The sequence below is a fragment of the Lagopus leucura genome, unplaced genomic scaffold (assembly GCF_019238085.1).
Source record: "Lagopus leucura isolate 7727_CA_CO unplaced genomic scaffold, USGS_WTPT01 Super-Scaffold_73, whole genome shotgun sequence".
Lineage (NCBI taxonomy): Eukaryota > Metazoa > Chordata > Aves > Galliformes > Phasianidae > Lagopus > Lagopus leucura.
The window spans coordinates 42,666,958-42,779,484 of record NW_024962252.1 but is presented as its reverse complement, the minus strand read 5'-3'; the positions used below and the strand labels follow the sequence as shown (position 1 = coordinate 42,779,484).

General features: G+C 39.6%; 3 protein-coding genes across 8 annotated transcripts; all 3 read right to left on the bottom strand.

The window, feature by feature from the left end:
* Positions 1–10,939: 10,939 nt before the first annotated feature.
* On the bottom strand, positions 10,940–24,669 carry SMPDL3A (sphingomyelin phosphodiesterase acid like 3A). Of its 2 annotated transcripts, none has more exons than XM_042893662.1 (8): positions 24,471–24,669; positions 22,553–22,766; positions 21,933–22,077; positions 18,780–18,876; positions 17,428–17,606; positions 16,156–16,336; positions 13,996–14,120; positions 10,940–12,805 (listed from the first exon to the last, which is right to left on the bottom strand). In XM_042893662.1, exons 1-8 carry the CDS (start codon positions 24,583–24,585, stop codon positions 12,494–12,496), a joined length of 1,368 nt encoding a protein of 455 aa, XP_042749596.1. In that variant the 5' UTR covers positions 24,586–24,669; the 3' UTR covers positions 10,940–12,493. The 2 variants fall into 2 exon arrangements, with proteins under 2 accessions (XP_042749596.1, XP_042749587.1); XM_042893653.1 differs by having other exon boundaries at positions 17,428–17,630; positions 24,471–24,667.
* A 2,531-nt stretch (positions 24,670–27,200) lies between these two features.
* On the bottom strand, positions 27,201–30,565 carry FABP7 (fatty acid binding protein 7). The gene is made up of 4 exons (XM_042887609.1): positions 30,426–30,565; positions 29,730–29,902; positions 29,009–29,110; positions 27,201–27,468 (listed from the first exon to the last, which is right to left on the bottom strand). The coding sequence occupies exons 1-4, from the start codon at positions 30,550–30,552 to the stop codon at positions 27,418–27,420; spliced, it is 453 nt and encodes a 150-aa protein (XP_042743543.1). The 5' UTR covers positions 30,553–30,565; the 3' UTR covers positions 27,201–27,417.
* Positions 30,566–42,193: 11,628 nt separating this feature from the next.
* Positions 42,194–94,763, bottom strand: PKIB (cAMP-dependent protein kinase inhibitor beta). 5 transcript variants are annotated; one of them, XM_042886954.1, is made up of 3 exons: positions 94,688–94,763; positions 47,486–47,663; positions 42,194–43,090 (listed from the first exon to the last, which is right to left on the bottom strand). In XM_042886954.1, exons 2-3 carry the CDS (start codon positions 47,634–47,636, stop codon positions 43,005–43,007), a joined length of 237 nt encoding a protein of 78 aa, XP_042742888.1. In that variant the 5' UTR covers positions 47,637–47,663; positions 94,688–94,763; the 3' UTR covers positions 42,194–43,004. The 5 variants fall into 5 exon arrangements, with proteins under 5 accessions (XP_042742888.1, XP_042742924.1, XP_042742913.1 ...); XM_042886990.1 differs by having other exon boundaries at positions 47,489–47,663; XM_042886979.1 differs by lacking the exon at positions 94,688–94,763 and adding an exon at positions 53,099–53,114.
* Positions 94,764–112,527: the final 17,764 nt, after the last annotated feature.

The following is a 112,527-nucleotide window of genomic DNA, read 5'->3' as shown; positions in this document are numbered from 1 at the left end:
AAAAAAAGAAAACAACAAAAAATACAACAACAACAAAAACCTTTATCAAAATGTGGTGACTGTTTATGATGGACTTTTCAGTTCTAATTCTTAAAATGAGTTACACTCCTGGAAGGAGAGACACTTTTCTCACGCTTACTGTGTGATCTCACCAGACACCTGCCACAGAAAGGTCTGATTAAATACTTGAGGTTCTTTCACATTAGCAAATACAGGATTTACACTTGGTAACAAACTTGTTAACTAACTTAGCTCTTTCAGTCATCATTCTGTCTTCACTCAGCCCATCAAAGGTTGACTCCTGTGGTGAGACATCCAAACACTTTGTTGCTCACAAATAGCTACAGCCTCTTGACAGATTAAGACTGCAGCTTGTTTTCATACAGGCAAGACACTGAAAGCATATAACCATATTTTTCTAAGAAAATATTAGATGTTAAGGGGAGGGGAGGAAGATGAATAGGAAGAATCTTTCACTCTAAAATTAAATCCTCTAAACTATAAGTCAACTTACTGTTGTAACCTATCAAGACAGGTATCTCTTAAACTCGCATAACAGACTCCTGACAGTGTATAGTTTCATTCTCTTAAACGCCTCCCAGAGCCTTGAATTTGAAATGTGCTGTATCTAAATTACCTAATTAAAGTTTGGAAATTAATTCATCAATTGTTAATTATAATGGAAACAAGTACCCAAATGATTGAATAGGATTCCTTCATACTCATCAAAACTTTGAGTTGAAGTACAAGAGTAAAGCACTACTAAGTACACATGTTCTTATCAGCCAGTAATATAAATAGTAATTTTACAAAAACCCTTCCCTCAAGTTTTTCATCAGCCTTTTCAAGCACTTCCAAACACATAAGTAATCCTTCTTTGCTCTATTTCAGTCCATTTCTCAGGAGTATTCAGGTGCTTCCTGTATCTGCAGCTCAACGACATGAAGTGTATGCACGTAAAGTGTAATGACCTTTTTCATTCAGGATATCAGAGGCTGCCTTCCAGGTATTGGCATTTGGAGATCGACATATAAAAAATGATAAAGCCAAAACTGTGATATTGCTATGTATAGCAAAGCCATGCACTCACATTCAAGGTCTGTTTCTCCTTACCTTACTGTGTCTCATTAATGCACATGCTGCAACTGCACTAGCAACACCAGAAATTGAAAGCATTTGGAAAATTGACCTCTTTTTTTCTAAGAAAAACTATGAATAAAGTAACTGGAAAAATTTCTGAACCTGCCACTGAATATTTTTACATTAAATGGAGCCAGGAAATGTTTGGTGTCAATTCATTATTGATAGGGAAAAAAAGAAAGAAAAATGTAATGTCTTCCTCCAAGCAGTTTTCTTTGCTAATCGATTTGTCTGCATCATTAGAATATTTTTTTTTCTTTTTTTCCTACAATAACAAGCTGTGTTATAAGACCTATCTTTTTTGTTTCATGAGTCCGTTAGTCACAGGGTTTTGCTCTTCACAGTTGCGAGATGATGAAGAAAACGATTACTTCTAGGCGTTCGGTGTTGTTAGGATTCTTATTAAGACTCACCAGTTCACAGCTCAATCTGATTTTACCTTACTGCCAGTAGAGAAAGCCACCTTCCAGGCACGAGATCTGAAATCCTAGCAATCTTCTTCAAATGTTGAAGAAGTCAAGTGTTGACTTCAACACTTGAACTTCTAAGTCCTGTTCTGGACTTCAGGTTTGGATCTGTGGTGATCCAAAACAACAGCATCTCTTATACTGCTTCCACCACCCCCAGTTTTTCACTGGGTTCTCTGCTTACAAAGGTAAGAATTTATTGAACTATGGTGTCTAACAACAACAAACTTTAAGCAACATATAGAAAATATCTCCAGAGAGGAGGAAGATGAGGCTGCTAAGTGGCTTTGTTACTGTGCTTACAATCATCTTCTGAACTGTAGCAATATTTCCTCTACAAAAACTAGCTAGTTTTGATTCTGATGGTGTCTGAAGAGCAGCAGAACAAACAGAAGATCAGTAGAACAGATTACATTCAGACAAACTACAGAAGCCTTAAGTAGGCTCTGCAGCTTGTGAATCCTGTTTTTTTCTGGTAAAATTTGCAAACCATTTTTAAAAAAGAAAAAAGAAAAGAAATAAAGAAAAAAAAAGAGGTACATTAAAAAAAAAGTAAAATATTCATAGGCCTCTAGAGAAAAAATAAGGCATCTATCTATGCTCTGAATATGTATTTGGTTGTTTTTGACAACAGTCAGTTCTACTGCCAGGGGAATAAACATTTCCAGTTGCAGAGAATAATCTGCACACTTCAGAAAGGCAGAAGGAAGAAGAGGCTTTTCATTCTGATGTGAGATGCTTGTTTTTGTACTTGTTTTGTATGTGGGACCCAAGCTTTCATGCCGATGTGGAAGTAAAATAGTTCTTTATGGAGTATTTTATAAAAGACTATCAATCATTCCAGTATGAGTCTGAATCAGAAGGGGAGCAAACAAGGGGTCATGCACAAAAAGGTTGTGTTTCCAGCCTCGCAAGGGAAGGAGATTGAACTGTGGGAAAGCAGATTCACATTCATGCAGATTCTGAACTTGGCCTTACAGAGCAGATAAGTGCTGCTTGTGCCTGCAGCGTCTTCTCACTGAGGTCTACCACCTATAAAATAAATCCTGTAATGAAAGCAGATTACCTCATAATGCAGCCCTGGAAGGGGCCAATTCGTCTGATATCTCTTGCTTACAAATGTGCCGTGGGGTTACCATAGTTCAGGCAGCCTCATTAAAAGCAGTGCAAAACACGTAGAGCCTGAATGGAGATGAAATAAAAGCTCTATAGATGGCTCTTACACATAATCCATTTGTTACTATGCTTCTGGCAAACAAAGGACCACACTGTTTTTAGAACTGCTTTCTGCCAGGAGTTGGACAAATCCTTACATGATTCTAGTGAATATTTTACAATGCTCAACAAAATGAAGAGTGTGTCTTCTTCATAACACTTCTGATTCATAACTGGGAGATGAACAGATGTAGAACAGAGAGAATGAGTGTAAAAAAGTGAGATTGGAGAACTGGTATCAGCTCTTCAGGGAAACAGAAATTTTTACTGATTCTGAATGCCCAAAGAGTTGCAATAGAAAAGAGACGGCTTTTCTCGTGATTTTATATGCTTTCTAGATAACGTATATATAAGTTTAGTATATATTCTGTAAGCACTAAATTCAAATGATTTTGCCTGTCAGTGAATGACAAAGTCTTGATAAATTTGGACCGATACAAATAAGGATATTCTTGAAATAAAAATTGGCCAGATGCTGAAAACCACAGTGGCAGGCACAGAATTAAGTAAGGAATTCAACGAGCTCAAGTTCCGTCTGGTTAACAATGAAAAGTTTAAAACAAAATCACTGTTTCTAATACATTCTTTTCTGTACACTTGGCATATATATGAAGGCTTTTTTCACCCTGTACAATGAATGGAAAACACAGCTTGCAGTCCATGTGTTATTTGCCTTCTCATATGCAGGGCTGAAACACATAGATGCAGGGCTCATCCTGACCTCACTGCAGTCATATCAATCCTATGCCTGTCAGTCTAAGTCTCAGCCCACACAGCTCAACCCACTAGTGTTGGTTAATTCACATTTTTACCACATCTTCCTCATTTTCCAGAGTATCCAAGGGTACACTCTCCTTCCTCAAATACATGGGGGGAAAAAAACCAAACACTTTCTGTAGTCTGATTTCTAAAATCATGAGAAACACATTTTGTGCTTTTGCTGACTGACAGATGGGTTTTATACCTAAACAAAGGAAATGAGCAGAGATGATTCTTCAAGCTGAACACCCAATAAGCAATAAATCACACAGAGCTAAACACTGCAGTTTAAGGACAGATGCTGTTCTCTCACCTCACCTACACATATACAAGGTGTTAGAAAAAAATTGCCACCTGAGAACAAACCTAAGAAGAGGGAATTCAAAGACAGCCAAAAAAAAATCTATCATGAGGTTTCATTCAGCAGTAGCATGATAACACTCCTCAAAGTGCAGCTGAAGCAACAGTTTTTCCCCTCCCGTGGTCGTGATGTGCCTCACCTCAGCTTAGGAGAGGAAAGGTCTCTTTCTAAAAGCCTTAGAGCTGTTTCAGGGGGGAAGGCAAAGCAAAAGAGACCAAATGCAGTTAGGGGCCCCAAAAGGGACTCAACATATCTGCAAAGGACATGGCATACTATTAGGCTCTGACTGTTATTTTGTCCCATGTAGTGGCTGCTTAGAATGGTCTGATGTAAAGACATAAGGACAGCACTAGGTCAGATATGCAAATTTCCGTGGGAAAACATCTCCTTCAAGGCATTGAGAAGCTCTGACATGTTTTCACATAAATCATTAGGTACGATGGGATCCTATTTTCCATCCCAATGGCACTCCAGAACATTATGGGGGCTGAGGACCACCTGCCTTCCATGAACAAACAGTCACTTCTGCTTCCACCCGGCTGATCACATAACAACTGCTGTTGTGTATCATCATATGAAAATAGCAAGTATGATTAGAGTGCAGAAATACTTTCTGTCTTCAGGCTTTTCTTACTTGTGTATCAGGGCAAATATTGGCAATTAAGATACAAGAAGAGCAACATTAAAATTTGCTAACTATTCATTTTTCTGGACTCTAAATTCCAAGAAGTATTTGAACTGGCTGTTACTATCATAGGCAACTGGTATATTCAAGAATGCAAACTCCAGTGGGCAGTTGGGACAGTTTTTGGAACACTAGGCCAGTAAACGCAGATTGTTTTGATCATTCAAAGCTTAACTTTGGAGTTGGCGTATCCTTAACTCCACTGAAAACACACATTGATTTGAACTGACACTATGCAAAAAGAAACAAGTAATAGCAAAAATAATGGCAAAAAAACATGGAGATTTGGAGGACAAGCTTAAAACTTTGAGTAGAGAGCTGAGGAAACAAATGATGGCTATTTCATCAGCTGCTGAGAGCAGGTAGCCTGTGCTGCTGGAATGAGAGGAGACACATTCAAGCCATGAGTGGGTCTCTAATACCCACAGCCCAAATGAAACCATCAGATGTGTGCCCGAAGGAGCCCACCAATCTGCACTGCTCTCCCCTCTGCCCTGCTAGCTCTGCCTCCAACCTGCTCCCACTCCTCCCGCCTGGTGAGAGAACCCCAGCATCCCTGAAACCTCCCACTGCCACACATTGTGACTAACACACTATGCTTCGCCCATCAGTTGCTATGATGGGAACACTCAACTCACACAAATATTTAGCAAGTTTTTAGCAAAAAATGCTCAGAATCACACTGGATGGGAGCATAGCAATGTAAGATTAATCCTTTGAAGAACAGAACCTACTCAGATCTGTCACAAGATAGTTGCTATGGTTTTTTGACACAGCTTAGCAGAAATTTGCTTTGGCTGCAGACTGGAGGAGGAGAGAAACACACACACAAAAAAAATACTGTAGAAAAGCCCTCTATTGTACACCAGCAATTATTCTGAGTAAAATCCTGTGCCTGTCCAGAATTTCAAGTTCTGTATAAATACTTTCAATTAGATTAAAAAAAAAGAAAAAAGAAAAAAAGAGGAGACTTAAGAACAGACGGCTTGAAGCATGTCTTGTTAGCTATCAACAAAGTCTGTTAGAAATGTTGGAAGGTTTCATCTAGGTTGATGTAAAAACAACATGAAATATCCCCTCCTGTGAGGCTAAGTTAAATGTTCTTTGCAGTGACTCAATTAAGGCTAGGTAAAATGCACGGTTCATTGCAATCAGCTGCAACAACATCAGAATCTTTTAGTGGGATACTTTACCAAAGTCTCCTGTTTCAACTAGTTTTGAAATGTTTTGTGGCAGATGGCAGTTTCTGTAGGTGTAAAATATTCCAATACAAGGGACAAGTTCTGCCTCAAACATCCAACAAATTAGGAATGAGCAGTTGGCCAGGAAAGGCTTTTCAGAATGTCTAAAAACAGGTGCTTCCCACTTTATAAGGTGTAAGAAGCCACAGCAGTATGCAGGAGTTTTAAGGTTCCATCCCCATCTGGAAGAATAACTTTTCTGCATATATTTTGAGTGACACCACTACAGTCTTTTCTTATCACACCCACAAGAAGAAAGATCCTGCTAGACTGGAGAAGTTGCTAGTTCCATCGCCTATACAAGAACCTACAGAAACTGCCATCGTTTAGCAGCCTTGGAAACATAAAAATCTGAAAGATGCAGATCACCTCTCCTCCCCAGAAGCACTGCTTAAGTGTTCTGCATCTACAGCCAACAACCATCAAATCAGAATATCCAGACACAGGAGGCCCAACTTCCATCTCTTTTAATTTGGGTTTGTATGTTTAAGTCAGATGGTATTGTATTGACACGACACAAATCAATGCAAACATCCCAGGTAGCTTGGAAGATTTCACTTGCATAACACAGCAGGAGAGCTCTGTTACCTCATACATCCAGTCTACAAGAAGAATTATTCCAGAATAAGCACTATGGCTAATAATTACTACTGTTACCCAAATCTGCTAATTGAGGTAGGACTGCATTATGTCCCACAAATATTTTGATCATTTCTTGAAAACCTATTCCCAAGTCTCAATTAAGGCTATTCAATATCTTATTAATTAATTCATAATTAACCTCAGTAGTCTGAAGTCAGTTTTTATCAGATGATCATCCAGCCCACAAGAACCATCAGAAATCATAAATTACATAGGATGAAAGAACTGCTTGAATGCAAATATTGGTGTGTTTTGTTGGACAAGCAAGATGTTCAACTGTTTATCAAGTGGAAGAAGTTCTTGAAAATTGCTTCACACACTTCCCAGCTGAAAGTGTTGTGTCACTATCAGATTTTTTCACTGAATCACAGAATAGAATGGCCAGGGTTGGAAGGGACCTCAAGGATCATGAATCTCCAACCCCCCTGCCCCTGGCAGGGCCACCAACCTCCCCATTTAATACCAGACCAGGCTGCCCAGGGCCCCATCCAACCTGGCCTTGAACACCTCCAGGGATAGGGCATCCACAACCTCCCTAGGCAGCCTGTTCCAGCACCTCACCACTCTCCCTGTAAAGAATTTCTCCCTGACATCCAAACTAAATCTTTCCTTCCTCAACTTAAAACTGTTTCCCCTTGTCCTGCAGTTATCAACCCTTTCAAAGAGTTGATTCCCCTCCTGCTTGTAGGCTCCCTTTAGGTACTGAAAGGCTGCAATGAGGTCACCATGCAGCCTTCTTTTATCTAGGCTGAACAAGCCCAGCTCCCTCAGCCTGTCTTCATAGCGGAGGTGCTCCAGTCCCCTGATCATCTTTGTGGCTGTCCTCTGGACCCTCTCCAACAGCTCCCTATCTTTTTTGTACTGGGGGCTCCACACTTGGACGCAGTACTCCAGATGGGGCCTCACAAGAGCAGAGTAGAGGGGGACAATCACCTCCCTGTCCCTGCTGGCCATTCCTCTTTTGATGGAGCCCAGGATACCATTTGCCTTCCAAGCTGCAAGGGCACACTGCTGGCTCATGTTACGCTTTTTATCTATCAAGACCCCCAGGTCCTTCTCCGCAGGGCTGCTCTCAAGGACCACTCCTTCCACTCTGTATGGATGCCTGGGATTCCTCTGTCCCAAATGCAAAACTCTGCACTTTGCTGTTGTTGTTGTTGCTTTGATGTTGTTGAACCTCATCAGGTTCACCCAGGCCTACCTTTACAGCCTGTCGAGGTCCCTCTGAATGGCATCCTTTCCTTCCACCATGTCGACCGCACCATTCAGCTTTGTGCCGTCAGCAAACTTGCTGAGGGTGCACTCGATTCCATCATCGATGTCACTGATAAAGATGTTAAAGAGCACTGGTCCCAAGACAGACCCCTGGGGGACGCCGCTCATTACCAGCCTCCATCTGACATAGAACCATTGATGACCACCCTCAGTCTGCGGCCCTTCAACCAGTTTCTTATGCATCGAGTGATCCACCCATCAAATCCATATCCCTCCCATTTGGAGATAAGGATGTGGTGGGGAACCATGTCAAAGGCCTTGCTCAAGTCCAGGTATTTCATATTAATGCAATGGTTCTAAAGCAAATTTTAATTTGAAAGGTATGTTCCAGGGTAGGAGGAGAAAGCACACTCAGCACCATGACAGATGCAGAGCAACTGTCAAAGACAAGGTAGCAGGCTCAGGTGCAAAACTCCACTTTGCATATCTCCCTGCCTAAAACCTCAGCAAGGTCTTGGTTTTATTCCAGTGCAACGTATTGAAGTCTCAGGATGATTTTCAGGACAGGGAAAAATCCAGCTCCACAGAAATTTTTTGAGCTTAAATATTCCTGATGTCTGAGTGGTTGCTTTAAAATCTAACTCAGAGTTTTACGGGGTATGAGAACAGTGTGCTAATTTTCTTTTACCTTCTGTGCATTAGAAGACATGACGAAGGAATATTTCAGCAATTATCTGTCACACATTTAACAGCTAGATTCAGATCACTAGATTAAAATAAAGACAATTGAAGGATTTTTTTCAGGTGCTCTTTAAATATAGATCTACCATTGAATGCAATGTAAGTTGCATGTGAAAATCTGTAATTTGTCTACATTTATAAGCACGTGTTTAACATCATCAGTGCTCCTCCCACTGCTTCACTGAGTGCATTGAACTGCAACTTGCCATATTTCCACTGGTTTTACTTTCAGTATCCTTGCTTTTAAGCAGCTCCCTCATTGTGATTTCACTCAGACATCTTCTGCACCTTCTGTCCTGTTGGTGACTCCTCTTACACCTGCAGGGGCAGCTCTGAGAAACACAAACTTCTCGTTCACAGGATCTGATGTAAGTAATCCAGTAACATTGGAAATGTTCATTTAGCAAACTGCCTTTGCCACTTCCACAATTATCAAAAACTAATTAAATGTGTGATGGTTAAAATTTGTGGTTAATTTTTTGTCCATGTGTTTTCTTTGAATTTCTATAGCTATGATAGTTCACATCAATATGAAAACAACATTCATGTCACCAGTGACTAACAAAACTGGGCAGAATTCCCAGGTAGGATTTTCCTCCATCAGAACAAGAAAGCTGGAGCTGACAGATGACAAGCGAAATTACAGCGATTCTTTTTTTCTTTTTTTTTTTTTCCTGAAAGCTGTAGCACTAAGCAGATAAAAAAAAAGTCTCCCTCCAGTTTTTGGGAAGTAAGGAAGGAAAGCAGCTAGTCTTTTCTAGACATTTACAGTCCCATTCTTCATGAACATTGGCACAGTTCCTTTTCATTGTGCATCAGGGATTTCCCAGTGGTTTTATTCTTAGACAAATGTGACAACTCACCCTCCTGAAATGTCTGCTTCAACAAAGAGAACTTACATGACTGCTAAACTAGATACTCATCCTTAAAGATTCTGTGTGTTCATCAATTGCCCACACAGAAAATGCATCACAGGAAACCAGGAGTACCTCATTACCTATCTCTGTCTTCAGGCAACTCAAGTTCAACACCACTTCCACTAACACACACTGCCCATCTCCTCCAGTCATCTCTTCAAGCTGACAAGTGGAAAAATAGAAATGATGAGACAGCAGTCAGTTCCCCAATCTAAAACAATTAATAGTGGCCTCAGGGCGTACCTTACTTTTAGCTTGAATCAGAAGCACACCTCTCATCTGAGTTTAATGATCATTCCCACTTACTCTGCTTTCATTCAGGCAGTAGAGTGCTCATGGAGAGTGGTCTTTCAGATGCAGTGCAGACAGTGGGTGCACTTCAAGGGTACATCTAGTGTCCTGCAACTGCAAATGGGATCTGCTGCAGTGGAATCAGCTTCTCAGAACCAACTCTCTTGTTAAAGGAAGTGCTCCTATTAGGTGGCAGTACCTTTTAAGGTAGACATAAGCTCAGGCACTTAATTCCAGGACAGAAGTAAAGCATAAAAACTAATTGGAAGGAAATCTTTTGTTTCCATCACTTGCTTTACTCCTGGCTAGCTGAGCTGGCCTCTGAAGATCCCTTCTGTAGACTTCAGTTATTCTCAGTTTATCGGCTGAGACCTGCGCTTACCACAGGGTTCAGGCTCCCCTTAAGTGACATGGACTCTAGGAGCCTGAAATCATTTAATACCCAGGAAGAAACGAGCAACATGGCAGTACTGCTGCAAAAGAGATAATTAGCAGGTAAGTCCTAGAATATTTGAGAAATAACTCTCCCTTTCAATACATCTCAAACTGTATAGATATATGCAAAGTTTTCTACTCCACTAGGTGGTGTAATTTGTCTTTCTGTCATATGCAGCCTCAAAAATATTCCTCCTAGCCTTTCATTGAAGATGGGGCCACAAAATATCATTCGAAATGTGGAATGTTGCCTGTGGGAGTCAGAAGTTTTATCATGTCATTCCTTTTTGATGTTTAATTGTTATGATTCCACAAAAAAAAAAAAAAAAAAAAAAAAAATCTGCTGTCAGGAAAACATAACTTACTTCTAAAATATTTTTAGATTCATGGAGAAATACAGCAGCATGAATCTGAAATAAAAAATATCACCTTCTATTTCGTCTTAGATACAGGTGACTTTTAAGTTTATGTGATCTACCTTAGGATTTTTTCAGTGTAAAATTCTTAGCAGCTCTTAGTTCTTTGTATTTTATTTCCTATTTACAAGCTGATGCAGTCAAACTATTCCTGGATCCTTCTTGGCCAGTTCAGTTTGCATTTTGCACAAGTAGTTACATATAGTAGAAGCAGAGAATGCCAGCCTGCCTAACAGGATGCATCTTGATGGACATACCCCGGCTAAATGCAACTCTTTGAGGGATAAATCCCTCTGGCTGAAACAACTTCCTTGGCTGGTGCCATACCAACTATTGGCTCCAATTAAAGCTTCAGCTAAAGTTCAGATAAATTCAGATTGTATGTCTTAAAAAAAAAAAAAATCTCAAGCATAATTTGGTATTTAGACATTTGAAGACATTTATTTGCTCATGCTCACTAAATAGTAACACATACCAAAAAAAAAAAAAAATCTAGGAAGCAACAATCCAAACAGATCATTAACAGCATCCAAGAGCTCCGTAGCTAATAATCTGCTACATAGTTCAAGTCTTTCCCTAAGATTCAGCAACAGACAAAGAATGTAGCTAGGTAATTTTTATTGCACGTTTCCAGGATGCCTTGTAGTTGGTTGGGGTTTTTTTGTTTTTTGTTTTTTGGGTTTTTTTTTTTTGGTAGTATTACGTTCAAACAGAAGTCAGAAAAAAAATGAAAACCAGAAAGAGCAGAAAACTCAGAACAGTGAAAGAGATAGTTGTCCAAAGCACAAAACTGAGTTGAACAAAACCCACCCGACAAACTGGAGCAACCTCAGCTGTCCTATTATTGCCTGCATGCTATCCACCCATAACTTTGCTTGCCCTTGGAGAAATGACACTGGTAACAGAAGCATTTTTTAATGAACACAGCCATGAGAAACTCAACCAAGAAACATAGAGAGAATAATCACTTTTTACCACTGAATTTTTTCTGTACTTCCTCACACAGTCTGCAGAAAATTCCTGTTAACTCGCTGTTCTTGATTACATACTATAGAAAAACTGTCTTTTTAATATTATCATCTTGCACACGTAATCACAGTAAATTGATACATATGATAAGCTTCACATTAAGAATTAGAGTGCTCTTTGAAAAAATAAACCTGAGAAACCCAAAAAATATGACATGTGTTTACATGTACTGGACACAATATGTACATGCTTTGTCTAATGATTGTTATTTATCAATTTAAATTCACAGTGTACTGCAAAATCTTATAGCAGTTGACTGCTTGAGAGCAGTACTAATACACACAGCCCTATTATAGGAAAGAGGCACTTGGTGCTGGACATTTACTCTAAAATTACACTAAGCATTTTCAGTTTGCAGTTTTGTGATCCATCAAGTGACATCGATGCTGACATTAGAACATGCCTCTAAACAGAGCTGGATTTAACAGCTCTTTAAGAGAGAAAAGGAAACTTGGCACAGGGACAGGAAGATGCCTAATACTGGCATCATATCAACAAGGTAACTCCACTCCAGCCTCAGCAAACACAGGTTTTGAAAATTATGCTTTGAAAATATCTGCAGATGACTGAAATCTGTCCACATATAAATCTCATGCCTGAAATGGCATTGCCTACGTGTATAAACCCTAATAACAGGCTTGGATTTCCAAAGAACTAACTTCTATTCCCACATTTTCTAATGCCTCTTACAGGAGGCACAAGACACTTGAAAAAACAGCCAAATATCTGCCCACTGTTACATAGCCAATAAACTTTCATTTGGATATGGAAGAAAAACATGATTACAAGAAGGAAGATCTAGGGAGATTTATTACTCCCCTGAAATTCGGAGAAGTCCCACAGGTTCCACACCAGTGCGTCAGAGCTTGAGTGAGAGGATGAGCGGGTTCATTAAATCAAAGGCTTTGGTTAACTTTAGCATAAATTGCATTGGAGATTTCATCTCCACGCTTCTTCCTGATTGATACAATCTGTGTATGAGGAATAATCCAGATATTGGATTGCACATATTTGGCAGATCTTGCACCCCTCTTCACAGACAATGGTTTTGTTATAACTCACAATGAAGTTATTGTAATACTGCTCAAACAACGTGCTATGTGGCACAGACAACTGCTTGGCCATTTCATATAAACTTTCTGGCTTCAAGTCTTCAATGCCGTAAGCTTTAGTCAAGATGTATTCTAATTTCCAGTTTGATTCATTTTTCTTGTTGGCATCTCTGAGGTCCATGTAAAACTGCCAAAGATCCTACAGTTAAAAAAAGAAAAAAGAAAAAAAAAAAGGCACGGCTGTATTGCTTTCTTCCCTGCTTCATTAAGTCCCCAGAGTGATATATTGATTAGGAAGCTGTCACTCCTCATTATTTACAACTGAATAGAAGGTCACGTCCCACCCCAAGAGCTGGGCTTACACCCAAAACTAGAACATGCAGTGTGGTAATCGTGGGGGGATGGGGAGAAGAAAAAAGGAAGACAAAAGGAAACAGTGGCACTGTTAGAAATCTTTCCTGTCCAAACTGTAAAGAAAATGCCACTTTGGTTGTGTCTGGTTTGGGACTGAGGCAACAAAATGAAACACAGAACCCTTTTTTTTTTTTTCTTTTTTTTTTTCTCTACGGGTTCTGCTTGAACAGCAAAATGAGAGGGAAAAAATAATGGCCCAGGAAGAATTCAGGGAAAAAGAAATGAAGATACAGGAATGAAATCTGTGCAAGAAAGGAGCAGTCCATATTAGCATAGATCTCCAGAGGAAATCCCCAGTTTCAATCAAGCTCTAAGATGCATTGTTACTGAACTCAGCAAGGGCAAGATTTTACCCTGAATTACCCAGAGAACATCTAAGTTAGTTAGAGCCAAAACAGCTTTATAGGATTCAATTTCTCTCCAAAAAAAATCAAATAAGACTATAGAAGTATCCTAATTTGTCTAAGTTTCCTTACAACTTCCTATTAAAAGTAGAAACATTATTTAGAAAGCTACATAAAAGGCATCACATGGCTAAAAGTGTGATTTTCTTCATCTGCAGTTCTACAACCCTTAGAAGCATTTCATGGATTGCCTCCCAAAGCTCAGCATTAACATACCAGCAAAGACTGGTATGTAAAGGAGCCCAGGATTTAGGCGAGCTTTTTTCAGTATTGCAGAGCTCTCCTGTTCCTTGCAATTTGAGGGTTCTGCTCAGAAATTTGTAATCATTTTTGCTTCCATATTGTAAGATATTCATAGAGAACAGGAAGTACTGAGTAGTCTTGCAGATAGAGACAGACTGATGAAATTGTCTGATTTCGTTTTCTTTTCCCAGGAAGAAAAACAATGGTAAGCACCTAAATTCCACCGATTACCATAATACTACAAAGGCTGACATCCTGCTGTAATTTGTAATGACAATGTACTTAAATATTTCAAAAGCCTTAAACATGTTTTAAAACCCTTACTTACCAGCAAGCTATAATTAAGGAGATCATATTGATACAATCTGACACCTGGGTTATTGGACTCCATTTGCCATACATTCTTCACTGGGGTTACAGCAGGTGCCACAAACAAGGAATTTACTGGCTTCCCTGCAGGAAAAGGAAAGATGAGGAAACAGTTACCCTTCAGTCATTTATTTTTTAAATAATGTTTCTGGGGAAAACCACTACAGCAAGAACTATAGTTACTGACTTAGGTACATCACAATTTTATTTATTTATTTATTTTAAACCCTGGATTAGCTGCATCACTGTGAACTCCTTCTACACGTCCACTTGGTAACCAAAAAAAAAAAGGGTGAATTACTAAATTACCACAGCCCACATTCCACTGCATATCAGTGAAATTTATCTCTATTAGAGGCTTCCCACCAATTCAACTACCTAAGTGCTAAACGGTCTTCCCTACAACTAAGGTCTCTTTATTTTGCACATTTCTACTGAAGAAATATTCTGAACTTTGAATCTTCATGTTGTACTTTATATGTTGCTTTTTGTACTTTTTCTTCATGTAGTTATAATATTATTAGAAACATTAAGATATCATAAACTGATATCTTCACACATCTAGACCAGCCCAGAACCTAGGATATGAACACTTCAGAGCAACTGAAACATGAGGATGTGCAAAGGTTTCAATAAATAGAATATGCATCAAGGATATTTTGAGGTTCCCTGTGGAAAACAAACAAACAAACAAACAAACAAAAAAACCCACAACCTTAACTACTCCTTTCTCTGACGCCACAGCAGTGAAATCACAAGGCCATAAGCTTTAAAAGCTAGGAAATCAGTAGATGCTTCTAGAAGAGATAGAACTGAACTCTGTATCTCAGCACATTGATATTGGCTACATCAATCAGTATGACATGAACTTCGAATTCTCTGAAATTTTCTAAAATTTTCTAAAAGAAAAATGACATCAATAAGAGAGCCTAAAACAGTACAAATAAACATGAGCTGCATTTAGCTACATTAAAGTTCACTGTTTGAATTCTGTCAAAAAATGCAGAATTATTAAAATAATTTGCTACTTGCATATGAAAATTTTTATAAGTTCTGTATTTCTTGAGTGAAATCTGCAGTACAGGTGTTGATTTTATGCACAAATAGGACAAGGTCCAAAAATATGTGGGTATATGTCTGCCTTGAAAAACCATTTAAACATATCACAGGCCATTTCTTTCACTTTGATTGGATTCCTTTTTACTTGGCATTAATTCATGATAACTGCATGCAAAAAGGTAAACTCGAATACGACATATCTTGGCAGCTATCTAGATCTCTTTGAGTAAACCTATCACTGTATATGGATGGTTGGACTAATGATCTTAGAGGTCTTTTCCAACATTAATGATTCTATGATCCCAATCATTATTTCAGGCACTACTTTTAGGAGTTTACATAAAGCAGAAAGATGAAGAGCAGCTTAACACTTGAGTATTTTACATAAACCAAAGCAGTGGACCACTCACTGTGGTATATATATAAATATCCACTTCACTAGCTAATTGTTAGAGAGATTCAGCTAAAGATGTAAGAGTACATACATATCCATGACTAAAACTAAGGGATTTCAAAGCAATAAACAACATTTTCAAACCTGGGTGCTTTTCATGAAGGGAAATTAGCTGATCTAAGAGATGCAACAAGCAGAGACTTTTTTTCCCCTGCCTCCTGCTTACCCTTATCTTAATTAACTTCAAAGCAGCAGGGAACTCAGCAGAGAGGCACAGTAATGATGCAGGAAACATAAGAACACAGAGCATGTCTAGTTGGCCTGAGAACATTCTCTTTGACACATTACACAATAGCAACTAGCTAGTACAATTTGCCCCTGTCACTGAGAAAGTAGAGAGCTAAGACTAGAAATTCTTGTCTAGGCATAAGCATTCATTAAAAAAAAAAAAAAAAAAAAGAAGCCGAACATTTCCGAGTTTTTTTTGATTTCAGGAAAAAAAAAAATAAAAATTGGAAGTGTGTGAGACTTGAATTCTTGCAGAAAAACAGCAGAATTTCCCAATTTCCATTTCTAGCAGAGTCTGACTGATAACACTATGCAAGAAAATATTAATTTGCTTTTAATCAAAAAGAATAAGACGAAGGATTCAACAAACATCACTACCTTCTTCATCCAGGAGGACCATGATACTGTCTCTATGTGTGTGCCCAAAAAATTGGCCAGCAATAACACTACTGTATTTGCGAAATATTTTTACCAGTCTCTCATTGTAATATTCTCTGATAGCTGTGGTATTTCTTGCAAACGGCAAGTATCCTATTGGTACATGTCCTATTACATATACCTAAATTAAAGAAAGCACAATTAGCATCTTCCTTCAAAACTCACATTTTTAACTGTAACTTAGCATTATTATAAAACCGTGTTAATCATTGTTATCTCTGACATGGCATTCTGAAAGCTGGAAATGACAACAGTTTTTCTAGACAAAATACAAACTCTAAGTTTAAACTTATAATGAGAAAAGTACTATTTTCTTCATGAATTCAGTGTATCTTTGAAAAGTTCTGATAAGTCTATGCATGATTATAGTGCAAAGAAAAACATTTTTTTTTCATTTGACATAATTAATAAGTTATTACAGCAAGAGTTATGACTTGACATTTCAAGAGGATAATAAGAAAATGTTATGTTAGAATTTTATAGAGACTGCATGCTCTGACATTCAGCAGAATATAAGAGCTAGTTAAAATCCCTGTCTTGGACTGAAAATGGATCCCTACTCTCTCTTTTGTATTACAATGTTTAAAAAAGTTACTATTTTCCTTGTTAGTAAAAAGAAGACAAGCTCTGTAAACAGGTTTCAAATTAAACACTTTTCTTGCTCAGCTAACAATCCAATCCCCACATCAGTCAATTAAAATGAGCCAACATTTTATAACCTCATTTTAAGAACTTATAAGGCAGTTAATTATTAACGCTCAGACTGCAGCAATTGCTACAGCTTGACTAAGTTTTGTGGTTAATAAAATCTTTTTTCTTTATATTCGTAATTACATAAAAATGTAAAATATACTATTTTTTGTCTCAGACCAAGAGTGCACATTTTAAAATTAAAGGCTATGAATAAAAAGATTCAGAAGCAAAAGTGAAAACATTTTCATTCCGGTTCCTACAGTATTGTACATAGGTAGGTAAGAAAAGGAATTTTACTGCATAATTTCAGAAAGGGTATTCAATTAATTTATTGATTATTGTAGTATGTACACAATATGAATATTCAAGGAAGAACTATTACTACATTCACATGCAACTTCAGCATTTGCAATCTCTTTGGTAACGTGAATAATGTTTATATTTTTACTGTCTCTCTTTTTTTTTAAATTGTCAAAGTTTAAACAAACCACGCCAGTGGGTTCTGTTCATGGTCCCTACCTTTTCCTTCTTTTGTGAAGAGGCTTCTAGTACTCCTTCCAGCCAGGCCAACTGGTTGGCTGGGTCTGTGATATTCACAGTCACATGGTTTGGGCTGTAATACAAATTTGTGTTCAAACTGATTATCCTGAGTGGTTCAGAGCTCACATTTGATTCAAACAGTTGTGTGTAAAAGCCACCTGTGAAAATAAGATCAACATCATCTGAAAAAAAAAAGTTTCAAGCCACTGAAAAAGAATCTAGCATTGTTCATTCTAGTAACATTGAACATGTCACACTTAGCTAAGCCATGTACCACCACCAGAACATCTTAAGAATCTGTTTTCACCAACATTTTAGTAGGAAAAGTTGATACTGAATATTTTATGATTTTTTTTTCCTGTAACTGCTTTGTGTTTGAGCTTTCGTATGCCTTTATCCAGTTCATATTTCTTCCATAGACAGAGATGCAGTAGCTGCTAAAAGTACACATTCCCTAAAATACTGCAAGCACACACGTTCCTCATTCCTCTTGGAAGAACTGTTTGAGTTTAGTAGCCTTGTACTTTGAAAGTCTGTTAACTTTAGACTGGAAAATAATTACGAGTAAACATCTTATTTTTCTATGAGTCCAAGTTCCTAAAATCCTCCATGGCATACAGAACATCAATGAGTGCAATTTCATAGTTCACCAGACTCCAGAGAAGCAATGACAATACAGCTGTAACACTATAAGATCTGCCTTGCTGAGTTTTACTTTACTATTAGAATACTTAATTCCATTCTTATCCAGAGGTCACAAAAACACAAATTAAAATTCCAAATCCATAATTTCTGGGTTGGAAATTGAGTTGAATCTTCTAGTCCTTTGCTAAATGAAAATCATAATAAGGATATAAATAGTTTCCCAGTTTAGGAAGCTGAATACAAACACAATGGAATTAACAATGTAAGAAAGACTATGTGCTGTTATGAATTTAGGAAATATACAGTTACATACTTACTCTGAAATACATGTAGTATCAAAACAGAGACAGCATTTAATCAATTTCTGTAAAGCGAAAGTTAACTCTTCTTGTGCATCTAGAAAGCTATTTTTATTATGAAACCCTGAAGGTAGCTTTACCAGTACTTGTGCAAAGCCAATAAAACTGCACTTGTTACAAAAAGCAGTAGTAATTATTGCACCAGAGGAGAACAAACGTATCCTGAAGATAAACAGTGACATACAAAAAGATAAATAGCTTCTTCCAGAAGAAGCACTATCAGTTCATTGAACTGATAGAACCTGTGTGACTTACCTGAGCAAAGGGGGCAAATCTGCAGGATTATTAGTTCTCTTAGCCTTACAATATATTACTGATGTTCTTTACCTTTTCTGAAGGTGCTGATGGCTTCATCAGTTAGCCAAGGCTTCCAGAAATCTGCTACAGCATTGTAAACTTCACTGGTGGTTACAGGAAGCTGATCCTGTGAGACAGTATAACCTTCCTAAGTGCTGTCATTCAGCCATATGTATAAAAACAAAACCAACATCCCACCTGACTTTTCTGAAAACACAAATGTAACCAGTCATCACCAGGAAGAACTTAAGAAAGAAAAAAAGAACCTCTCTCCATCCAGTAATGCTGATTAAGAACAAACATATGAACTTATTCAGAACTAATTCAGAACTTATTCAAAATGTAAACAGCATGGTTTACATTTCTTGAATGTTAATGCACTGATAAACTAATGCCAGAAATATTTCAAGCCTTAGGAGCACACCTAAGTGGAAAACCATACATTCTGCAAAACTATAAACAGAAGATTTACAGTTCATTTGCCTTTTGAAAATACAGTCTCTTGGAGGAGAACCTTGAACTCGAGTTTATTATATAGAAGATGATTCTTTCTTGCAACTTGGGGTTCACAGCAGCTCCCCAAAATTCCACTAAGGTGCTAAGAAATATTTTGATTAAATTTGCCAGTATATCTTCGACCTCATATAGTTCTGATGACAAAGCATTTAAAATATAAGGTTTTTAGTCTTTTCTCCCACCTGCTCTAACAAGGACTGTAACACTTTTCAGTCTAAGCCAAGTAATGCCCAATTACTCCAGCCTACACTACTGCCACGCTCACATCTGAGCCCAACAGGATGATTCCAGCTTATCCTTGTCTTTCCTAAGATAGCTGTTTGGATGCTTAGTGCTAGAAGAAAAAAAATCCAGGGTCAAAAAATAGGAACACTCTTACAGTATATGTTTTCTTAAGCTTAAAATTTGACCTAAGATCTTTGAAACTAAACATACTTTATTAGAGGCTTAGGCAATAAGTCTCAGCCTAGAAGTGGTGCAATCAGGAGTCTGTTCAGACATTTGTTGCCTGCAGTGCACAGATATTAGTTACTAAGAAAGCTTTGTGCCACATCAGTTCAGCCAGAGTTAAGTCACTAACAGCAAAACACAGCAAAGTCTGATTTTAGATAACAGGCCACATTATGGCCTGAAACTGGTTTGGTCTCAGGCTCTAAAAGGCAATCCAGCCTTCTGTGAACACTCAGATCAAGCAGCAGTTAGGGCACTTGTAAGCAGGGACAAGAATGTGAAACAAAGTGAGCCTACGCAGAAAAATGAAGGTCACAATACACAACTTGAAAGTTATTCCAGTGCCTGATTAACTTGACCAGTACTTTTAATAGGTTCTGCAAGAAAAATCATCCAAGATCATGAAATTGTTATGATAGGTCAGTACATAAAAGAAAGCAATAAAGTTCTCTGGTGCACAATAAGCAAACAGCCTTCACAGACCCTGGAACAGCCTATGGCATGTAGTTTGCTCCACATGGCTTCCAGTCTTTGGCACATCTTGCCAACCATATCCACAAGAAAAGCAGAAACATCTTTAAAAGAAAAAAAAAAAAAAAAAAAAAAAAAAATCCAACAACCTCATAGTGGGGAATTTCTAAACCCACAGTCTTTCTCCAACAGTGATAGAACAGAATGCCAGTTCTGCACATTAGAAAAGTGTGACATTTCAAACAAAGCAACACAGAAATACTCGTGTGTTTTAGCACAGAGAAAATACAACAGTTTTCCCAATGAGCAGCCTGTTTCAAAATGCTATTTGGTGTCCAGTTGCCCCTGCTGACAGTATTTCTTCCACCTTCAAACTCAATTTCATAAACAAGCTCTCATCTGTCAAAAAAAAGTCACTAGACTTGTCTGCCATGTGGATTTACTTCATTCTTTGTCTGAAGGTTACTGTACACAGCTTTTTCACTCTATACCAAAGGAGAATGCTGAAGGTCAACTCCTCTCTGCAAACACAGTAATAAATAAATAAATAAGCAGACAAATAAATACAACCAATTCAACTGAATTTAAACTTCATTTAAGGTGGTAAAATGTTCTACCAATAGTCTCTGGTGAACCAACCTGATCTCCTGTTACTGCAAATGACAAGGTCAAACTACACTACAAGCATCAGAACACAAAAGACTGAAGTCCTGTCTTCATCCAGGCACCTACAGCTCCAAGCTACACCACGTTATTAGCTCTGATTTTCCTTCTCATACAACCCATTCCCTTCTCCAAGCATTTCTATTACTCCCAGGTTTGGGAACTACTAACACCAGACAATGATACTAGTATACCAAAATCATTTACTGTAGCAAGTATTCCATTACAGGCCTAATGAATAGCACAGAAGGCTGGAATAAATGTCTTTGTAAGTTATTTTAGTTGACCTGCTAAACGTCCCTTCCGATCCTCTCAGATCCAATGAGTGAATCTGTTTCTCAGTCCTGAGCACTGCCAGATCAACTTGCACTAGGACAAATGAAGCAACTGTTTATTTTTGAGCTGTGCCAAGAACAATATCCATACAACACTGAAAGCAAAGAAGCACTGTTCTCAGCTGCAGTGGCCCACATATCCAGTAAATTGTCAATGGGAATATTTCTAACAGTTGAATGAGGAAAGAAAAAAAAATGATATTTTAATAACAGTGTCAAAACTATTTACAAAATACATTTGTACATTTCAAAAATTCTTCCAACAGTCTCTGAATAAAAAAATAAGTCAGTGATGTACATAGATAGATTTCTAGTAGGCATTTCAGTATGCCTTGAATCCTACCACATGCTGCCATATGCACTGAGGATGTATCTCTGTCCGATGGTTGTGATACACACTTGCCTGACTTACACAGCAAGGAAAAATGAGAGTGTAAATGAAACACATTGGTAAGACCTGGTTGTTCTAAGCCACAAAGAATGATTAGAACCAAATTTGCATCACCTCAGGCAACATACAGATTTTACCTGACAAGCATTTGTTTGGGTAATTTAACACATAGACGTGACTCTGTATTCTTGATTGGAATTCTTGATAATTTTAAATGCTAATTGGAGATCTGCAGGATCTATTTCCAGAATAATAGTTACACGTATTCCACTACTGTAATGTCTGGGTTTTTTTTAAACTTAGCCTCTGAAGAACAAGTTCAGTATGGTACATAAACAAGTTTCTCATTTGCTCTACCTGTGGCCAGTAATCATGATTTCCCAAGGCTGGAAAAACCTGAAGATCTGGAAAGAAACTGTGAATTGTAGAACTCATATTGCCAATGATATTAATGACCAACTTTGTGGAGAGTTCTTCCACTGGAACATGAGGAGGGCTATCTCTGAAAAAAGAGAAAATTTTATGAACAAAGAATTTAAGATTAGAAGTTGTAAGCTGTAATGCTGTTGATTCTAGTTACCTCTCACAGAATCCAACAAAGGGCATCTTCTAAAAAAAAGAACCCACTTCACATTTAATGCCCTTAAGACTTAGAAAATCCAGTGCCTTCCATGACAATTTATTCCAGTCACTTATTTCTCTGATCTTTCTTTACACTTACTCTCCCTTCACCACTTCTATTAATTTGCACCAACAGTCATGTTGTAAACGTCCCAATGAACAGTATCTTCAAATGATTACAGAGATTAAGATCTGTTCCTGAGGCCTTATAATGCTCACTCAATCATTCACTTACTAGCTAATCAGACAAGAAAACAGACTCTAGAAAGTAGTATTTTTTAGATACTAAAATGAGATGTGTTGGTGCAAATACAAATTTGTGAAGTATTGCTCCGTAGAGTGACTTGAACACTTACCCTGTCCAAATCATGAATGAAGCCGGCTGTTTTGAATCCTTCATGAATGTAAATGCTGACAAAATAAGTTCATAAGGAGAATCACATAAAAAGTCTCCAAAAGGGCCTGGGTTAGAGGCATTGGCTCCTTTGGAAGAAGAACAAACTTTGGTGCGATCAGGAGTGATGTGGTAAGTTGGATCTAAGTGCAGATCAGATATATGCCAGAACTGCCCTGTTTTCAGAAAACAAAAGTTAAAGAAAATGCATTATTTCCAACAGGTTTTCAAGAATACCATTCCTTATATAGCCTGGAGAAAAAAAAAAAAGAAAAAGAAAAAAAAAAAGTACTTATTAGCTGAATCTAAATATCACCAGGAATTGCTGACATTGATTTCTGAAAAATGCAAGTCTTTCTTTAAAAAAAAGTAGTAATTTTGTGGCTTTATGATTACAACTTGCAGACGTGAACAGGATACACATGGGTAACTCAAAGTTTGCTCCAGTTTTTCTACTGCCATTTCTCTTTGAAGTTTTGAAGAATTAATTTAAAACAAACTGCTAATTTTCCTGTCTGATTAATATGTTTGAGAGGTGCATTCCTGGTGTGAGTCCTTCATACAATCTGCTTAGAAAAAAATGGAAACAGAAGCACAGGTTTAAGCAATTCAGCAGAAAAAAAAATAAAAACTGGAGGTTAGTATGGGCTGGTACATGAAGCTCTTCACTTATAACAATCTGGAAACTCGATAGTTGAGGAAGTGATAGAGAACAGAAGAGGTGATAGAGGGACGTCTGAATTACACCAACTAAAAAGTGAGGTAGTTATAATCTTAATTATTTTCCTAGATCTTGCCTGGCTTGAAGTTACTATAAAGTATAACAATCTAGAAAAAAACAGCAGGATACAGCACGAGTGCAAGGATTTCTAAGCACTCCCCAGCTGCCAACAGACTGACTGGGCTCCTTATCAGAAAGCCTTACCTACCCAGCACTGTCCAGGCTGACACACTCTCAGCCATCGCTGAGAATGGTGCTTAGTGGTGCTTAGCACCACACGTGAAGGAAAAAAAAAAGAAAAAAGAAAAAAGAAGAAGCACTAAGATGAATGGCAATATCTTGAACATGATGAACTATGCTTGTGTGAAACTGCCAGCTTTTACATTCAGTAAAATATATGAATATTTTCTTTCTGTCAGTTTCAAAGCATTTGGAAAAGGAACGTGTATCCGGGTTACCTGCTGTGAAACTGGGACTGCCACCAATTGATTTTCCCAGGGCCACATTCTCAGTGACAGAGCAGGCAGCACACGAGCTGACCCTGTGGAGTTTTGTTTCAGGAAGCAAAGCTCAGCAGTAACCTCTGAGATCCACAACACCACGAGAGACACAGAAGCACGTGAACGTGGCTCCGCATTGGTTTGTGGTGTCTGTGGGCCACAGGAACTGAAAGTCCCGCGGAGCCAGTGCCAAAGCACTCACCTGTGCCTGACTCCGTGCTGGAGTCAGGCCGATCAAAGCGTGTTTGCCGGCTGACAGCACAGACGCACAGCCAGTGTTTGCAGCGCACACACCGCCGGCAGGGCAGGGCTCACCTCACCTACCCGCCGCTGCCTGGAGTGCCAGGTACCCTGGGAGCTACGTAAAGGCTCCATTTAACCCTCACGTAACCTGAACGGCACCGTAATTACATATTTAAAACTGACTCGATATTGCAGCTAGTTGGATATAGAAGCGCAGCTGGCTATATTTGGTAAAGCCACGAAGGGAAGCACAAAACAACTCCCGACTTCGGACAGGGCAGGAGGTGCGGGCCGGCCCGGCTCCTACAGGCGGCGGCCGATCTCCCTGACGGGTACCCGTCAGCAGGGACAGGGCCACCCCTCATCCGTAACCCTCCCGCCGCCCGCTTCGGCCGCTGCCCTCCAGGCGCACTCACCCACAGCGGAGCGGGGCCCCGGGCCGGCCGGCGCCGCCGCGGCAGTTCGCAGCGCAGAGCAGAGCAGCACCAGGCCGAGGGCCAGGCGGGCGGCGCGTCCCCCCGGCTGCTCCATGTCGGCGGTACCGGGAGCGCCCTAGAGGAGGAAAGGGGTGAGCCCGGGACGGCTCGGGCAAGCCTTAACCTTTCGCAACCTGGCCGGGGCCGCCGGAAGCCGCCGCCGCCGCCGCCGCGCTCCGCCCCGGTGCTAGCGGCGCCTGAACCCGGGCTGCCTGCTCGGTGCCGGGGAATCGCTGTGACGTCCAGGGCTGCCTCCTTTATTCCCAAAAGGGGCATCCGGCCTGGCCGCGTTGCCAGCAAGCACTGCTCCAGGAGCACGGCCTGGCCTCACCCTGATGGCTCTGGTCAAGCAAAACACCTTGATGGCCGAGGTGCTGCGTGCCCACAATGCCTGCAGCCCTAGGGAAGGCCTCGTCCCTGTGTGCAGGCAGCGCTCGGGAGTCATACAGGAGTTTAAAACGTCTGCAGAATCTTTATGGAAGGAAGGTTTCTTTTAGTATACACGTTAAATTGCTTCTGATTGCTTAACATACATCTAAGAAAGTCGAGGAATACAGCTTCAGTATTAAAAGTATACTATTTTTATTAAGGAAAGTGCTGAGGCGTACTGTAAGCTGTCCCTGTTGCTGCTGAGTCCCTGTTGCTTCGTGGTTAAAGATCTGCTAAGGAACAGCCTCCTGTGAATGGCTCAGTGTCAGTTTGGTTAGCAAATCAGAATAGCTGTCAAGAATCCCCAGCTGCCCCTCAGGGTCCCCCACTGCGAGTGCTTTCTGCATGGCTCTGCTTTCCGGTGTTGGCAAAGGCAGGGCTGGCAGGGCTGCAGGCCCCTCATTCGGCATTTCCGTGGTCTTTCCTCTCCCACAGTGCTGCAGGCACTTCCCAACCACCACTTCTCTTACCCATATTTACTTTGGCGTTAACACTGTTCCTCTTAGAACAGCAAAATACTTTGTCAGTAATGATGGTTTCACATGTTACATATAGAACATAGAAAAAAGCCATCTTTTTTTTTTTTTTTTTTTTTTTTAAGTGGCAGCAATGTAAAATATCCACCATTAAATGTTTAAACCAAGCTTTAACAACGTATAAAGCAAGTTTTAACAATCTCTCCCTTTGTTCCTTTTCTAAATGTGACAAAACTGTGGGTTTTTACTTCATGGTCTCATCACTCATCAGGAACATGAATCCTACCGGGGGGGAACCCTAGACTGCACTACCTGTGACAAAGGTTGCTCCTGCTTTCCTCCAAGGGCTACAGGAATGCAGTCACACAGTGAATGCGTGTGGACTGGGAGGCAGCTGCACAGGCAGACGGATGGGAACAGCATTAGGAGCAGAGACTGAAATGTAACTGGGCAAAAAAAACTTAAGGGCAGAAGGCGCTGCTCAAGTACACGTACTATAGAAAACCTGAAGCAGCCCAAAACACAGAGAATGAAGCTCCCTATGTCAGTGAAACAAGTTTTCATTTCTCTGATGAAAGAAGACATCTCCTAGATTTTAAAAGCTAGCAATACGCACCATTTAAAATGTATTTATGATTGTTTATAGTTGAAGACTCAGTCTTCTACATTTATACTGCTCTCCATAAGAGATAAACACCCTGATGTTTTTCCTTTTCTGAAAAAGCAAAAGTGAAGGGAAGAATGCTGTACATGGATGCAGGAGGCCACTTCTCATGACACTGGGAGCAGATCAAAAGAAGCACAGTTGCAGGATGAGGCCTGGAAGACTGGGCCCCCTCCTGCACAGCCCCAAGTAGCTGAGTGCTGTGCTCCCTCAGCCTGGGTGAGAGGGTATAGTACCAGCATATCAAAATGGGTCATGGGTCAGCACACTAGAAAACATGAGATCTTCCAACTATGCTCCCCTGTAATGCCAGCAACCCATTTCAGTGTTCCTAATAAGCTGAAAAGTAGGGCACTCTTCCACCATACTAATCTGTTAGGGAATATTACACAGGATAAAGTTTTGATTTCTCTTTTTGTTCAGAGTGCACGTTATTATTACACCCATTACATATTAGCTGTAAAACTACAGCACAGGAAGAAGAAGCCCAAAAGGTTTGTTTGATACTATTTCCCCTGTTTCTTCCCAGCCCTGTGGAGACTGATGAAAGGCAAGCTTTGTGCTTGTGGTTCCCCCAGACCCACCCTGTCACGTTGGTTCTTTCCTCTCACCCTATGAAACACTTGGTTCTCTGCACTCTGATGTACTCCAGTCTTTTGTATATATGCTGTGTTTTGTTTTGCTGAAACAAAACAAACTTCTCTTAACTATTAAAACCAAAACGATATCAAAGGTTATCTACGTGCTGACCTCAGCCTGTCCCAGATCACAAGATCCAAGAGACTAGCTGAAACTGGGTTGAGCCTTTCACCTATTTGCCTACTAGGGCTTTAGATTTCTTCAGCAAGAAGCCACTTCAGTGGTAGGAAGGTACTTTTCCATTTTCCACATAGTATAGATCACTGGGGCAGCATGGACTATGTTTTTCTGCTGTTCAACTGAGAAAAAAGGAACTTGTACAGCAGCTCCCTCTAAAACACTGGACTATTGGCCCAAGAAACACAAAAAGGAGCACAAGTTTAAAAAATCTTTTAATTTGTTGGATCTCCATTCTAAAACAACTCAAATATATTTCATTTACTGTAAAAACAAAACAAAACGTTTCAGAGTTTTTATGCAAATTTTATCTTGTTGCAATATACAGCAAAAGCTTGCCAATTTGATGGCAAAAATTTCTTTAAAAAAAAAAAAAATACCCCCTCCCAGAAAAAAAATTCTTTATTAACCTTTCAATGTCAGAAATGTACATTTAAGCTACTTTCAATTTTGGACAGTACATTAATCCATCCACTAGATGTAACATCTGGTAAGGTGAACTCTATGCTTTCTCATAGTGGCGAACAGCCACCACATCACCAAAGGTAAGGGTCTGCAAGGAAAAGAGAAGTATTAGATGCTCAACCATTTTCTGTAATGGCTAACACATTAAGAAGTCTGTACAAGAACAAGATTTCTCTATAAGCTACATAGCATAATAAATAAGTTGCCAAGATTACTGATATTTTAAGTAAGTAACAAGAGAAATCTCAAAGTTGTAGGTGCCATAATAAATCCAACTTTCTCCTTGCTTTCAAACCTAAGAAGCTCATAATGCACTTTTGCAATACAACCAAGGTAAGGACAGAAATGGCTTTCTAATTTTGTGAATACAATTTCTCAAATACAGCTTTGGTTTGAAAAAGATTTAATACTTATTTTGCCAATGCTGATCTACTTGCAAAACGTAGAATTTTAAAGCTAACTTCTCTATTTTCATGTTCTATGTTATTCTACATAAGCATACACTTAAGAAGAATCTCATACTAAGATAAATGCACCCTATACACTCATGTGGCTAAAACTACCAAGTATTCTGGTTTCTACAGTAGTGTACAACACTGACTGCAGAATGTAAGCTTGAGTATTTCACTAAGTGGAATACTGCCTCCAACTGCATTCAAATTCTGAAGGAAATGCTTTCCTGCATATGCATGTAGATGTTCCCAAAAAACAAAGCACATAGTTTTCCTTGAACCACTGTCACACTGTGTTGCACTGACCATAAGAAGTTTTTGTTGTTTGGAATTCTCCATCCACAAGAGTGTTCTCTGAAGTATTCAGAAAACAAAGCAAACTGTTTTCATCCAACAGCCAATTTACACACATTACTGTGGTTGAAGTTTTTTGTTTTTTTTTTGTGTGTGTGTTTTTGGTTTTTTTGTTTTTTGTTTTTTTTTTCCCCTGCAAGATACATCTGTATACCAAACATAGCCATGAAAATCAGCCTGGACATTAGAGTAACTTATGCCACTTATTCACCCCATACTCCTACTCCTGAAAATTCGGCAAGAGAACAAACTTAAAACAAAAATTACTTTTTTTTATTTTTGTACAAATGCTATTTTAAACATTTTTAAACAAGAAAGGGAGAATAAGTCCTTTTGTATGAAATAGGAAAAGCTATTACCTCCTGTAGTACTGAAGTTTTATTCTCCTGGAGAAATACTTGTTCTGTGTAATTCTCTATTATTTACATGTGCATATACAGAACAAGCTATTAAAGAAATCTGAACAGAGCATTGTCTACATATTCTTGATTATTATATTTCGCAACTCAAAAGAAATTATGTTATATATAAATGCATGTATTAAAACTGTGATTTGCAATATATATTCATTTGGGCATTTCCATGAACTCTAGAAAGGATGCACTTCGAGAACCCACAGACTGGCCTGCCTGGAGCTACAGAGCCATCAGCAATTTTCCAGCAAGATGCCAAACAAAAAGTAATGATCTGAGAAGTGTCCACTAGCTTCACCCTGGGTTTAGGTTCTGTGTTACAGATACCTGTGAAATTCACAAGCTTGAGGCAAATGTGAAGGAGGAGCATTAGTGGTGTACATGAATGCTCTGTGACTTTTGTACTCACCATTACCATTCTGCCATCCTTTATTTCTCTTACAAAGTTTGTCTCTTTGCCATCCCATTTCTGTACATGCACTAGCTTGTCTCCATCCAGGGTCACAACTGACTGTGAGATATTAAAGAATACAAACACTCATTTACCTGGGATATTTGAAATTCTACTCACAGGATAAGCATATACTTCTCAATGGAATTCTCTTCAACAGATACAAGGACCTACAACAATAAAGTGGTCCCAGGCAGGCAAAGCAAAGTACATGAATCATCCTTATTTTAAGGATGGGATCCATACAATTCATGTTTGTACCAAAAAATGGGAAAAAAAAAAAAATTGTTTCTTTAGAGTTCTAGTCTCTCAGGAACCATCATTTTGGATGTGCTTTGGGATAACATTTATGTTGAGCCCCTAAAGACAGAGGGAGAAGCGTTCCTCCATTTTGGAAAGGGTCACACTAAATGGTCTTTGTGTCAAAAGTAAAGAAAAATGGAAAAAAAAAAACTCCTCGGCACTGGACAGGAGAAATGGGGCTGAAAACACAACACACTGATTCAAAAAAAGACCCAGCACACGTCACCAAATACAATGCAATCCTGTCTTTTTCCCCCCATCCTTCCCAGCACTACAACTGCGACAGCAGTGACATTTTCCCTTCCACCCCACCGTGCAAGGATATCACTGGGAAGGGGGAGAAAAGAAGGGATTCTCTGAACGAGAGGTCACTTACTTTGCAGTTTCTGTCGTCGGGGGTAGTTTCATCAAATTCCTCGCCCAGTTTAAAACTGATTTCTGTGTTTTTGAAAGTGCTCTGAGTCCTGATCACGACTTTGTCCCCCTCGCTGCTGATGATCACCGTGGGCTTAGTCACGTTCCCCACCTGCCGCATCGCAAACCCCACTCCTACACCGCCAGGGAAAAGCAGAAATCATCACCCGCTTTTTTTCTTTTTTTTTTTTTTTTTTATATACACCCTTTCGTTCACACACACAGGCGCAGACAATTCTTCCCCCGCTCTACAGCTTTGGGACGCCGCAGTGCGATGCTGCTTCCCGTCTCGCTTCCATCCCCGCACACCCGTCCCTCCACGTGGGTGCGGCGCTGGATCACCCATCGCAGAGCCCGAGCAACGCCGCGGGGCCGGGGCCGCCCGGGTGATGCCCCGGCACAACGCTTATCTCTATTTGTCTGCCGCGTAGCTGCAGCAGCTCAGCTCTTATCCCACGCTCTCCCGTGACCCGGGGCTGCTTGCAGCAGGCTGAGGGCAGCCATCCCGACACTGAGCTTCCCGCATAGCTACCCGGGCACCCCCGGCAAGGAGCAGGGGGCTCTCGTTCTCCCCGATAGCTCTTCTGTAGGACTCCGATTTATTTTGTATTTCACTGTGATGCATATTCTCGGCTCCGGATCTCCCGGTAGCACCTACCCAGCGCCTTCATGTACTCGTCAAAATTGTGGCTGTCCGCCAGCTTCCACGTCGCGCAGAATGCCTCAACCATGACAGCGGTTGTCGTAGTGCCGGGAAACACCACAGGCGCCTCACCGTCCCGCATTTAAAGTCCGCGCCCGGCGGGGGGCCGGCGGGAGGGGAGCAGCGGGAGAGCCGCCCACAGGGCCGGACGGGGCCGGGGCCGGAGTCTGCCCGCCCCGCTTGGAGGGCTCTCCCCGCCCCGCGGCAAATCGGGCTGCCCGGGGATTGGTGGGGCCGACGGTGATGGGGCGCCCGCAGGGCGGCATCATTATCCCAGCGGCGGGAATTTTTTTTATTTATTTTTTTTCCATCTGGATGGAGAGTTTTCTTTCTTCTACTTATTCTTTGAAATCCACTAGAAGCATCTGGGGCCTGTCCCTTTTGTGTCTTGCAGGAGGTTGCCCAGCTCAGTAGGACAAGGTTTTTGGGCGATTTTCCCGAGCGGATTCCACAGCCTTGATTCTAGCTCTCAGTTCTCACAACAAAGCTCAGGGGCTAAGTGAAGGCAGTTTTCTGTGATTTGGGAATAAAACCTCAACAACTGTCTACCTGGGCCAGCCATAATAACTACTAGTCTTCTCAACAGTATTTTTAGGCCACCATTAGCTTTTCTTTCAGGCTTTTGTGCTGTGGCACCTTCTTTTAGTCTAGGGCATTGATGCTTGATTTATCACTTTTTACTTGTCCTCAGAAGAATTAACTCCTCTCTGCACCCCAGGGATACAATCCTAATTCCTCACATCACAAAACACAAGTTTTGTTAGTCTTGATAGCCTAACTAAGGGTAGGGACTACTTCTCTTTAATTTTCCATCTCCTTTATTTGAAGTACAGGCAGAGACATAAAGTGTCAGTGGTTACGCATGCCCTCCCGCAGCTCCTTGGTTTATGTCCAACTTTCTTTGTTTCTGAGGTTTCTGAACCTTTATTTCTGGGAGTCTTCAACTCTTCTGAGCTGTATTTCCAAGACTTTTCAACTTGTGATCAAAAACAGGGAGAGGAAGAGCATCATGGACATATATGCTCAAATAGATACTATTTGCAGAAGCCCTGGAGTCTCCGCTGATCCTTCTGGTGCTGCTGCTTCTGATCCTTCGCGAATGCAGAGAGCCCTGGGATGTCTCCTTGCTCTTTCTACTCTCTGGGTCTTGTTGCACAGAAACAGCCTCATGGATATTGCAGGATAGAAAACTCGTAAAAGTGAAGCAATGCCACTGCTGGTAGCTGGACTGTTCAAAAATTCTTCTGTCTTGTATATTCATTTTTGCAGCACTGCAGCCTGACCCCCGGGAGGCAGCCACTTCAGGATCCAACCTAATTTAAGCAATCACACCTACACTGATGGCTCAGTTATACCAGGATTTCTCAACATTCTTGGCTAAGACAAGTATTTAGTCTTCAGTAAAAATAACACTTTCACACTTTGCACCATGCTTTAGATGTTAAACAGGGTCTGATAAAATGTCCACATTCCCTCTGCTTCTTAGTCAGGTTGCCAAAGTCATGGCTCTAGGTTTTATGATGGTGAGATCCCACCTGTCTATGGTGGTGATGATCTGGGAGCAGGATAAACCAGAAAGAGGAAGTGTTGCATTACCGACATCTTCTGGGGTGACCACAGCCAGAAACACTTCCCATTGCCGTGTCTTGTAGGTCTTTATGCCAGAGATGTGTTCATGTCAACAGCTAGTACAAGCCTATAGCAATGCTTTTCTGTTCTCTGGAATCACACAGCAGTATGAAATATACTGACCTTGTGTAATTTGCTGCATAAGAGACAAGCTTAGAGTTCCTGTTACTCTGAGGAGACTGTGAAGGTTTCAACAGACTGCATATGCCATAGCACAGAAAACTGATGTGATGAATGGTATCTCCAGAGATTTCCCTCTGGCCACCTGGGGACGTTCTCATTTATACTGAACTCTTTACGCCACTTGAGCAGTGTCAAGTAGGCACATTTGAAATCTCTGTGAAAGAACAACTTGAAAGATGAAAATACTGTAGCAAGACAGCACTATGTAATGAGTAACCCTGGCTCCCAAAGGTCATTTAGGGTGAATGTGGGACTGGTCTAACCTTCAACCTTTGAATACAGGACACAAAACCTGCTTTTTGCTACTCTTCCCTCGTGTTCAAGTCCTGCTTCACATGTCCTCAGGCATTCCAAGAATAGAGGAGCAGCCTCAGGTCAGCTCCACTCAGCCCTTAAAAAAATTCACTTGTTCAAGGGGAAAAAAAGAAGGAGAGCAGCACAAAACTGTCATCAGGCAACTGCGATGGCAAAGTTTGACCAAGCAGTTGTTATACATGAATACCTCATACTCAGTGCTGGGAGCAGCTGAGAAACGAATCAGTGCAGCCAATCACAAAAGGCTTAGTATATTGATTATGGAAAAGTAGAAAAATTGGTGCAAATAGTGTTTGAAGAAATAGTGTTTGAAGAAAGGTTTATCTAGTCTTCTGCAAGTCTCTCTGTGGATCTAACACAGGAGGAGTTCCCTTCCTAAAGCAACTCAATTAAACCTATCATTTCACATCCTTGTAGTACAATAGCCAGGAATAAGACATTACTCTATAGAGTAGAGTTTGGTTAATAGTTAAGGAGATATTACATTATAAGAATTTCAGATAATTCAGTGTTGACTGCATTATTGAAACATTTTTGTGTTTGGATCAGCAAAGGTTCTGCAGCTGGAGAACATTTTCACATGCTCTCATGTATGCAAAGTGATATCAGATCCTAACTCCTCTGATGTGAAAGCAAATATTGAAACACCAAGGCCTTGTAAGTATAAAATTTCATTGAAAACCAGCATGATTCAGGGTCCCAACTGATTCAGGAATTTGAGGAATCTCTTAGCATTCTGAAATACACAGGGAGCTACATATGAATTAAGTGAATCAAAAATAACGTGTATCTGAAAGTAAATATTTCTTTCATTTACATTGAGCAGGCTAGGGTATTCTCAGCACTCTCTAACCTTGTATGAAGCCTCTGATGTGACTTCTGTGTGGCTCTGATGTCCATGTAATACAGAAAGGGCTAGAGTTTAGTAGCTATTATGTCAGATGGGGTGATGTAGCTTCAGGGCTGAGTGTGATTCGATTTTTGGTGCTGGAGAAATATCTAATGGCAAAGAGGGCAGTAGAATGTCCTTAACTAAAATTATCTCATATGTTCTCTAGTTGTCTAAGAGATTTGCTGATCCAGCTAATAAAAATAAACAATTTAAGTGCTTTTGGTGAGTCATCGAAAAACACTAGGTTTACTCTATTGATATGCAGCTCTTCAGAAATCCTTGTTTAAACAAAAGAGAGAAATGCCTTGTGAAAAAGACACCACCAACATCCACCTCTGACATTGTGGGCCAACATAATAAAATAGGAGGCATTACTTTTGGAGCAGCTCTTGTACAATTTCAGCCTGGCTAAGTGCGAGGTTAGCTTGGTTGAAATAAATATATAAATGATTATTGCAGGGGCAATAGTGACTCTGAATGAAACTTTGAAGCCATACAAATAGGGTGAACACGCTAAGTTAAAATATTGCAATTTGTATAAACATAAGAATAGTGCACATGTTTAAGCCAAATAGATGACTTGTGTTTGACTAGATTCTAGTTTGACCGATTCTGGAAGACTTGTGTAAACTTGGTGTTCAGAACAGACCAGTGAGAATACTAGTGGAGCAGAATCTAAGGATGCTGTATTACTCTGCGGCCAAGAAGACCAATGGTATCTTGGACTGCATTACAAAAAGCATAGCCAGCATGGCAAGGGAAGTTACCTTCTCCATCTGCTCTGCCCTAGTAAGGCCATATTTAGAATACTGTGTCCAGTTCTGGGCTCCCCAGTTCAAAAAAAGAGAGTGATCTCTTACAAGGAATCCAGCAGAAGGCTACAAAGATTATTAAGGTTCAGGAGCACCTTCTATATGAAGAAAGGGTGAGTAACCTGGGTCTGCTCAGCCTGGTGAAAAAAAGACTGAGGAGGAATCTGATAAATGTTTATAAATATCTAAAGGGAGGTAAGAGGCAAGTGGATGAGGCCAGGGTCTTCTCAGTGGTGTGTAGCAATAGCACAAGGAGTAATGGCCTAAAACTTGAACATAGGAAGTTTCATACTAACAAGCAGAAGAATTTCTTTATGGCAAAGGTGACAGAGCACTGGAACATGTTGCCAAGAGAGGTGGTGGAGTCTCCTTCTCTGGAGATACTCAAGACTCGTGTGGATGTCTACCTGTGCAACCTACTGTAGGGTACCTTCAGAAGGATTGGACTCAATGTTCTATTGAAGCCCCTTCCAAGCCCTGCAATTCTGTGATTATTAACAAAGATAGGGAATGCTTTTTAACATCAGCAATCCAAATTTTACAGTATTAAAGATACAGGTAATCTCTAAGTAATATATTATCTTTCTGCAGCCCTAGTATATGCCATGGAGGCTGCCTAATACTTACTGAGAATATTTGACATTCAACATAAGCAGTCTTGAACATTTGGATATTACCTGGATGCCTCTCTGTTTATCCAGCTGTGGACTGACAGGGGAGTCACAGCCTGCCAAAGCCACACCCCTGTGGCATTGTTTCCTCTGATTCAAAATCTCTCATGTGGCACAAGCCATTTCCTCTGAAGTCCTAAACTGGCAGAGGGATCCAGGTATGGTTAATGCAACCTTGAAAAAAAATGCTGAGTTCCACAGTCTTGATAAATAATTTAATTAGATTATCAACTTATGGGTCTGTTGTTAAGGAAAATATGCCTATCACAGATCAGGCAGAAGTACTTCTGAAATGTTAGCTCATAGTAGGTGACCTAGATATAATTAAATACCTTCCTTGTCAATTCATTTACATAGTGCAAATATATCCCTGCTTTACACATTGGTTTGTGTGAAACGAATTATTTTTCAGTTTTCACAAGTCTAAATATATAAGCTTCCTCAAACATAAAGTTCAAGAGCAAGTTTAAGCATTGCAAAATAGCCTATTACTAGCTTTAAATAAGGACTAATAACAAGACAAACTTGGGGAAAACTCATCGTCTTTGCTGTTAGGAGATTAACCCTGGAGAAACTAAAATAAGACTGGATCTTCAGTCTAGTATACAAAGGTATGAAAGCTTCTAAGTAGAAGTTAAGTCTATATAAATTTATATTACAAATAAAGTGCATAATTGTTGTAAAGTACCAGAATAACTTTAAAACCACCTTATTATACATTTAATTCCTGTCAGCTGTAAACTGGATTAAAAGGTACAAACATGGTTTTTTTTTTAGACGTGATAGAGGAAGTAATTCAGAGAAGTTCCATATCCTGTATTATGCAAGAAATCACATGAGACAGTCACAATGAGTAAGTCTAGACTAAGAGACTTAAAAGACACATCCAGCCATGTGTGTAGGATTATGCTTTGTCAGATCCAGACTCTGCAACAGGAGAAGATGCAGATAAGCATAAGAAAGAAACTAGGCATGTAGTATCCCTGCCTGGATAATCATGGGACTCACTTCCAGGACTGTCCTGAAGCAATTGCCAAGTGGAGATGTATAGATACATCTACTATTCCTTTAAATTTATGCATCCATGTTCATGTTTCAAAATATCTCCTCCAACATAGGACCGTGGTAAACATAACCAAGAGCCTCTGTTTATCACAAGCTCCTTAACTCATTCTGTAATATTTCAGCAAGGCTTCTAGTAACATCTTCCTCCAGACCTTTGAAACTTCCTTGAGCAGGTGGTGGGAGCTACACCCAGTGCTAAAGACATCCAGAGTCCGGAAGCAAGGAAGGATGCAAGAGCAGGTCTGACTCACTCATGCCAAGATGGGCTTGGCTGCTTTGCTTAATGAAGGACTGCAGAGGGAAGTGACACAGCTTTCTCTCTTTTAACTCTTCTCACTGTCCTTTGTCTCCCCAACTTCAATTATTTTCATTCTTATATATCAGTATTTCATTCTATCTTTTATAAACTTAGCTAGAAATTTCCACTCCTGAAAGCTCATGTTAAAAACAACAACAACAACAACAAAAAAAACCATGAAGTCAAGAGATCGAAGGCTGTCTAAAAGGACATGCCTGGGATAAACTTATTTTAGCACTTCCTTACATTGCAAAACCAGCTCTTTGCATGATCACATGCTACTTTTCTCTAGAGCAACTTTAAGTACACAATACAGTCTATTCAGGTTACAGCTCAAGCTGCAGACATGGTTGGCACCCACCAGATACGGCTGCTCAGGGCCCCATCCAACCTGGCCTTGAACACCTCAAAATATTGAGCCCAGCTTCTTTGGGTAGCCTGTGCCAGTGCTTCACCATCCTCTGAATGAAGATTTTTTTTCCTGAAAATTAACATAAATTTCCCCTCTTTTAGTTTAAAGCCATTCCCACTTGTCCTGTCACTATCAGGCTATGTAAAAGGTCTGTCTCTCTCCTGCTTATAACCTCCCTTTAAGAACTGGAAGGCTGCAGTGAGGTCTCCCCAGAGCCTTTTCTTCTCCAAGCTAAACAACCCCCTCCAACATCCCTGCATCCTTCCTATGCTGGGGGCCCCAGGCAGTATTCCAGATGGGGCCTCACAAGGGCAGAACAGTGGGGAACAATCATGTCCCCTGCCCTGCTGGCCATCCTCCTTTTGATGCAACCCAGGACAGTGTTACCCTTCTGGGCTGCAAGAGCACACAGCTGGCTTATGATCAGATTTTCATCCACCAGAATCCCCAAGTTGTTCTTTGCAGGGCTGCTCTCAATGAAATCTTCCCCAGATAATCTGGGATTACCTTGACCCAAGTGCAACACCTTGCACCTGCCCTTGTTAAACCTCATTAGGTTCACGTGGACCACTTTTCCATCCTGTCCAGGTCCCTCTGGACGGCATCTCTTCCTTTCTGTTGTGTCAACTGCATCACTCAGGTTGCTGTTTAAAGCACTACCTGGTGATATTGGATATAAGGAGGCGTGAGGAGGTCTAAGTGAGCAAAGCAAGGGGCAAGCACTGAGGAGAGGCAGCGTTGAGATTGATGCAAGCTTTGAATGGCGTTAAATATGAAATTCAGGCACAGGGGAGGACCGGAATGGGCAGGCTGGTTGGATGCTTCAAGCAGAAGCTACCCGCTCGACGAGACGCAGACCGGCTGTACCGGCTGTTAGCAGCGGTAGCCGAGGCCCCAGCAGGGCGGGCGGCAGCGCCCTCTGCCGGCTGCGCTCGGCTCCCCTGCGGAGCGTGCTGTGGGTCCCTACCGGGGCCGCGCTGCGGGGCGCTGCCGCAGCTCTCCCCTTCGGTTCTTACAGGAAGAGAACCGAACTCTGCCATTTCTGAGGCGGGCGCGGCAATGAACACTTTCAGGGCCCGGCAGCTGGCCTGGCGTGGGCTCGGGCGCCATCTCGTGCCCGGCCTCGTGAGCGTGACCTGGCTCTCACCCAGCTGAGCAGGGAGATAAAGTGAAATAATAAAATAGCAGGTCTCCACTTACTGCTAATCATTACCCAGTATAGAACAGCTTCAAGTAGGGAAGGTGAAATAGTTCTCCTTGAAAAAATCAAAACTGTCATGTGGTGGTGTTAGCACCCCGACCCAAAGCACAGAGCAGGGATGTAACACTATGTGGGCAGACACTGTGCAAGGGAGTGAGCTGGAAGTGACACCAGGAAGGAGCAGTGACAGCACTGTGTAGCTGAGAGTGTTTAGCTAGGGCTATTTTCCCAGCCTACGTAATCCATTAGAACAATATTCTCAGCAATGAGAGACTGCTGTTTGCAGTTACCTTTCTGCATGCTCAGGATCACATGGCTCTTACAAGATGCACGGACCCCTAGTAAAAACCTGTGAGTGCCTCAGATAAACTGGACACATTCAATCTCTAGCCAGGCCAGCTGCCTCGCACTTTGCTGATTTTGAGGTTTCTTGATCACCAGACTCAGTTTATTCAAGCAGGCTACCTGGCAGGCTGAGGATCCCACTAGATGGCAGGACAGTTAAGCTCTTGCTGCTTTCAGCCAAACCGCTTTGGATAGCACAATCAGTGCGCTCCAGTGGGCTCAGCCCTTCAGGTCTGTGCTGGGCTGACCTGGGCACCCCTCGCGATTCACAGCAGATCTGCAGCTCTCAGCAGAGCAAACATAGTCTGTGCAAAACTGGTGGAGAAATCAGTATGGAAATCTCTGACTCTTTAATTCTTCCTCATGTGTTTTACCACACACAAAGCACCAGCAGGCAGAACAGAGGAATACAAATCAACCCTAAGTAATCTGCTGCATCCTGAAATATGTAAAAGATATTTGGAATACATGATGGTAAAGTGTGGATTACATATCATATACCTACTGCTGTGTTGTCATTGTTAACTAATGCAAGCACAGTTAAGACTCCATATGATCACCACTGTATTTATCAACGTGTAATAACTGTGTATCCTCTCACTATTTGGGAATGATATAGAAGATACACTTCCACATATCCTATTGTCAAACAGTAGGCCGTTGTGGAATAAGTATAAATGCACTGGTGTAACAAGCAAAAATTAACAATCAGCTAATGTTTTGATGTGACTCTTACATAGAAGTAGCTAAGGATTATTTAAATAAATACATGGCATATACGCATATAGCAGCCAGTTTATCATCATCTGTTTATTAACAGCATTCATGAAGTGAGTTAACTAATTAAAATACACTTTGAAATTGACTGGCTTGCATGGTAAACTTGAAGAAATATTTATATGCATAACTCTTCATCTGCAAGGCCCAATTTGGAAACATACAATGTACGCAAAACATTGTATATGTTTTGTCATTACTGTAAGTCATTACTGCCCTGTTATGAGCTGGAGTGAATGTTGTGCAACAGAGAATTGGTCACTGTGAGTAGGATCATAGGTCCATATAATCAAATACAATGTCTTGAACAATGCAAAATTATATGATGTTACCAATGAGTAGTTTCCTTGCCTCAAGTATTTGTTCAAGGACTTTACAGAATGGGAGACATTTTCTGTACACTTAGTAACTCCTGAGTTAAAACTGCAGTTGATGTAAAACAGTCTTTTCCTTCAGTGACCTATACATTACCATCAATGCTTTGGAAATTCCTTATAAAGTATACCAGTGCTTTGATGATCATTTCATCCAGCATTTCTTTTTAAAGCTCAGCCTATGCAGTTACACCAGAATGATAGTATGTGGCACAGATGAAGGTAGCTAAAGGAGAAATCATAAGAAAGCATAAATCATGAGAAATCATGAGAAAGCATAAATTAGATTGTTCTAATAATCAGTCCCCTACCTTAAAATCTACTTACTCCTTCATTGCCTTCCAGAAAACAAATGGAACTTTCCTAATTTATAATAACAGAAGATATGCCTCAGCATGTTCACTTGCCTCTTACATGGAGCTCATGATGAACAGCTGAACAAAAGAAAATTACCTTCTTAATGATATCTGAAGAAGAGTGAGGCCAATTTTTTTATGTGTTCGAAGAATCTAAATTATTAAATTTTCTAATGTATGCACAATTAAGTTACAGAGTTTTATTTTCTATCCTTTTTTTTTTTTTTTTTTAAGTATGCAGAGTGGCTGAGAATTAATCTTTACCTCATTGAGTTCTGAAATTTGGAGACAATAAAGTTACTGTTTTTGCTTGGTACTAAAATAAATGTCTTGGCTCTGTATAAAAGCCCAGGATGGTGCTTTTATGCTGATGAAAAAGATGCTATTACCTGTGCTGCACTTGCTGCAAATGGAAATTGGGATTAATGCGTTATAATACAAAATTAGCCTTAATAGAAGTTTGCTGCTGTAATTTATCAAGTTAATTAAATATGCACCTAATTTTAAGCACTAAGTATTTCTACTTACTTCAGTGAGACTAATCTACATTTAAAGCTAAGCATATTTTAAAATATTCTGCTGATTCATGGCCATAACTTTGTAACTATATGGATTAAGAGAAAACACTAGCATTAATTATTCATTATCTGAGCTAATAGGAAGGTGGTATGTCCTGGATATTAGTTAAAACTGGTTAAACTGGCTCAGCAGGGAGTATTCAGAAGCACTTAGCTCTTTACAGGCACAGCTAAAGTCCAGCAGGAGTTACTGTCTATCTTCAAGATACCAGCAAGAAAAGGAACCAGAGCTTGCCCAACTCTAGCTATACTTTGGACAGTAACCCTGCTTAAACCCCTGATTCCTGGGTACTGTGCCCTTGAGGTACCCAAAGAGCTCAGAAGGGGCTTGGCTAACTCCTGTCTGCCTGAGTGAGGAGTAATACAGAACTAATAAATTCTTCTGGACCAAAGTTTTCAGCACAATGTCTCTCATGCCAATCGTTTTTAACTGAGTTGCATTTTAAATCTTCCTGTTTGTCTTTACATCTTATGCAGAGTTTCTTCTTAAGCTTCTTTCTGCACTCTCAATGACAGGTTCATACAGCAAAAGTAAGCACCAATTCTCCTACTTGTTTATCACCCTGGTTAAGGTTCTAAATTCAATATCTGTGAGTAGTGGGATGTATGTATGTCTGCTGAGTAATTTTATAGACAGTTTAACACATGAATAATTTGCTAGCTTTAATTGGTTCACATGATTGGTATTTTAATAGGAAAAAAAAAAAAAACCTTCAAAGCTTTTCAAAATAGAAAAATATTTAAGTATCTGTTCCTGTAACCCAAATTTCAGAGTCTGTTTAACGTAAGAGAAAATTCTAAATATATCCAGTGCTGCAACTGTGAAGGGAGAATTCAATACAGGCTGTGACCCAGAAGAGCACTTTAACATACGCTCCACTTAAAGCGTATAAGGAATTCTGCTTCAGTAATACTCAACTACTTGAATCCCATTGGATCATTTTAACATCTTAAATTGAACGCTTTCATGTGTCCCGATGCTATAAAGGAGACTGGAGTATGAGAAAAGGACTGTAACACAGAACAAAAGTGTGCATCACAAATACAGTTAATTTTATGTCCCTCTCCATTGTGGTTTTCAGCTTTTGTCCTCTGCTAGCTCAAGTTTTCAGACTGTCTTAAGCCACCTGTTTTGCTACAGCGGAGTATGTTATTTCCTATTCCAAACTTTAAAGTAATTCTGGGATGCTGCACTTGTTGAATGAGCACAGATAGCTGGAGAGAACCCAGTGTTGCTTCAGCTGGATAAAATCTACCCTTTACTGAATGGTCCCTAAAAGACAGCCTATTAATAAATGCAAATGCCTATTATGAATGGTAGCTGTGTGGAAAAGCCTCTTGCAAGATGTCCACCAGCCATAAAATTCACAAATATTTTGTAGGTGGAATATCAGTCAATTGTGTGATGTGCCTATGTGGGACACTTCTTCCATCTTGCCACAGTCCAGCAGAGAGACTGTGTATGTAAATAAAATAATTTGATTGTCAGTATTGGTCAAGTCTCACAAAGTACAAAAAACAGCTGCAGCTCTAGACAGCAGTAAGGGTGTCTGTGCATGAATCTTGGATTTCTACAGTAAAGGACTGCATGCTGGGTAGTTTCAGGAGCATGGCCTTCATCACACACACACACACACACACACACACACACACACACACACAAAAAAAAAAACCCAACATTTAAATAGATAAAACTCTGTAAAAATCACACTGGAACACTTTCATCAGCAGCAAACAGTAAAGCAAAAATGAGATGCAATAATTATATATTATTATGGGGTTTTGAGTCTTGTCATATAAAAGAAACATCAAAGATTCAACAGAAGACAGAAAATATGATAGCTATTTAATTTCCATAGTGAGATGAACAGTTTTAATCACTTACAAACATGGCTATTTTATTTCAGATATACATGAACAGCTACAATAATAAGCCTCAAAACAGAAATGACAGAAATAGCAAGACTGCTAGGAGTGGGATAGATGAGATGATCTGCCATAATTAAATAGAGTGTAAAGAGACTTAAAAAATGAACACTGGTAGTTTAAATGCTAAACAAAATGCTTTGAGGTCAGGAAGAAGAGAGAAAAAAGTTAGTTTTCCTATTTGTCACATCCATCTTCTTATACCTAATGAGAACAAAAATCTCTGAAGATATACTGCAGATTGGGTCTGTAATCTAATACATACTTATTATCTTAAAGGAGAGTGAATACACCTCTGTGTAACAAAGAAGCTATTTTAGAAAATTAAGAAATAGGACTTTTATTTTAAAGTAATCATTACCTGGTACATCTGCTATCTATGTTCATTAAAACTCCCAAAGAAGATTAGTTTGGGTGAATAAAGTAATCATTAAGCAAACAAAAAAAAAAAAAAAAAAAAAAAAAAAAGAAGCAGAACAGATACATTCTTTAGTTCTCTTCCCATTTGGATGCGTAGAACATTTTTTCTGATGAACAACAGCAGAAAAAACAGTAGTTCCATGTTAAAGCCATCTACGTATAAGTGTGTCACGAAAGTCTTTCCTGTGCTGTTGCAATTGCTACCACACTTCAAAATAGGTAACAGGGAAACTCTGCAAAGTCTGTCGACAGGTTTCATCAGTCGAGCAGTCCTCAGGTATTAGGAATTGCTGCTCTTTCCCTCTGCCTCTTGACTTTCCAGCAAGGCTTTGGATGATGATACTTCTCCACCCTCTGCTCCTTCATCTAGAAAAAAACACAAACATTTATAATGCACACATTCTTACAGCTTTTTAATTACAGTCAAATACTTGGGCTTATCGATCACTTCTATTTGGATTGGCTCTTTATTACCAAACTCATGGGTGCTCTGGAAAGAGTGATAAACTCAAAATATAAAGAACCTGCACAGACATTGTCCAAAAACAATTTCCTATTGGTTCTGATTTCCATGCTCCTTGCACATTCTGATAAATTTTAAGCATCAGATCAGATATAACTTTTCTTTTTTTCTGAGTTGTTTTCAAAGTCAGGTTAGAATATAGCACTCCTCTGAGCACAGTTTGGGTTCTGGTAGATAACATTACATTTTATGAACATGTCCGTTATTTGTCTGACCTTCTTTGCCACTAAAAACATAGCAGAATTATTTTTTTTTTTCACAAGATGAGGGTATATATATATATATTTGTAATTCTGATTTTGAAGTTCACTCTTTCATAGATCAGAATGGAACGATGACATGGCTAGTACAAATAAAAGCACACCAGCAGAACTGATTCATGGTCATGGTCATCATTAGATATGTGGAATTCTGCTCTGTCTCTTCTGAAGCCCATATTCTCTCACTGAGAAATGACAGCTCCTCTTGCCTTGATTTCCTTGCAAAGCACAATTATTTTCACACTATCCTCAAGTCTCACATAGCATTAACAATGGCAACAAAACAGTTTGTGTACTCAGACCTAAGACAGACTGTAGCTTCTGCAAATCTGGTTGTATCATCTTCCAACTTTTATCTGATTTAATAATCATAATCTAAGAGGTCAAATTTCAGGAATTTCCCTGGAGATTTGCCATTAACACATCACAAACAGACAATATTATATATATTCGTCACCGCTTACCACAGTAAATTTACACCACTGTACACAATAAACTGCTTGATGTTGTCTGCAACAGCCTCTGGTTTGGAGGCTTCATAGTTTAACACTGGTAAATTAAGAACTCAGTTATTTGACATTCTTCAGTATTACATAGCACAGCACTTTTAAGGAAAGGGAGACAGAGTCATGTCCTCTATTGTCTGCTTCTGTGTGGGGTTTGATGTCCAATATTAGTGGAGTCTTGTAGACAGGGTAAACAGAGTTTGCTAGAGGAAATCCAAACTCTTATTTGCAGCACAGGTGCTACAGGTGCTAAGCTGCTGTGTATCCAGACAGTTATACACAATTACCTAGAATTATTTTCACCAAGCAACATAAATTATTAGCAGAACAGACCCCCAAAGCAGATTACAGAAGGTCAGTGTAACCTCTTTGCTCTCAGACTTTTTGCAGATTCTTCTTTAATCCTGGAATCAGGTGGTGACACACTGCAACAGGTTGCCCAAGGATGTTGTGGATGCCCCGACCCTGGTGGCATTGAAGGCCAGGCTGGATGTGGCTCTGGGCAGCCTGGGTCTAGTAGTTGGCAACCCTGCGCATAGCAAGGGGGTTGAAACTAGATGATCATTGTGGTCCTTTTCAACCCAGGCCATTCTATGATGCTATGATTCTATGACTCTATGATTGTTTAATATGGTTCCACTATAGCTTCCCATCAGACTACCTTTGGGAAGTATCAACTCTCCAAAACTAACACATCAGCAGAGGTGGGTAGGGTACAGATAGCCTTCCTGTCAGACTTGGGCTCTGTGAAAAATAGCTGATGCCAAAACATCTCCATTCATTTCAAAGTGAATATTAATTTAGTGGAATGTCCAGAGTGCACAGAAATTTGTATCACACAGCAATGGTCCTTGCATTTTCATAAAGAATATATGCAAAGTCTCTTTTATCTTCTAAACCAGACAGAAGGTATTAGCAAATCCCGTTTCTGACCTTTGACTCTGACAGCAAGTGACAGCTTTTTAGAAGGAAAAGAAATGTATGATCCAATGAGCATTAGCTAAATGTGAAGCAAGATGGAGAGCCCTCCTCACCATTCCCCGTAGTCTTCACTAAATCTTTCAGAAAAAAATAGGGCATGCTTTATATAGCCACATGTTCTATCTTCTCTGCTTTTCTCATTTATCTAACCTCTTTGTTCTGAGCTGGCAATGGCTTTCATTTTAACAGCTTATTGCTAAAGCCAAAGACAAGCAAGTTTTGTCCATTACAGCCCCAAATGTATCACAAACAAACAATTTCCCAGTCACGGCATTGTAAACTTTCGTTTTATTTTGATGACTTTCCCTCAGTTTTGCTTGCTGCCCAATTGGAAGTTTAACTGACAAGAAAATGAGGCTGCAATTCCCATTTTGATGCTTGCGGAATTCCCAATTCACAAAAGCACCCAAGCAGTGCCCACTAGTCACAGTGTGTCTAGCTGTATCCTGCATTCACTTATTATCATGACTGCAAAATGCTGATAACAGCAATTACTCCTTCTGGGAGTGCTCTGGTGCCAATGAAAAAAGCAAAGGATAATTCCATGCTATGAATTGTTCTTCAAATCTCCTTTTGTTTTTAAGAAAGCACTGGTACATACTGCTCAAGCTAATGTAGCTGTGTTTCATTTCTTCTTAATGCACTTGGATGAGCACCAGGAAAGGATTACTCTGTCTGGAGTACTTCTATTATCTTGTACTGTAACATTTCTTTTAAGAAGACACCCACTCTTTCATGTTTACTTTTATGCAGGAAAATATATATATATATCGGTGAATAATTTTCCATGCCTTAAAAAGTATATTATTTCCAATTTTCCAGAGTCAAAATGAAACAAACATGAGGAACTTACCTGTACTGTTGTATTTTTTGAGCTTTGTTTAACATGGTTTTATGTATGCCCCTCAAGGTTAATTGCTCTAAGCAGTACAAAGGTTAGTTATTCATAGCACAGCAATGAATATTCCAATGGGTTGGACTTCCCAGTCCAAGAGCTTTACTTCCACAATGTCAAATTCCCACCTGCCTCCTCTTTGACAAGGGAAACAGTTCCCTCCTGCAGGAACGTGGCCCCTGGTCACTGTGTGCAATGGTGCCAAGTGGAAGAGCTTTTTCGGAATTAAAAAGAAGATATTTGAAAATGAAAGCATTAAATGTTAATTGCCTGTCTATACTTTGGAATGGATTTACAATGCTGCAATCACGTACACCAGAAAGAGGACATCTGCAAGGACATCTCAAATTCAAGGAGTCTGAACTGCGTCTCATCTGCTGTTACTGACCTGCATAACCTTGTATGCACTCTTAACACAGTGCCCTTCCGTCTGCTTTTCCAGATTCCCCTAGTTCTCCTCACTACTGCCCTTTCACCTAGGCATATATAACTGTCCTTGCTGGCTTTCACTTATTTATGTCTGTCCTCTCCTCTTCATAAATCCTTGGCCTTTCCTTTTGCAAAAGTAATGCCTCCTTCCAGCACCCATTCAGATAATGTTTTTTCCTCCCCTTCCTAGTTTCAAGAGAGGACGTTGTGATCCAGTCTCTCTTTTCATTCCTCGTAGAAGTGATATCTCTACTCATCCTCTTCTTCACCCCCAGAAGTCCTTCAACAGGCCCCAGATGGGCTTGGATTACAAAAATCCAAATACATGAATATAAATGAAATGATCAAAGCAAGGACAATTTGTAATCAAAGAATTTCCCACAGTTTTATGGTGCTTTAAGAGGATGTAAATTCAACACTACTTCAAGTAATATAGAAGCACGATATACACCCTTTGAGCTTGAGAATTTTCCTGTAACCTATTTCAGTTGGAATTCATGAGCCCTCTACCCTTCAGCACAGGCTTGCCTCCTACTCTGCTGCCTTCAGACCATTGCTGCTGCTGGAAGTGGGACCACCTTGGGAGTGGCAGGCATGAGAAGAAGAATATTCTTCCAAATCAAGATTTAAAAAGTAGGAGCAACCCATGCTCAGAGGCAATCTATAATTCTCACTTCATCAGCATCAGAAATGCAGCACTGATCTCAGACAGCAAAGTCTGAAGCTTAGCAGGAGGACTCAGCACTCCTAATTTTTATCTCTAAGTTAGAATGATAGCTGTAATTGGATCAGCAGCACAGCTTACTGTCTTGTGCTAAGCTACCCTTGAGCAAGAGGAGACTCTAATTAATAGCTGGCATGGTGGTTTGCCAAGCAGTCCAGCAATGTAACTGTGGTTCCTCTTCTTCATGTGAGCCAGCATTCAGTTCCCAGCACCCTTCCCCAGACTGCTGCACAGTGAGTCTGTGGGTGGATATGGCAGACTCAGTCTGGGTTAAAATTAACTTGTCTTGTTAGGAGTACAAAACTGTTTTGGAAGACTGAACTTAAACCCAAATGAAGAAAGAACTATTGGCACTGACATCAAAATTACATGGTGCCAGAAGTCTTAAGGAGAAAGCAAAGGATGGCTACATGCAGATGCCCGCTTCTGGAACACACAGGTGCTACCTTCAGAAACAGACAGCTCAGCCAGTTTGTGCGGCAAGTCCGAGGTCCCGGCACCAGCAGGAGAGCCCAGGATGTCAGGTAAGGCATTGCGGCGGCCTGCCCTGCCCGATGCTGCGAAGTCTGTCACCAGGGGCTCCACATCAGTCATTGCTGACTCTTTTCCTCATAGCAACATCTGTAGATAGAACAAACAGAAGAAAAAAGGTGTAGCCTGGAATCAGAACACTAAACAGGTCTGCTTGTTCAGTCTGGATTCTATTCACCAGACCAACACAACAGCCATGGGCTTTGTTTGCCCCAGAGGGTCTTTTCTTAGTAAAGCCATGTACTTCAATGCTGGGTGCTAAAGCCTTAGAGAAGAACCTCTGTGCATTTCATTATGTTGCCATTTGCACAACTGAGGAACATAATGAGCAGTTGTGTATCTACAGGAAACCTGTAGATAAGGTCAGCAACAGACTGTTCTGTCCACCACTTGTGTGGCTTCTTACCACCCGAGCATCGCTTTCAAGTGGTTTTTGCCACACTGCCATGGGGAAGGGAACTGAAACTCTGTTTAGTCATACTGTCTCCATGAACCATTAGCTTTTCTTTATTAGGAATCTTGTTTGGACTCTTATTTAGGATGTTATTACAACAAATTCCTTTCACGGGGAGTAAATTGTATAAAAAGGCCTCTCAACAAACTAAAAATAAAAATCTGCAAAAAATTTCTTAAGCCTACAAATACCAAACCACTTGCTTTGCTCTGCTCCTATGGAAATAACTAATTTGGTCTAACTCCAGCTCATGCATGTGCCTTTTCTGAATAAATAATGCAATCCTGTGCTTAACAGAACCAGTGGTGCTGAGTTTTCTCAAAGCTCATGGAATTGAATGTGAAAATTCCTGCTGATGAAAATGGGCTTTGGTTAAGGCATAGACATGTGTGAAGGATCACACCTCAGGGCAGCAGCTGAAGTGAGAGAACTTGAAGCAGAAGGCAGATACTTCATCGCAAGTAGCATGCAAGGACAGTTTGAAAAAACTTCCATTATCCCTGTTTTATTAAGTATAACAAAAGATTATCATACCAGATTTGCACATCATGACTTCCATTAATTAACAGAGTAATTCCTAATAATTTGCCATTAACTGCTCAATCAAAAACAATACTTGCTCAAATAAGTGCAGTTCTGTGTAGAGTGCAACAGGAATGTTGTGTCTTAGTGTAGCTATAGTAAGCACATTATGTAGGAAAGTGTACAGATGGGGTTGGAGACCATTTGATGAAAGAGTACCAGCTTGATTGATGACTGCCTGTATTTAGAATAAGAATTAGATAAGCAAAGTTTAAAGTTCCATTTTTACTGTTCTTCATGTAAGAATCAGAGCATCATGATCACCATTCTAAATTCCTGCTAGGGTTAGAAATTATTGGTACTCTCCTTTCATGGATAGAAAAACTGAGGCAGATCTTTAAATCAAACATAACCTATTCTGATGTGCAAGAAGGGAGCAGCAGCACTTCAATTACTGATGCTGCCCTTGTGTATCAACAACAAAGAGCATTTTCCTTTTCTCTCTCAAACTTCTTTTCATGTGTGATACTCCAACTACAATAATAAATATTCTTAACTATCTCTATATCTCTGAATACTGAATAATAAAATAAATGAATCCTACTTGGCAGGAAGTGATGACATGAATAAAATCTGCACATCTGAAAGATGACTTAACTAACAAATAATCAACTTTCTTTAAATAAAGTCAGTGATTAAAGGTTCTGACCTTGAGATTTTGAAGTTCCCATCTTATGTGAAAACAGTCAGAGCAAGTCCAAATGAATCCTTTCCATAAGTAGCAAAAACATTGAAGCAATAGAAAAATTTGAGCATCCAATGTTGAGAAAACATACAAGATATATGTATCACAATTCTGATTTAGGTACAGTATTATACTGTATATTCACTGAAATGAATGAGCTTGACACTTTACAAGAGATATCAAAATAAGGAGAATGAATCCAAATTCACAGACGCAGTCTCATGGGTTGCTCTTTTTTTTTTTTTTCTGAGTGTTCATATTCACTTAACTGTAGGTGTCCAACATATATTTCTTCAGAGTTGCAAGACACTGTAAATTACACTTCAGAACAATAAACAGCATCTTCCTTTGCTGGATAAAGCTGTTAAGTTTCGTTCCCAGTGACAAAATACCAGCATGGCCACAGTGCTTGCACATTCAGTTCAGCTCATGTAGTTGGGAGGACAATGCAGTTATGAGCTGACTGCTTCTCACTTAAAGACCAACAGACTGACATTAACGTTAAAACACAGCAAAGACCTTCTCAAGTCTGTCTTCTTCTTCTTTTTTTTTTTTTTTTCTTTTTTTCCATTTTCCACCCCAGGCTCTCTCTCCCCGATGTAATCTTCCTCCAGTGCACAACACAAGGCAAAGATGATGAAGGACACAGTCTGACTTGCTTCCATGTACATGAATTTTGATTTATGTACTTGATTTAAAAAGCCTGCAGAGACAAATCTTGGAACATCTGTTGGGCAGAAAATCAGCCCATCATCTGTCAGACTGGTGGACGTAATTCAAATGTAGCTATCTAAAAATAATAAAAGCATACTGTCTTCTGAATAGCAGTTACCATTAAAAGTGAAGGTTTCACCTTCGCTTTTTTTTTTGTACCAAACTTCAGGTATCAGAGATGAGGAGAAGGCTGAGTTCAAATGCTAAGGGCTTCTCACTGAGCTAGCACACTTCTAATTTGGACAGGAAAGGTCTGAACACAGACACTGACACTGTCCAAGTATATTCCAAAGATAAGGGACTACTCCAGCAGGCTTATAATTGATGATATAAATCAAAACTTTGGTCCATTTATGTTCACATAAATCAAAACGTAACTCCAAAGGTTCAACAGACCATATTCAAAGTAGCTTTCTACTGTATTATAGCCAAATGCCATTTCTTTCTTCCATTCTAAGAAATTTGTTCAGTTTCATCCTGGTGCTGTCTTAGAATAGTTTAGTTTCTTTGCTCTTTATCTGCCTCTAGCTTTAATTTTTTTAATATTTCCCTCAGGAAGTAACTACCTTTTTGAGGCAGGCATCTTCTTATATGTGTTATGTTTAGCACTTTTCTTGCTTCCTCACAGGGTAAATAATAATCACAGTGTGCAAGGCTGCAATTTTCCCAATGCCATTCCTCCTCCTGCTGGCAACATCTCCTGCAGCTTCACTGCACTCATTTTTCTGTACTCTTACCCAAGATAAATACACACATACCTTGCCAATGCCAGCATGCAGTTGCTTCTCTCAGCTTCTAAATTAATGTCATGTTCCTCCCATGTCACCACTCATTACACTATTGGCACACAGTTGTAAAAGAAGAGTGACAGATTGCTAGAGCAAAAGATTGCCTGCTTTCCTGCCTCTCTTATTTTATCACAGCAAGACCCATGTGGTCCAGACACTGAAAGGCACTGAGTGGGACATGAGTCACACAGGGAAGGTGGCTGTTTGCAAAATGTCAACAGAGGAAGGCAGGTGGACTTCCAAAAAAGCTCTCCTACTTAAATTAGAATCCAAGGTCTTTGACTGTCATGATAAATTACAAAAACTATGCCATCAAGTATTCCACCAGTACTCCATGACACCAGATTAACTTTGCTTATTATTACTGGGCCATGACACTGTGCTAAGGGGTTTTCAGGAGTGAGGATTTAACCTTCTCCAATAGCCCTCCAAAATGCCTGCAGGACCACGCAGCTGCACAACTGACCACTCTGGTGTACAAGGGAGTAGGAAGCGTCTGCTTGTGCAAACTGGCTACCAACAGAAGAAAAAACTGATAAGCAAACCTATCAGACATTCAAGTGTCCTCAAAGAAAACTACCAGCATGTTTTTGTCTATGTGAGACAGATAGTTAATCTTTGAGTCCTCCTTTGTCAGCAGCATTGCCGGTCTCTTTTGAAGGACAAGTCACAGAAGCTGATAGGAATTTGTTTAAATAAATGACAAAGGGAAAGAAAAAATACTTCTCCTGAAACAACTCATGTTGAGGATCAAGGGAAAAATGCTTTACAATGCTCAATTGTAACAAGTACTATGATCCACATTAAATGTCAGCGCTGTTTCTTCTTCATCCTCTCTGCTAGGAAGTAGATAAATCATTACCATACATGTTTGTGAAAGATCTTTTTCTCTCTGATCTTTTCACTGTCTTACACAGATTGAAAATACTGGTTTTGTTCTTTCTAGAAGGACAAACCGTTCCTCAGGAAATGTCAAAAATGTTTCTGACACTGGTGTTGTTGGAGCTCTGCATAGGAGGCTGAACAATGAAACACATCAGTCTTTGCCACTCAAACACACTTTTCTCCTTTTGGAAACTTTTCTCTTAGATCTCTGTCTTTGTCTGCAGTATTGAACAGAATGGTGCACTTCCCAAACACTGTTCCTTTTGAATGCCCATTACTGAGAATAGACTTGAAAAAAATGAAAACCCCTAAGATGCATCTGCAAAACACAGTAGCTGTGTAATACTGCTAGAGCTGGACTGATCAATTTTGTGTCTTGATGGTCTCATGCTGTAAGATGCATTTCAGTACCCTGTGTTTATTTTCTTGCTTTACTTTTAAGCAGTAAGAGTGTTCTTCAAGCACCTTTTCCCTTAAGGTTTGTAGTTGCAGAAGTGTTTCAGTAAGGAAAACAGAAAACTTAATAGAACTTCTCACTGTAAAACCCAAATGAAAACCACTTGATATACAATTGCCATGCTTTCACATCCTCTTCTGGTGCTGCTGCATCCTGCTGGCTTTGCTGCTTTTCTCAAAGACATCAGAATAAGAATGTTCTCATTTGTGTTAATGTAATCCTCATGCTTAATGCTGAGGTAGCACTGGGCCAAAGAAAGGGAAAAAATTAAGAACAGTCATGATTTCAATGAAAACAGCTCAAAGATTATGACAATGACTAATAGTAGCCTGTGCTGTTACGTTATATTTTTTGTGAGTAGATTTCTGTTTCATGTTTTTCCCCTCCAATTAAATTTATAACGCATATCTACGCCTAGTGCTAGGAGACCACATGCATAGCATATCTCTATCAAAACCAGAAATCTTTATTGTTTTGGGCTTATAGATTTCTTAAATGGCAAGGTGAAAAAAATACAGACAAGTATACAAAAGTTAAAAATGAAGCACTTAGGCAAAGAAGTAAATTCTTTAGCTTTCAGGGTTTTTAATATATCACTGAAGTTGAAATAAGTTCCTTTTAATTGTCCATGATAGATTTGGCCTTCTAGTACCTTTCAGGTATTCCAGGGCATCTCCAGCTCAAGTCCTCAAAAAAATTTGTAAGCTGTTTTCCCATTCAGAGAAAATAAATTATTTCCTGTCTCAATGAATCTACAGTGTAGAAACATGCCTGGATCCTTCTGCATCTTATATCTCAGCTGGGGGCCCATAAGTCATATGACATTCGCGGTATACCATCTGAAGGCTCAGTACGTTGTATAACAGGTTTTCATTCAGGGTTATTGGCAATGTACACAGCTGGACACAAAGCTGTGCTTTTCTGCTCTAGGTATTGGGTATGACTCTGGGTATGACTTACCTTTCCTCTTTGTTCCTTGGGCAATATAATCTGATAATGTGCAAAAGTGGATCCCAGATGAGATTTTTGGAAATTTTTATCACTTAGTCCCAAACCAGTCAGCCCAAGATAGCAAGATTACACAATTCCTTCATTTCCTGCCCTGGTTTCAGAAGCATTGAGTCAAAGTCCAAGATCTTGATCATATTTTCAGGTGCTCATCAGTTTAGGGTACAGAATCTGAAAGCTTAGCCAAAGCTGCAGAATAAATAGAGGAGGTGACAGTTTGTATGCCTTGGTACAATTCTAGATATATCTTATCTGTGTTTTCATTAGAAATGGCTCAATATGGAGAACTAATTTTGTTAAGTATTAAGGACTATCACAAACATCTTCTGTCCAAAAGCAAAATATTGTGCTTAACCTCTATTTTCCCTTGTATGCAATACCTGAAAATCATCTATGTGCACTTGCATAGGTACAACAGTTGAAAGGACTGGTGTAAGACAGATTGCCAACATTACAAGGCATATAGGGTATGAAACCCCTTTCTATACAAATTAAATGAGATGGAAAAGTGACCATATTTGAGAGCTTTCTTATTCTTCATACTGGTATACTTTTGATTGATTTTCTGATCACTTCCACATAGCCAATATTATAGTAAAGAAAAGAGAAAAAAAGCTACACAACTTTTTAGTTGTGTTGCTTTTTTACTTCTATGCTACAGTAAGGTTTACCTTCTACGAAGCCATATAGAGTAGAATAGGCTTGCTATGATATGCGTTATATGCACGATATGCATGGTGCTCTGATATACAGAAAAACAAATCACAAGACTAATAATAGCACTAAGTAATGGTACAAATGTCCTGTTGTGAAAAAAAAAAATAAGGAATAAAGGGGAATGGGTCATAATACTGACAACTTAATCAGAAGTTCTCTACAGCAAGCGATAAATGAAGTGACAGTAGCTGAAGGCAGTCAATACCAGGCAAGAGAGAATATTAGTTTTGTTGCTATCATCATGCTCACATCATACTTTTTCCTCACATTCTCCCATCATTTTGTTCCCCAGCCTCTGAACTATGAATTCTTTGGGGGGGAATTTTCCCTGTGCTTTGATAGCTGTGGCCCCAGAGTCCCAGGGACACTTCCTGAAGCACACACAAATGCATAGCTATAAAAGCCAGCACACACATGCATGTCAGTACTGTATTCTTTATGAGATTCAGTGAGTGATTTAGTCCTCAGCTTGCTCTCCCTGTGGAAGGAAACTGCTTCAACAAACTGCTTCACTCAGTGTAGCTGAAGCAGCACAGAAAGCAAAAGACAGGAGCACAGGGATGACAGAGAAATAGGAGACTATGACTGTGTTTGTTTGTACATTGGGAGAGGCAAACTGAAGAGACTAGAAAGGAGAGCTCTGAAAAATTACTGAAAAGGGATGAAATCATGTAATGAGGAGTTCATCTGGATGGCAAGTTGGATGCAGGCAAGAACAGTAACATTTGGGGATGTTTTCAGAAGATCAGCTCCATTGGAGATCGCCAGCAGAACCTACAGATTAGCAGCAAACTAGCTAGGTAGTAGTAAAGCAGGCATTTATTTGCTTAAAAGATTATATGTATAATTATCCCAATATGCCCACATACAGAAAACCAAGAGTCCATGCAAGAAAGAAGAGCTTACTTAACTACAGATTTCTAAATTTTATTTTTAGAAGCATAAATAATTTTGTTAACATGACACATGATAGAATATTTTGTTAACTGATGATGTAGTATCGGTGATGGCCTCCATCAACTGACATTGTGTGAACTCCTCAAAAGAACAAGTAGCTGCAAGGTGAGCTTCTGCAGCAGCTCCTTACTAGGGAGCAAGGTCCCAGTCTGCAATATGTTCAGACTTCCAGAGGGAAGCAGAAGCAAGTTTGAAGAAAAACCTGTCCTGCCTTTATGAAACTCAGTCCTTCTTTCCAGCTAGTCATTAGTTAGTGAGAAAGGAATAATGTATGAATAGCAGCAGGTAGCTGGCTAAGTCCCTAGGCTTTTAAACATGTAACAATTTCAATTAAAAAACAATACAAGCTCTCAGAAGCATTTTATAATTTGAAAGCTGACATTTGGTTTTCTTATCTTTGTCATGGTTAGGTAACATTTCATAATTATATTTTAAAACATATTAATCATTATCTATTTGCATGATTCTTCCTCCTTTGAACCTACTAGCTGTTTCTTTCAGTTTTTTAAATAACAACAAATATTTGAAGTACTGACTTTATTGGTTTATGAGCACTTTATGAAACTACATAAGGCTATGTTTTGTCCTTTGTTACTGCAGCGAAACTCAGGGAAATTCAAACAAATAGATCTACACTGGCTTAAAAGACACACTATGTACATTAGTAAAGCACTTTTTCATATAGGCAGCACTAGACCCAACCTCAGATTGAACTGGACTGAACCTGTAAAATAGTGCACCCTATGTACATCTGAGCTTCTTCCCTTTTCAGGGTCAACTGCACCTCACTGATGTGGAAGCACTTGTGTTTAGCCAGTTTTGCAATTGCTTTCCATTATGCTTCTTTGTCTAAAGACAGGAGAGGATACTCTTTCGTGAGATGCTATGTATAGTTCATGCCTGCTGGATGTTTTGAAAGAGCTGAAGTGTACTGAAATCTAAGCACCAACTTGTCTCCTTATGCTGGAGTAAAACTCCTACTTTAGTTTTTCTTTTTTTCTGCATTCTAACTTCACAGTGCCAAACACACAAGGAGAAGTCACTGTTTCCAGACTAACAATGTCACTATTTCCAGACGAATAATTACTTGCAGCAGTTTTTTCTTCTAAAGGAAAAAATGAAAAACCTGAAGGGATATTTAGCATTTCATTGCTAATTGCTCATACAGGTCTGAATACAGTATTTAAAGTTAAAACAGCTTAACCCTCAACTCCTTATTGGGTAATCAAAGAACTAATGTACTACCAAAGTAGCAAAAGCTAATTTTATTTTCCTTAACAGCAAACTGCAACAAAACTTGCTTGTTATTTTCATGAAAGAGTTTCTAAATCTAACACTGGTCAAGTTTTTATTATTTGACTAGCTTCTTCAGAAACCAGATTGCAAGGCAAAGCGGATGACAACTTCAGATAATTCACTAGTGCTTATTGTTGATGCTAGCACCTATTCCACTCTATTCACAAAGAGCAAATATCAGTTCAGTAGCTGTTCGGATGTTTGATGTTTGAGTGAAATACTGGGGTGATAGCTACAAGACATGGCTCTCAGGGTTTCCATCATCTCAAGTTCTTCAGTTTCACCATGAAGTTCTGCATGACTATTTTCCCTATAGTTTATTCTGTCCCTCACTTGCTTCTTTTACCCACAAACGACTTGGTTTTCCTGAAATTTTCTTCTAGCTCACCCACGATTCTGGAAAACCCAACCAGAATACTGCATTTGGCATTCTTCAGTGGATAGGATGCTGGAAAGCAAAATGTGTTTGCTCAACTGAATCAATGTTTAGTTAGGTAATAAAATATTATTTTATTAGCTCAATGCTAGTAAAAGGTCTTTGACTTTATAAATATAAGAGAGCTATTTTAGGATAATTCTAAAATACCATCTCACTTTGAAGGAGAATTAGTATACCCAAAAGTTCTTCCAAGGACATTTACCTAACTAATAAAAGATACTTTCTCCTCCAAAAAAACTCTGTCTCAGCCACATCCTTAGGCCATCGCAGATGATGGAAAGAAAATCACTTTTGTTCAGTCTGCCCTCTGAAAAAGATGAACCAATGGAGGCTTCTGTGTTTTTCACAGTAATCTGAGGGCTTCCAAGTGAGCCCTGGAAGAAAACAATCACTTGGCATGTGGAAGCCTAACACAAAGAGAACAGAGCTAACTCTGACCTGCAAGTCATCCTGATGCACTGAAGCCTCCTACTGCTCATCAACCCAATGGCTTTAACATTCACACAGATGTAAAGTCAATAGAACGTAAGGCTACATTTTGAGAATTTGTGCTATACTGCATTTCTGCATTTTCTTCTGAAATTGAATTCTAAATCTCAATTCTCATTTCCACCTTTTTCCCTTGCTCTGCACGTTGCATTTATATTTTCCTTATGCTTTAGCATTTATTTTACCTCATTTACAATATTTCTTCAGTATCGAATTAATAATTTTTCATTTCAATTTCACTTTACACCAGGGCAGTGGGCAGAGCTCCAGATGTTCAAGAAGGGTTCAGACATAGGGTTTGAATTTCAGGCAGTCCTGCGTGGAGCCTGTGTTGGACTCAGTGATCCTTGTGGTCCATTCCAACTCAGTATGTTCTATGATTCTAAGACACTGATGTAGGAATATGCTCTCTAACACTCAACAACACATCACCAGGAGGGATTTCTCCAACTCTGATTTGTGGAGACAACACTCATCTCCACTGGATTAGACACCTGCCTGTTCAGGCCCTTGGTGATTTGTCTACACAGAGATGATCATGGCTGATATAATGGTCAGAGACTTTGGAGATCTGCGTGTGCATACAGGCAGAGAAACTGAAAGTGGGGCAAGTCTTAGATTTACTCATCTGTGAGAAAAATATGAGACTGGAGTAAAAGCTTGTCTAAGTTTTCCACAGAATAGTGGCATAAATATTTGAGAGCATCTTGTCTCTAAATTTCCTGGGAATAAACCAGCTACAGCCTGCTGCACTGAATAACACTGCAGAAATAAAATTTCAAATTATTGAGAAGAAAAACCAAAAACCCTGAAACCACAATTTCTTGAGGACCAATGATGGAAACAAGTAGGCTGTACGATTAAACACAATACGTACTAAGAACTTTTTCCTTGCAATTGATTTGGATTAATTTTACACTCAGGTGAAGGGTTTACTGTAGCACTCAACTTGCTCTTGCCTTCCTATTTTTAGATGGTTCCATTTTTTTTCCTTCTGCAGCTCTCCTAAAAGCAATCACTGATTTATAAACTCCCCGACTTTTATGCTATTTCAGAGCGTCTCCTTCCCCCAAGAGAATTGGCCTAATAGGTGAAATTCATACTAGTTATAAGGCTAAACAAGTCAGTGGAATTACGCTTGGGATTCATTTGGTTTAATACTTTAGCCTTTCAATGTACTTCCATTTTATGAAAGTATGAATCAGCTTGATTACCCTCCAGTGCCCTTACTCTAGGATATTAAACAGCCTTACTGTTTTAGACCTTCACAGTTACAGAGTAGCTCGGTGAAACAGACATTTTGATCAAAATCTCAGTAAAATATACTAAGGAAATGGTTTTACGGTCTCACTGAGTTTATTCAGCAACTGAGGAGAATTACTGTCACTTCAAAAAAAAGTGAGCTCTAAAACCAAATCTCTACCACCAAGTACTATGGCCTGCCTGTTAGACAAGAATAAACACCAAACTGCCATTTCCAAGGCATGTACTGTGCTGGCAATCAGAAAATTTCCACATGATTGATTTAATATATTGTAAATTAATTCAATTAAAAATACTTCTAATCAAGACAGATCACTCTCAGTCTTTTCCATTTTGGTACATTCTCCTTCAGTAAACATGCCTAACTATAGAAACATCTTTTAAAGAGCTTTAAATAAAAACAAGCAAAAACACTTTTTAAGTCCCAAATCATAATGAGGCTGTGAAAACAGCCAGTACAAACAGGACACTTAAAAGTTTGCAGGGAGAAAGTAAAAAAAAAAAAAAAAAAAAGTGTGCTTTTAGAAAGGAATTGAATCAAGCATGGCTAGATCCTTAAGCTATTTTTAGCTGGAATGCAACCAAGCACAGAATTTTTATTTAACTTTCTTAATCTGCACGGGCCACCCATGCCTAAGGAAAGGTGGAGGGATGGAAACTAAAACATAAAAAAGACAACGAGTCTTCTTCCTGTCTGTCATACAAATAACTTCAGTTTGCAGGCCTGCATACTAGTTTACTTGATGAACATTTTACTTTTAAAAGTTCAGCCATCAGCTTTCATTTGTCCTTTGTCCTCATTATTTTTAATTTAACATTTCTGTCTGCTGTATTCTGAAAAAGTGAAAAATGGGTTTAGTTTTGACACATCAGACAAAAGACCTTCTCCCACTAACAACAGAAAAAGGAACAAACAAGACCAGTCTGAGAAAGATTTTTCCACTCAGTTTTTCTTCAGAGCAGAATTGGGTAGGATTTCCCACCGAGAGGGAGGGAGTTAAACAGCAAGCACCATGTCTGTGATCAGTCGGAAAGTTGAACAATGAGTGCCTGAGAGAAGCAGTTTCCAGTTGGCAACGGATTACTCTTCAGCACTGACATTTTGTAGCCCTAAGGCTTTATATTAAACTGGAATACCGCCATCATAAGCTACCAGCGTCCGCAGTAATTGGCCTATGTGCACGTGCATGTAACATGCTGTGTGGGATCAGGAACTGCTGAATGCTCAGAAACAAAATATTTCCCATCCACTTCAGCTAATGACCTTTCCTAAAATTTCTACATGCTCTAAACATTTCCTTTGTTTTATCTTTGCCAGCCTAATCATATTACAGCATGATACCTGGCAGTGTAAATTAATTTTTTATTTCTTTTTCCAAGCAAATCCCTCAGAATTGAATTTTCCCCAATTTTGTCTTACTAAGCAGGTAGGGAGAGAAGAAGGAAAATAGACAGGCAATATCACTGAGCAAAATTTATTTTTTCAGATGGATTTAAACCAACACAAACACAGTCTTGGAGGATGCACTCTAAAAAGATGAATTTTTTCCCAGAAACACAGAGACTAAATTGCATTGCTTGATGGAAGATCCAGGAGAGTTTTGTTTGCACAAATACAGAGTTATGATTTTCAAAACAAAACCCTAGATATTATAATAACTGTGTTAGCATAACTGGGGCTCTGTTTAATGTTGTTCTAGCATTCCAAATATTTACTTTTTATTTTGCCTCCTGGCATTTACTTCTCCATTAAGGCTTGCATTTTTGAAAAGACAAAAATAAGAAGGATGCTTGCTATGCTTTCCTGCTCAACGTATATCCTTAGAGACAGTGGATTCTGTTTTTCTAAACTCCAGTCAACATTGGAGATGAGTACAGCTCTAAACTTTCAAGTGAATCTGAGTGGAGAACTGCAGATGATGTGATTTCAGTCCACTGTTTTTTCTCAGATGATCACCTGGAAGAGATACAGAAGGCCACAGGGAACATGGGACACATTTTTGTTTGATTTTCTTCGCCACATTTGTACAGGCTACTTTCAAGTAAGCTGTTGCAAAGTTTATTTTTATTTTATTCATGAGTTTTTCTTTAAAAAAAGAAGAAGAAATAATTCAGATTTTTCTTAGTTGTAGATTTTCACTGAATAGCCCTCTATGCTGCACTAATATTCTGTTCCTTGTAATATCAGTCACTACAGATTTGTTCAGCAAAACAGAGGTTTAGGAGAAAGCTGATAAAAAAGAAATCTCTGCAGATATCACTCCACAAAAGACTTGCACATTCATTTTGAGGGATTAAAAAAAAAAAAAAAGAGGCAGGAATTGTTCCTGCCTTGAAAACTGTAAAAGTCATCCCAAAATTTTAAGTCCCTGGAATTCACAAGGACTGTGTGGAGAACCGACAGGGGAGGTCCAAGGCACGCAGTATTCTTTGTTCAGCTCAGAGTTACTTATGGTCAATGCCCCATTTCAGGCTCCTCCTGGCTATGGGGCACTCCAAAAATCTGGCAGTGATACAGGTCTCTCAGTAGGACAGCCATGACAGTCTGCGTGTGAAGGGCCACATAAACAGAGGCTTTCCCCAGACCTGCCCGATTAATCACTCTACCTCTCTGAAGCAGGAAGAAATGCATCCACAATAAAATTGAACCCACTTCTGCACTTCTCAAGAGAGAGCTCTGTAAAGCACTGACACTCACAGGCAAAGAATAAAATGTGGACATAAATCTAGAGGTTCGGGTTTTTTTTAATCTAACCACATTCATTATTCCGGATAGATACTTACTTTAATGTTTAAATGGAAGGCCTACAAAGACGAAGAAATCTTTGTTGCGTGTATGTAAAAGCTAAGCAAGAAGGAAAACATCAGCAAGGCTAGGAACTTTTGCATTTAAGAGTTCTTTTTCTGTTTGCCTAATTTGTTAACAGCAACACAGAGACATGCACAGCTCGTTAACTAAAGCTCCTTAGAAATGGTGGACATTCATGAAACCTCATAAAATAATTGCTGTTGGGGTTTTTTACGCTTGTTTGCTTGTTTTATTTGTTTTGATTTTGTTTGTTGCTGTTTTTATTAAATCCCTGCCTACAAGAGGTAGAGAATTTAAGTGACAGAATATAGCAGATGAGAGCATAAGGACAGCAAAATGAGAGCTCACAGGATAGCAAAAAAGGGTTACTGAGTATCACAGGAACAACTAAAACATGATCTCAGCGTCTGACTTTGAACTGACTACGGCTTTCCAAGGGAAAGCTGAATTATTGCCAAGGGGGAAAGAAAACTTGAACACCTTTCAAATAAGTAAAGAATACGTCCACATACAGAAGGATCATATGCCTTGGCAGGAAGCCTTTAAATCTTCCGCATTTTCATTTAGGGCATTTATGGTAGAAAAATCAACTTTCTACACTCAGTCCTTAACAACAGTGTCTTAGAATGAATTCTCCATCCTCTGGTAAGAGTGAAATTCTCTGCACAAGCTGTGCTGCCGCATTCACTCCAAAGGTAGTAATTACTGCCTAGATGCTACATAAGAAAGCAAGCTGTGTCTATTCAATGGCATCTATCAGAAGTGATAATTCAGAAGATGTCAATAGCCAGTCAAGACAACACTGCAGCATAAAAACTGCTTTCACACTTATGAGATAAACAATACTTTTCCACCCAACTTGCAGCAAATGTCTACTACAACAGATATTTCAGCATCTACACACTGTGTCACAGCACTCAAAAAAAGCTACCTGGAAATAACCACATTGCTTAATTTTGTATTAGATATCAGCACATTTGTGTGGAGAATCAACTGGCCTGCAGGGAAGAGAATCAGTTGGCCAGTCTCGTCAACTAAAATGCCAAGTACATTACAGTCCATGGTTCAGGCATGCATTCGGCCCCCAAAATGATTGTTCCTGAAGATGTGCTGGGTATGAGCTAGCAAGAGGAGAAAGCCATTGGTGGAGCTGTGAGCGATCACAGCAGGGAACATCCAGACAGGCAAGGGTAGCTTGGCTTCCAGCATCTCCTCAGAAATAAACTGCCAGCACACATCTACCAGAGAGGCAGACTGACATTGGAAAAGCCTCCCTGCTTTTAAAAATCTGAAAGGCTGAAACAACTTGAAGCTATACAAATAATAAAAAAAGCTCTTATATGCAGAGTGCATCAACAAGGAAAAACAAGAAAAGGAACACTGAGGAAAAACGAACTTCTCAATCAAGAAAATGACTCAACCACTTATACAAAGACATTTTCCAAGGGTCAGATACCTACAGCTAGGAAACCAAAGGGAAGATGGGGTTTTATTTACTGCTGGGTAGACTTCTTCTGACACAGGACCCAAGTTGAATTAAACTACTGCTGTGAATCTGGGACAGTGCCTCTGGGATTGCATTCCTCCAGATGTATGTAGATCACTCTGAAAGTAACCTCCTATTTATTTTTATGGAAGCTACAGCAGATACAAAGAGCACAATAACACTGTTTGATAGAGCAAATTCTCACCTGCAAAACACTGGTTTTCAACACCGTCACCACCTTTAGCTATGCATTTTCATGAGTGATGAAGAAGAGCTTGCCTGCTGCGGTCATAAATATCTGCACACGAGGAGGTGATTCACTGCCACTGTCACCACTGCTGAAACGTACTGCCCACCCCCTCACTGTGCTCACATCCACACTTGGTCTCCAATGCTCAGCAAGTGTCCACGAATATCAACAGGTGCACTTTTTTCCACATGGAGAAATTAAATGACACACCTTTGCTTCATACACACTTCCATGCCAGATACCAGAGGCTGCCCCTCTGCTGCCATCTGTCACATGGCAGCAAGATGTACTTGAGTACTGATGGGAAGATTCAACCTCCACTGCCAGGCCACCAACATCTGCCCCTGATGTTGTGGGCAGACAAAATAAAATAGAATGCATTACTTTTGGAGCAGCCCTCATATATCAGAGCAACTGAGATCAGGGTCATCCCACAAAATGTTCACATCAGCCAATTATTTACTTACTAAAGAGAGAAAGGCTTATATAAAACAGGATATTTGAGTAGATGTCAGTAGAATCATAAATAAGTTAGCAAAAATAGAGATCAGTTTGCATAGATTTACATTCCTTTTTTGCACTTCATCACCTTAGTCGACATTAATTCTTGAAGCTCTGTACAAACACAGTACAAACCCCTGACCTTCCGAAGGTACTAATTATAAAAAACAACTGTCCAGAAAGTTACTAGAATAGTAGTATGAAGATCAGCATTTTGAAGTAGATGTGAGTTCATTATGGAGATTACTGTATTTCAAAATGATGCAGAATCAGTTGTATCACTTCTTGACCTCCACCTCAATATTTTTGTAACAGTAATTGCTACCATAAATAAGCAAAAATTTACATGAAAAATTGCAGCCTTCCCTGCAGCCTTTAGCACCTTCTAAATTAGTTTTGTTCTTGTGTTTGTCAATTACGCCTATCTTATTGGCTTTGCTCAATTAACATAACCATCCTTGGTCACATACAAGATATACTTTGTTGATTTTACAAATACAGCTTTAAGTCAAAGCAAGAATCGAGTTCTACTTAAGAAACAGGATTTGAAGGTAAAACATTCTTTCAGTCCAAATCTCTTTCTTTCCTGAATACTGAAAATCATGTTTTTACCTGAGCTGCTTTATTACTGGACAGGCAGTGGGTACAGTCAGTGCTCCAAGCCACACCCTCAGACTGAAATGCTTTTTTCACATACGTGCCCTTTCTGATTTGACATTTGATTTGTTGATTTTAGATGCTCTGTATTTACCTAAGTTCTGAGAGAGGAAGAAAAAAACATGCATACATAAAAAGTCTGTCAATGAGTTCTCTCTCTTCTATTCTGAAGTTCAGAAGCACATATATTCTACACCTTTGAAGCTCTCCAGGGTTTTCACCAGCTTTTCACAAGGACAGATTTTTCTGAGCTGTAGCTGCAGCTTCTGAAACTGTGACTCAGCAACAACACTTTTGGCAAGTGGCTTGGTGCAAGATAAGCTATTCTTCATCTAACAGCTTCCTTACAAGTAGCAGGATGCTCTGATTAAAGTTCACTCATTACATATGTAAGGACAGATTATTTGCTGTAAACGTGGATAAACTTCATTGGTCTTGCAATGCTCAGAGTAATTACAGTCTCCCACGCAACAAGATGTTTGGGCTGTGGAAAGTCTATTCTGGCATATCATCATTTATTAAGAAAGAATTTTGCATTTCCATTCCAAGAAATTTATTTTCCAAATTGTACTGCTCAGACTTTTCCTTGCTGACTTTTTCTACAGTAAGAAGTTTACTTACTATTTTTTAAACAGACGAAGAAAGTTTACAAAGTTTTCTCAACTTAAGCTCAGTACGCTTGAGCTCAGTTAAGTCTGAGCTCAAGAACTACTGACTATACTTCAACCAAGCTATTCTTTACAAAATCTTTAAATAAATTAAAGCTAGAGCATGAGATATGATATTTATGTCCAGAATGCTCTTAGTTTTATAAATCAAATGCTCACCTATGCATACAAAGGCCATTTCAGGTCATTCAGCATTTATTTTGTATTATATGGACATAATACACACGCTTCTACATTGATGTCTGAGGACATACGTCATCTAAATTATTTTTCCACCTTGTACTGTTGCAAAGGACTTTAAAGTAACGTGACTATGGATGAAAAGAGACTTCTCTAAATTTGACTGGCTATGGAACTGTTCAGGCTCATACTACACCTGATGAGAAAAAAAAAATCTCTCTGAAGTGAGCAAAGATGGAGGAAATTGTATTAATTGAATAACTTACATATTAGCCATATACAAATTAAGCTTTTTGTGGATTGTCACTATGAAGGCCAATACTGTCCCTGGACCTTATCATGCCTCATTTCTTGTTCTACGAACTACAGATCTTCACAATATCTGGGTCTGGATTCTTCTTCCTTTTTCAGTGTGTGCACTTAAGATGGGTGCCACTATACTTTCACTTGAGGTACCAGCCCTGCAAGGTAGAACGAATCCAAATCATGCAAGTAGATGCCAAAGCACCAATGTGATTGATGCTTCAGAAAACTGCTTCAATCTACAGATCTCACATATAAAAGGAGAGTCACCTGAAACTAGTCAATAGATAATACCTGGGAGAAAGGCATGCCTAGGGATTCTTAGCCATTGCAGACTTGGCTTTGCTGAAGAAGTGCCTCCATTTACTCACCAGCAAGTTAATCAGATGAAGAAATAACCACCTCTGCAATGACTCATCTCCCTATTGAGAATAGGTTGAGAGAGCTGGGGCTGTTCAACCTGGAGAAGAGAAGGCGCTGGGGAGACCTGGTAGTGGCCTTTCAGTATTTAAAGAGGGGTTATAAGGAAGGAGGCAGATTCCTTAGCAGGGTCTGTGGTGACAGGACAAGGGGAAATTATTTCAAACTAAGAGGAGAGATTTAGACTGGATATAGAAAAATGTTTTTTACAGTGAGGGTGGTGAAGTGCTAGAACAGATTGCCCAGATATGCGGTAGATGCCCCTTCCTTGGAGATGTTCAAGATCAGGCTGACGGGGCTCTGAGCAACCTGATCTAGGTGTCAGTGTCCCTGTTCATTGCAGAGGAGCTGGACTTAGATGACCCTTAACAGTACCTTCCAACTCAAACAATTCTATGACCCCTTCAAATCACCAAGCAGGGCTCAATCCTTTTTTTGAAAATATGCCTAGAAGAGCATACTTAGAGTTTTTAAGGAAAACTGCCTTGAGCTTCTGTCTCCTGGGTGAATGCTTTGATAGCTAGGGAAAAGATTAAGCTGACCAACAGTACTTTCCAATGTGCATAAGACAGTGAAAGTATTCTAAGTGAAATTCAGTCCTTTCAATGTCAATTAACTTTTGCTACAATCTTCACACTTCAATGACTAATATTCTAATATATTACTTTATTTATTTGATTATAAGTAACAATGTCTTCTTTATAGGAAAAAAAAGTGGCATGCCACAGAAGTTGAGGTCAGGATTGGCATAAGTCAGGCCACCACTTGAAACAGAGGGAAAATATTATGCTTGAAATCTAGACTTCTATGATTTGTGCAGTGACTAGTTCTTACAGCAGAAGAAAGAGCCTTTGGTGTCAGTACAAGGTTCAAAACTCCCACATTGTCCACTAAAGCTGTTAATGACTGCACTCATTTTGCACCCCTAAATCATGAATTCTTGCCTGTCCTCTTCTTTATTTAGCTCCCAAAAAGGCAAGTAAAAACATCCAGAGCACTGAGCTGTTAGGAGGAGTTAAAGAAAACATGAGCAAAATGAAAACAAAATTAAATTAAAAACATTGTCCGTTTATTTAAGTAAGACTTGACACTGAAAACATTGATCATGTTCCAAAGGACTGCTAATGATTTCTCTGAAACAATATTTTCTTTGCACTGCCAGTATTACATTGGCAAAATACTGATAAAGAAAGCATTCCAACAAGATGCTGTGTTAGAAGCAACAGTTGCAAAAGATCTACCTTTTTTGTAACTGAAAGTAAATGAGATGAATCACAAAACAGACCTGCTAATCTGATTATAGGACAGTTACAATTTCCTCTGTTGACTCATGCTCTCTTGGCTCAGAATAACTAATAGTTTGTCTTATCTCACTCTCCTTCTCTCCCTTCTTGTTTGAATTTGTCCATGGTAGTAAGAAGGAAACAGGATTAAGAGAAAACTTAAGAGTCAACTGAAGAATTGAAAGATTTTCAATTACATGTATTAATTGCAAGTACCATACTCAATCAGTAATTATTTGCTCTGGAGGAACTTCTAGACATTTCTAGGGCAACAAAACTCACAAGAAAATTAACATTTTCATCTTGCTAGTCTTAGTGAAGTTTAAACGCTTTGCATGCATGAATTTGTCCAAAATGTTGGAGTTAGAGTCCTGAAAAAAACAGTAAAGGAGATCAGCATAAGCTGTCAAATGCACTGTGCTTGAGAAAAACTAGTCTTTAATACACATAAAATGAATCAAAGACAATTAGGTATTTGGTTTGGAATTTCTGAGTGTCACCTCTACATCAGCTGTGTTTCTACTATGAGTTCAATCTCCAGACACTCAAGTTGCATTTGCCTTTCTAGAGAGATATTCTCAGTTACTTCTCAAGTTAATGACTGAATTTGAAGTCAGTGAACTCTTAACAACTGCTAAGAGAACACTCACTGTCAGCCACTAGCAAATTTCAGCCCCCCAAAGATGCCTTACTAAAGATTCAGGACCGGTCCAAAGAGAAGGTGTTATATTTCATCACAATTTTAGAAGAATTATATATAATTAATCAACATTAGAAATAAGACCTGAGAGTCCTCTAATTTTAGGAAAGAAAATAAATTCTGCAATTTTCCTAACTTTATTTCTGACTTTGTTCCTGAAGAAAAGCATGAGCTTTTTGAGTTTTTCTAATATTTTCTAATAGGGGAGAAAGCAAGCATTAGCATTAGGAAAAATAAAATAGTTCAACTTCATCCTGCCCAGTCTTCTAAAAGAGTTCTGCATATGAAAATGAATTAGGGTCACCACTTCTGGGACAATCGAAAGCTTAATTAAATCAAAACAAGATATCCTACTTGACTTTGCTGAAGACTTTACAAATAGATGGAGTGAAGGAGCCATAAAGAAATATCTCAGGGGAAGCAAACTCTGGTGGTTTTTCAGAGGCTGCTTGTACATTCTTCTGAATACTAAACAGAAATAAATTTAGGAATATCCTAAAATGTCAATGTCTGGGGGGGGGAGGGAGTGCAGTAACCATTTATTTCACATTGAGAACAGGCTAAGAGAACAAGTTTTACTATTCAGATGAAAGTAAATTGATATGGCAAACAGGTGGAAATTAATAATTTACTCTTCTGGTCAAAGCCATCTTCTTACTAAGCAGTTAAAAGGCAGCAAGGATAGAGTGGCATACGTTTCAACTCTGGTACAGAGCCAGTTGAACATATTTTGCACTTCACTAATGCAGAAAGTCACTCATTCTCCTGCCCATTACTGTTGTATGGTCCACAAACATCTGTCTCTTTGTCTAAATGAACATACACTGTTCATTTGACATTCAAAGACACTGTCTTTGGCTCATTTCCTGCTTCTACTCTCAGAAATTCTTCCATTTAATTTTGGACTCTGAACACAAAATCTTTGAACTTATTTGATGTTAGAACTCTTGAAAGAAATATTATTTCTTAATTTGTAAAAGCAGAAATAAAATTTATTTTTTCTATTTTTCTTATATCAACTCATCCAGGTATTTGTTGAAATGCATTTCTGGCAGCATGGAAGGAAAACAAAAAGATACTTCCTGTTTGCACAGTTGCCTACTAATCCTAGTTAATCACCTCTTTTAAGAAGTCAAGGTAGGGTTGTCTCAAAGTAACAGTCTGCCAACACCTCAAAACCAACATACTTTCTATCATGTCAAGGCTCACTTGACAGTGAACAGCAGTGATATCTTGGATTACTCACAGGTCTCCAAATGGGACAGGACATGCAGCCAGGAGATGTCTGGGACAGAGCCAGAAGCATAGGATGAAGTAAGGCTGAAAACTTGGTGATATATATTAAAAGAAAAATTCAAGTTGGAAGGGACCACATCTATTCCAACCTCCTGATCAAAGCAGGCTCTACTATACAAACCAAGTTGCTCAGGGATTTGTCCAAAAATTTGGGTTTTGAATGCCTCCAAGGACAGAGACTCCACAACCTTTCTGAGCAATCTCTGCCAGGACTTAACTGTTCTTGTGGCAAAAAAAAGCTTTTCTTTACCTCAAGTCAGTTGCCACGTTCTAGTTTGAAACCACAATCTTATGTACTCTCTGTTGTGCAACACTATAAAGAGCCTAACTCCATCTTCTCAGTAATCCTTTGTAGATAAGGGAAGGCCACTCTCAGACCCCCCTAGACTCTTTTCCAGGCTGTGAAAGCCCCAAACCTTCAGCCTCTATTCACACTGCAAATGTTTTTTCCCTGACTTACCTCATGGTCTTCTGCTCCAGTCATCAATATCCTTCTTGTAAGGCAGAGGCAAAGTGAGTCACGTTCTTCCAGACATAGTCTAACAAATGCAACTCAGTATCTCATTACACCTTCCTTGTTGCCAGCACAGTCTCCCAAGTAACATTAAGTTCACTGAAGGCAATGAACAAAGCAGGATTACGATCATCACAGTTACTGAGAGTTTTCAGACTGAGCTGCTCACCCAGGGAAGTGCCCAAAAGATGGAGAGCTTTCAACTGAATCCACATTACTTTGCATTCTGAAGGCCTCCATCTTTGTGAAACTGGCATAGCACCAGATTTTCTATCAGGCAGAGCATGTGATATACAAATCAGGCATCAAAAAATCAGCTCAGTTATTCTGAATGGGGCTGGCACCGATACTGGTTTCCAGATGGTTTTCTGTTGTGTGTTTCTATTACATAGGGGAATGCAGCAAAATCAGAATTGAAAGCCTTTCCCAGAGAGAAACAAGAAATCAGGGAAACTGAAGCAAAAATGAAAAGACTAAGGCAATAATCAGTAAATTAAGTAACATCCTGTGTCACTGTTTTCTCAAATAAGAAAAAAAAACCGTGAAAGCTCTCACTTTTATGCCAAACAATTCAGCTGACTCTGTGGTCCATAGCAGCTTTGGCTGGCATTTTCCAGTCTCATTTATATGGCTAGATGCAAAGCAGCCAATTACCATGTTTATTTATAACTTTATTAACAAACATGGTCTTAGAAAGGACAGATGTTGTTGTTTACCATCCCCTTGGATTTCAACCATCTCCATATTGGTGTCTGTACTCTGTGCTCTACCAAGTCTGACTTGTTTTGCTCCTTATTTGCTTTTGAGCAAATTTTTCAAACTGCTTGGTGCTTGTATTAAGGACTGTTTAAATCCAATTAGCTGATAAATACCATTAAAAATCAATGGGAAAATTAAATCAAATAATTTAACTCTGGTAGTAATCCTGGCTTCAAAAGGAATGGCTGATGGGCACATTCTTAAAAGAGTAGAGACATGGCAGTGCTGAATTCACCCACCTTTAGCTATGTTACTAAATTCCGTTTATTTATTGTATTAGAACCTACTTATTACATAGCAAAAGAAAACTCAAATACAATAGAGGATAATGTCAAATCATTGAACTGAGCTACAGAGCAATATTAAATCAAATGGCACATTTACTCTAAAGTTGTGGCTCTGTACATCACTGTACTGCATAGCTCCAGTAGATTACAGCATTCAGTCATGTTTAATTTTTGTAATTGCACACTTAAAAGCACAAACATAAGCACTCTATTCAGCTGGGGCCATAATTGCTCATTTGCTCATATTTTCAAGTTTGGTCTTTCAAAATAGCAGTCACAAGCTTAAGACCATCAAGGGACAACAGGTCAAAATATGCAACTTTATATTCTTAATTCTGATAAGTCCTGAGTATTTTTGAGTTCTACAGGTATTGGGGAGAGCTGAAGTTACTTAATGACCTAAAGGATCAAGCTCTACTAAAATTGTAGCAATCTGCAAGCTTTCATCAGAAGTTTCTGTCATTAATAAACTCCAAGGAAATGTTATTTACTAGCAGGAGTTCATTCCCTGTGTTTGAAAGCATGTAGCAGCCTGGTAAGCGGACATACAGGCAGCCATGGCCCAGAGCTCAAATCCTCTGAGAAGACCAAAAGGGGCAAGGCACAAAAAACAGGATTCACCTTGTTACTCATACCATCCTGTTAATGCACAATGAGAGGAGGTGAGCATGAAGCCCCTTGCTGCTGCTGGGCAACAATAGCTGGGGTGGAGGAGCTGGGACAGAACAGCACAGAAACCCCTGACTGCAACTGCTTCTTCAGCCCACGCCTCTTGGCCTGGAAGCCAGGTCATGGTTTCCTCACTCTTTATCAACCTGCCTTTTTTCCTTCCATCTTACTGACACAGAATTCAAGCTAATAAGCTTTGTGAGTTTATTACTCTGCGAAAGAATTATATATTATTTGGCTTGAAGCAGAAATCCAGGATCTACAGGCTATGGAAACTGAGCATAGGCACTCTACAGAGAGGGACAGTTGCAGGGCTTGGGGCACAAGTTAGAATTTTGTGAACAAGTGTATCACTACTGCTGGCTGCACTGTGAAAAAAGCAAATGTATGGCTGCAGTGCTAGGACCTAAGACATACAAGGGATGAGCAAGGAGCATTTTGAAGAGTAAGTTCAACTTTGGGAAATTTAATTTTAATCACCAGTCAGAGATTTGTTGAAGACTGAGGAAGAGGTCCAGGCTTATCACCGTCCACTGTGCAACCGGGGAGATATTAGTGTGGAAATAAGAAAAATCCCTTTATTCATAAGCCCTAGCATAAGGTGGACATAACTGAAAGACTGTGGACTTCACCAGAGCACCTACAGGCTGGATCTGCTAGGCTGAGACACAGAGAAAGCCACAGACTCAAAAGTAGATGGGGAGGGACTCAGCTCAGAATGATCTCATCTTTTCAGCTGGTAGAGCTGATCCTGCCTATTTGTCACACAGAAAGTGAGAGGGAGAGCAATCTCACCCCAAAACAGTCTGTAATCTTTGGTGGTTTGCAGTTGTGACTCAGTCACACAAATAGACCTAAATCTGAGGGAAGCTACAGCTTATTTCCGTGCAGGTTATCATACTGCACACAGGATTTTTTAAGTGCAATTATGGTCCCTGACATCCTCTCTAAAAAGAGTTATCACCATAGTAACGCCTAAATCACACGGCACTGCGCACCTGATACCAATCAATCTTGAAAACATCTTTTTAAAGAAACAGACTCCTGGAAAACTGCAGGTGGAAGTTTATGGCTACCATAAAAATGTTCTCTTCTAACAAAAATGGAAATTGTACATTATAATCATTTAATTCCTCCATTCAACCCTAATTTTTATGTATCAATTGAAAAAAAATGGTAGAAAATAAAAAAGGTCAGTGGTAAAAGAGCAATGGTTCTGTGCCAAACAGAATGCCAAGCAACAAAGTGCAGCATGTAAATGATACCTTGCATTTTTTTTGCTTTGAGCATTAAAAGTGACTTCTGAGAATACAGCCATACTCTGGTAGCTGAAACAATGCATAAATATTCCCACTATAATGCCTCTTCACCTTCCCAAGATAGCAGTCTTTACAAGTGCTAATTAAATAGAAATTTCATCAGCTTCTTTTCCTTTTCTTTCCCAGCTTGTTACTTACTTTTATTTTTCATTAGAAATGTGTTCCTCTCTCTGGGTAAAAATTCCCGAAGAAAATGATCTTTACGACAACGATTTCTGCATTCAGCTTGCAGGGCAAATTTCTGCCATACTCATCCCAGAAATATCCAGCAGCCAAAGCATCAGCAAAGTTGCTGATATCTCTACAATGTTTTTTGTTTGTTTGTTTTCCCCTTTCCCCTCCCCCCCTTTCCCCCCCCCTCCACTCTAGCAGTTTCCAGCTACAACTGTTTTCAACAGCCTGCTGCCTGTCATTATTCTAGCAGGCACATTACTAAATGAGGATGAAAATAATTCCAACACAAAGACCAATGCACAAACTTCAGCCAGCCTCAGTAAGATAGTCTTGGTATTGTCTAATTGATTATATCCCTAAATATCACTGCTTTCTGACAGCCTAGCACTTTGTAATTTTCCTTCAAAAATGGAAGCCATTTGAACAGAAACAACCACCTCTTATATCTTCCATTCATCTATGTTTTATTTTTCATGTAAGTCTCAGGTGTAAACATTTATTGTGTGACAGTGCCCCTCTTTCATTAGGCATGATTTCAGAACAGGACAGCAACTGAATCTGCCAATGCCATTGACTGATCATAGGTGTATATCTAGCTGTCATAATGCTAGTAACAAACTTGTTTGAAATTCTTACAGCACCCTGGAGACGTGCACAAAAATACTGTGAGTAGACACTGGATCAGTGGGTAGTGGGTAATGAGACATCCTTCACTAAGCTTACTGAAGCCTGTCCCACCTTTGACCCACCAGAGTAAGTTACATGCTCATAAGTTTTTGAGCTTATCTGGGGTGATACACAAAAATAGCTTACAAAAATGCTCCCACAACTCATTCCCAGACAACTGGTCAGCTCCAGCAATAACTTCTTAAATCATTAGAAGATCACTTAGAAAAAAGCTGTAACTTCTTCCATTCTACTCCTTTCACTAGGGCTGTCCTAATCTTTGTAAAGTGGGCATTCATGACATACATATATGGCAGCTGTTAAGATAGATAAGTGCTTGTATCACTTTGCATATACTACAGCTGAAATGTCAAATCAGAAAAAGACACAGATGTTTATTTTGCTTAGATAGGAAAAAAATCAAGTTGCCCTGAACTTCAGTGTGCTGTTGGCCTCTTTCTTACATGTGTGTTACATGAACAAAACGAGGAACAGAGATAGAACCAAGCTGCATGCTGTTTTGAAGCTAGAAAAATAAAGGGAATTGATGATATGTAAGCCTTTGCAGCAGAGTGTTAATACACCTCATTAAAGTGCCAATTTGGTGAAAAGTAATCATCTCTGTAGTTTTCTCCTACAAATTAAGTTCGGCAGTATTTCACTAACAAGTAGTCATGAAATACAGATACCTCCTGAAAGCTGTTCAAGGTATTTGTGCTCTCTGTAACACTTCAGGAGTAAGGATAGGCAGTCACAGAGTTCCATTACGCACAAGGAAGCTGTGCTTTACATCTGCTTTCATAGTGTGGAATTAAATCTATTCAGCTCCACTTCTGACTTGTCTCTCAGCAGGTGGCAATATTGTCCAGCAGGGCACCAGACCCCAATAGGAAAAATGTTTGTTCCAAAATCAAAATTCAGAAGCTGCTAATGATTTCAGTTTTAAACTATGACAGGACCAAATTATGGTTTTCAAACTGCATAGGAATCAACTGAAGAACAGACCCACTGATGCTGGATGAGCCTTACGATCAAAGACCATACTTTGATTATATCCGTTACATTTTGCAAAGGGAAATGGCAAGGGAAGATCAGAAACATGCAAGTAAGTTGTTAGAGCAAGTAAGAAAGCTCCCTGAGCTCTAACAGCCAATAAGAAAAAACTAAAAAGCCACAATTCCAAAATCCTTAGTTTAAAGACTATGCAGTAGAATGAATAGAAACAGCCTACCTTTGACCTGAAAGAGTTTTGTCATAAATAACTCATTTACCATGCAGGTCAACATGGAAGGCATTCCCATGCAGGCATTACAGAAAAACCCAGTAAAGAACAGAATATTGCACAATACTATTGTATTTGCCACACCAAAATGATGATTCATTTGTCTCCCACATTCATTTCTAAAACCAAGGTCATCATTAAGACAAAACAAACAAACAAACAAAAAAAAAACCAGTAAGGGTCACAAATCTCATGAATATTTTCATTACCTTCTCTCCATATGCTTTTGCTGACTTCAAGATCACAAACCTTGCACTCTTACGCAGCTGACTCAGCACCACTGTAGAAGCCATTAACATTGCAAGTTTAGAAATGCTAAACCAGTGCTCTGTTCCAGCTGCTTTTCTTTACTACTATCTTTATGTACATGAGCCTCAAAGACATGATATGTGCCTTTTAGACTGTTTCCTTTTTACTCCCAGTGCTCTCTTGGAAATACAATCTTTATATAACTACATCTACTCTCTGGCTCTTTTGTTTCTTCTGGTGTTAAACAACTATAATTTGTATAAACAACTATAGTAAATAGCTTGCTGAACATTTATTTATATGACTACAAACAGCAAACCACTATATTTGATAATATACTTTCCTTCTGTACTAGTGTAAGATTGTAGTGGAATGATATTTGCCTGATAAAAATTTGGCCCGTAAAAAGCAAACATAAGCAGAGCACCAGAACAAACAAGCAAAACAAGTCAAAAATTCTACCTTTTGTATTCCTCTTTCAAATTCAAATTTGCTTCTCTGGAACCTACATCGAAGGCTGTGTTCCCCTAGCCCAGTTCTAATTTCTGAACTTCAATGCAACCACCTGGAAGTATTCGCTAGGTTTTTTTCCCTTCTCTTTCTTTGTCTCAGAGAAGAGCAAAAAGCGAAGACAGAGCTTGGCTTCCATGACAGATTTGCCATTATGCTGTGATAGATGATGCTGACACTGATTCTGTTGAATTTTTTATTATTATTTAACCTTGAAAAACATTAAAAACTACATTTCTCAGAAGCAGTGAGGAATAAGGGCACTAATAGTCCATGCTGTAGCACTGCCCAAATCTTGTTGAACAGCCTCGAAACCATTTGAAGACAGAGACATGCCTCCTAAGAGAGAATTTATGGTTTACATTTACTTGTGATTTAGATGGAGCAACCACCAGCAATTAGCTGTGAAACATAAGAGGAATTGCTACCCCCTGCAGCACACCTCACCTCTCCGCCAGCCACACCAACAAGCCCTGGGTCCAGCCTGCAGGTTAGCCCTCCCCACAGGATGGGGGCATCTATTTTGGGAGTCCTTATTTGAACTTCAGATTTAGTGGGTGGCAACCCTGTCCACACCAGTGGGTTGGAACTAGATGATCTTTAAGGTCTCTCCCAACCCAAGCCATTCTATAAGTCTATGATTCTATGATCTTTGATGCACCCCATCACATTCGCTTCTGTCTTTTCACAAATAATTTTACCTATTCAGATAAAATGGAACTTCCAGGGGATTTGAATGGGCTAAATATAAAATACCTTTGAGTACAGCTTTAAGGACCCAGATGTCTGATTTATGTGCCATGAAAGTCACAGCAAACATCAGTACACTTTCTAGATGCTCACCTGCCACTGTTCCCCAAGGTAGACTTGCCTTTCCCAATCATTCTCAAGATAAATTATAAGAGGTTACTGACTTCAACAAAAAAATATAGAAATGACATATTAGTGCTGTTCTTTTGATTTTAGTGTATGTTCTGTTTTCAGAACAAACCAGAAGCTAAACTAGGCCAGCGAGAGCATCTCCACTCCCAATTCCTGCTTACTTTAGAATGAGGAGTGAAAGCTTCTCCAAACACTTATATCAAATGTGCATCTGTTCCTTGTCCACCATGGACTGGAGAAGAGTAACACAGAGGAGACAGCCCTGTCCCATCATCCACAGAAAGACACAGCCTATAGATCATACTGATGAAGTGCTTCTCAGTCACAGGATCCTGACACACTTAGTATTTGGCTCACTCTGCCTTCAGGTCACTTTTAACCGTTGTTAGGAGTCAGCCTCCAGAGTACTGATCTCACCTGAAAGGCATTTAATGACAACTGTGGAGATCCAGAGGCTTGCTGGCTGGAGAAAGCCCTACAGCAGATGAAGGACCAAAAGTTCATCCTAGGGACAGAGCTGTCTCCTTCTTAGGTTTCCTACTTGCTCCCATGACAGCAATTACAGCATCTCTTTGGCTGCATAAGGACAACTTGCTCTATCTTTGGAAATACATAAACGTGGTAGAAGTTTAGTTCATGCAGTGCTTTAATAAGACACCTTAATATGCACACAGAATAGCTTTACAGATTCCACCACCCTTTTTTTTTTTTTTTAATGAGTTTACACATGGTCTCTCCAATGCAGAAGTTCTTTATCGTAATTCCCACCTTGTATAACTTAATTATATTGACTTTGGTGTCAGCGTTGTCCACTTCAGTGTTGGGCCTATGCAGTACAGAGAGCTCTGAATTAAAGAAAAGGGGGGCAGGAAGTATCTGTATTAAAAAAATTAATATATGAAGTTAACATGCATTGAGCACCTAACTCAAGTCACACTGAAATCAGGAGAGCCTTCTCAGGACTTCAGATTCGGAATAGAGGGATTTTATCAAGGCTTGGACTAGCAGTGCAGAATTCTGCCTTTGGTCAGACATCTCTGAATGTCAGGAAGGTGCATGACCACTTAATCCTCCTCATGCAGACTGTGCTAGGCATGAAAGAATATTGGCAGGCCTGATTTCCGCACTGTAAACCCACATTTGAGAAATTTATCTTAAAAAAAAAAAAAAAAAAAAAAAAAAAAAAAGGATGCAGCTTATCAATTTCCACATTTTCATCATTCCCGGACAGATATGAGAGTTTTACCTCAGAACAGATATAAGAGGTTAATTTAATTTCTGATCTCATGTTGTAAACTATTAAGCTACATAACTTGTGTCATGAGTGTTATCTATAGTGAAATAAGGAAAAAAAAAACACCCATATTTCAGAAATTCTGCTTCTATTAAGTTAAAAAGAAAAATGTCAACAGAACATCAAGAGATTAATCGTGCTTAAGCTGCTTCTATTCCCTGTTGTAGCTCCTTCCTCTACCAGTCACTTGCCTAAGCAAGAACATTCTGCTGCATTCAGAAGAAATTTCACAGCTGCAGATGGAAAAAACTGTTTTTCATATCCTGTGTTACTTCAACTTATTCATAAGTATTTCAAACATTGAGATATTTAAAGTCTGTTCTCAACATTCAGGAATGAATACCCCCCAAAAAAACTTGTTTCCAGCAACAGAAAATCTTCAAGCCCAAGTCATTCTACATGAAGGAGGCCAAAGTAACCATCCTTCTCTTCAAAACTTCTGGCTGTGCGTACTTACTGAATATCTGATTTGAACTCCTGCTGAATATCTGCACTTCTCATATGAAAGCTCTACAAACATGGGCAAGTGACACAGTATAGAAATCATCTACTGTAATTAGGCTTCAGTTTTAATGGCACTAGTTTAGAAGCTACCTTTAATACACATTTTCTTCTGTTTGACAAACAGAACATTAAGTAGCTCTGTATGCCTAAACAGCATGTTAGAAATCACCAGGATTATTTTGGTTTCTTCCAGAGCAGTGAAAAGTTCCTATTTCATTCTTCTCCTCTGAGACATCTGAACGTATACCTTCTGAAACCAAAAGAGCAGCAGCTAAATGATCTGAAGGGCGTTCAGTGCACCTAGCAACTCATCTCACCTCAGTGCATCTTTATGTGCTGGGAAACAATGTTCCTGCTCCCAAAACTTCTTACTCTATAAGGCACCGGCAACTTCTCTACACACCTGAACAAAAACAGTGGGCATATCTGGGGTCAGGACAAGGAGACAGTCACACAGCTGGCAGAAGACAGTAAGGAAGAAATAAGAATAAATGAAAAGAAATAAGGATAATGCAGTAGTAAGGCTCGGCTTTGAAAAGACCAGGGCTTTCATTCTGTATGTCTTGTCACTTGGCCAGGATCCGTGTTGGAAACCAGCACTGCAAATTCCCACACTTCCACAGGTGGGTGTATGACTTGCTTTCCACTGCACATATCTTAGCATTTCAGATGTCCACAGAATCTGGAAGTTGTTACAAATCTCAATTGTTTCCCAAACAGAAGTTGGTTGGTGTCACACAGGTGACATTAAGTAGCAACACCTGCATGTCTATAGCAAATCTATCCTGGATGTGAACATCTGAAGAAATAATTGAGGAGTCTAGCAGGTAAATAATAACATATTAATAATTAATAACAGCCATTCAATCTGATCCAGTACAATTCTTCTTGTAATCTGTAGGAAAATATGAAAATAAAATAATAAACTAAAAAGACACAAATGAAATCTCCCTCTAGGGAGCCTAGAACTGGACACAGTATTCTGGCCTCTCTAGGGCAGAGCAGAGGGGTAGGATCACCTCCCTCAACCTGATGGCCAATTCTTTTTAATGCACCCCAGGATACCACCAGCCTTCTAGGCCACCAGGGCACGCTGCTGGCTTATGGCCAACCTGTAGTCCACCAGGACACCCAGGTCCTTCAAATAATTTAGTCTACACTGATATACCATCCCATCCCTTTCCAGACACAGCACAGCACACACAGGCTTTGATGTTTGCAGCCTTGTGCTGAAACAAGGAATTACATCAGATTTTCAGTGAAAAGAAGAGCATAAAAAACATCTTCAGTTTTGATTTTCCACTTCCAGTAGCTGGTCCATGAGATGTCCTCCAACTAGCCTTACAGTAGCCCTCCAGATGGGAAGAACCAGTTTCTCCTGTAGCAAGGAAAACTCAGATTGTCTGCTGATTTTGGAAAGGCAAAAAGCAGAATGTGAAAGTGGCAAATTGCATGGGTATTTTGGGCTAATAAGACATTATGGCTTTCAAGGGAAAAGACTCTATTATCTGTTCATTTGGTTTGGTTTTTGATTTCAAAAAAGAATAAGGGAACGAAAAAGCTCTCTAGTGATTGAAAAAGCTCAATCAGGAAAGAGCATAAAGATTATCAATTTTGTCCTCCTATTGAAGTTGTGTGACCCCTGTACTTGCACTGAACTCTGCTCGAATGAGAAAAAGTAAGTTTTGCAGAGTATATACAGCTGAGTACACGGGTTTTTCTGTATCGATCATCCCCAAAGCCCTGGCACTCTTGCTGGTGGCTGCAGAGGCAGCCTTACAGGGCTGCAGGTTGCCCTTCCAAAAGGGCAGCAATCAGTTCCACAGGCGGTGCCCTTTCAAGCAAGGTGACACTGTGGAAATTTAAAAGGCAAATGCTCCAAAGGTACAACACCTGCTCTCCTGCCTACAGAGACATCCCTGACATTGGACAGTCAGGACATGATGGCTTATATGCTGCATCTGTTGTAAATAAAGCATGGATATGAGAGCTGAAGTCAGCAGTTTCAAAACTAAAACCCTCTTTCAAACAAACACTTTTGAAGGAAAAGGATGCCAGAAGCCCACAGCCACCACAGCCACAGCTTGCAGTGGCTTGCTGGTGCTCAGCTGCAGAAATCTGCTGCTCCACCAGGGCTTGCCTAAGGCTGAATGACATTTGGAGGTGAGGGGCAGTGGGCCGCTGGGAAAGACTGTAAATTGTCTCTGATCCCTTAGGAGGTGTAGAGGGACAACAGAAAGTTTTCCTTGGATTTTGTTCTTAGAATACGCAAAGCTTAGATCAGGCACAGCTGCAGCCCAAGGAGATCCCTGAGGATTAAGACTGCACCTCTTAGCCCTCCCCTGAACAACAGCATTTCTGCAAATAGCAGGAGAGGGAGAGCAGGAATCGCTATGGCCCAGCCCTACCAACTGCATATTCCATTATAGTTCATCCACAAAACAGACTTTTCACAAGTGTTTTGCAATCCCCCTTGCAAGACCTCTTGGCACTATCAGTATGAGAATGCAATTTTACACATCAGAAAAACACACTATTTGCATTTTCACATAGCAATGACAACAACAACAATAAACATAACTGATGCTAAAGCAGGAAGATGATAAGCCTAAAAAGAAGTGTGTTTGAAAACTGCCATCTTATGTCCAGATTGACCACAGCATCCCCCACTCTATTACACTTCAGAGATTTTCCCTCCTCAGTTTCACGCCGCTTTATCAGAGCACTTTCTCCCTCCATCTCCTGCACAAATCCCTGTGCTTGTTAGCACCTGAGTTTCTGTCATGCAGGATCCGCAATGATATCTGCTACAGTTGCTTTTAACCTAGCAGGCTGATCGGCAGCTCGTTGTTCCGCATCAGGTATCGCTGATATCAAGCCCCAGATAAGCCCTGGGAAGGAAGGAACCCTTGGCGCCTGGTATCTCCAAGGATATCACATTGATGATAACTAAAGGTCACCTCCGGATTCACTGTGCTATGAAACCAAACCTCAGGCATTCTAATGGCATTCTTGCCTTTCTGTCTGCTATGTAAATCGTTTATATATGACAGGAGACTACTTATGTGGCTTTTAGCAGCCTGTAAGTGAATGTAATTCTGATTTTAATTCACCAACTATTACTCCTGCTTCATCTCTCAAGTATGCACAGCAACAGGAAGAATATGTTTATGTACAATCCACTTTGCTCTTAATAGAACATTTATAGCTTACATGAATTAAAAAGACATCCCATAATTCATTCCCACTGTTCAGCAGTGGCAAGGCCAAGCCATGACTGCTGTGTCCAATGGCAACCCAGCACCAGAGCCCTGCATATGAGGGTAGCCTGCTGGGGGACACGGCACGATTTAGGGGGCTGAAGCAAATGACATACAAGGTGAGGCTGAGCAAGTGGCACCATTTGATCCAAGACACATCATTCACAAGGGAAGTTCATTTTGGGCAAAGATTTGTAGTGAACGTGGTCAAGCTGTGGAAATGGGGCCCAGAGTGGCTGTGAAGCTTTTTCCTCAAACAGAAAGCCCTGAAGAACCTGCTCTCGCTTTGAGATAACCTGCGAGGTGCAGGATAGATCTCACAGAACCAAATAAGCATGTGGCATAGCCCTCATGATTCAGCCAGGTTTCTTCTGGGGTTGCGTTCAGCCTCAGAAGAATGCATGCCCATACAGCCCCACAGCCAGCTTCTTCTGTATGGTACTGGGTCTTCTCTCACTGTTTGCACTTAGTGCTTCTGTGGTATTCCAGAGAATTCTCAGGGCAGCATGAAGGAGAGGAGACAGCACAGAATTAGCAGCACTATCACATCTATTATCTAACATGAAAGCTACCCTGCCACAAATACCACTGTTCAGTTCTGTGTCTGTTGCTCATTTTTCTTCCTACCATGGGTTTTTCTACGGATGCATCAGTCAGCTGGTCTTATACTATCCTCTCAGTTTTCATGCTCACTAAATTTCATTATTTATTTCTAGCGACAAGTTCATTTTGAAAACATCTGGGGCCATCAAATTATTCAATGAACATATGAAAGTTACATCTCTATGAAGAAAAAAAAGCAGCACCATTCACAAATAAATCGCTCTCCTGTAAGTACAGTTTTTCAGCTACAGAATTGGAGGTTGAAAAGTTGTTTCCAGATACCATATATTGACGTTGACAAAATAAATTAGTCAAAGGATGGTGAACCTGAAGCTCATTTTAAGTCCATTGCAAGTAGTTTTACTTGAAACTGTAAACAGCTATAACAAACAAATAAATAAAAGGCAGGATAAAACAACAGCCTTACTGAGATTTCAATCAGCAAGAGAATATGCTGAACCTACATATCCAGAAAAGCTGTATTTAATAGATGCGGTTTCACATAGCAGTCATTTCAGATTGCTTATTAAGTAACTCAAAATAGTTCATTGGAGATGGCTGTAGGGAAATATAATTAAAGTGAAATAATGGACCTCAGTCAGTGTGATGTCAGATCACTTGGATTATACAGAATGCTTTACTTATGTGTCAAGAAACATCCGGAATTTTAAACTTTTTCACAAATAATGATTTTCCTTTATCATCTGTTTGGCACAACTGAACCCTGAGGATGTCACCCATTTGCCTCATTAAAGAAAAGAAACTATTCAATCTTTCAATGAAGTTTCCCTGTAACATTGTCTGTTCTGCATTCTGAAGGCTTTGACTTACAACTCAGAATGTAAAGTTTATTCTCAAGGCTATGACTGATTACAGGGCAACTTGAAATTTCTTCATGAGAACACACACTTTCCTATAGTCTGTTTTACAGGATCTCAGGCCTGTAAAGCATTCTCAGAACCCTTTCTTCAGACTGAAAACATACTGCTGGCCTCTGCCAAACCACAACGGGGAGCATCTGTGCGATGCCACAGCCTAAACTGTGAAAAGTCACCTTTCCTACAGGTGTTCAAGCTTGATTACAGATTCATTTCCCGATTATGTAGACTCACCCTGTATGTATAGTCTTTTATTACATTTCCTGTCCAAAAAAATGGTACATTGCAACATGAGAGTTTTCCTGAGCTGTGAAAGAGAACAAGGTAGTGTTTGCAACCAGAATAGAAGAAGCTTAACAGTACAGGAGGGGCAAATGCTGTTTATAAGGGTGGATAGTGATAGGACAAGGGGGAATGTTTTTAAACTGAGATAGGAGAGGTTTAGGTTAGATGTTAGGTGGAATTTTTTTGCACAGAGGGTGGTGACACACTAGAACAGGTTGCCCAAAGAGGTTGTGGATGCCCCATCCCTGGAGGCATTCAAGGCCAGGCTGGATGTGGCTCTGGGCAGCCTGGTCTGGTGGTTGGCGACCCTGCACATAGCAGGGGGTTTGAAACTTGATGATCATTGTGGTCCTTTTCAACCCAGGCCATTCTACAATGCTACGATTCTATGATTCTATAATACAGCTCAGTACTACTATCAAAGTGTCTTCTACCTTGGCAGAGGAAAATAACCTGCCACAGTTCCTGAGCCATGTGTTTAAAGGCAAGTGCAACTGCATCCTACAAACTCAGTGATCCAAATGAGAAGCACAGGAACTTTGTGAGCTATTTTGCTGCTATTTGTGACCAAATACAGCACAGTCCAAGGCAAAACAACAACAAAAACAAACAAAACCTATGACTGATTTTTGGTTCTCTAGTTTAGAAAATGAGGAAGCAATTTTCTTCAGAAACTAGATGCCACAGAATTTGGGTTGTTTTTTTTTTTTTTCTTGATATTATGTTCACAGTTTAAACATTGAAATTGGAGTCTCAGTAAGTGCTTGACTGTTCAGCACAGTTAGGTTCTATTTTTATTTACAGCAGGATCATTTCACGTGTCACAGTTCACCAAAAGATACAAAGCACCACATTCATGTAGGCAAGCATTTCTGCTTGGAGCTCCAGCTCCAGAGCTGTTACTGGAAATGCCTTTTTCTCCTGAGCAGCAGCTTTTACACTGAAACATAATTAACAATATAACACATCACTGCGCTCCTCTGCAGCTTCAATTTGCAAACAAACTGGTGCTTATCTCCATCAAATCCCAGCACTGCTGTCTCCTCAGCTTCCCTTTCTCCCCAGCCTCCCTCTCTAAATTCAGAGTCATAAATATACAATAAAATGTGTGAAGACACTTTCCGAAGAGACATAAAATGGAGAAGAGTGCCTGTTATGTTCTTGCTCAAAAAAGCCAATGTGCCTTTTAGACACTGCAGCCCATATGCTTATTTGCTTAACAAGTTTTGAAACTCACATACTGACACTAGCCATAGATATGCTGTAATATTCTTTACACAGCTTAGGGGTTTTTCCCTCTCCGAGGATGCACACCTTTGAAAAGCTCCAGAACTACTCAAACTGCTCACAACTTAAGTGCTTACTGTACCAACTGACATACTCCTGCTGGATCTGTGCAAGTACAGATCCCAAAACACCAAGCTGATTTTAGCTCCCACATTGCTTTAGACTTAGCGTCTTCCTCCTCATCACATCCCATTTAGTGATGAGCCATCTATTCTCATGCTTCTGAACCCCTACACTCTCTCTTGTGAGATCAAGTCTTGAAAAGAACTCAGTTGAGAAAGCATGTGTCTCCACCAGCTCCTTGCCTGAAAATATAGGACAGGTCAACATGAATACCAGAAAAATCAGAACTAGGTCTTACTCTGCACATATTTTGTTCAGCTGTCTAGATCGTCTCATTTTCAGGTCAGAATGGCTGGAATGGAGCCAGAACCACCTGCCAGCTCAGCTCATGTGTGGTTTGTTGCTGTCACCTTGGAATTTGAAAATGTTGTCCAACTACACAGTCACAGGCATATCAACCTGCTTACAAGCTTTTCAAAAAGAGACTGGGTGCCTTGCATCTCAGCAACACAATTCTTCCTCTCACAGGTTAATAGGGCTAAGCATCTTTCCTCCATGTTCATCCCCCTTTTAAAAACATGTGCTCCCATTCACTGTCAGACCGATTACTCACTCACTCAACACATCCATGAGCTTTCAACAAGCTTTGAAAAGCATTGATTGTATTTGTATCTATTTGCAAGGCACAAAATCAGAGGGGAGGAGTGTTTGCCTCCATAGTCCAAAATGTGAATTTACATCAACAACAAAACACATTTGCATCCACTGTAATCTTAAACACTTTTTCTTAAGCTCTAGGCAGAAAAATTATACTAAAAAAAACACAGAAATAGATAAAATAATGACCATTTCATAACATACGCTTAGAAAACATTCATAGTCAAATACTTACAGCAAAAGCTGATCAAGCAATCAAATATATCTTAAAAGTTCCCTTTTAAAAAGAAATATGTCCCTGCATCTCATCCTTCACTTTTTCCATAGTATAAATTTGTAACCAGTTTTAAGCAATAGCTTTCTATAGAAATTTAAAGAAATTTTATAGAAATTTAAGGAATAAACAACTTTTAAGATCTTTACAGTACAAGGCTTTAATTGATATTGTTTGGATGTCAAAAGAGGCAAATATCACTTCATGTGAACTTGCAAAATAGGTCAGCTGGGTAAATTAGTTCAGTTTTCTTCTGTTCTCTTTAAATGCTTCAACAATTACTACTTCTTTCTAAAGGAGGATACAAATTTGTTTGTTCTCTTTACGCGACATAATTAAACTCTCTACAAATGTTGAGTTATTAACCAGTCACTTAATTAACACAGAGACTATACAATTAAATCTTTTACTATTTCCATTCAAAATAAATGAGTTTCCCGTAACAGAATTCAATTTCCATGGTGAGAAGCATGATTTGTTATAGCTCACTCAAAACAAGTAGCTGTCCCTACTTAAATGGGATTACAGCAATTAGATTTCCATCTGGAGTTATTTTAATAATCAGTGAAGTCTAATGAATTTGTATTATGAATATATACTTATTTTACTTTCAAAACTTGGTAGAACAGAAAAAAAAAAAGCTGGCTCTATTAAATCTGTTTGAGAATTTGTTCCCATTTATTCTATTTTAAGTGCTACTTCCAGCTACGTCTAAGTAATGAGAATCTGGAAGGAGCAAAGTTAAACAAAAGAGGGAATCTATTTATAAAAGAAACTGCATGGAGAGCGTGTGCACTCTCTGCAAACTATCAGTAACAAAGCCACCAAATTCAGAACAGCAAAAGCTACCACTGTCCTCCCAGTGTCCTTTTTTGTAAGGACATTGTGCCCTGGCTCTGTGATATGTGTCTTTCACATTGGAGTGGAGAGCTTATAAACACATCAATAAAGGGATGCCTCCATTAGTAAATGGAAGAAGTTTTTTATTCAGTTTAATTCCTTTCATAATTCTAGCTTTTCCAGCAAACAAATAAAATCTCAAGGGGAGAGAAAAAAAAATATTCCTCGAGCCCTCACACGCTCATCTTCTTAAGCTTTTTTAAGCTCTCTGATGTAAACAGCAAGCACTGCTAGTGACAATTTCCAAGTAATGAGGGGGAAGAGCAAGGAGGTGGTTGAAAGCACCTCTGGCTTGTTAACTCAAACTCCTTTATACTATTCAGGAACATATGTTCAATTACTGCTTATGAACTAACTTTGACAACACTGACAGGAGCTTTTTGCTTGATATTTGTTTAAGTGAGACTGTGGAAGCAATTGCTTTTATTTTGCCTTTCTCTCTCTAAGTAGAAGCAACCTACAGTCTTAATAACACAGTAGTGAGTGACTGTCTCCTCCAGAGACTTCATCCTCACAAGGTTTCACTGCATTCCAGCTCCCCTGGGAAGACACTTAAAGAAAACACAAGAACAGTGGTGTAGAATTTTTAATATTTGAGTTTTACAAGAAAAAAAACAAAAAACGTATGTTAAGGAGCCTATCTCCACCAAGAGACCTTTTTCTTCAAAGCCTCAACATCACATCTTTACAAGTGACAACTACTTCCAAGAAAGCAAGAGAATTAGTAGAACATAAGTATCACATGCAAACGCTCAAGCAAAACATGTTTACAGAAGTCCCTGCTATTCATAATAGTTCATTGTGCTCTGGAGAAAGCTTTTCTTAGGTTAACAAAAGCAGCTGCTCAGTGAGTTATACTTGAAGCCTGAAACAGAGCACGTGGAGTACACTTACAAATGATTTCACAAAATTGAATGCAATTGTATTAAATATATTGCTAATGCAATGTAATCTCTTTTAAAGATGGGGATTGCAAACCTGCATGCTGTTGTAATGACCTCTTTGTTATTTCTTAATAATTTGTCACCGTCCTTCTTCTAGTCTGGGAAACAAGGGTCTCTCTCTTTTGTTGTTTCTCATGCGCAGATGGCAATGAGGTCTTGACAAGAACCACTCAGAGACTTAGCTTTGTACTTCGGATGGTGGGATCTCAGGACAGCTGGGCCTGGCAGGGGTGCTTAGGATGCTCATGGCCCAGCCCTGGAAATAGGCTGAGCTGAGGCCAGGCCAGGTGCTCAAGGCTGAGTGTGGCTGGGGCTGGAAACCCTGAAGATGGAGCCAGCATGGCCTTCCCTTGCAGCTTGCTCCACAAGGAGTAAATTTTTCCCTTGGTTCAGATGAGATTCCTCATATCTCCATCTCCCTTTCTCCACCACCTCCTTAAGGCTGGGCCAGCCCTGGTCCCCCAACATTCCCTGAGGGAAGAAGCCTTCTATGAGAGGGAAATGGGTCATGCTGACAGCCCTGGTGAACTTGAGCTGCAGCATTATCCAAGTACATCCAAGCAAGTCTCTGCTCTAGGCAGGACTGCGGGCAAACCACCATACCTGGCATCTACCTCATCTTCCAGCTACAGGTTTTGTCTGTAAGAACATCCCATTTACCCTTGGAATAATGGCAGCAGAAACAAAGAGCTTTGTTCTGCTCCTTGGTTCCAGAGCAGCTTTCCTTTTTCCAAGGACTGTATATAAAGCTAGTCCTCCAGATTTTTATTCATACAGCAGCAGAAAAGCTCCAGTATTCCCACTGTACCTTAGGCTTAAATTAAAATGAGGTGCCACATGATTGCTTAACATCCTGTCACACCAGCTGCCAAATCAAACAGTGCTATTCAAAACTGCCTGAGCCTTGACATATGTCGATATACTTCAGGCACTGAGCAAGCCACATCCTTCTGTGTGGTACCTTGAGGGAAACTCTAGTTACATTGCAAATACTATTTTCAGAACTGCTTTCCACTCGGAGATAGAACTTCCAGATATTCTCTTCCCGTCTTCTGCTCCTTTTATCCCTCACAGCTAACCAAACACTGTCCACAACAGACAGAAGAGACCAAGTACTTCATATAAATACTTCCATGGCAAATCTTACTGACACTGTTAGACAAATAACTCTCTTTGTTAAGGACTCTAATATCCAACTTTGTAGTTACTGATTACTTATGAACAAAGCATACTACGTACTGACCAAGAATTAGAGCTATTTTTTTACAAGACACTGGAAGGGCATATATTCAACTTAGAAATAATCTTTCTGGCATCACACGGTGGTGTGTGACAGAACACTTTCATTAGCTTGTGTGAAATATGCAGCAGCTGCCAAGACTTCTGGTTCTGCCTAAGCAGACACCTTGTAATGAAGACATCATAAATACCAATGGGTGAGGATCTCACCTAGAGAATACAAATTAAGCAGGACTCAAAGCTAGGCAAAATGGAATTTAAAAATGTGTCAAATCTGAACAAAAAGGAATTCATTATCCAGACAGAATACATAGTTGCATAAATTTTATTAATGTCTGTCTAGTATCTCTTTCACTAAACAACGGTACAGAGCTCATGAAATACCACATTTTCAAGTCTTTTCTGTAGCACATGAATGTACTGAAACCCACAGAGCTCCTAAGATACCTCTGCGAAGCTTCCTAGTTGTAACATGCTATATCGTGGCAAAAATTTACAATCTCTAATGCAATAAAGTCTGCAAAGTACAAAGAAATAGTGCTATTAATGCTTAGGGCACACAGACTGAAACTTCCTCCTTGGTTTTCATCACTTGAATTTTTGTTAGTTCCTTTTCTACTAAGACCTACCATGTGAGCACTGCTAGTCACTACGAATTTACAACTGACTCAAGATGCTTTGGAGGATATCCTACAAGTCAGCTTATTCCATTTGGAATAATAATCATAAAGAGATCTGAAAGCATTTAGATTTGTTTTATAAGAATGTTTTGTGCACTACAGCAATATTCACTTGAATACTTGTTTCTTGACTTACTAGCTCCTCCTTACACAAAGAAAGGTGCATAAGTTCAGTCTCACTCAAGGCTGCCTCCAAATCAGCTTTGATTTAAGAGGAAAAGCTGCTCCTACATCTCTTGCAAGGATGCTTCAACAATTCTGCAGTTGCATGATTGAACACAGTTTCAGGTTGTTCAGGAGTCTATTGTCAAACTTGTGGTTTCTCCATGGAATTCTGTGATCCAGTTTAAAAGTAACAAAAAAAGGCTAATAAATGGTGGTCTGTTTGTCCAAGAAGGCTGGAAAGTGGCAGAAATGATTCCCCTGTCCTACATCAGTGTGTGCTTAAGTCTGCAGACATAAACGTCGTGAGCAGCAAACCCACTTCACCTTCCTCATTCAGATGGAGTGTGCAGACAGGAAGGGGAAAGCCAACAGAGAGGAAGACAACTTGTTGCTAACATAACACATGTAGCAAATACTGCATAATGTGGATTACAGAAGAAAAAAAGAAGGAAGTGCTTCCCGATCAGCAATTGTTTCCCTGGGATCCTCCAAAAGACAACACAGTGAAATTGCATTTTTAATTAAAATCTGTGTCTTTGCAGCATAGCCTAGCACAGAATTGCCACTATCAAGGAAAGATCTGTACTATATATCCAGGAAAGCACATAGAGAAGAGCTTCTGCTGCAAACATTCAGTACTTACTTACTTGTGGAAAGTGACCTGTAAGGGCTTCTGTACAAATGCTTAGTCTCTAAGTTCAGAGACTGCTCAAAGTACACATCTTTCCACAGGAACAGAGATCTGACAATTTGGTGGAACCCTTGCTTCCTTTTGTTGACACTCTTTTTCGGGCTGAAGCCAGCTATGCTGCTTTGTCTGCAGCTGAGTCAAGCCAGAAGGCTGCTCAGAGCCCAGCTGCTGGTTATCACATCCCAACCCACTCTCCTAGCCTCGGGCTGTTTCCCTTTCTCTGCAGGATGTCACTGCCCTTCCTTCCCATACCTGCCGACATAACCCCAGGTGTTTCCACACCCTATCAGATCTGCCAAAGAGATCCACATTAAACACTCTCACTGGCAAAGATTTCCAAGACCCTCTGGATCCAGCTTAACTGAAGCAGACTGGGTAGCACCTACATGTGGTGCTACATCCCATGCTCCCAGAAGAGAGGCAATAATTCGAGGTGCTGGCTGGGGTGGAGAGGCAGCAGAGGGAAAAGCCTCTCCAACCAGCTGGGTGATGACCAGAGGAGCAGACCTGGCCTCACTGCATGCAGTAGTGGGCACTGCCATGGAGCTCAACTTTGCGAGTGCCAGGAGGCCCTGACCCTTGCAGTGGGGAAGGTGGCTGTTCATCCCTGTCACAGTACAAGATGAGGAGGCAGGGCAAGGTGTCACACCTGCATACATTCTTGCTTCTGCAGGAAAAAAAAACAAACATTTTTATGTGCTTCATTCCTTCTCCCTCTGACTAATATAAACCAGTAGAATAGAGTCAAATGTAATTGCTATTCAAGCTCAACACTCTGAGTGGGGAATGCTGATTTTAATAATATTTAAATGATTTCTATAGTATGTAAAGAAGAACTCAACACGACCTGAAAGCAGATGAATATTTAACAAGAAATCAGCATTAGCCACTAAGCACTTTTCTCAGCTGATTTAATTTGTATACATTCATGCACAGACAGCAAGTCCAGTCAATAGGACTTGTACAGTAGGATTAAGCTAGCAAATCAACTAGCATTAAAGCTTTCTAGATCCAAACATCCAAAGTTATTTTCAAGAGAAGTAATGAAAGAGAGAAGAAAGGCAAATACTGTAATAGCATTAAAACTGGAAAAGCAAGAAAGGAGAAAATTGGTAATTATCCATCAGTATCCCACAAATAATTCTCTTAACTGCAGTTATGTAACAGAAAAAAATAATTAGAACACTTGCCACTTAAAAGACAATAAGAGCAATAGTTATTTATAAAAAATAAGCTAGATAAGCTTACGACACATTTTCCTATTTATCCTGATTATCTTTCTGCTGTCATAATGCACACATTGTTTTGACACCATATTATGAAAAGAAAGCAGAAGAGGAAGTTCAGATGCAGACGTAACCAGAAGACACAGTAGTGACAGTAAGAAACAAATAACATCCTGATCAAAAACTTGCATGAAACTCAGAGAAACTGACTGTGGAAAGGAGTACATTTTATTGTGCTCACAGCAACCAAGTGTTTGCACTGAGACAGGACAACAAAGAAAATTACTCCTCTGTAGGTTATTGACCTGTATCAAAAAGTATTAAATGAGGGGTTAGGAAAGCAACACATCAGATTTATAAAGTTGAGGAACAACAGCAGCACTGCCATCTATCTCATTACTGGAAACATCTCTGACAAGAGCTTATTTGAACTGACTACAGAGAAGAAAATGCATGATCAAAACATCCCAGAGACTCTGCACTCCCAAGGAGCACAGAAATTGAAAGCTGTAATCACCAACCTTGTGAGCAGCAAAAGCTATGATGTTCAGCATCCTATGGAGTACCTACAAGATTCTTCTGGTGCCTAATAAGCTGAATGCTTGCCACTGCCCTTCCCTCAGTGGGGCATCAACATCACCTCTCTTATCTCCCTGGTCACCAGCAGTCTTGAGGTGTGTCAGAATTTTATCACTTTGAAATCTCTGCTCTTATATTTATACTGGTTGAATCTGATAACCAGGGGTAAAAAAAAATAATAAATTACTGCAGGGCTATGAGTGGAGTTATCAGTTGGACATCATTATTATTTCAACCTCATCTCTGTAGGAAAACAGGTGAAAAAATATAGTCAGGACAGAAGGCAAGAAATAATATACAGAAATCTTAAACTGGGAAACCTCCCACAATTAGAACTATTATGTCTGGTAAAGAAGGCATTATTGTATGCGTGGAAAGATAGATTTTGGAGCTTTTCACACTGATCACCATTCTTGACTTCCTACAATTTCTGCTAAGCCACACTCACAGGTTGCAACGAAAATCTGGATGATCTCCATGTCCTTGCAAAAATTTAAATGCCAGAATCTCAATCCACTCTAACAAAGAATATCTGACTATCCAAATTCTAAAACATAAGTACTTGACTATTCAAATATGCCTACCAGGAAAGATCTATTGGATGTATTTTTATAATTACTGCCTTTTGGTGCAGGCTGTCACAGAGCAAAGCAGTCCCATGGGTGTGGCCAGCCTGGCTGCCAAACAGTGGAATAAATCAAGTCATCAGCAGCCTTTGAGAAATGTATACTTTTAAATGACAAAGACAGACTTAGGATAAAGCTGGTATGGTTGCCTTTCTGGCATGTCTGGTATTAAAGTGTGCTTCCTTATTCTCCAGAAAGCCACAACCTCATTACGTATCTTCTGAAGAGAAGTCACTGCTCGAGGTTACTCAAATACAAATCGAGTCAATATGATACAATAACAACTGTTGGCATTTCCAAGCCTGACATAATAAGTTGATAGTTCATTTCCATGTGAGCTATTGCTCAATTCTTAATCTTCAATCGTTTCACTGCTCACAAAACTGTTTGAGAAAACAAGGAACGTGCTAACACGTGCATTGAATGAAAGTTCTTCAGCACTCAAGAAATGGAGAGAGAACACAAATTTCCCTCACTGTTTTCGCAGAGCCTCCCTTTTCTCCAAAACAGAGGTAAGTAAGGCCCTAGAGTACACTCAACAGAAAAATAAATCAATAAATTGCAGGAAGAAGCCCGATAGGAGTTCAGACAGTGTTCAGTCTCACAAGAGAATCATCTTTAGCTGATGGAGAAAAGTACACAGGATTCTCCCAGGTTTTGAAAGCCAAGGAAAGAAGGTACATTCTGAATGATACATTAAAAACATCCACGATTACACTGGCAGAAAATACTACTTGAACAGGATCAACCAACAAATGGATGTAAGGGAAAAATTTTGCTCTCCCAGGCACATTAACAATATGCAATGAGTTTTTCTATCTCTGTATTTTGTGACTTACATCAATATTTTTTTATATTTGTCTTGATTTTGAAATCCATTAATACTTTCATAGTGTGCTGATGCATGTTGTGCTGCTTTGCTTAAATTTGTAACTGTCCTGACGTATCAAAGACAAAATAGATCAGTCTATTCCAACAGGGTTTATTTCAAAATGTCTATAGAATGAAACATGCTAATGGTAAAGTGATCATTTTCAGAAATTAATTGGATATTTCTAGTGAAGTTCCAATTTATTTTTACTTCCACATAAATAGTTTTTATCAGTCACAGTGTAACATTTCACAGACATCGTAAAAGAGACATTTATTATTTCAAAGGGAATAATAATAATAGAAAAAAAATACCCAACCAACCAAATAAACAAAAAACATCTAGACCATCATCATCCCTATGGCTTTTTCAGTGAGGAAAGGTAAACAAACAGTCATGGCTTTTACTTCACACATTTTCAGGCTCCAATCTGGATTTTGCTGTGTACAAAAGGGGATGAAGGTATATTGGGTAAGCCAGCACACCCTATCTATTTTCACATTCATCATTTCTAACTCTGCTGCTCCCAAAGGCAAAGATTTTCCTGAAATTACCAAAATCTCACTATTTTCCAAAATTCAAACATTCAAGAACTGGGTGTATTTGTACCAACCAAACAGCGTCATGGAGACCACTTTATGTATCGCTGCAAAATATTTATAATATTTTCACTTTTTCCTTCTCTGAAAGCCTTTGCCTGGCCTCCTGAGTCCACAAAGAACTTTTCACAAATGCAGAGGCGCATCTGCTCTAACTGAATTCAGAAAAACCGTCACACTGCCACAATTTTGTTGCAATCAGAAAAATTCCTCCTTGTCAGTGTTCAAAACACTCTTTTATAAGGACTCTCCTAACAATCACAGAAGGATGGCAGTCAGTGATGTATTTTAACTGACTTCTCAGGGCCATCTTCTGCATTGATAAACTAAGGGTTACTTCATTCCCTTGTCACTCAACTTCAGTTATAGACATTATGCACAAGACTTATTTTTCAGAAATTTATTTTAATCTTACCAAGCAGTACCACCACGTGAACAGAGATTATTTTAACTCCGTACTTTTCTATGTTCCTAGTACTGATTAATTGTAGAAATAGAATCTGGGAGAGAGAAATCGCAACAAGAGCACTTCTGATTGCTTTTCTGCCTGAGGAAAACGTCACTTTAGTTTTCTCCGCGATGAGATGCAACCTCCCGATGACATCTACTCGTAGTTTCTCCCGGCAAATCCTAAGCGTTAGAACACAGCCCTAACAACATCACACCTGGTGCCGATCTGCAGGGCAGCGCGGCGCAGACTCTCCCGGTGACACGGTGGGACGCCCAGCAGCAGCCCCCCTATACACCAGATGCTCAAATTGCCCCGGAGCACCCGGGCTCCCCTCTCCTGCTCTCACTTCTCCCCGTCCTCCTCCCCAGCCGCGTACTAGGGCAGACCCGAGCCGAGGGGATGCCCGCAGGACCGGCCGTCCCGGCACGGACACGCGTTACCTGCACGCCTGTGGGTCCCCGCTCGGCGGGGCTCTGCCGGCCGCAGGAGCCCGGCTCCGGGCGCAGCTGCCCCGCCGCTCCGCTGCCGCCCGCTCGAGCGCCGCCCCCGCGGGAGCCCGGCCCCGCCGGCGGCCGCCCCCTTGCCGTCCCGGGGCCGCGCTGCGCCTGCAGCCTGACGGAGGGCTCCCGCCCGCCGGGACGCGCCTCGAGCAGCTGGGCAGCGATAGCTCTGAGTATTCTTCCCAAAGTGCTGCCCTGGGGACAGTGTACCAAGTTCTGGGTGTGAATGGTTGCGTTGCAATGAAAACTCGAAAGTTAAGACCTGGCTCGTTAGGGTGTATGGAGGAATCATCCAGCCCTGTACATCCGTTTGTGTAAGATTGTATTATATTACTCAAGCTTTGAAAGCTTCTTGAGTGATCTCGAAATTTTAGACATTGATTTTGATATAGTTTTTACGTTATTGCAAAGGACTCTAGACTATTCACTCTGAAATCCTTTTTTGGAAGTCTCATTACAACCGGTGCAAATCTACCTGAGCCCTTATCCTTCCATTAACCTCCAGCCAAATGATGAGTGACCCTCACAGAGGTTTTCCATGTATAGATAATACTCAGGACTGGACAGTTTCAGCGAAAGATGGGTATTACATGTGGGTTTTTCAATGCTTACACTACAAAGCACTACACTACACTACACTATGTCAAGCTTTTCATCATCATTATATATGATAATAAATGAAGGCAGCGGAAAAGTTAGGATTTTATACTATTTTAAATTGAGGTTCTGAACCTAAAATCCCCTTATTTTACTATCTTCATTTTCCTGATGTGAACAAGAATGCCTGGAATCTGTTGTCAAGATTTTTTATCCATTTATTACAGTAACTCAGTTTACAATGGGAGCTTTAAATACCTGAGAACTCAGTGGATGGTTTAAAATTGGTTGATTATCTTGCATTTTTATTAGACCTTTCCAAATATAGTATGAGAGCTCCGGTTTGGATTTCTGCCATTACATTCTCGAAACTCTACAATCCTTTTTCCTAGAATATAATTTACTACATCTCCTTTAATGATTAGTCACTTTGTCATTTATTTTGTCACTGGGTCTTAAGGTTTGATTTCTCAAAAAAAAAAAAAAAAAAAAAAAAAAAAAAAATCACCAAACCCCTAATGACTACTATTTTTAACTTAATTATGGAAATAAATGGCAGACATCTTTCATTTTCTGAATCACAGAATCACAGAAACACCAAAGTTGGAAAAGACCTACAAGATCATCCAATCCAACCATCCACCTATCACCATTTAGCTCTACCACTATTTAGCTCTCACTAAACCATTTCCCTCAACACAAAATCCAACAGTTTCTTGAACACCTCCAGGGTCGATGACTCCACCACCTCCCTGGGCAGCCCATTCCAGTGCCTGACCACTCTTTCAGAGAAGTATTTCCTAATATCCAGCCTAAATCTCCCCTGGTGCATCTTGAAGGCATTCCCTCTAGTTTTATCACCAGTTACACAAGAGAAGAGGCCAACCCCCAGCTCGCTACCTTAATGTAGTTATAGAGAGCAATAAGGTCTCCCCTGAGCCTCTTCTTCTCCAGACTGAACATTCCCAGCTCCTTCAGCCGCTCCTCATAAGCCCTGTGCTCCAGACCCCTCACCAGCTTTGTTGCCCTTCTTTGAATCTGCTCCAGGGCCTCAATGTCTTTCTTGCAGTGAGAGGCCCAAAACTGGACACAGCACTCGAGGTGCGGCCTCACCAGAGCTGAGTACAGGGGCACAATCACTGCCCTGTTCCTGCTGGCAACGCCGTTACTGATGCAGGCCAGGATGCCATTGGCCTTCTTGGCCACCTGGGCACACTGCTGGCTCATGTTCAGCTGAGCATCAATCAATACCCCCAGGTCCATTTCCTCTTCTCAATCTTCCAGCCACTCCACCCAAGCCTGTAGTGTTGCCTGGGGTTGTTGTGGCCAAGGTGCAGGACCCGGCATTTGGCCTTGTTGAAAAAGACTGGAAAAAGAAAAGACTTACTCAGGTACTGCAATTATTTGCTCATGAAGGCAGTATTTATGCTGCTGATTTACACTCAGCAGCTCATTCTTGCTGCGGGAATGGGAAGTCATTGTGCTGTTCACCTCCAGTGCATCATTTGCATGAGGATGCATGAGGAAAGAGAAGAAGAATAGGCCCAACTCTGTGCATTTCTGCAATACAGGTATTTGTGTCTAAACACAAGACTTATGGATTTAACTTGCCAACATAATCTGAAGGCCTTAACATCTTTGTAGCCCATCTGGATGTCTTCAGAGAAAAAAACCCAACTTCCGTATTGCTTCAGACTGATGGGGGAGTGCTTCTGAGGCAGTCCATGGTGATGATTGCCGCTCTTCATGCAGCCCAGGTCTGCTGCATCCAGGCTGACTGGGACATGTGTTGTTTGGTACAGAGCCCTTCAGTCACCCAACCTGAATCAAACTCAAGATGGGTGTCCAGAAGGTGCCAATAAGTGAAATGGCTCCTATAAGGCAAAAGGTTCTTAAGAGAACTGCAAGCTCCCAGTGTAGCCCTAAGAGAAAAATCCTTTCTGCTGAGGAGCAAATCAGTGACCGCAGCGATATTCAGTAGTAGAGAGCAGGAAGACCGATATGTGGGAGAGCTGGGATTCACCTATACAAGGGGAGGCCCTTTGTATGGACAGTGAAAATTTCGTAAAAGAATGACAGTACTTCCAACTGATATTGATCCATAAGTCCAGCAGTTGAACTCAGTGATTGTTTTGGGTATCTTCTAGCTCAGGATATTCTGTGATTCTTTGGCTCTGTGGTTTTCTGCTGTTGGCATTCCTTAACACAGAACAGTTTACTTAGAGCCTTTCTTCATTGTAAACTGGTTTTTCTTTGATATAGTTTCGTTTTTTCCCTTCTTATAGCAAAATCAGTGTCACTTGAAAAACAGATTTTATACCTGAAAGCCTTGCTGAGAAGTTTTGATGCAACTCTGTGCAGTTTATATATACTTAGACACACAGAGGATTAGGAAAAATCCTAATGTATTTTAATAATATTCATGAAAGCCTTTCTTTACATTGTTGAATATTTCTGGTAGGATACAAGAGAAGATTAAATCCCAGATAACCTTTTAATGAAATTGATTGTTATCATAAAAAAACAATCCAGTGAAGAAAATATTGTAGATTAATATTTTTTAATTCCAGATGAGAAATTGGTGCAGATTATGCTGTACAGTGATGCCTAGAAGCAGGAGATTGAATTCAGCGACCGAGATCCTTAGTAGTCCTGTGACCCTAAAGTAACATCTACAATTTGTGAGATGAGCAGTGTATCTATAAAGTCAAAATGAGACAAAAGCAAAATGCAAGATTGTTTGAGCCTCAGGGCTGCACAATAGTAGTGACTGCTTTCGTGAATTACCAAGGATTACCCTTCTATCTGAGGAAGAAAGTGTGAATATGGTTTTACCACATAGCTAAGTTTAAGGGCTGGCAAAAAGGGCTTGTCTCCCTTAACCCATGTCCAATTCTGGCTGCTTATGCCTGACTCAGCAAGCAGGAGGCTGAACCAGTGGGTGAACATGCACAAGGTCTGCTGGCAGACCTGGATTATTTTGCTCCTGGTGTGGTGCCTGCATTGTGGTGGGCACTGGCAGGAGAGGATAGGTCAAACATCCTGCCGTTGCACTGGATTAGCCGTGAAGAAAACCACCAGCATTGAGCCCTTCTTCTGATCTACGGGTAGAGCTGTGCTTAGCAGAGTTTTCATAGGATCTGAACAGCCACGAGACTGCCTGCAGCAATATATAAGAGTTTTAGGTGGCCTTTTAAGCTGGAGGCAGGGCCTTGCCTCAGTAAGACTTCTGAACTCCCTTCTATTCTGGAGATTTGGCTTTAGGAAGCTGACATTTTGCCCTCACTGAAAGCATCATCTTAAGAGATTCAGAATAAATGAATATTTGTTGTTAAAAAAAAAAAAAAAGAAAGAACTTAGAGGACTATAAATAAACTGTCAGAGCTGAAAAGAATAAGAGGCATTATCTGAAGCTAAAAAAAAGCATTTTTCAAAAGAGGAAGTTGTGTGCAGACATGGGAGTTGACATAGGACATAAACCCACACGAATTGGGGTATTAGGTTTAAAACTATAAACAAATATTTCAAGGTATATTTTGCTAAAGGCAAGTATCCTGATTGCTAATAAAACTCCTTCTCTGTAGTTGAACAAGGAGTAGGATCTCTAAGGAGGTCATAGAAGAGGGGATAACTGAAGTCTTTGCTCACTACTAAAGAATTCAGAGAATATCGTATTCATACTTTCTACACAGAAATAAGGTCTGGAGAGTTACAGCGTCTTGAATGGTTGAAGGAAAAAATATCTCACATAAATTAATAATAAAATCAGCCAGCCAAAATTATTCACCCAGTAGTCCCTATGGATGTCAGATATCGATCAGCTGTTCAACTAAATGAAGGGTAAACTTACCACATAAACAGATCTTGAAGTAAGCAAAACAGAAGATACCAGATCTTCAACAGGGCTCCAGAAGGTATTTGCATTTGAGATAATCCACTAAGGAAATGTCCTAAACAATGCTATCAGTTGATGTGCAAGTAAATCTGAACTAATGGAAAACATCATCCTGACTTTGGTGGAAGAAAGCCATGCCCCACTACCTACTACAAGCATCATCACATATAGATGATCTGGTCAGCTTGGTGTCTTTCTAGTATCAATACTTTTGTCAGGATCTTTCAGGTAAGACCTGTGAAGAATTTTATAAAGAAACCAAACTATCTTGAGATTAATAATTACTTATAGACCCATCAAAGGATATTAGAGAAAATGGTCCAGGTGCAATTTGTCTCAACACAGCAAAAAAGGCACAGAATGAGATTCTCAGCATGTTTGCAAAAAGTAAAAGGAAGCACATTATTAAGAGACACTTTGCCCACATAGTCAGAGAATGATGTAGAGAAAAGGAAAATAGCTGAAAGGGTAACTAAGTGCAAGTTATGGAAGTAATACTCGTAAGGTAAAATTAAACACAAAAATTCTAATTTCCCATTCTTTATTAGTGTGAGGCCTCTAATATAAAACCAAAAGTGACATGTCTTACAACAGGCTTTGGAAACAAAGAAGGAAGCTCAGGTGTATCATTGGTGTCACAGCTCCCTACATCTTTAAGGCCTGAAATTTGCCAACTTGCTTGGGCAAAGAATAGACTCTGAGTTTTCTACTCTCCAAAATACTGTAGGTGAGAATGTTATTTGGAAAAGAAATTTCAGTATGAATTCTAGAATTTTTATTTCTAGTGTACCAGTATATTCATTACAATACTGACAGCATGAGCAATGCATGGAGCCCCTTCTAGCTTGGACAGCACCATTATTCAAACCGGTAACATTTTCTTCTTGCAACTGTTATATCTGCACACTGATGAAAAATGGGAAACTGCTTCCAAAATATCAGCCTCCAGCAACTCATCTCTCATCACTACAAATCAAGAGTTAACTCTATGGAAGTTTAAAGGAGGTAAAGCAAAAATCTAGCTTCTGATTCATGAGATTACATGTAGGCATCCAAATGCACGCCAACTTCCAAATGCATGCAGTGCAAAGCATCAGGCTTTACATCTCGTAGTGATCCAAAGTACAACTGACCACTATACATGCATTTTAAATTAAAGCATTCTGAGGGCAAGATTATTTTGCCTACATTCAGGAATGTCTGCTGCAAGGATCTGAAGCTGAGATGCATGTATCAGAATGAAAAAGCAAGGGTTTGATCAGAGATGCTGCTTTTTCAGCCTGGAGTTGGCCCTGATGGGCTGTATGTGAGATGTGCCGTGCAGATATCCAGCCCTCGCCCACCCTTCCTCATCTCCAGACTCCCACACACAGTCATAAAAGGATTAAAGCATTTAAATAGCCTGGTTACAAAATTGTATTGAAACATAGATACTGATGCAAATTGCACAGCCTTTTGGCACTGTGTGAATCATGCCAGGCTTAGAATGATTCTACATTAATTCCAAGTGTGTTGGATTTCCATTTCCAAACTAGTTCTCTTTTGATATTCATACTGTGAGTTGACTTCATTTAGATTGTTTCCTATCTTCTTGCAAAATTCCTTTGCATCTATTAATGCTCTTGCCAATTCTCTGTATACATAACTAATTTCCAAAGGTTCCCTCACTCTGTTCAGTTTTTGATCATCTGTTCTTCCAAGGCATACAAACAATGGCAATCAGAAACTGAGATAAAAAGAAATCTGATGAGCCGATCATCACAACTAAATCCTTATTAGTATCAAAACCAAAATAATTGGGAAAGGGTCTCTACACACTCTCAGATTGTTTTTCTGAGTTCCAAATACACATGCTGTTGAATTGAGTTGAATTTTGGCCACCCTCACTTCTTTAGTGTGAAAAGCATGCACAATCCTTTCAAGCCTGTTCCCATTTTCTAAGACAACATGAAATGTATTCCCTTGTGCCACCTCCACGGAGAACACACCAACAGTCTCACCAATAACACACGCACCAGGCAGCCATCTTTTATCAGAGAAACTGAGATAAAGGAAAGCAAGTCACACTGGTGATACTGCCACTGAGAAACACACCCTCAGTGAGGGCTGGTATGATGAGTAGCCATACATAGATGATTCATTTTCAGATGATATATAAACCCCTTTACCAAGGGAAACATAACTCTGGTGATTTTGGTCCCCGTGGAGATTAACTGGCAATGCATGTACAATTGCAATCTCTAGCAGCTATCACAAAGGCTCTATATTTGTGTTTGACTCTAACCACCAAAAATTACAAAAACACTTGCAAAAAAATACAGTGGTTCATAAATCCCGGTACAGCCTGCTGGGCAAAAAGTTCATTAAAAGTCACATTCAATTAACCAATGACTGTCACCACCAGATGTGTATATATCCTGAGGTAAAGTTTAATATATGTTAGCAGCAGCCAAAATGACAAAATAAATGATTAATGCTTAGCTAATTGTTTTACAAAGCATCACTCTCTGAAATACACAGATTAACCTTGAGAACTTAAGCTAACTGGGGTGAAAATATGAAACAAAGAGGGGAAAAAAGAGGTAAAAAGACATAGCAAATAGGAATGTGTATTCAGTCATTCTCCAGGCTACATTTACATGCTTCATCTAGCTGGGGAGAAAATATCTTCTTTTCAGATCAATAAACAGACAAACTTTTTGTTCAGATAAACCATAGCAACACCGTTCCAAGTCCATTCCCCAAAAGACAATAAAGGCAAGCTGGAGTCTCAAAGGCCCAGGAAAACCCAAGAGCTGCTGTTTACGAGCACGTCTAGAGTTTTTTTTGTCTTTCAAGCTTAATATGGTACTACTGTGATGCTATCACCGAAATACACATACTAAGACTGTTTTTTCATGATAGGCATGCTCTGGCAGCAGCATCGGCTTATGGAGTCCTTCTGTCCCTGCACTTATAGTTTACAGATGATCTGCTTTAGCTCTACAGAATGGTGCATCATATCATCAGTTGTTCTGTGCAACTGAGTGTAGGGCCATGCTGTAAACTGGACAAGCAAACAGAGCAGAATGGGAAACAGGCACACATGAACACTGACAGAGTGGTATCATGAAAGAGCAGTCTCCACCCAAGCTCTGCTATACCACAACCCCCAGTATGCTTAACTTAAATGTCAGGTGAATCTTTGAGAAGTGGGATTGACTGTGCAGGAAGTGTCCTTGGACACTGTTCTTTTTATGTGTTAGTATGTAAAGAGAATATTGTTTCCTTTCATTATACAACTCTAAATTCCAGAAAAATTGCAAGGCCACTGTGTGTTTCCTACCTGAGTTTTGCAGCATGAGGTGCAATAAAAGTAAAATGTAGACACTAAAAAATTGCCTTTTTTTTTTTTTGCAAATTGCTTTTATATTGTCAAATGGTTTCTTAATACTTTTCAGTTTTCATAATTTCATCTGCTCTACTCAGTGATCGTAGGACCTTCGTTGATAGACATTATTTAGAAAGTTGGCTCAGATGAAAGACTTATAAGACTATCAACATGTCCTAGATGAAAATCTGAAAAATTGTCCTAACGGGAGCAACCTTCTCAGATGTCAATGGCAGGCTGTAATAATTACTGAGGAAAGGTGCTAGAAAAGCAAAGAACTGAGGGGAGGGGAGTGGAGACGAGGGGAGGGAAAGAGGACCCAAAATAGCCAAAATACAAATGATAGTCTCCAATTTTCTCACTTCAAAAGGAACAGGTTTTCACAACATCCCCCTAGTCCCCTTCCATGTTTACCTCTTCCAAGGATGTTTAACCCATCTCTCAAACCAGGCCATGTAACAGGACTGTCACAAGCACGGTTTCCTCAAATTGCAGGAAATGCAAATAACAGGGGACATCCCTTCTGCCTACACAAACATGAACACAAGGTGCAACACATGCAGTCTGACAGCAAGCACAGCCAGCCAGTGCTCTTGACATCAGCATAACTTCAGCAGTAAGGACTACTTGCATAACATTGTAGCTCAGTGAATTGCAACAAATAAGACCAGAATCGCTGCATGCCTGATTCCCTCCTGTAACTCTGAGATAACACATTCATTCATTCACTGATCAAATGATGCAAATAGGCTACAGTGATGTCTCTGTCAGGTCCTATTTCTCTTGCCATTTATAATGTATTTGATACTTCTGTAACCATTTCACAACACTGCTCTCTACTCTTTTTTTCTGGTGTGTTTTGAAGCAAAGCAAGTAATACATCCTCCTTCAACTATAATTGTCCAGAGGTTTGGAACATGGCTCTTATCAGAGTGCTAGTCCCATCTAAATAACCAGCCACATTAAGTTGTCCAGCTTAACTTTTCTAGGCTCATCCTCTGATTTTGTTAACTAAGGAGTACTCAGCAGCAGGTGTTGCATAAAGGAGCTGGAGATACAGAAACTTATAAAACAGCTTCTCAGTGACTCCAACAGCTAGAGGAGCAAAAAAAGCTGAGATGTAATAACGAATAACACGCAAATCAGCAGAGAGAAAAAAGACAGAAGAAATAGAATCACCATGAAGAGTTATCTGCATGGCATCACAAGGTAAATTAGGAATCTGAGCAATGTGGACTAAAAAATTTCAAAAAAAAAGATGACATTTACTTAACATGACTCATTTGGAGTCAAAATTTCAGAGAACAGAATGGACTTGAATTTAAGTTCACATCTCAGATGTAGAGATATTTAAGTCAGAGGTGATGTAAAAAGGCATTGTGCCTTCTTGGGGGTTATGTATTTTGTGGCTGGTTCCCTCTCCAGGGAAAGGAAATTTGGATGCTGAAAAGCAGCAACAGCCAAAGAGGAGTGAAAGTCCAAAGAGGAGTGAAAGTACATTTTGTCTTAAAAGAAGGCAGAGATGTTTTATGAAAGAATGAATCAGCTGTTTGGAGTGCACCAAGTTAGCTTTACAAAACAGACTGTTTCTATGCATTCACTGTTCAGAAATCCACAGTGAATCAATGAATTAATTTCTTTCGGAAAATTTCTCAGTAATGCCTTGGAGTATTAATCTTCATAATTCAGCTGTCAAGCAACGTGACTGATCACCTATCATCTCATTCTTGCTCCTTCATTAAATGATCTTAGCGTTAAGAATTTTCTTTTTTCCTGAAAAAAAAAAAAAAAAAAAAAAAAAAAAGTCATACAATTAATATCAAATGTAAGCATCCTTGAAGAGCAAAGTTCTTAACTTCATGTTTATCAGTCTCGGCCACAGTCATAATTACCTGAAAATGACAAGAAAGCAAATATTTGGTTCTTTAGAAAACTTTTGCAGGGGAACATAATTAGGGTATAGGTGATGGATTAGAAGATACAGGCTGACCCTCTTACGTAATCATGTGCAAGACTCTCTGGGCTTCTGTAAAATGGAAATATTAATAATTGAGAAAATCATTAAGAGATTGATCTCCATGGATTGGAGGTCCAAAACATTACATCAGGTAATTATGCCATAGGAGAAGAGATCAAGAATGAACATAACTGAGATTTTTTCACTTCTGAGACAAGTAGAGACAAGACTCTAGCTGACAGAGAGACTGTCAGTGAAGGATTGGGAAAAGAGATGAGCTTTTAGGAAATAGGACTGAAATATTTATCCCCTGCTGGTAATTAAAACGGGGAAAGTCAAACCAAAACTACCAAAAGAATTTCAATAAAAACATTCAAAGAAAAGTTGAATTAAGTCAGATGGTACCAATTAGAAATGATATCTTCGTACAGAACCAATGGATGGGAGTATCTCCAACTTAATCATACCTCACTGGAATACCACAGCAGTGTCTTTGGTTGCAGTCTTTCCACTATTGTAAGAGCAGATTTAACAAGTCACACAAGAGTTTGATGTCTGCAGAAATGATATATGTAATCTTTCCATAATTCAAACTTAACATGAAGTTCCTGCCATGACAGCAGCACTGTAGAGCTCACATAAACTTAAAATCATTGGTATGTAAAAGATACACAGACTGAGAGGCTTTTTTCCATACTCATAATCCTTGACGTATATGTTCCCTCTAAACTTCCATTAGAAAAAAGATTAGTTTGCAATATGTAGATGGCTGGCCTTACAAATCAATAAAAATCTGATGGAGTCATTGGAAAATTCATTTGCTGTTATTCATGCAATATTTACTCATTTGAATTTGCTTCTAAATTTAATAGGACTGCACATACAAATAGGTTTCCACCAACGTGAGATGAAAAAACCTTTTAATTGGAACATAGGAAAAAATATTTTCCAAACCTTTTAGTACTTAGTGGAGTATAGCCTCCTATCTGAAAAAGTAAAGTAAAAAGTATATCTGAAAAAGAGAAGTATGAAAATATCTTATTCAGAAATAAAAAATGTGGCAAGAGTGTGCATAAAACTTCTAATTATTTTGCTTTTAGATGTTTACTAGATATTAAGGAAATGCTACAAGTATCAGAAGTTGAAAATAACACATACCAAACATACCAAACTAAATGAAGCTAGATTAGGCAGGGTTGTTCAGATGCATATTCTTATTGCAGGTGGTTCAACCTCTGTATTGATTACACATTCATATTTCATCTAGGTTTTCTTTCCTGTCTTTCAGCAAGAATCAGCATTTGTACCACTTATGTGAAAATGCTCGTTACTAAATTGAATGGTAGGAAAGTTACTCGGAATGTACCATAGCATCTGTCACTAGCTAAGCATTTAATGTTAAGAATCCATCATTGCAAATTCAATTGATAAAAATGGTATTTTAAAAAAAATGGATTAAATGTATTTCTTTTGAGCTAATGTCCACATTTTATATATGAATACAGACTGCACTGACTGCAAATGAAAGACCACTGTCTGCTTGAATGAAGAAGTCTTGGTTCATTCTACCTGATCTAACTCTTCTGGCTGCTCTCCACTTTCATTCTCCATTATCTGGTTTATGAAATACACACAAGCTCCTGAAACACATCCCACCACTATCCTGAAGCTCTGAGTCCTGTCAGAGTTTATCAGAGTTTAAAGCCCCCTCTCCCCTCCAATTCCTCTTTAAGCCAGTGAGAAAAACAGCTATGGATTAACTATCATCCTCTCACTGACTTCTTAGAGAAGCTTAGGGAACTAGATGTTAATCTGAAGCATGTAATTTAAGAAAGCATTAAGAAAGCTTTTGAGTAGCCTTCCCTTTGCATGAGATAAATGAGAGCTTTTATTGGCCTCTGATTTTGCCAGGTTAATGAGCACTGGACAGTGAACTTCAATACACCTCCAGCACCATTCAGTCCAGCACTATATGGATCTCTCTCAGTTAAGATCCACATCACCCCTGAAACCACCCTGATATCTTTCACACCTGGTCTCTCAAATTCCAGATTTTCAAAAAATAAAATAAAATAAAAAAAAATCGATTTACATTTTATTCTTTTTATGGAGCACCAGAGCTGAAATCTGCCTCTGTTGCTGAGTAGCCTGAATCTGGCTCTTGTTATCTAGTTACCAGGTGGGAAGGCATGTACAGCATCTTTGTCACCAAGCTCTGATTCACTGCTAGCTGCCGTCAGGAAATCTCTTTGCCTTTTATTAGACCTCTCACCTAAAACAGGTTGACTTCATGGACACAAGCAAATGCTATTTGCAACTTGGTCACCTTTTGCCAAATTACTCAAAACAAGGGGCTGGGGGCATTCTACAAATGGTATGAGGCTGTTGAAAAACATAGTGCCAATCCTTACCAACAGACAAAATAGTCTTAAATCAAAAAAGGGTTTAAAAAAGGTGAAAGAGAAGAGTTAGTGCCCCAAAAGAATGGCATCTTTGTTGTTAAAATAATAAGTTGTACCTCTGAAGCTAAATAGATTGGCCAAAAAGTAAGAGTGAACAATTATAACTTGCCAAGAGATCTTCCTGACAGCTTGACAGACCGAGAGGTCAGTTTTTCTGTTTAGAATGCAGGCATAAATCTTTCCTCCTACAAGTATTTCTTATGGGAGAAGAATGCTTCTGTATACATTAGAACTCATCACTGTACGTATGCAGTCTCAATGAGAAATAATATATAAGAAAGGGTAGAATGCTCATTTTTACGGAAGTTGATTTGAACAAATTTGCTGTCTCTTAAACTCTTACACTGTCACAAATTGTTACCAATGCATATACATTGCATTCCAACCCCTCCTTGTCTTCAGTGCTTTTAGCTGTGCGAGTTACCCAAGGCCAGTTATGACAGGCACACAAGTCATTCTGGCCATCTCCTGTTCCTGCCAGCCACCCAGAGCTCTGCAGACAACTCACTCAACTCACTGGACTGCCTTAGCAATGTTCTTTTCCCTGAAATGTTCTAAAACCTATATGAATTATGTATTTCTGCACTGCCCCCGACATTGTACTGCAACAAGTAAAATAATAAAAAGGACAATAAGGTCTCAAAGGTTGTGAGTTAGATACCCTTCAGAAAATAAGTTACTGATGTGAAAATTGTTGGTCTATTTCTAAATAAATTCATTATATTACATAAAGAAGAGACCTTTTATCATTAAAAAGAGCAAAATATAGATACTTTTTATTCCTTGGTGTAAATTTCTATACTTAGCTAAGAATACCAGAAAGGCTGCTCTAGGTCAGAGTAAAATATTCCTTGCTCGGTATTATGTTCTTGACAAAGGCCAATAGCAAATGCTTCAGGAAAGAGCATAAGTGAAGGATGAGCAGGTGGTGATATCTTTGCCAGCCCGGTTCCAGCAATTACCATTTCAAGGATTGCCTGAATAGAGGTTGCGACTGGACAATTATGTTTAATAGCCCTTGATAGATCTCACTAGTAGCTATTAATCAAAAATGAAGCCTCTTTTGTCATTTCATAACTGATTAGTTTCTTTGAACACTCTTCCTGAGGACCCTGCATAAGGCTTTTAAAAATCCAGGTACGCTGTATAAGCCAAATCACCCTTATTCACATGCTCACTAACCTTTCAAAAGAATGCTATTAGAGCTGTGAAGCATGTATTCTCCACAGACTGAACTCTAAAGGTGCTCCTGGAAACTCTGGAAAAAAATCATATCAGATCTCTTGTCCTCTGTCTTCTGGAAGAACCACCTAAATAACAGTCAGTGGTTCAGCAAATCTGCAGTTTGTTTAAAATAACCAGTGAGCAGCATCTGAACCCACCAATGTCATTAATTTCTTCAATATTAGCCGCAGTGCCTGAAATATTAGTCTGCAGAAGGGTCCTCAGCTGTTGTTTTCTCGTTACTGCAACAGGTAAGAGTTTTTATGGAGCAAATATTAAAATCTTACAGTTCTACTTACTCATATTTTAAGATTAGAGTATTGCTACTCCTCTCTGGCAAAATTTGTGCTTAATAGGAGTACATAACTGAGAGTGATATGTCCTCATTGACTTCAAAACTGAAAGAAAGTTCATTAATAACAGATTATTAACAACGGGTGTATATTAGTGCAGCTGCAATAACATTCCCACAGGTACAGAATAATCATCAAATTAAAATAAATTATTGTATCTGAAAAATTAATATCAGCATTCTGTAACAATTTGGGTTTATATTGATTTGCATTTTAAAAGTTACTGAAAAAAAGTTTGTTTGCTCCAGTATTCAACTGGCCCCAGATGCTCTATCTAGAAAACAGATCAGGAAGATGCTGGCTAGACCACTATCTTCCTCTAAGGCCCTAAGAATGAAGTACAAAATTCTGAGGTCATTTAGAATTAAATTGTCTCATTTAAAACTTGCCTATTAATCCAAAGCTAAAATTAACTACTTTTCTAGACCTACTTTTAGATGAGGCGGGAGTTACTTGTATTAGTCAAAAGAGAAGCAATTACAAAAATGTTATAGCATGCATAATTATACATGCTGCCTACTATATATAGAAAAATCACCATCTTTTTAATTAATAGCAGTACACATATCTCCATTAAATTCAGCGAAGACAGGTGACCCTGTGCCAGGTAAGGTTTTTGGCCCAGAGGCAGATTTCACTCACAATTTAAGAGGGATTTATAAAAAATTCAGGAAAAGAATTTGCCTCCAAATTAGCCATTACTTATAGAAATAAGTAAAAAACGAATAGCTGTGTATCTACTGTGTTGAAATGAAAAGCAAGGTGCCAACAAATTCATTTGAAGTGCAGCTATTACATAAAGATCCAATGCAGATCATTTCAAGTAACATATTAACACAGAGACACATACATGTATTTCTCTGTCTGTGTGTTTGCATATATGTATATACATCATATACTTGTGTGCAACATGCAAATATGTAAATGCACGTGCACATATTTATATATACACATCTACATGCAAAATGACAAACAACAAAAAAATGTTTATGGCTGCACTTCATAGGATAATTTACACACATAACCATAGATGATGACAGCATGGCTTACAGTCCTGAACTAGTTTTTACTCAATCCTCTCAGAATAAAAGATGAGGAAACCTGAAAGAGGAAATATATATATATATATATATATCCAGTGAAGAGAAGCACATTGCCACCCACTTCTTCTGGTGTTCTCCAGCCAGCTGGAAGGTGTAGGAGAACTGACAGTTCGGAGGCTTTGCACAAGCCTGTACATAAGAAGATGTACCAGCTCCTTAGCGTTGTCAACACAGCTGGTGGTTGCTCACCTTCACCAAAACCCATAGACTCTAAGTTTTACTTGATTCAGAACAGAATCAAAAGAAATATTTCTATCTGAGATGTCATACTCACTTTGCAAAGCCTGGGGGCAGGAGCAGGACCTGGAGCTGGGTCCTCTTCCTCCCCACAGGAATGTGGGAACATGGACAAGGTTGGTGTCACAGAAGAGTTCACAGCCTTCTGCCAAAACAGCCTGATCCTCCATCGGAGTAGAAGCAGTTGATGTTGCTAAACTGTGAGAAACATTTCAAATAAAGCTTACAGCTGACTGACTCCACATTCCAAAAGCATAATCTCCTGTGATACATGAAAGATGCACAGCTTTCAAAGCATTTGAACTCTCTGTTCTTGTTAGGATGTTGATTAGTGGTTGTGCATAGGCAGAAGACAGGGCACCAGAGAAATTGCTGCCTGACAGTGTGCATCCAGGCAAGCCTAGATCCCTCCAACTTGTGATGAAACCCAGTGAGACCACATCTCCAATCACCGAGGCTTGCAAACAGAGCCAACCCAATGTGCTGCCAGTTCTGTGTCCTTAGATCATCTCAGACGCCCACTGGAGTTCTCCAGTACACAGGATAGGATGATTCTGGAGAACACAAATGGATCCAAGTATTCTAAAATTTAACTGACTAACAAAAAATAACAGGAAAAATGAATTCCTTGATGAATTCCATAGAACTCTTTAGATTTATCCTCAGTATAAATAACATGAATGCAAAGGTTTCCATCATTGGATCATTGGGAAAGATGGGAATAGACTGCAAATTGTAAATTTTGGGCTAAGTGCATCTGTCACACAGTGGTAAAAGGCACAGTGCTAGCAGCAGTGCACAAGATGCTCATTACTTTAAAACACTGAATGTTACTATGCTGCTCAAATTGAAGGTGTTCTATTACAAATGTTCCTGTCTTTTCCTGTTAAGAAGATAAAGCACTGTGTCGTGATGTGGAGCTGTCTTGTTAATTTACACTTCGAGAGCGTTTTTGTGTGTGTATGTATGTTTGGTGTTTTTTTTCCCCAGCAGAAAATAACAGAGGTAGAAATTAGTTTTCTTCCCCTACTTGTAATGTCCGTGCCCAGCCATCATTTTATCTATTGCTGCCATGAGCGGAGTGACAGCAATCTGCAATCTGTAGTCTGATGTGTTTTGTTCTTTGCTTTGTGAAAGCAGCTGTACAGAACCACCCTATGTTATTCAGTCTTTCCAAAAGAAGGATTAAATCCTTATTAAAAAAAAAAAAAAAAAAAAAGGCTGTTGCTTATCAATTTCTACTCAGTGATATGCTTCCCCATTTAAATCCGCTGCAACACTAGATTTTGATCTGCATTAATGTTTAATAGAATAGGAAAGCCACTTGTAAGAGGAGAATAAAGATAAATGTTTATTCCACAGCCTTATTTTTTTTTAACTCATAATCCCATTTGTGTCTGTTCAAGTCCCTAAAAATCACGGCCTCTGAGCTCCAGTCACTTCAGAGCTCTCCTGTACGGGCCTTGGCACAGTCTACCAGAAACAAGGATGTTATGCTTGTGCTTAATGCAATTTATTTTGTGCTCCACTTCTCTCTCACAACAGACGAAAGCCTGGATATCTTCATCTGTCATCACAAAATTTATTGCTATTTGATTTAAAGGACTGAGGAGGTAAGACGCCGATTTTTTGTAGCATTCACTTAACTAGAGCTCACAACGACTGTCGCACCCCTACGGGCCCTCTTTCACCCCGTCGCGCTGAGCCCGCCCCGGCCCGCTCCAGTTGCCGCTCACACGCCGCCCGTCGCGGCCGGGCGCCGCCTCCACTCCGGTGTCGCAGTGCCCCCTAGGGGCCGCACGCCTCAGGGACGGCTGCGATCCCCCCAGCGCCCTCCCCTGAGGCTGTTCCTTCTCACAATACTGGGCTGATGTTTCACGTGACGAGATGACAGTTCAAAGATGAGGGCGGCTCCGCTGCTGTTACCTTCAATTTTTATTTATTTATCTTTTCTTCTCCTATACATTCGCTTTTTCTGCTTGGATACCTGGTTTAGCATTAAACGTGGAGGTTGGTGGCCCTGCATGTGGCAGGGAGATTGGAGATTCATGATCATTGAGGTCCCTTCCAACCCTGGCAATTCTGTGATTCTGTGATTCATTTTCAGCGGTCAATTCCTTCCTAGCACTGTGCCGTTAACTGTGGAGGGAGTCTGTCCATGCCAGGCTGGGCTCCTGGCCTTGTTAACATTGATATCTCTGCTTTTCCTCTCCCCTTTTGCCTTCCCTTCCCTTCCCTTCCCTTCCCTTCCCTTCCCTTCCCTTCCCTTCCCTTCCCTTCCCTTCCCTTCCCTTCCCTTTCCTTTTTCTTTTTCATAGATCTGGTCTCTGCAATCCGTGGGCAGAGAAAGGGGGCAGAAGGGAGATGCTATCTGGACAGGCTCTCACTACAGTCAGCATCCATAAAGTTTTCTCTCTCCCATCCTAAACAGCACTTGTGTTACTGTGCATTTGGAGTCCCTACATCTTCAATACCTTTAAAGTAAAATTATGAATTTGGAAAAGCCTTACCTAAAATATAAGCCCATCTCTTGTACCTTCTTCTGTATAGCTTGCATTCCTCTGCAAGGATTTTTTTTTAAT

Excerpts from the sequence above, each read along its gene's own strand:
- SMPDL3A (XM_042893653.1), bottom strand. The coding sequence starts at position 24,585 with ATGGAGCAGCCGGGGGGACGCGCCGCCCGCCTGGCCCTCGGCCTGGTG. Across the intron at positions 22,078-22,552 it reads TCATTCATGATTTGGACAGG|AGATAGCCCTCCTCATGTTC; the intron begins GTAAGTGTTCAA and ends CTCTTTTTTCAG. Across the intron at positions 12,806-13,995 it reads TCCTTAATTATAGCTTGCTG|GATCTTTGGCAGTTTTACAT; the intron begins GTAAGTAAGGGT and ends TTTTAACTGTAG.
- FABP7 (XM_042887609.1), bottom strand. The coding sequence starts at position 30,552 with ATGCGGGACGGTGAGGCGCCTGTGGTGTTTCCCGGCACTACGACAACC. Across the intron at positions 29,111-29,729 it reads CCGACGACAGAAACTGCAAA|TCAGTTGTGACCCTGGATGG; the intron begins GTAAGTGACCTC and ends AATATCTCACAG. Across the intron at positions 27,469-29,008 it reads AGGATGGCAGAATGGTAATG|ACCCTTACCTTTGGTGATGT; the intron begins GTGAGTACAAAA and ends TTTTCCTTGCAG.
- PKIB (XM_042886954.1), bottom strand. The coding sequence starts at position 47,636 with ATGACTGATGTGGAGCCCCTGGTGACAGACTTCGCAGCATCGGGCAGG. Across the intron at positions 43,091-47,485 it reads GCTGTCTGTTTCTGAAGGTA|ATGAAGGAGCAGAGGGTGGA; the intron begins GCACCTGTGTGT and ends GTTTTTTTCTAG.